We start from the raw sequence: 144,179 nt of genomic DNA on the forward strand, positions 1-144,179 counted from the left end.
CAACTGGAGTGCCAAGGAGTTGAGACCAACCCCGCGCCAACGGATTGGCTGAAAAGGAGTCTGGACCACACTCAGTCCTTTGCTCTGGTTGGCCAACAGAAGAGGTGGAAACTTTCTGTCAGAGTATTTGAGAAAGAATCTGTAAACAATAAGTTAGTTCTCTGTCGGCCCTGCGTGGTTTGTCAGTGAGCCCGTATACGAACTTTCATACTTATCATACATACATTTTGCATATAATAAATTAAGCTTGGATTGAAGATCTCTTGATTCTTATTCCAATACCAGATTTGAATTACGCAATTTCTAACAGTAGTAATATTATTCGTATCTCAGAAATCCATTTGGATTGCTAGCTATAGCCTAATGTTAGCTAGCTAGCTAACATTGAACCTAGTTAGTTAGCTTGAGCTACCTGCAGACTCCACTACGCCAGAGGATTACCATCAAGTTAGCCAGGTGTGTCTGGGGCTGATTACGGCCATCCATTGTATTTCATGAACATGTGTACATCTCTAGACAATAGTGACCCATCAACTTAGCTAGATATGGCTGAGGGGTGGTTATAGCATTTCTTTCACATGACCCATCAATTTAGACAAGTGAGAATCATGTAATAATTATAAAATATTTATAAAATATTTTTATCTGGACACTTTCTATTTTTGATATTGCTACTATGCAAATATGCAAGTAACCATTTCACTGTACCATTTACACCTTCTGTATCCTGTGCATGTGACAAATACAAACGATATAGTGTGTGTTTACCAGAGACGGTAATGTAAAGAACAACATGGGAAGTAGGGCTGCTGAGGGTGTTTCAGCACCCCACAAAAAAATATAAATAATTAATACATTTTTCTCACAGGGCCTTCAGTAGTACTGCATTAGCAGACTGATATAGCACGGGCAAAAATATTTTTTCAGCACCCTCCCTTGAAAATAATATATAAAATAACATTTAAAAAACACAAACTGCACCCCACCCCAAAACTACTTCCTGCAGCTACGACCCAATAGTAGAACTATCTTCCCTATGATGACAGCAGAGTCCCTGTCCATCTTCCATGAAGGCCTGATTCATGCAGTCTCCTCTGAACAGTTGATGTTGAGATGTGTCTGTTACTTGAACTCTGTGAAGCATTTATTTGGGCTGCAATCTGAGGTGCAGTTAACTCTAATGAACTTATCCTCTGCGGCAGAGGTAACTCTGGGTCTTCCTTTCCTGTTGTGGTCCTCATGAGAGCCAGTTTCATCATAGCGCTTGATGGTTTTAGTGACTGCACTTGAAGAAACGTTCAAAGTTCTTGAAATTTTGTGGATTGACTGACCTTCATGTCTTAAAGTAATGATGGACTGTCGTTTCTCTTTGCTTATTTGAGCTGTTCTTGCCATAGTAGGGACTTGGTCTTTTACCAAATAGGGCTATCTTCTGTATACCACCCCTACCTTGTCACAACACAACTGATTGGCTCAAACACATTAAGAAGGAAAGAAATTCCACAAATTAACTTTTAACAAGGCACACCTGTTAATTGAAATGCATTCCAGGTGACAACCTCATGACGCTAGTTGAGAGAATGCCAAGAGTGTGCAAAGCTGTCATCAAGGCAAAGGGTGGCTACTTTGAAGAATCTCAAATATAAAATATATGTTGATTTGTTTAACACTTTTTTGGTTACTACATGATTGCATATGTGTTATTTCATAGTTTTGATGTCTTCACTATTATTCTACAATGTAGAAAATAGTAAAAATTAAGAAAAATCCTGGAATGAGTAGGTGTGTCCAAACTTTTGACTGGTGCTGTATATTGTTTGTATGTATGTGTTGGGCTTTAGCTGAGATTATTCTTTACAGAGTCAAGTACACTGAGTGTACAAAACATTACAGAGACTGACCAGGTGAATCCAGCTGAACACTATGATCCCTCATTGATGTCACCTTTTAAATCCACTTCAATCAGTGTAGATGAAGTGGAGGAGATAGTTAAAGAAGGATTTTTAAGCCTTGAGACAATTGAGACATGAATTGTGTATGTGTGCCATTCAGAGGGTGAATGGGCAAGACAAAATATTTCAGTGCCTTTGAACGGGGTATGGTAGTAGGTGCCAGGCGCACCAGTTTGAGTGCGTTAAGAACTGCAATGCTGCTGGCTTTTTCACGCTCAACAGTTTCCCCGTGTGTATCAAGAATGGTCCACCACCCAAAGGACTTCCAGCCAACATGACACAACTGTGGGAAGCATTGGAGTCAACATGGGCCAGCATCCCTGTGGAAGGCTTTCGACACCTTGTAGACCATGCAACAACAAATTGAGGTTGTTCTGAGGGCTAAAGGGGGTCTAACTCAATATTAGTAAGGTGTTTCTAATGTTTTGTACACTCAGTGTATGTTTGTCCAGATTCAATTAGATCTGTGGACCATATTTTGTTTATGGCTAGCTCTGAACATGAGCTTTCCAATAGTTGTTTAAATTTTATTTATTTATTAACTTTTATTTATTCAGGGTAGCCCAATTGAGACCAGGGTCTCATTTCCGATGGTGCCTTGAATACAAAATGTTCTCCCAAACAGGAAGAAAAACGAATAATACAAGAAGAATAAAAACAATCTCAACAAATAAAACTACAATCAATCAAAACAACTGCAATCTAAGGCATTTTATCGCAGTGCTAGAGGCGTCACTACAGACCCGGGTTCAATCCCGGACTGTATCTCAACCGGCCATGATCGGGAGTCCCATAGGGCGGCGCACAATTGGCCCAGCGTTGTCCAAGTTCGGGGAGGGTTTAGCCGGGGGGGGCTTTACTTGGCTCATCGCGCTCTATTAACTCCTTGTGGCGGGCCGTGCGCCTGCAGGCTGACCTTGGTCATCAGTTGAACGGTGTTTCCTCCGACACGTTGGTGCGGCTGGCTTCCGGGTTAAGCGGCGGGTGTTAAGAAACACGGTTTGTCGGGTCATGTTTCGGAGGACGCATTACTCGACCTTCGCCTCCCGAGCCCGTTGGGGAGTTACAGCGATAAGACAAGATCGAAAAACAAAAAAAACAACTGCAATCCTCAATGAATTCATTCAACATCAGAGTCCTAACCTGCCCTAGAGGCACCAGGGAATCAAGATGCAAGGAATTGTTTTGGTTATTCCAACAATGGGGGGCACTAAAACTAAATGAGGATTTACCTAAATTGGTCGAGACCAGAGGAACCTCAGGAGCTAACTAATCTTACGAGAGGCTTTGATAGCTCATTCTTTCATACGTTAGCAACGAAGTTAGGTAAGTTGGAAGCTTGTGTAGTAGAGCTTTGTAAACAAAAAGGGAGTAATGAAGTGACCTACGGGACTTTAATGTGGACCAGCCGACCTTTTAATACAGGATGCAGTGGTGAGTATTAAAACTGTCACCTGTGATAAAGCGAAGGGCGCTATGGTAGACAGCATCCAAAGGTTTAAGAGTGTGATGAGTACTGAGTATACTAAGAGGCAGGACGCAGACGCAGGAATTAACAAGGTCAAGGTTTACTAAACAACGACAAAGAGAAAATAACAAAGATAGCGTAAACGACACGAAGATAAACAATCACACACAACATCATCCAGAACAGTCCAGGGCTAAATAGGGGTGGTGATGAGATGATGAGGTGCAGGTGCGCTGGAGGTGATTAGGGTGCGTTGGGTTTCCATTCCGGTGTTGCCGAGGTGGTGCGCTCAGACCGGTGGCTCAGTAGACCGGCGAATCAGAGCACCAGAGGGGAGCAACGGGAGGAGACGTGACAAAGAGGAGTAGCTGCTGCAATCTGGTAAATGGTGTCACCATAGTCAAGAACTGTCAGGAAAGTTGACTGTACAATCTGCTTCCTGCTATTTAGGGAGAGGCAATATCTATTCTTAAAAAATAAGCCCACTTTAAATCTTAGCTTTTTAAGGAACTCATTCATATGTTTTATAAACATTAAGTCTTTGCCAATTCAAATGTCCAGCTATTTATAGGCGGGAACCTGATCGATGGGAGAACCATCCAATGAATAAATATGTAGTTCATCTAAAACATTTTTGAGAGAATTAGAGAACAACATGTATTTATTCTTGCCCACATTAAGTCAAAGTTTTAAACCAACCAGGGCTTTCTGTAAGGTAACAAAGTCAGATTGCAACTCTAACAACGCCTGGTCAACAGTAGGAGCAATGACATACATAACAGTGATGTCTGCATACAGATAACTATTACAAGTTTTAACAGATAGACCAATATTATATATATTAATAGTAAAGAGAACAGGTCCCAGTACCAAGAAACTAGACTTGACACCATCAGAAATAACACATTGAGTCCTGTCTGACAGATAATTCTCAAACCACGTTCAAGAAGCCTGATTCAAGCCTATTTCAGTCAACCTTTGAATGAGTGTGATGGTCAATAGTGTCCAAGGCCTTGGAAAGGCAGCACAATAATTATTCTGATCTAAGCAATTGAACACATGTAAAACAAGCATAGCAGCTGAAACTGTGTTATGTCCAGGTCTAAAACCGGATCGGTGCACATTAAGAATAGAGTGAGAAGTTTAAAAAGTTCTTAGCTGACAGTTGGCCAGGGATTCTAAACTTTGGAAAGGCAAGATCATTTGCAAATTGGATGGTAGTTATCTAAGTCAGAAGGATCTCCTCCTTTATGTGTCGCTTTCCAGACCTTAGGGATAAACAATTGTAAAGTTAAAATATATCAATGGTTCTGTGATAAGTGGTGCAGAAAGTAAGAAGGGATTATGTGAATCAGCCTCTATGGATTTGTTTTACTTTTTTACAATCTTTAGCAAAGTACTTAGTACATCATAGACATCAAATGGTTGGAATGAAAATAAAGTATGTGAGTCTGTTAGTGCATCATTATCTACAAGGTGAGGTGACTAGAGGACTCTCTCCAGTAGAATGATATGCATTTTCAGAGATTATCCTTTCAAATATTTGGGCAGCTAAAGCAAAATGGTTTTTAAAAGTACCACAAATTAAAATGTTCTCTAGTATGGGACCAGAGGCTGTCAAAACCTGCTGGGACAACAAGGGGGTGGAGTTGTTTAAAATGTTTTACCACTTTCCAGAAGTTAGCATGTATAGCATGTATATTATAGAGATCAGTCCTTTCAGGAGCCCATATAATTGATTTATAAATCCCATCATTGGATAGTTTGGTAGTTGGGTTTCCCAAGGGACTTCATAGGCCAACATAGCTAACCTAAATTGTAAATATAAAAAAAAAGGGTTGCCTGGTAATGTGTATGTATCTTTCAAATCTCTGAATGTCCTCAAACCATTACTGACCATATCGGCAAGGGTACGGCTTCCACATTTGGACCATTGGGGGGATGCAAATGACCGCCCTCCACATAGCAAGGCATAATACCCAACATCTGATCTGAGGCTTTTGAAAATTATTTTTTCTTAATCATTGTTGGGAAAAAATGTGATCCAGATCAGATGTTGGGTACTATATTTATTGAATAGTATATGAATCCTATTAATTAAAAGGGACAATTTGGGCGCAATAAATTAGCAAAATTTCTCAGAGATCAAATTATATTTATATTATATAACAAAATAATTAATCTTCATTTCAAAACAATCTGAGATGGTGGATGTGGAAATCTTATTCCTTCTTCTCTTTTGAGGTGGAACCTGATTCGAAATAGATGCCCATGCATTCATAACCTTTCCAAGCGGCTGCTGCAACCCCTGCTGCAGCCCCTGCTGCTAACGACAACGGAGAGCCGTACAAGGCTCCCAACCCCAATGCAGCCGTACTGGCAAGCGCTGACCACTTGCATTCAGTCAATTTCTCTTCTCTTCTTCTGCTTTCTTCCTCTTCCTGTCTCCTCTCTCTCTTTATCTTCTCCTCTTTCTGTCTCCTCCTCTCCTTTTCCTCGTTGATCTTCCTCTGGGCCTCCTGGTACATCTCGTTGGTGTAGTGTTGTCCTCCATTCCTCTTCACCATCTCCTCTATCTTCTTCAGCAGCTCTGGGACCTGAGTGTTGTCTCTTCTCTTGTCATTATTTAGGGAGTGATATCTGCCCCCACAGATATTGATGAGTTTCTGTAGCTCTTTGCTCTCAGCCAAAAACTCCTCCACTGATTTGCCCTTCAGTTGATCTCCATGTGTGAACAGCAAGATGGTGTACATTGAAGCTTCTTCTCCAAAGTTCTCCTGGATCCACTTCACAGTGTTCTGCTCCTCCTCTGTGAACCTCCCCAGTCTGATCACCAGCAGGAAGGCGTGAGGTCCTGGGACTGACATTTCTATACACCTGACTATTTCACTTGTCATCTCTTCTTTAGACATTGTTGTGTCATAGAGTCCCGGGGTGTCGATGACATCAATCTTCCTCCCATCCACCACTCCACTCTGTTTCTCACTCTGTGCAGTCACAGACACTGGAGAAGCCTCCACTTTAAACACTACTCTCCCCAGGATGGTGTTTCCTGTTGCACTCTTCCCTGATCCAGTCTTTCCCACCAGAACTATCCTGAGGTCAGAGGGCTGGCCTGAAACTGTGGAAACAGACAAGAAATGCTTGATTTGATAGTGGGTGTTTTGATAAAAGGCTACTGAAAACTCTGTGTATTTCCATGCATATATGTATGTATGTGTGTGTGTGTCTGTATGTGTGTCTGTGTCTTTCCTGGTTGAGAGTTGACGAGACATTAACTGCTTTTCTTCTAGTCAAATAATCAAATAACATTCAGCTCATACACCCATATACACCCCACAGGACATGCCACCAGGGGTCTCTTCACAGTCCCCAAGTTCCCCCAAAAAAAAAAGATTAAACAACTTCTCATGGAATGGCGGGAACTGTGAAGGGACACACACACAAACACACTCATATTTTTTTTTATTGTATCGTCGTATTATTATTACTATTATTATTATTATTATTATTATTATTATTATATAGCCCTATGTAGCTCAGTTGGTAGAGCATGGCGCTTGCAATGCCAGGGTTGTGGGTTCGATTCCCACGGGGGGCCAGTATGAGAAGAAGAAAAAAATATATTTAAAAAATGTACTCTCTAACTGTAAGTCGCTCTGGACAAGTTCAAAATGAAAAAAAAATAAATGGTATGGCGGGAACTATGAAGGGACAAACACACTTATATTTTGTTTGATTGTATTGTATTATTATTATTATTATTATTATATATTTATGTGTTTATTTGTGTGACTGTCCTTGTCTATCAGTGTTGTGTTATTTGTCATGTTTTGTGTTTTTTGTTGACCCCAGGAAGAATATCTGCTGCCTCTGCAAAAGCTAATGGGATACAAACAAACAAGTGTGTAGTGTGTGTGTGAGTGTGTAGTGTGTGTGTGTGTGTGTGTGTGTGTGTACCTTGGCATTGACCAGTGAAGTCTTGCAGACAGAGTATCAACAGGAACAGAATCTTCAGAATCCTTCCTCTTCCTTGAGCCATTACTACTACTGCAGCCAATCAAAAACATGGAAACAGATGATGACCTCATTACAAAATTCAAAGTTCACATTTCTTCGGTGACTCATCCCAGAGTGTTTGGCAAAGTTCCAACGTTTACAGATGAGGATGAACTAAATTATATATTTTTCTCAGCTATTTGACTTTTAAACAATAAAAACTATAAACTATAAAAAGAGTAATGGTATGTGGTAAAACTGTCGATAAACACACTAGATTCTAGGGGTGTAACGATCCATCTACTACATCGATGTATCGATTTATATTCCTATGATCCAACTACATCGATCTGTACTCGGCGAGTTGGCCTTTTGGACACCATATATCAATCTAACATCGTTTTAAAATGTAATAAATCGATTGTATCGATACTAGGAAATAACCCATTGGATTTAAGCACGTCAGACTTTATATGGATGTTTTTTCTTAGCACTTTTAATGATAAAGGCTTTAAACATTACTCGATTCAGTCTGCCTATCCGTGACATCATCGCCCCGCGCCAGCAGCAGCGCAAAGGCGCAAAGACAACAAAACATAGCATGGCGGACGACAGAGGAGAAGCCGACGAGCGAGAAATTATCAAGCCACCATTGCGGTCCTTACAAGAAACAGGAATCTAGGAAACTTCACCTGCACTGTCCAGTATCCAGGTATTTATTTCAGTCACACTAGTTGAATTTTTGGCTAAAAGGTTACTGAATCGATTTCAAGTCACTGAATTGTTTCGGATCGTATCGTTCTAAATGAACCAATATCGTCCTTGAATCGTATCGACAACCACGAATCGTGATACAAATCGAATCGTTGTTAAAACGAATCGTTACACCCCTACTAGATTCCCTAACAACGTAGCCTACATCAGGTGAACATAATGTACTCATATGCATATCAAATGACGATCTAAACATGGCTATTATTCTACCGTTGCCTGGCTGCTACGTGTCAAGACCAGATAGACCAGTTAGACGTCGTGTTCCCATTAACATCACAGCTACTGTGTAGACAGACAGGAAAAGTTCAAACTATAATTCAGTGGAATCAGTATAACTGAAACCAGTGCTTAATGTGTAAATCGGGAGGTGTCGGAACACAAAGGGTGCGTTACTCTGCTCAGACGTTGCTGACGCCAGATCTTACAACGCCTGAGGAGGTATTTTACATATCAGCTAACCACATCATGTGTTTTAGCAATCTGTCAGTCAAACCATTGGTTGATGCATGCAACGTCTATGCAGTGGAACGCGACCTTAGTCAGTACTGACAGAAACCTGCAGGTGTGTCCCTCACAGCAACAACCTGCTATAAGATGGTTGTTGACCCAAGATCGGCCCCCTTGAACAAGATACAGTATACTACACTAAACAAGGTAAATGTTTCAGGTAAAAGTCTAACCATGTTTCTCCTTTCACTGTTCTACAATATTAAAAAGTGTATACATACAAAACATACTGTATAGCATAATGTGATTGTTAACAGCTATATGATTTTATTGTTTTGACATTTTGATGATAAGTGATGTAAACATATGATTATTTATGCGTAAATGTTAACAGACCTGGTATTAATAAAATGTCTACTTAATATTGTGCTACAGTTATTCAAATATTGTAGAATAGATTGTTGTGCAACATTTTATTAGTAAGGAAGTTAAGTTGTATACTCACTTTTAGTGTGGTTGCACAGATCTGTTAATTGTTGTTCCCTGTTGTCACTGAGAGAGCTGAAGCAGTGGGCCTGCTGGTTTTGCATAGCCAGGTGCCCCAGGTGGGTGGAGATGTACCTTAAGGACCAATGGAATGGTCTAAAACTCATGCAATACTAAAGCGCCCAATGTGCTGCACCTTACATTCTGTTAAGTTTCATTTTCCCAGCAACTAGTCATTTCAAGCCAATGAGTGTTGCTAGGCAAACAGTATTCTACTCAGGACAGGCAGAGTCTGAATTCTGATTGGGTGTCGCTGTTTAATCTTGGCTGCTTGCCAGAATCAGAAGCTAGGCCACATCTATGGGTGAAATTAAATGTGTTGTACACATAGACATCTCCTTCTGGGGGGGAGGTAAAAAATGAAATAACAAATGAAACTGCATTTTCAAATGTAACTACACTGTAAACCCTAACAGTGTCATGCAGTAAAAAAACTGAGTGATGTAAACTTATTACGTGTAAAGTCGTTGTCCTGACTCTAAAGTATTGGGTTACCCTAACGTGCATGTAGCATTTCCCTTTCCTGAACTCAACTATTTTATCTGAATACTGTAACTGTACTCATATATTTTAATTGTACAGACCGACGACGCCCGACGTCATGTGCGTCAACAACGTTCTGCGCTGCGGTGCGTCTCAAAATGTATTGAAAAAGATGGCTGCTCGATTAAAGCGAGGGAATTTCGTAGTAAGAAGAACAAATGTCTTGCGACGAGCTAATTGACTGTTTTGACAACTACTTAATTCTATCAGGTTTTAGTGTGTGGCTGGAACTAAATAACGTTAGTCCCGTTTCTTAGCTCCAGTATTGGCAACATCAAACCGAAGTGGAATATTAGCAAACCGGTGAGCATATATTAGCATTGGACAGTTAACGTTTGCATGTTGATTTGAGTTTTAGTTATTAGTGAGTTCTATGGAGATCGTGCAATTCATTTTAGCTAACGTTAGTCTAGGTTATGTTAACGCGCTGCTTGACAAGTGCATGCTTTGACCACGTGTACAGTACGGCGACGGCATGGTTTTAACGTTATGCCAAGGGTGCAGCAGCATCTAGTTGGTGCCATGTTGTTAACAGAACCATCATCTCCTGCTGCAGCGTGGTGGTCATATGTTTATTGAGTGCACTGATCTGGGGAGTTATAAATTATCAGTATATTTGAAGTTTTAATTCCTTGCTGTGTAAAAAGTATTCTGTTAAATCTGTGCGATTTGACTTGGTAACCCCACTAGCTAGTTTACTAAACTAACGTAACTTACATCGTGCTTGCTAAATAGATGATTGCAAAGCATTGATACATAGCATGTGGGCTAGCTAACATTGGCCATCAAGCGAAGTCCTGTTGATTAAGTCCATCGAGTGCTCTATTTTCTGATTTAGTTGCATCGACCACATTGTTTCTTCCTCCCTTAAGCTCAGAATGGTGAGCAGCAGTCCTTAATGCCGTACTTAAAAGTATGTCTCAATGGAAGGCTGTAACATTTCAGTATCCAGGAATATCTGTCCTGTGATGCCATAAGATATAGCAAGTAGCCTAAACCATATTCTATTTAGATACATCTAAGTGACTTAAGGAATGAACACCATTTTAATTTGACTTTCAGATTTTTCATTCGATGGAGTGGAAATGTAATTTGTGTGCTGCCTCCTTTGATACCAGAGCTAAATTACTTACCGTTTGAAGCACAGCTTTTACCCAAGAATAAGCCCGCTGCCATGTCTTTATCATGATTGCCTGTGCGCATTTCAATCCATCAATGCACTCAAAATGTATGGATCTCGATTCCATCACGTGACAGCGAGAGATCTAGATTCAAACCTTCTCAGAGGTAACACACTTACGTCACTTAAGGGGACATTTAAAAAGCCATGAGACGGTAACATGCCCATTTAAGAATTGTGATAATCGCACTAAAATACACTCCTCATTTAAAGCCCACAAGAGCAGGAAACATGCAGTTGCTGTTAGTTCTAACTTCTGTGAAGATGTTGTATGTGTGGAAAGTGATAGTCTCCCAGTCACTAGCTCAGTTGACCCTGATGAAGAGTGTCCCACTCAGATTGCAGACACTTTTGACCTCCCTGAGTGTCAGTTTGACACAACCGAGTTGAGAGCTCAGTTAAAAAAATATATTATATTTTTAAAATGCAAAGTGTTCTCCATGTTTCTGACTACGCAACACAGGAAATAGTTGTGCACTTGGGGCAGATATTTTCTCTCTCTCAACCTCTGGTCAAGGAAGCAATAAAATATGGATTACTGAAAAATGAACACACCATTAGTGATTCTGCCCTTGACCAAGTAGTCGAGGCAGTCATGGACAGCAGTGTTTTTGCCAGTGTCACTGCTAAAGGTGCCGAGATGTCAACTTCTAAGCGCAGGAAAACCTTTGTTGAAAATAACTACCCTCTAGTCATGCCAGTGCAGTATGTTTCCTGAACTCAACTTAGCAGGCTTTTTGGAATCGTTTAGTGCTGACTTTGTGTGTTGATTCTGTACAGCCACCCGAGACCAATTTTAAACCCATGACGTTGGTGAGGCAGAATTTAGTAGGAGAACAAGAGCCAGCCATGACCTTAACGTGCAAGATGTTGTGAATGGGAATGGTCAGAGTCAGTATGGCTTGAAGTGTGACTGTGTTTTGAGCCAGACCTTGCAATATTTTCATGCAGTTACTGGTTTCCCTCCTGATATACTGCATGATCTGCTCAAAGGTATTGTGCCTGTTGAGTTGGTCCTTTGCATCAGTGAGATGAGACATGTCTGAAGTACTTCACTCTTGAGTATTTAAACCAGAAAATGGCTTCCATCCCATATCAGTACGCAGACAAAGTAAACCGAGCACATCCAATCCCAAAGATATTTGCAACCAAAGGACTATTGGTGAGAATGTTTATGAAAATGCAACATTGCTCAGACTGCTTCCTTTACTGGTTGGTAGTGATGTGCAAGATGGAGATGGAGCGTGGGTAGTGTTAATGGATTTGAAAGATGTCATCAAGCTTGTGTTATCACCAACATTTACAGCTGAATCAGTGATCATAGACAGACTCTGCAAGAGGTCTTTCCTGGGTTTAGACTTCTAACCAAGCACAATTATGTTGAGTATTACCCTGAGCTCATCAAGTGTTATGGGCCTCTTGTACACCTTTGGACCATGAGGTTTGAGGGTAAACACCGCTTTTTCAAAAGGGTTGAGCATGACACTCAGAACTTCAAGAATGTCCTGAAAACTCTGTCGGCCAGGCACCAACACGTGATGGCATATTACCTCAGTGCACCATCATTCTTCTAACCACATACACTACCGATCAAAAGTTTTAGAACACCTACTCATTCAAGGGTTTTTCTTTATTTTTACTATTTTCTATATTGTAGAATAATAAAAGACATCAAAACTATGAAATTACACATATGGAATCATTTAGAAACCAAAAAGCTGTTAAACAAATCAAAATACATTTTATATTTGAGATTCTTCAAGTAGCCACCTTTTGGCTTGATGACAGCTTTGCACACTCTTGGCATTCTCTCAACCAGCTTCACCTGGAATGCTTTTCCAACAGTCTTGAAGGAGTGCAAATTATGGTGGAAAATAAATATTTGGTCAATAACAAAAGTTTCTCAATACTTTGTTATATACCCTTTGTTGGCAATGACACAGGTCAAACGTTTTCTGTAAGTCTTCACAAGGTTTTCACACACTGCTGCTGGTATTTTGGCCCATTCCTCCATGCAGATCTCCTCTAGAGCAGTGATGTTTTGGGGCTGTCGCAGGGCAACACGGACTTTCAACTCCCTCCAAAGATTTTCTATGGGGTTGAGATCTGGAGACTGGCTAGGCCACTCCAGGACCTTGAAATGCTTCTTACGAAGCCACTCCTTCGTTGCTCGGGCGGTGTGTTTGGGATCATTGTCATGCTGAAAGACCCAGCCACGTTTAATCTTCAATGCCCTTGCTGATGGAAGGAGGTTTTCACTCAAAATCTCACGATACATGGCCCCATTCATTCTTTCCTTTACACGGATCAGTCGTCCTGGTCCCTTTGCAGAAAAACAGCCCCAAAGCATGATGTTTCCACCCCCATGCTTCACAGTAGGTATGATGTTCTTTGGATGCAACTCAGCATTCTTTGTCCTCCAAACACGATCGAGTTGAGTTTTTACCAAAAAGTTCTATTTTTGGTTTCATCTGACCATATGACATTCTCCCAATCCTCTTCTGGATCATCCAAATGCACTCTAGCAAACTTCAGACGGGCCTGGACATGTACTGGCTTAAGCAGGGGGACACGTCTGGCACTGCAGGATTTGAGTCCCTGGCGGCGTAGTGTGTTACTGATGGTAGGCTTTGTTACTTTGGTCCCAGCTCTCTGCAGGTCATTCACTAGGTCCCCCCGTGTGGTTCTGGGATTTTTGCTCACCGTTCTTGTGATCATTTTGACCCCACGGGGTGAGATCTTGCGTGGAGCCCCAGATCAAGGGAGATTATCAGTGGTCTTGTATGTCTTCCATTTCCTAATAATTGCTCCCACAGTTGATTTCTTCAAACCAAGCTGCTTACCTATTGCAGATTCAGTCTTCCCAGCCTGGTGCAGGTCTACAATTTTGTTTCTGGTGTCCTTTGACAGCTCTTTGGTCTTGGCCATAGTGGAGTTTGGAGTGTGACTGTTTGAGGTTGTGGATAGGTGTCTTTTATACTGATAACAAGTTCAAACAGGTGCCATTAATACAGGTAACGAGTGGAGGACAGAGGAGCCTCTTAAAAAAAGAAGTTACAGGTCTGTGAGAGCCATAAATCTTGCTTGTTTGTAGGTAACCAAATACTTATTTTCCACCATAATTTGCAAATAAATTCATAGAAAATCCTACAATGTGATTTTATGGAGAAAAAAAATCTCAATTTGTCTGTCATAGTTGACGTGTACCTATGATGAAAATTACAGGCCTCTCTCATCTTTTTAAGTGGGAGAACTTGCACAATTGGTGGCTGACTAAATACTTTTTTTCCCCACTGTATGCTGAGCACTTGTTGGCTGCTTTCCCTTCACTCTGCGGTCCGACTCATCCCAAACCATCTCAATTTGGTTGAGGTCGGGGGATTGTGGAGGCCAGGTCATCTGATGCAGCACTCCATCACTCTCCTTCTTGGTCAAATAGCCCTTACACAGCCTGGAGGTGTGTTTTGGGTCATTGTCCTGTTGAAAAACAAATGATAATCCCACTAAGCCCAAACCAGATGGGATGGCGTATCGCTGCAGAATGCTGTGGTAGCCATGTTGGTTAAGTGTGCCTTGAATTCTAAATAAATCACAGACCGTGTCACCAGCAAAGCACCCCCACACATAACACCACCTCCTCCATGCTTTACGGCGGGAAATACACATGAGGAGATCATACGTTCACCTACACCGCGTCTCATAAAGACACTGCAGTTGGAACACAAAATCTCAAATTTGGACTGCAACCAAAGGACAATTTCCACCGGTCTAATGTCCATTGCTTGTGTTTCTTGGCCCAAGCAAGTCTCTTCTTCTTATTGCTGTCCTTTAGTAGTGGTTTCTTTGCAGAAATTCTGCCATTATTTGGGCTGTAATTTCTGAGGCTGGGAACTCCAATGAACTTCTCCTCTGCAGCAGAGGTAACTCTGGGTCTTCCATTCCTGTGGCGGTCCCCATGAGAGCCAGTTTCATCATAGCGCTTGATGGTTTTTGCGACTGCACTTGAAGAAGCTTTCAAAGTTCTTGAAATTGTCCGTATTGACTGACCATGTCTTAAAAGTAATGATTGACTGTTTTTTCTCTTTGCTTATTTGAGCTGTTCTTTCCATAATATGGACTTGGTCTTTAACCAAATAGGGCTATCTTCTGTATGCCCCCCCTACCTTGTCACAACACAACTGGTTGGCTCAAACACATTAAGAAGGAAAGCAATTCCACAAATTAACTTTTAACAAGGTACATGCTTGTATGACCAAAGGACAGATTTCCACCGGTCTAATGTCCATTGCACATATGTCCATATCCACAAGTGTGGGAAACAGTCTTAAAACCTTTACAATAAAGATCTGTGAAGTTATTTGGATTTTTACGAATTATCTTTGAAAGACATGGTCCTGAAAAAGGGACGTTTCTTTTTTGTTCAGTTTATTTCAGAACATAGCTTGTTACAACTTTATTTGGAGTGGATATCAAATCTCAACTTACATTTACATTTACATTTTAGTCATTTAGCAGACGCTCTTATCCAGAGCGACTTACAGGAGCAATTAGGGTTAAGTGCCTTGCTCAAGGGCACATTTACGTCATTTAGCAGACGCTCTTGTCCAGAGCGACTCACAAATGGATGCATTCACCCTATAGCCAGTGGGATAACCACTTTACAATTTTTTTTTTGGGGGGGTGGGGTAGAAGGATTACTTTATCCTATCCCAGGTATTCCTTAAAGAGGTGGGGTTTCAAATGTCTCCGGAAGGTGGTGAGTGACTCCGCTGTGGGGGGGGGGGTAGAAGGATTACTTTATCCTATCCCAGGATAACTAACTCTTGCTTATCTCATCAAGCACTCCACATTGTCTACAGCTGACTGACAGCAGCAGTACAGATAGAGACACTTCTGTTTCTATTGAGTTCTACTGAAGAGCAGAACAGCTAAAACATTTGTGTGGTCAAAAAGAACATCCACTGGACATGGTTTTTGTCAAACATCAATGACAATGAAAGGAAAACATTTACAACTTCTGAAGAATGAAGGGTTTTTGATTGGAAACACTGTCTGTGTGAGTCTATACTGCGATTAACAAGGCAATGATGGGACAATGTGGAGCCACACATTAAAGACGTATCAACGAGAAAGGCCTTGCTGCCATGTAAGGGCATGAGTTGGAGACAATGTCTAGAACCTCAATGATGGTAAATACCTTGTAGTATCTGAAAGTCTATGATTTTGCTGACGTTTGCAAGTGGTGTGATAGATTAACTTTACTCTGCTTTGCTGAAACATCTGGAAAGCATTACTACATAGGCTTCTTGGAATAGAGGACATTTGGAGATATGTGGAGGCCAGGGATTGGTCTATCAAAAACCACCCATCTTATGTTACATAGGATATAAATACCATGTTTTGAACAAAGGACGGGAGAATAACATATTAGAGATTGGGTCAGTTGTTCTCCGGATTTCTGCAGGAGTCTGTAAATTGATACTGTAATCTTTGATGTAATAAACCATTATAATCAAGGACAGTGTCAGCGGATTTCTTGTCTACACAGCATATCAGCATCGTTGTCTTGACACCACAGAATGGCGACGAGGATTTTTGGGACGTGTTGCGTCTCTTCAGCGTTCCATTCATGAGCTACGAAGTGACTCCCGCTCAAGACGCCGGCAGATAAGGTGAGCTTTCTCACCACTTTGGGCGCTGGTCGGTTCGTGTGCTTGTGTGTGTGTGTGCGTTGAGGGGATGTACCGTTTTAGGACTTGCGTGTGCACCTTGCTCTTATTTGCTGTGTGATGAGAATCCGTTCTAAATTTCTAAATTTGTTTGCGTTGGGAACAACGCAAACAGGGGGGAGTGTCTATAGGAATTGTTAACACTGGGCACACGGATATTTGGCTTGAATAAAATTAAAAGGAGTGTCCAGGGATAGCATGAAGGAATAAGGCCAGGAAATAAGGAAAAAGTATACTTTTAGGACGTCGCTGATTTAAGGAAGCCCTCAAACGAGGCGATCATTAAGATGGGCCATAAATCCTTGACTTTCGGATCAGTTCTGGGAACTGTGAGTTTGTGGAAGATACATTTAATTGCACGTTACCTCTCGACATATAGTTGACGATTTCTCAAATGACTGCCTCGCCTGGTTCACCAACTACTTCTCAGATAGAGTTCAATGTGTCAAATCGGAGGGCCTGTTGTCTGGACCTATGGCAGTCTCTATGGGGGTGCCACAGGGTTCAATTCTTGGGCCGACTCTTTTCTCTGTGTATATCAATGATGTCGCTCTTGCTGCTGGTGACTCTCAGATCCACCTCTCACGAGACGACACCATTTTGTATACATCTGGCCCTTCATTGGACACTGTGTTAACAAACCTCCAAACAAGCTTCAATGCCATACAACAATCCTTCAGTAGCCTCCAACTGCTCTTAAACACTAGTAAAACTAAATGCATGCTCTTCAATTGAACGCTGCTGGCACCCGCCCACCCGACTAGAATCACTACTCTCGACGGGTCTGACCTAGAGTATGTGGACAACTACAAATACCTAGGTGTCTGGTTAGACTGTAAACTCTCCTTCCAGACTCACATTAAGAATCTCCAATCCAAAAGTTAAATCTAGAATCGGCTTCCTATTTCGCAACAAAGCCTCCTTCACTCATGCTGCCAAACATGACCTCGTAAACGGACTATCCTACCGATCCTTGACTTCGGCGATGTCATTTACAAAATAGCCTCCAACACTCTACTCAGCAAATTGGATGTAGTCTATCACAGTGCCATCTGTTTTGTCTCCAAAGCCCCATACACTACCCACCACTGTGACCTGTATGCTCTTGTCGGCTGGTCCTCACTACATGTTTATCGCCAAACCCACTGGCTCCAGGCCATCTATAAATCACTGCTAGGCAAATCCCTGCCTTATCTTAGCTCATTGGTCACCATAGCAACACCCACCCGTGAGTATGCGCTCCAGCAGGTATATCTCACTGGTCATCCCCAAAGCCAACACCTCGTTTGACGCCATTCCCTTCCAGTTCTCTGATGCCAATGACTGGAACGAATTGCAAAAATCTCTGAAGCTGGAGACTCTCATCTCCCTCACTAACTTTAAGCATCAGTTGTCAGAGCACCTTACCGATCACTGCACCTGTACACAGCCCATCTGAAATTAGCCCACCCAAATACCTCATCCCTATATTGTTATTTATTTTGCTCATTTGCACCCCAGTATCTCTATTTGCACATCATCTCTTGCACATCTATCATTCCAGTTTTAATACTAATTGTAGTTATTTTGCACTATAGCCTATTTATTGCCTTACCTCCATAACTTGCTACATTTGCACACACTGTATATATATTTTCTGTTGTATTTTTGACTTTATGTTTTGTTTTACCCCATATGTAACTCTGTGTTGTTGTTTTTATCGCAGTGCTTTGCTTTATCTTGGCCAGGTCGCAGTTGTAAATGAGAACTTGTTCTCAACTGGCTTACCTGGTTAAATAAAGGTTAAATAAAAATAAAATAAAATAAATGAACTGATACGCAAAACAATGCCGGATTCAAAACTTAGAATTTTTCAATTTAAATTATTATATAAAATTCTTGCTACCAATAGAATGTTATTTATATGGGGGATACAATCTTCCCAGCTCTGCAGATTTTGCTGCGAAGAGACAGAATCATTAGATCATTTGTTTTGGTACTGTCCATTTGTAGCTTGTTTTTGGACACAGGTCCAGGAATGGCTACAGGATTGCAATATTTACCTGGAGCTAACCCTGCAGATAGCACTACTGGGTGATCTGAAAAGTCATAGTCAATCGATCAATAATATAATAATACTTTTAGCAAAAATGTTTATTTTCAATATACAATCTGTAGAAACAATGAGAATAGAAAGGTTCAGAACTTTTGTAAAACATCACAGTACAGTTGAAAAAGATATGGCAAATAGAAATCCAATATGGATGGTGTTAAGAGATAGATGGGAGGTGTTGAATGGAGCTGAAGGATGGGACTAATAACAACTAATAACAACAATATAACTCATGTAAAGCATACTGTGTCCATAATAAGTATATAGGTTATAGGTTGAGAGCTTTTGTGAAAGAGCACAGTTAGAAAAAATATGGCATATAGAAGCATACCAGATGGACATCATGAAAATAATCGGAAGAAGTTCAGGAGTAAAAACAAAAAATATATAATTATTGCAAAATTTGACTGTGTCCATCAAATGTATATAGTATGTATAAGTTGGAAGTAGAGGCCTAAGCATTGTTGTTCACTAGTTTACTCCAATTAGGGAAGGGGTGGTGGGGTTGGAAAGTAATAAAGGGAAATATATTTTTTTAAAGGATATGTATGTGTGTGTATGTATATATATATATATATATATATATATATATATATATATATATATATATATATATTATATGTATGTATGTATGTATGTATGTATGTATGTATGTATGTATGTATATATGTATATATATACAGTGGGGAGAACAAGTATTTGATACACTGCCCATTTTGCAGGTTTTCCTACTTACAAAGCATGTAGAGGTCTGTAATTTATCATAGGTACACTTAAAATGTGAGAGACGGAATCTAAAAAAATCACATTGAATGATTTTTAAGTAATTAATTTGCATTTTATTGCACATTTTATCTATCACAGTTGAAGTGTACCTATGATAAACTACAGACCTCTACATGCTTTGTAAGTAGTAAAACCTGCAAAATCGGCAGTGTATCAAATACTTGATCTCCCCACTGTATATATATATTTGCGAGAAAAAAACATAAAATGGGGATTGGAAGTGATGCAGACAATTACATTGATGGAAGTTACAATCTATCTGCAATATTAAAGCTGATCTACCCCCCAAAAAACAACAACTATGTCATCAAAACAACACAACAACTATGTCATTATAACAACACAATAACAACTATGTCATCATAACAACACAATTACAACTGTCATCATAACAACACAATAACAACAACTATGTCATCATAACAACACAATAACAACTATGTCATCATAACAACACAATAACAACTATGTCATCATAACAACACAATAACGACTATGTCATCATAACAACACAATAACAACTATGTCATCATAACAACACAATAACAACTATGTCATCATAACAACACAATAACAACTATGTCATCATAACAACACAATAACAATTATGTCATCAAAACAACAAAGCAACAACTATGTCTTAAAAACAACACAGGTCTCTCTCTGGTGGGAATGTTTCAGAACGTCTCTCACCTTCATGTCAGACGGGGGTTTCTAGCTGTTGTTTTGTTCCTCTTTAAGACCACAGATGCGCTCTACAGTGAACCCAAAAAGACCAGAAAGAGCGGAAGTCTCTTTCTGTGAAACTGGAGCTTGTTTACAAGAAAAGGTCCAGTTTTACTATTTTGTTTTATTTTCTTCATTTCTTTCCATTCTCGCTTTTGTCTTATTATTTACCCAATATCCAAGAGATGTTACACCAATTACAGCTCCCGCAGCTATCAGACATGATCCTGCTGGAACAGCTCCTAAAGATACAACTAGTGCAGTCCCTACAGTGCATCCTACAGCAGCTATTCCTGCTCCTACCCACATCTTTGCTGTTTCTATATTTCTTATTTTATGGTACTCATTTATGATCCTCTCCTCCTCTGCCCTTCTCTTCTCCCTTTCTTTGTTCTCCTTTGTGATCTGTCTCTGAGCCTCTTGGTACATCTCGTTGGTGTAGTGTTTTCCCTCATTCCATTTCACCATCTTTTCTATCTTTTCCAGCAGCTCTGTGACCTGAGTGTGATTCTCCCTATCATTATTGAATGTGTGATGTCTGCCTCCACAGGCGTCGATGAGTTTCCGTAGCTCCTGGCTCTGTTTCAGAGTGTCATCCAATGTTTTCCCCTTCAGCTGATCTTCACAGGAGAACAGCAGAATGGTGTACAGTGAGGCATCTTCTCCAAAGTTCTCCTGGATCCACTTCACAGTGTTCCTCTCCTCCTCTGTGAACCTCACCCCCAGTCTGATCACCAGCAGGAAGGCATGAGGTCCTGGGACTGACTCATAGATGGCCTTTTCTATTTCACTTTTCATCTCTGCTTTAGACATTGTTGTGTCATAGAGCCCCGGGGTGTCGATGACGTCAATCTTCCTCCCATCCACCACTCCACTCTGTTTCTCACACTGTGTAGTTACAGACCCAAAGGAAGAGTCCACTTTAAACGCCTCTCTCTCCAGGATGGTGTTTCCTGTTGCACTCTTCCCTGATCCAGTCTTCCCTACCAGAACTATCCTCAGGTCAGAGGGCTGGCCTGAATCTGTTAAAAGACACATTAAAACATAATATTTATTTAATATTGCTCTATGCTAATCAGGTACTGTATGCCATGGTAATTGAAGAGATGTTTAACCTTGGGTAAGTCAGCAAATAACCTCATTTAGAAATGTTGAAGGACCAAAATAACAAACAAATCAAAATTGATAAGTAGATGCAAAAATGTCCTATGGTAGAAAATTACGAGATTATGTTTTAATACTGTTTATGCATCGAATAAGGTTTGATAAATACTTTCTCACTTTGTGTCTATGTGAACTGAGTTGCCTCTGGAGCTTGGGCTGGCAAATGATTTATGACGGCTAGGTGATAAAACCTAAAGCCTGCATTCCATCCATCGAATGGTGTTTGTGTACTATGAGGTACCAGGGAGGAGATGGCTCTGGTATGGATAGTTGATAAGAAGAACCTTGTTTCTATACAACTGGAACAGTCTTTACAGCAATTGCTATCTGGCTGGGGGATTCTCCTTTCTTTTATACAAACCCTAACCTTTTGACCCATTCCACACATCTGTTCTTTGTCACGTACTCAGGAGGATGTTCTTGCTCTAAATGGTTGTAACCCAACTCTGATTCATTGGGCTTTCAACAATCACCTACGTGTGGTCGTTGACCAGCTCCATTATTGCAATAATTAATCGATATTAAAGTTTGATTGTTTGAAGAAATAACAAAGTCCCTCTCATCTGATAGAATTTCCACAACAGTCCTTTCAGCCAGTGGTGACTGGCCTTAATTGCATTTGCAAAGCCTACATCCCTATTAAAAGAGAAAATCAAACATAGCTGGCTCCTGACCGGTGTGGGACTGGGAACCCTGTCGAGCTTCTCCTTCATCTACAGTGATCTCCTTCAGCTCCAGCGCCCTGGTGACTGCAAGGGAACCTGCAAGAGAAAGAAATACAGGTAACTGCCAAAATAATGGAAACAATTGAGTAAATTATTGTTCTGGTGGCTCTGTTATAGTGTGGGGTGCATTTTCCTGGCATGGTTTAGGTCCACTCAACCCCTTAGACACCAATAAATACACAGCCATTCTGAGTGATCACCTTCAACCTATGGTGAATAATTTATATCCTGATGGGAGTGGTCTCTTCCAGGATGACAATGTCCCCATCCACAGGGGGATGGTTTGATGAGCATGAAAACTACGTTAACCACATGCCACCACATCTCAACCCAATTGAACACTTATGGGAGATTCTGGATCAACACTTGAGACAGCGTTTTCCACCACCATTAACAAAACACCAAATGATGGAATTTCTCATGGAAGAAGGGTGTTGCATCCCTCCAGTAGAGTTCCAGACACTTGTAGAATCTATGACAAGGCGCATTGAAGCTGTTCTGGTGGCTCGTGGTGTCTATTGCTTGTGTTTCTTGGCTCAAGCAAGTCTCTTCTTATTGGTGTCCTTTTAGTAGTGGTTTCTTTGCAGCAATTCGACCATGAAGACCTGATTCACACTGTCTCCTCTGAACAGTTGATGTTGAGATGTGTCTGTTACTTGAACTCTGAAGCATTTATTTGAGCTGTAATTTCTGAGGCTGGGAACTCTAATGAACTTATCCTCTGCAGCAGAGGTAACTCTGGGTCTTCCATTCCTATCCCAAATAGGGATACCCCCCCCTACTTTGTCACAACACAACTGGACTACATTGAACAAGAGACAGAAAGCAACACTGTTTACTAAGGCACTTGATAGCACTGATTTATGTCAATGGCATTTATGTATCAGTGGGAATGGATGGAGGACTCCCTCAGCTCTGCAGAATTGAACAGATCTTCCTTTATGAATAATAATGTTTCCTTTCTCTGTAGAACATTTGAGTCCTGCTACGTGGAAAGGAATTGTTAAATAAAGGAATATGCTGTGAAAAATTGATCATAAAATTCAGTTTATCTATAATTTTCCTCCCTCAGAAGGCAGAATCTACACTCCAGACCTTACTTTCGTGTCCATATAGCAACAGATATGGTGGGGAAGATGACCCTCTCCTCCCGTCCACAGTCGGTGGATGACCTGAAGATCATCATGCAAAACAAATTGAATTTGGACTATGACTTCACCCTTCAATACGAAGACCCTGACTTCAATGGCCAATTGAGCTGTCTAGTGGACATTGAGGAGCTTCCTGAGAAAGCTGTCCTGAAGGTAATCAGATCAGAAAGTGATGCCAGCTCAACCGGAACTGGAGACAGAGATACTGCCCCATGCCAGAGAGTCTCCAGAGCGCCTAGAGAAGTGGCCTGATGGTTTTCCGGTGCCATCTTTTTCTTATGATATTGAGCACATGCTTAGAGAGGGAAATACTGACTATGAGAAAACTGGAAAGACTCTTAAAATAACAAGAACCCAGAAGCATGATGTTCTTGAGGACATAGCTAAAGCAGTACACAGCTTCAAGGCCTATCCGAGTGGTGGAGAAATGGGCAAGGCTGCTGACGCGCTTGTTACCAAGCAACCATGTCTCAAAGAAGCAGGGAGTCGGTCTGGATGGTATGCATGGATGACTAGTCTGGGCGGCAGGTAGCTTAGTGGTTAAGAGCGTTGTGCCAGTAACCGAAAGGTCGCTGGTTCTAATCCCCGAGCCCACTAGGTGAAAAATCTGTCGATGTGCCCTTGAGCAAGGCACTTAACCCTAATTGCTCCTGTAAGTCGCTCTGGATAAGAGCGTCTGCTAAATGACCAATTATTTATATTTATATTTATTAGTCTGAAGTTCAAGATGGGGAACTATCGGACCAAGTTGAGCAGAGCTGGAGTTCCTGAGGTCTCTCTGAATGCATGGAAGAGGAGCAGAAACAACCCACTCAAACATCAAGAGACCCAGACGAGCTGAGGTGAACTTCCTGCCATGCTTCCCGAGAGGGGAAGACCCAGAGTCTCTGAAGCAGCTGAAACAGCAAATCATCAACCAAGTTTCAAAGACCGATTTACAAACCTGCCATTAATAGACAAACTGATGCAGACGACTTCAACGAAATGAGATCGTCAATGATGGACCGCCAGTGAAAGGGTTCCTAGAGAACTGGCCGCCCCTTTCGCCTGGAGTCTCAGGTAAAACAGCTGATATCCTTCCCCTTTCTCTTATTTTGTCTCTGTCTCCCTCTCTCTCCCTTTAACCCTCTTCCCCTTTGTAAGATCTTTCTTTTGGTCAACATTGTGTTCGATGTGGCTTTTGTTTGTGGATTGTTGCATTTTTTTGCAGGTGTGTGCAGAGTTCCAACGCATAACAAACATCAATCTGAAGAGCCGATTCTATGCCGAGCTAGGCAGACTGATTGCCTTGTTCAGGCAGAGGGCAGCATGGACAGGCCGTGCAGCAGAGGCTATGAGAAGTGTCTTAAGGATCTATGATCTCCAGGTAGGTAAAAAAGGAATACCACTCTGAGCATTCAAACATTCATTTTATTGTATTATACAGTGGGGGAAAAAAGTATTTAGTCAGCCACCAATTGTGCAAGTTCTCCCACTTAAAAAGATGAGAGAGGCCTGTAATTTTCATCATAGGTACAAGCCAACTATGACAGACAAAATGAGATTATTTTTTCCAGAAAATCACATTGTAGGATTTTTAATGAATTTATTTGCAAATTATGGTGGAAAATAAGTATTTGGTCAATAACGAAAGTTTCTCAATACTTTGTTATATACCCTTTGTTGGCAATGACACAGGTCAAACTTTTTCTGTAAGTCTTCACAAGGTTTTCAAATCAAATCAAATGAAATGTTATTGGTCACATGCGCCGAATACAACAGGTGCAGACATTACAGTGAAATGCTTACTTACAGCCCTTAACCAACAGTGCATTTATTTTAAACAAAAAATTGTGAAAATAAAACAACAACAAAAAAAGTGTTGAGAAAAAAAGAGCAGAAGTAAAATAAAATAACAGTAGGGAGGCTTTATATACAGGGGGGTACCGTTGCAGAGTCAATGTGCGGGGGCACCGGCTAGTTGAGGTAGTTGAGGTAATATGTACATGTGGGTAGAGTTAAAGTGACTATGCATAAATAATTAACAGAGTAGCAGCAGCGTAAAAAGGATGGGGTGGGGGGGCAGTGCAAATAGTCCGGGTAGCCATGATTAGCTGTTCAGGAGTCTTATGGCTTGGGGGTAGAAGCTGTGAGAAGCCTTTTGGACCTAGACTTGGCACTCCGGTACCGCTTGCCGTGCGGTAGCAGAGAGAACAGTCTATGACTAGGGTGGCTGGAGTCTTTGACAATTTTGAGGGCCTTCCTCTGACACCGCCTGGTATAGAGGTCCTGGATGGCAGGAAGCTTGGCCCCAGTGATGTACTGGGCCGTACGCACTACCCTCTGTAGTGCCTTGCGGTCGGAGGCCAAGCAGTTGCCATACCAGGCGGTGATGCAACCAGTCAGGATGCTCTCGATGGTGCAGCTGTAGAATTTTTTTGAGGATCTGAGGACCCATGCCAAATCTTTTCCAGTCTCCTGATGGGGAATAGGCTTTGTCGTGCCCTCTTCACGACTGTCTTGGTGTGTTTGGACCATGATAGTTCGTTGGTGATGTGGACACCAAGGAACTTGAAGCTCTCAACCTGTTCCACTACAGCCCCGTCGATGAGAATGGGGGCGTGCTCAGTCCTCTTTTTTTTCCTGTAGTCCACAATCATCTCCTTTGTCTTGGTCACGTTGAGGGAGAGGTTGTTGTCCTGGCACCACACGGCCAGGTCTCTGACCTCCTCCCTATAGGCTGTCTCATCGTTGTCGGTGATCAGGCCTACCACTGTTGTGTCTTCGGCAAACTTAATGATGGTGTTGGAGTCGTACCTGGCCATGCAGTCATGGGTGAACAGAGAGTACAGGAGGGGACTGAGCACGCACCCCTGAGGGGCCCCTGTGTTGAGGATCAGTGTGGCAGATGTGTTGTTACCTACCCTTACCACCTGGGGGCGGCCCGTCAGGAAGTCCAGGATCCAGTTGCAGAGGGAGGTGTTTAGTGCCAGGTTCCTTAGCTTAGTGATGAGCTTAGAGGGCACTATGGTGTTGAATGCTGAGCTGTAGTCAATGAATAGCATTCTCACATAGGTGTTTCTCTTGTCCAGGTGGGAAAGGGCAGTGTGGAGTGCAATAGAGATTGCATCATCTGTGGATCTGTTGGGGCGGTATGCAAATTGGAGTGGGTCTAGGGTTTCTGGGATAATGCTGTTGATGTGAGCCATGACCAGCCTTTCAAAGCACTTCATGGCTACAGACGTCAGTGCTACGGGTCGGTAGTCATTTAGGCAGGTTATCTTAGAGTCCTTGGGCACGGGGACTATGGTGGTCTGCTTGAAACATGTTGGTATTACAGACTCAGTCAGGGACATGTTGAAAATGTCAGTGAAGACACTTGCCAGTTGGTCAGCACATGCTCGAGTACACGTCCTGGTAACCCGTCTGGCCCTGCGGCCTTGTGAATGTTGACCTGCTTAAAAGTCTTACTCACATCGGCTACGGAGAGCGTGATCACATAGTCATCTGGAACAGCTGGTGCTCTCATGCATGCTTCAGTGTTGCTTGCCTCGAAGCGAGCATAGAAGTGGTTTAGCTCGTCTGGTAGGCTTGTGTCACTGGGCAGCTCGCGGCTGTGCTTCCCTTTGTAGTCTGTAATAGTTTTCAAGCCCTGCCACATCCGACGAGCGTCAGAGCCAGTGTAGTATGATTCAATCTTAGTCCTGTATTGACTCTTTGCCTGTTTGATGGTTCGTCGGAGGGCACAGCAGGATTTCTTATAAGCGTCCGGGTTAGAGTCCCGTTCCTTGAAAGCGGCAGCTCTACCCTTTAGCTCAGTGCGGATGTTTCCTGTAATCCATGGCTTCTGGTTGGGGTATGTACGTACGGTCACTGTGGGGACAACATCATCGATGCACTTATTGATGAAGCCAGTGACTGATGTGGTGTACTCCTCAATGCTGTCTGAAGAATCCCGAACATGTTCCAGTCTGTGCTAGCAAAACAGTCCTGTAGCTTAGCATCTGCGTCATCTGACCACTTTTTTATTAACCGAGTCACTGGTGCTTCCTGCTTTAGTTTTTGCTTATAAGCAGGAATCAGGAGGATAGAGTTATGGTCAGATTTGCCAAATGGAGGGCGAGGGAGAGCTTTGTATGCGTCTCTGTGTGTGGAGTAAAGGTGGTCTAGAGTTTTTTTTCCTCTGGTTGCACATTTAACATGCTGGTAGAAATTAGGTAGAACGGATTTAAGTTTCCCTGCATTAAAGTCCCGGCCACTAGGAGCGCTGCATCTGGATGAGCGTTTTCCTGTTGATTTATGGCCTTGTACAACTCATTCAGTGCAATCTTAATGCCAGCATTGGTTTGTGGTGGTAAATAGACAGCTATGAAAAATATAGATGAAAACTCTCTTGGTAAATAGTGTGGTCTACAGCTTATCATAAGATACTCTACCTCAGGCGAGCAAAACCTCAAGACTTCCTTAGTATTTGATTTTGTGCACCAGCTGTTGTTTACAAATATACACAGACCGCCACCCCTTGTCTTACCGGAGTCAGCCGTTCTATCCTGCCGATGTAGCGTATAGCCCGCTAGCTGTATGTTATCATTGTCGTCGTTCAGCCACAACTCGGTGAAACATAAGATATTACAGTTTTTTATGTCCCGTTGGTAGGATATCCTTGATCTTAGGTCGTCCATTTTGTTATCCAATGATTGAAGATTGGCTAATAGGATTGATGGAAGAGGCAGTTTACTCGCTCGCCGTCGGATCCTTACAAGGCACCCCGATCTACGTCCACAATATCTCTGTCTCTTCCTCACGCGAATGACGGGGATTTGGGCCTTGTCGGGTGTCTGTATGATATCCTTCGCGGCCGCCTCGTTGAAGAAAAAATCTTCGTCCAATACGAGGTGAGTAATCGCTGTCCTGATATCCAGAAGCTCTTTTTGGTTATAAGAGACGATGGCAGAAACATTATGTACAAAATAAATTACAAATAACGCGGAAAAACACACATAATAGTACAATTGGTTAGAGGGCTGTAAAACGGCAGCCATCTTCTCCGGCGCTGTTTCACACACTGTTGCTGGTATTTTGGCCCATTCCTCCATGCAGATCTCCTCTAGAGCAGTGATGTTTTGGGGCTGTCGCTGGGCAACACGGACTTTCAACTCCCCTCCAAAGATTTTCTATGGGGTTGAGATCTGGAGACTGGCTAGGCCACTCCAGGACCTTGAAATGCTTCTTACGGAAGCCACTCCTTCGTTGCCCGGGCGGTGTGTTTGGGATCATTGTCATGCTGAAAGACCCAGCCACGTTTCATCTTCAATGCCCTTGCTGATGGAAGGAGGTTTTCACTCAAAATCTCACGATACATGGCCCCATTCATTCTTTCCTTTATACGGATCAGTCGTCCTGGTCCCTTTGCAGAAAAAACAGCCCCAAAGCATGATGTTTCCACCCCCATGCTTCACAGTAGGTATGGTGTTCTTTGGATGCAACTCAGCATTCTTTGTCCTCCAAACACGACGTGAGTTGAGTTTTTACCAAAAAGTTATATTTTGGTTTCATCTGACCATATGACATTCTCCCAATCCTCTTCTGGATCATCCAAATGCACTCTAGCAAACATCAGATGGGCCTGGACATGTACTGGCTTAAGCAGGGGACACGTCTGGCACTGCAGGACTTGAGTCCCTGGCGGCGTAGTGTTTTACTGATGGTAGGCTTTGTTACTTTGGTCCCAGCTCTCTGCAGGTCATTCACTAGGTCCCCCCGTGTGGTTCTGGGATTTTTGCTCACCGTTCTTGTGATCATTTTGACCCCACGGGGGTGAGATCTTGCGTGGAGCCCCAGATCGAGGGAGATTATCAGTGGTCTTGTATGTCTTCCATTTCCTAATAATTGCTCCCACAGTTGATATCTTCAAACCAAGCTGCTTACCTATTGCAGATTCAGTCTTCCCAGCCTGGTGCAGGTCTACAATTTTGTTTCTGGTGTCCTTTGACAGCTCTTTGGTCTTGGCCATAGTGGAGTTTGGAGTGTGACTGTTTGAGGTTGTGGATAGGTGTCTTTTATACTGATAAGTTCATACAGGTGCCATTAATACAGGTAACAAGTGGAGGACAGAGGAGCCTCTTAAAGAAGAAGTTACAGGTCTGTGAGTGACCAAATACTTATTTTCCACCATAATTTGCAAATAAATTCATAAAAATCCTACAATGTGATTTTCTGGAATTTTTTTCCTCAATTTGTCTGTCATAGTTGACGTTTACCTATGATGAAAATTACAGGCCTCTCTCATATTTTTAAGTGGGAGAACTTGCACAATTGGTGGCTGACTAAATACTTTTTTTCCCCACTGCACGTCTTTCCTGAGACCAGGTTGCTGGTTGCGTCATAACAACAAAGAATTATGGGGATAAATTACAGTGGTGGTTAGGATTACTAAGATAATCAATGTACAAGGTTATGTGAATTGGGTTAGGTTGAGAATAAGGGTTAGGGGAAGGGTTATCTAAAAACGCTACAATTGTTCCCGACGCTCCTTGATCACGCAACCTTTACATTGCTAGATGGTTGCAGTATACACCCACCCATAATCCCCAACCGACCTCCCTCCTATTGTCTCTGTCTTAACTAACCTACTGTCTTTAGTAACCATACCAAACATAACATATCATACTTATTGGAGGTGCAAAGATTTACGTAAAAAAGTGAGTTCAGTGATTGAGTTCAAACTATGATAAACTCTATATGGGACCAATCCCGATTTATGAATTTATGCCTTTCCTACGCACTTCTCAGTATTTGGTATTCAGACTTAGCTTATTCAGTCGCGTAACGCTCTCTGCAGGTGTGGCTACCTTACCGCTCTGAATACATTTTATTCATCACCCCCACTTGCTTGCCAACAGAGGGTTGGCCAGCAAGTGTACATTTTCAGTACATTTATCTTAAGCCATCCCTTTAAATACGGTGCATCTTTAATTAAAATGTTGTTGACAGACTCAATAGAAAATATAGAGAACAGGTTCAGATCAATGAAAGAAAGCCATCTAAGCATATTCATCTCCGTTTCAGTACCAACTAGTACTGTAGGTTTAATAATAGTATTATTTAGGCACATTTTAGGGTTAAGAAAGTATCATAAAACATTTTTGTTTGGAGAGCCTTTACGCACAAAATACTGTATATTGATGAATAAAAATACAATTCTTAAGTTCAAGGTCAGAATTTGCATAGAGAGAAAAGTGCATAAAAAGGGAATTACATTCCATTTCCATGTGCTGAACTCGGCCTATCTCATTGTTAGTTACTTATTTTTTAATCTATTGAATATCTTAACATGGTCAATTTTATAAACCTTTGAAGTTACAGAACTATAAATGAGAACTAGTATTTTTCAGATGTTTTAACAATGAAAATGTATTTTTATTCTTAATTCCAAATCAAACTTTATTTAAATTTAAAGTGAATTTCGAATCTCAACTCACTTTACAGGAAAAACTATTTAAAATGCAGGTGATAAAACACAAGCAGGAAGCAATAAAATAGTAGGAGAAAAAAACTAGGAACATAAAACAGACTGATCTGAAAGAAATGATCTCAATTATGAATAGGTGAAAGAGCATATGGATGTATAGTGTATATATATATTGAAATAAAATATGAATGATAACAATGATATACAACAGCAAGATACTTGGCATTAATCTACCTTGACTGCTCTGATTTTGACTTATTGACCCCTTGACCATTTCATGAACCCTGACCCCTCACCATGACCCATTTAATGATACCAAGCAACAAGAATGTTGCCATGAAAAAACCTCCCTATATTTCTGATGACTCATACATCTCAAGTCAACTTTAGGTGAGTGTCCTGAATTCCCTACTTGTCATTTTTGTCTGCAATATTCTCAACTACCGCTGTACCTGTAATAGCAGCTCCAGCTACTATTAAAGGTGGAAATCCCAACATAAATCCCAGACCTGTAAGAGCTACACCACCTATTTGGAATAGAGCATTTCTCAAATGTTTGTTTGCTTTTCTCCTCTCCTCCTCCTGTCTCTTTCTCTCCTCCTCTTTGATCTTATTCTGAGTCTCTTCATACATCTTACTGGTGTAGTGACGTCCTCCATTGTTCTCCACCATCTTCCCTATCTTGTCCAGCAGCTCTGTGACCTGAGTGCGGTTCCCACTCTCTCTATTGTTAAAGACATGAAACCTGTTCTCACAGACCTGGATGAGTTTCTGAAGCTCATCACTCTCACTCAGGAATGTCATCACTGGTTTGCCGTCCAGTTGATCGGGCCCAGTGAACAGTAAGATTGTGAAGGGAGAAGCGTCTGCTCCAAAGTTCTTCTGGATCCAGCTCACAGTCTTCCTCTCCTCCTCTGTGAATCTAGCCAGCCTAATCACCAGCAGGAACACATGGGGTCCTGGGACTGACTTCTTAATGCACTCATCTATTTTCCTCTTCATCTCCTGTTCAGACAGTGTTGTATCAAAGAGGCCTGGGGTGTCAATTACTGTTATGGATTTGGCTATTTCAGGCACACCCGTTGCTGACAGGTGTATAAAATCGAGCGCACAGCCATGCAATCTCCATAGACAAACATTGGCAGTAGAATGGCCTTACTGAAGAGCTCCGTGACTTTCAACTTGGCATCGTCATAGGATGCTGCATTTCCAACAAGACAGTTCCTCAAATTTCTGCCCTGCAAGAGCTGCCCTGGTCAACTGTAAGTGCTGTTATTGTGAAGGGGGCTAATCTGTGTTTGGCAAATGCCAGGAGAACGCTACCTGCCCGAATGTAATAGTGCCAACTGTAAAGTTTGGTGGAGGAGGAATAATGGTCTGGGGCTGTTTTTCATGGTTCGGGCTAGGCCCCTTAGTGCTAACAACAAAATCACACAAAAATGATCAATGGAAATCAAATGTATCAACCCATGGAGGTCTGGATTTGGAGTCACCCTCAAAATTAAAGTGGAAAACCACACTACAGGCTGATCCAACTTTGATGTAATGTCCTTAAAACAAGTCAAAATGAGGCTCAGTAGTGTGTGTGGCCTCCATGTGCCTGTATGACCTCCCCTACAATGCCTGGGCATGCTCCTGATGAGGTGGCGGATGGTCTCCTGAGGGATCTCCTCCCAGACCTGGACTAAAGCATCCGCCAACTCCTGGACAGTCTGTGGTGCAACGTGGCGTTGGTGGATGGAGCGAGACATGATGTCCCAGATGTGCTCAATTGGATTCAGGTCTGGGGAACGGGCGGGCCAGTCCATAGCATCAATGCCTTCCTCTTGCAGGAACTGCTGACACACTCCAGCCACATGAGGTCTAGCATTGTTTTGCATTAGGAGGAACCCAGGGCCAACCGCACCAGCATATGGTCTCACAAAGGGTCTGAGAATCTCATCTCGGTACCTAATGGCAGTCAGGCTACCTCTGGCAAGCACATGGAGGGCTGTGCGGCCCCCCAAAGAAATGCCACCCCACACCATGACTGACCCACCGCCAAACCGGTCATGCTGGAGGATGTTGCAGGCAGCAGAACGTTCTCCACGGCATCTCCAGACTCTGTCACGTCTGTCACATGTGCTCAGTGTGAACCTGCTTTCATCTGTGAAGAGCACAGGGCGCCAGTGGCGAATTTGCCAATCTTGGTGTTCTCTGGCAAATGCCAAACGTCCTGCACGGTGTTGAGCTGTAAGCACAACCCCCACCTGTGGACGTCGGGCCCTCATACCACCCTCATGGAGTCTGTTTCTGACCGTTTGAGCAGACACATGCACATTTGTGGCCTGCTGGAGGTCATTTTGCAGGGCTCTGGCAGTGCTCCTCCTGCTCCTCCTTGCACAAAGGCGGGGGTAGCGGTCCTGCTGCTGGGTTGTTGCCCTCCTACGGCCTCCTCCACGTCTCCTGATGTACTGGCCTGTCTCCTGGTAGCGCCTCCATGCTCTGGACACTACGCTGACAGACACAGCAAACCTTCTTGCCACAGCTCGCATTGATGTGCCATCCTGGATGAGCTGCACTACCTGAGCCACTTGTGTGGGTTGTAGACTCCGTCTCATACTACCACTAGAGTGAAAGCACCGCCAGCATTCAAAAGTGACCAAAACATCAGCCAGGAAGCATAGGAACTGAGAAGTGTTCTGTGGTCACCACCTGCAGAACCACTTCTTTATTGGGTGTGTCTTGCTAATTGCCTATAATTTCCACCTGTTGTCTATTCCATTTGCACAACAGCATGTGAAATGTATTGTCAATCAGTGTTGCTTCCTAAGTGGACAGTTTGATTTCACAGAAGTGTGATTGACTTGGAGTTACATTGTGTTGTTTAAGTGTTCCCTTTATTTTTTTGAGCAGTGTATGTAATTATATATCAAAATATTTCTGATTTTGTAATTTTTACAATGCACATTTGCCTGCTTAGATCTTTACTCTGACACAAATGGTTATTGGTAGCACTACGTAGAATGAAATAATAGTATGAAGATGAGAGAGGAGGACGTTTGGATTTGCAAAGGACATTTGCATTGTCTCTGCATGCAAGTGATTATATGTATTGAATGTTATTACTGCATGGGACTGATCCAAGGCTCTGTCAGCATCAACAGCAAAGTAAAGAGATGTGTAGCTATGGTAACAAGAATAAAACGGTACAACACCAATACAGTTTTTCCCCTTCATTTTTAGTTTTCTGTGGTTTAGTTGGTTCAGGCGGCAGGTAGCTTAGTGATTAAGCACGTTGAGCAAGTAACTGAAAGGTCACTGGTTTGAATCCCCAAGCTGGCAAGATGGAAAAATCTGCCGTTCTGCCCTTGTGCAAGGCAGTTAACCCCCAGCAATAACTGTTCCCCGGGCGCCATGGACGTCGATTAAGGCAGCCCCCCACACCTCTGTGATTCAGAGAGGTTGGGTTAAATGCGGAAGACATTTTGGTTGAATGCATTCAGTTGTGGAACTGACTAAGTATCCTTCCCCTTCTTTTACAATTCAGAAATCAACAATAGAGTTTTGTATGCTGGGTCCATATTTTACCTTTTGTCTTGTCCTTATGTTCTGACTCAGCAGCGAACACTACAGAACCTGGGGATTTCAAAAGAGGATTTGATCAGAATCACACACACACACGGTCAACATTGCTGTACTATTTATTACTAGTTATCTGAGCTGCTCAACCATGTCACTATTCATTTGAGCGAATAGCACATACACCCTGTATCATGAGCACTTGACCAATAACATTTTCATTTGATTTGAAGTACATTTACATGTACCAGGAATTGTACCTGGTGAAATTATGCAGACAACAATAGACAGTATATATATATATATATATATATATATATACAGTGGGGAAAAAAGGTATTTAGTCAGTCACCAATTGTGCAAGTTCTCCCACTTAAAAAGATGAGAGAGGCCTGTAATTTTCATCATAGGTACACGTCAACTATGACAGACAAAATGAGAAAAGAAAATCCAGAAAATCACATTGTAGGATTTTTAATGAATTTATTTGCAAATTATGGTGGAAAATAAGTATTTGGTCAATAACAAAAGTTTCTCAATACTTTGTTATATACCCTTTGTTGGCAATGACACAGGTCAAACGTTTTCTGTAAGTCTTCACAAGGTTTTCACACACGGTTGCTGGTATTTTGGCCCATTCCTCCATGCAGATCTCCTATAGAGCAGTGATGTTTTGGGGCTGTCGCTGGGCAACACGGACTTTCAACTCCCCTCCAAAGATTTTCTATGGGGTTGAGATCTGGAGACTGGCTAGGCCACTCCAGGACTTTGAAATGCTTCTTACGAAGCCACTCCTTCGTTGCCGGGCGGTGTGTTTGGGATCATTGTCATGCTGAAAGACCCAGCCACGTTTCATCTTCAATGCCCTTGCTGATGGAAGGAGGTTTTCACTCAAAATCTCACGACACATGGCCCCATTCATTTTTTCCTTTACACGGATCAGTCGTCCTGGTCCCTTTGCAGAAAAACAGCCCCAAAGCATGATGTTTCCACCCCCATGCTTCACAGTAGGCATGGTGTTCTTTGGATCCACCTCAGCATTCTTTGTCCTCCAAACACGACGAGTTGAGTTTTTACCAAAAAGTTATATTTTGGTTTCATCTGACCATATGACATTCTCCCAATCTTCTTCTGGATCATCCAAATGCACTCTAGCAAACATCAGATGGGCCTGGACATGTACTGGCTTAAGCAGGGGGACACGTCTGGCACTGCAGGACTTGAGTCCCTGGCGGCGTAGTGTTTTACTGATGGTAGGCTTTGTTACTTTGGTCCCAGCTCTCTGCAGGTCATTCACTAGGTCCCCCCGTGTGGTTCTGGGATTTTTGCTCACCGTTCTTGTGATCATTTTGACCCCACGGGGTGAGATCTTGCGTGGAGCCCCAGATCGAGGGAGATTATCAGTGGTCTTGTATGTCTTCCATTTCCTAATAATTGCTCCCACAGTTGATATCTTCAAACCAAGCTGCTTACCTATTGCAGATTCAGTCTTCCCAGCCTGGTGCAGGTCTACAATTTTGTTTCTGCTGTCCTTTGACAGCTCTTTGGTCTTGGCCATAGTGGAGTTTGGAGTGTGACTGTTTGAGGTTGTGGACAGGTGTCTTTTATACTGATAAGTTCATACAGGTGCCATTAATACAGGTAACAAGTGGAGGACAGAGGAGCCTCTTAAAGAAGAAGTTACAGGTCTGTGAGTGACCAAATACTTATTTTCCACCATAATTTGCAAATAAATTCATAAAAAATCCTACAATGTGATTTTCTGGAATTTTTTTCCTCAATTTGTCTGTCATAGTTGACGTGTACCTATGATGAAAATTACAGGCCTCTCTCATATTTTTAAGTGGGAGAACTTGCACAATTGGTGGCTGACTAAATACTTTTTTTTCCCCACTGCACGTCTTTCCTGAGACCAGGTTGCTGGTTGCGTCATAACAACAAAGAATTATGGGGATAAATTACAGTGGTGGTTAGGATTACTAAGATAATCAATGTACAAGGTTATGTGAATTGGGTTAGGTTAGAATAAGGGTTAGGGGAAGGGTTATCTAAAACGCTACAATTGTTCCCGACGCTCCTTGATCACGCAACCTTTACATTGCTAGATGGTTGCAGTATACACCCACCCATAATCCCCAACCGACCTCCCTCCTATTGTCTCTGTCTTAACTAACCTACTGTCTTTAGTAACCATACCAAACATAACATATCATACTTATTGGAGGTGCAAAGATTTACGTAAAAAAGTGAGTTCAGTGATTGAGTTCAAACTATGATAAACTCTATATGGGACCAATCCCGATTTATGAATTTATGCCTTTCCTACGCACTTCTCAGTATTTGGTATTCAGACTTAGCTTATTCAGTCGCGTAACGCTCTCTGCAGGTGTGGCTACCTTACGCGCTCTGAATACATTTTATTCATCACCCCCACTTGCTTGCCAACAGAGGGTTGGCCAGCAAGTGGCCAGTACATTTTCAGTACATTTATCTTAAGCCATCCCTTTAAATACGGTGCATCTTTAATTAAAATGTTGTTGACAGACTCAATAGAAAATATAGAGAACAGGTTCAGATCAATGAAAGAAAGCCATCTAAGCATATTCATCTCCGTTTCAGTACCAACTAGTACTGTAGGTTTAATAATAGTATTATTTAGGCACATTTTAGGGTTAAGAAAGTATCATAAAACATTTTTGTTTGGAGAGCCTTTACGCACAAAATACTGTATATTGATGAATAAAAAATACAATTCTTAAGTTCAAGGTCAGAATTTGCATAGAGAGAAAAGTGCATAAAAAGGGAATTACATTCCATTTCCATGTGCTGAACTCGGCCTATCTCATTGTTAGTTACTTATTTTTTAATCTATTGAATATCTTAACATGGTCAATTTTATAAACCTTTGAAGTTACAGAACTATAAATGAGAACTAGTATTTTTCAGATGTTTTAACAATGAAAATGTATTTTTTATTCTTAATTCCAAATCAAACTTTATTTAAATTTAAAGTGAATTTCGAATCTCAACTCACTTTACAGGAAAAACTATTTAAAATGCAGGTGATAAAACACAAGCAGGAAGCAATAAAATAGTAGGAGAAAAAAACTAGGAACATAAAACAGACTGATCTGAAAGAAATGATCTCAATTATGAATAGGTGAAAGAGCATATGGATGTATAGTGTATATATATATTGAAATAAAATATGAATGATAACAATGATATACAACAGCAAGATACTTGGCATTAATCTACCTTGACTGCTCTGATTTTGACTTATTGACCCCTTGACCATTTCATGAACCCTGACCCCTCACCATGACCCATTTAATGATACCAAGCAACAAGAATGTTGCCATGAAAAAACCTCCCTATATTTCTGATGACTCATACATCTCAAGTCAACTTTAGGTGAGTGTCCTGAATTCCCTACTTGTCATTTTTGTCTGCAATATTCTCAACTACCGCTGTACCTGTAATAGCAGCTCCAGCTACTATTAAAGGTGGAAATCCCAACATAAATCCCAGACCTGTAAGAGCTACACCACCTATTTGGAATAGAGCATTTCTCAAATGTTTGTTTGCTTTTCTCCTCTCCTCCTCCTGTCTCTTTCTCCTCCTCTTTGATCTTATTCTGAGTCTCTTCATACATCTTACTGGTGTAGTGACGTCCTCCATTGTTCTCCACCATCTTCCCTATCTTGTCCAGCAGCTCTGTGACCTGAGTGCGGTTCCCACTCTCTCTATTGTTAAAGACATGAAACCTGTTCTCACAGACCTGGATGAGTTTCTGAAGCTCATCACTCTCACTCAGGAATGTCATCACTGGTTTGCCGTCCAGTTGATCGGGCCCAGTGAACAGTAAGATTGTGAAGGGAGAAGCGTCTGCTCCAAAGTTCTTCTGGATCCAGCTCACAGTCTTCCTCTCCTCCTCTGTGAATCTAGCCAGCCTAATCACCAGCAGGAACACATGGGGTCCTGGGACTGACTTCTAATGCACTCATCTATTTTCCTCTTCATCTCCTGTTCAGACAGTGTTGTATCAAAGAGGCCTGGGGTGTCAATTACTGTTATGGATTTGGCTATTTCAGGCACACCCGTTGCTGACAGGTGTATAAAATCGAGCGCACAGCCATGCAATCTCCATAGACAAACATTGGCAGTAGAATGGCCTTACTGAAGAGCTCCGTGACTTTCAACTTGGCATCGTCATAGGATGCTGCATTTCCAACAAGACAGTTCCTCAAATTTCTGCCCTGCAAGAGCTGCCCTGGTCAACTGTAAGTGCTGTTATTGTGGGGGGCTAATCTGTGTTTGGCAAATGCCAGGAGAACGCTACCTGCCCGAATGTAATAGTGCCAACTGTAAAGTTTGGTGGAGGAGGAATAATGGTCTGGGGCTGTTTTTCATGGTTCGGGCTAGGCCCCTTAGTGCTAACAACAAAATCACACAAAAATGATCAATGGAAATCAAATGTATCAACCCATGGAGGTCTGGATTTGGAGTCACCCTCAAAATTAAAGTGGAAAACCACACTACAGGCTGATCCAACTTTGATGTAATGTCCTTAAAACAAGTCAAAATGAGGCTCAGTAGTGTGTGTGGCCTCCATGTGCCTGTATGACCTCCCTACAATGCCTGGGCATGCTCCTGATGAGGTGGCGGATGGTCTCCTGAGGGATCTCCTCCCAGACCTGGACTAAAGCATCCGCCAACTCCTGGACAGTCTGTGGTGCAACGTGGCGTTGGTGGATGGAGCGAGACATGATGTCCCAGATGTGCTCAATTGGATTCAGGTCTGGGGAACGGGCGGGCCAGTCCATAGCATCAATGCCTTCCTCTTGCAGGAACTGCTGACACACTCCAGCCACATGAGGTCTAGCATTGTTTTGCATTAGGAGGAACCCAGGGCCAACCGCACCAGCATATGGTCTCACAAAGGGTCTGAGAATCTCATCTCGGTACCTAATGGCAGTCAGGCTACCTCTGGCAAGCACATGGAGGGCTGTGCGGCCCCCCAAAGAAATGCCACCCCACACCATGACTGACCCACCGCCAAACCGGTCATGCTGGAGGATGTTGCAGGCAGCAGAACGTTCTCCACGGCATCTCCAGACTCTGTCACGTCTGTCACATGTGCTCAGTGTGAACCTGCTTTCATCTGTGAAGAGCACAGGGCGCCAGTGGCGAATTGGCCAATCTTGGTGTTCTCTGGCAAATGCCAAACGTCCTGCACGGTGTTGAGCTGTAAGCACAACCCCCACCTGTGGACGTCGGGCCCTCATACCACCCTCATGGAGTCTGTTTCTGACCGTTTGAGCAGACACATGCACATTTGTGGCCTGCTGGAGGTCATTTTGCAGGGCTCTGGCAGTGCTCCTCCTGCTCCTCCTTGCACAAAGGCGGGGGTAGCGGTCCTGCTGCTGGGTTGTTGCCCTCCTACGGCCTCCTCCACGTCTCCTGATGTACTGGCCTGTCTGTCAGGTAGCGCCTCCATGCTCTGGACACTACGCTGACAGACACAGCAAACCTTCTTGCCACAGCTCGCATTGATGTGCCATCCTGGATGAGCTGCACTACCTGAGCCACTTGTGTGGGTTGTAGACTCCGTCTCATACTACCACTAGAGTGAAAGCACCGCCAGCATTCAAAAGTGACCAAAACATCAGCCAGGAAGCATAGGAACTGAGAAGTGGTCTGTGGTCACCACCTGCAGAACCACTTCTTTATTGGGTGTGTCTTGCTAATTGCCTATAATTTCCACCTGTTGTCTATTCCATTTGCACAACAGCATGTGAAATGTATTGTCAATCAGTGTTGCTTCCTAAGTGGACAGTTTGATTTCACAGAAGTGTGATTGACTTGGAGTTACATTGTGTTGTTTAAGTGTTCCCTTTATTTTTTTGAGCAGTGTATGTAATTATATATCAAAAATATTTCTGATTTTGTAATTTTTACAATGCACATTTGCCTGCTTAGATCTTTACTCTGACACAAATGGTTATTGGTAGCACTACGTAGAATGAAATAATAGTATGAAGATGAGAGAGGAGGACGTTTGGATTTGCAAAAGGACATTTGCATTGTCTCTGCATGCAAGTGATTATATGTATTGAATGTTATTACTGCATGGGACTGATCCAAGGCTCTGTCAGCATCAACAGCAAAGTAAAGAGATGTGTAGCTATGGTAACAAGAATAAAACGGTACAACACCAATACAGTTTTTCCCCTTCATTTTTAGTTTTCTGTGGTTTAGTTGGTTCAGGCGGCAGGTAGCTTAGTGATTAAGCACGTTGAGCAAGTAACTGAAAGGTCACTGGTTTGAATCCCCAAGCTGGCAAGATGGAAAAATCTGCCGTTCTGCCCTTGTGCAAGGCAGTTAACCCCCAGCAATAACTGTTCCCCGGGCGCCATGGACGTCGATTAAGGCAGCCCCCACACCTCTGTGATTCAGAGAGGTTGGGTTAAATGCGGAAGACATTTTGGTTGAATGCATTCAGTTGTGGAACTGACTAAGTATCCTTCCCCTTCTTTTACAATTCAGAAATCAACAATAGAGTTTTGTATGCTGGGTCCATATTTTACCTTTTGTCTTGTCCTTATGTTCTGACTCAGCAGCGAACACTACAGAACCTGGGGATTTCAAAAGAGGATTTGATCAGAATCACACACACACACGGTCAACATTGCTGTACTATTTATTACTAGTTATCTGAGCTGCTCAACCATGTCACTATTCATTTGAGCGAATAGCACATACACCCTGTATCATGAGCACTTGACCAATAACATTTTCATTTGATTTGAAGTACATTTACATGTACCAGGAATTGTACCTGGTGAAATTATGCAGACAACAATAGACAGTATATATATATATATATATATATATATATATATATATATATATATATATATATATATACAGTGGGGAAAAAAGGTATTTAGTCAGTCACCAATTGTGCAAGTTCTCCCACTTAAAAAGATGAGAGAGGCCTGTAATTTTCATCATAGGTACACGTCAACTATGACAGACAAAATGAGAAAAGAAAATCCAGAAAATCACATTGTAGGATTTTTAATGAATTTATTTGCAAATTATGGTGGAAAATAAGTATTTGGTCAATAATAAAAGTTTCTCAATACTTTGTTATATACCCTTTGTTGGCAATGACACAGGTCAAACGTTTTCTGTAAGTCTTCACAAGGTTTTCACACACGGTTGCTGGTATTTTGGCCCATTCCTCCATGCAGATCTCCTATAGAGCAGTGATGTTTTGGGGCTGTCGCTGGGCAACACGGACTTTCAACTCCCTCCAAAGATTTTCTATGGGGTTGAGATCTGGAGACTGGCTAGGCCACTCCAGGACTTTGAAATGCTTCTTACGAAGCCACTCCTTCGTTGCCCGGGCGGTGTGTTTGGGATCATTGTCATGCTGAAAGACCCAGCCACGTTTCATCTTCAATGCCCTTGCTGATGGAAGGAGGTTTTCACTCAAAATCTCACGACACATGGCCCCATTCATTTTTTCCTTTACACGGATCAGTCGTCCTGGTCCCTTTGCAGAAAAACAGCCCCAAAGCATGATGTTTCCACCCCCATGCTTCACAGTAGGTATGGTGTTCTTTGGATCCACCTCAGCATTCTTTGTCCTCCAAACATGACGAGTTGAGTTTTTACCAAAAAGTTATATTTTGGTTTCATCTGACCATATGACATTCTCCCAATCCTCTTCTGGATCATCCAAATGCACTCTAGCAAACTTCAGACGGGCCTGGACATGTACTGGCTTAAGCAGGGGGACATGTCTGGCACTGCAGGATTTGAGTCCCTGGCGGCGTAGTGTGTTACTGATGGTTGGCTTTGTTACTTTGGTCCCAGTTCTCTGCAGGTCATTCACTAGGTCCCCCCGTGTGGTTCTGGGATTTTTGCTCACCATTCTTGTGATCATTTTGACCCCACGGGGTGAGATCTTGCGTGGAGCCCCAGATCGAGGGAGATTATCAGTGGTCTTGTATGTCTTCCATTTCCTAATAATTGCTCCCACAGTTGATTTCTTCAAACCAAGCTGCTTACCTATTGCAGATTCAGTCTTCCCAGCCTGGTGCAGGTCTACAATTTTGTTTCTGGTGTCCTTTGACAGCTCTTTGGTCTTGGCCATAGTGGAGTTTGGAGTGTGACTGTTTGAGGTTGTGGACAGGTGTCTTTTACACTGATAACAAGTTCAAACAGGTGCCATTAATACAGGTAAGGAGTGGAGGACAGAGGAGCCTCTTAAAGAAGAAGTTACAGGTCTGTGAGAGCCAGAAATCTTGCTTGTTTGTAGGTGACCAAATACTTATTTTCCACCATAATTTATAAATAAATTCATTTAAAATCCTACAATGTGATTTTCTGGATTTTTTTCTCCTCAATTTGTCTGTCATAGTTTACGTGTACCTATGATGAAAATTTCAGGCGTCTCTCATCTTTTTAAGTGGGAGAACTTGCACAATTGGTGGCTGACTAAATACTTTTTTCCCCCACTGTATATATATATATATATATATATATATATATATATGCTGTATATATAAATATGATGTATATATAAATTATAATTATATAAATAAATATACTATTATTATTAATGTATTTATTTGTGTGACTGTCCTTGTCCATCAGTGTTGTGTTATTTGTCATGTTTTGTGTTTTTGTTGACCCCAGGAAGAATATCTGCTGCCTCTGCAAAGCTAATGGGATACAAACAAACAAAGAAGTGTGTAGTGTGTGTATGTTGTGTGTGTGTGTGTGTGTGTGTGTGTGTGTGTGTGTGTGTGTGTGTGTGTGTGTGTGTGTGTGTGTGTGTGTGTGTGTGTGTGTGTGAGAGAGAGAGAGAGAGAGTGTGTGTGTGTGTGTGTACCCAGAATCTTCAGAATCCTTCCTCTTCCTTGAGCCATTACTTCTACTGCAGCCAATCAAAAACATGGAAACAGATGATGACCTCATTACAAAATTCAAAGTCCACATTTCTTCGGTGACTCATCCCAGAGTGTTTGGCAAAGTTCCAACGTTTACAGATGAGGATAAACTAAATTATATATTTTTCTCAGCTATTTGACTTTCAAACAATAAAAACTATAAACTATAAAAAAGAGTAATGATATGTGGTATAACTGTCGATAAACACAGTACATTCCCCTAACAACGTAGCCTATATCAGGTGGACATAATGTACTTATATGCATATCAAATGACGATCTAAACATGGCTATTATTCTACCGTTGCCTGGCTGCTACGTGTCAAGACCAGATAGACCAGTTAGAGGTGGTGTTCCCATTAACATCACAGCTACTGTGTAAACAGACAGGAAAAGTTCAAACTATAATTAAGTGGAATCAGTATAACTGAAACCAGCGCTTAATGTGTCGGAACACAAAGGGTGCGTTACTCTGCTCAGACGTTGCTGACGCCAGATCTTACAACGCCTGGAGAGGTATTTTACATTTCAGCTAACCACATCATGTGTTTTAGCAATCTGTCAGTCAACCATTGGTTGATGCATGCAACGTCTAAGCAGTGGAACGCGACCTTAGTCAGCACTGACAGAAACCTGCAGGTGTGTCCTCACAGCAACAACCTGCTATAAGATGGTTGTTGACCCAAGATCGGCCCCCCTTGAACAAGATACAGTATACTACACTATCTCTGCACGGCATCTCCAGACTCTGTCACGTCTGTCACATGTGCTCAGTGTGAACCTGCTTTCATCTGTGAAGAGCACAGGGCGCCAGTGGCGAATTTGCCAATCTTGGTGTTCTTTGGCAAATGCCAAACGTCCTGCACGGTGTTGAGCTGTAAGCACAACCCCCCACCTGTGGACGCCGGGCCCTCATACAACCCTCATGGAGTCTGTTTCTGACCGTTTGAGCAGACACATGCACATTTGTGGCCTGCTGGAGGTCATTTTGCAGGGCTCTGGCAGTGCTCCTCCTGCTCCTCCTTGCACAAAGGCAGAGGTAGCGGTCCTGCTGCTGGGTTGTTGCCCTCCTACGGCCTCCTCCACGTCTCCTGATGTACTGGCCTGTCTCCTGGTAGCGCCTCCATGCTCTGGACACTACGCTGACAGACACAGCAAACCTTCTTGCCACAGCTCGCATTGATGTGCCATCCTGGATGAGCTGCACTACCTGAGCCACTTGTGTGGGTTGTAGACTCCGTCTCATACTACCACTAGAGTGAAAGCACCGCCAGCATTCAAAAGTGACCAAAACATCAGCCAGGAAGCATAGGAACTGAGAAGTGGTCTGTGGTCACCACCTGCAGAAACACTTCTTTATTGGGGGTGTCTTGCTAATTGCCTATAATTTCCACCTGTTGTCTATTCCATTTGCACAACAGCATGTGAAATGTATTGTCAATCAGTGTTGCTTCCTAAGTGGACAGTTTGATTTCACAGAAGTGTGATTGACTTGGAGTTACATTGTGTTGTTTAAGTGTTCCCTTTATTTTTTTGAGCAGTGTATGTAATTATATATCAAAATATTTCTGATTTTGTAATTTTTACAATGCACATTTGCCTGCTTAGATCTTTACTCTGACACAAATGGTTATTGGTAGCACTACGTTGAATGAAATAATAGTATGAAGATGAGAGAGGAGGACGTTTGGATTTGCAAAGGACATTTGCATTGTCTCTGCATGCAAGTGATTATATGTATTGAATGATATTACTGCATGGGACTGATCCAAGGCTCTGTCAGCATCAACAGCAAAGTACAGAGATGTGTAGCTATGGTAACAAGAATAAAACGGTACAACACCAATACAGTTTTTCCCCTTCATTTTTAGTTTTCTGTGGTTTAGTTGGTTCAGGCGGCAGGTAGCTTAGTGATTAAAGACGTTGAGCAAGTAACTGAAAGGTCACTGGTTTGAATCCCCAAGCTGGCAAGATGGAAAAATCTGCCGTTCTGCCCTTGTGCAAGGCAGTTAAACCCCAGTAATAACTGTTCCCCGGGCGCCATGGACGTCGATTAAGGCAGCCCCCCACACCTCTGTGATTCAGAGAGGTTGGGTTAAATGCGGAAGACATTTTGGTTGAATGCATTCAGTTGTGGAACTGACTAAGTATCCTTCCCCTTCTTTTACAATTCAGAAATCAACAATAGAGTTTTGTATGCTGGGTCCATATTTTACCTTTTGTCTTGTCCTTATGTTCTGACTCAGCAGCGAACACTACAGAACCTGGGGATTTCAAAAGAGGATTTGATCAGAATCACACACACACACGGTCAACATTGCTGTACTATTTATTACTAGTTATCTGAGCTGCTCAACCATGTCACTATTCATTTGAGCGAATAGCACATACACCCTGTATCATGAGCACTTGACCAATAACATTTTCATTTGATTTGAAGTACATTTACATGTACCAGGAATTGTACCTGGTGAAATTATGCAGACAACAATAGACAGTATATATATATATATATATATATACAGTGGGGAAAAAAGGTATTTAGTCAGCCACCAATTGTGCAAGTTCTCCCACTTAAAAAGATGAGAGAGGCCTGTAATTTTCATCATAGGTACACGTCAACTATGACAGACAAAATGAGAAAAGAAAATCCAGAAAATCACATTGTAGGATTTTTATGAATTTATTTGCAAATTATGGTGGAAAATAAGTATTTGGTCAATAACAAAAGTTTCTCAATACTTTGTTATATACCCTTTGTTGGCAATGACACAGGTCAAACGTTTTCTGTAAGTCTTCACAAGGTTTTCACACACTGTTGCTGGTATTTTTGGCCCATTCCTCCATGCAGATCTCCTATAGAGCAGTGATGTTTTTGGGGCTGTCGCTGGGCAACACAGACTTTCAACTCCCTCCAAAGATTTTCTATGGGGTTGAGATCTGGAGACTGGCTAGGCCACTCCCGGACTTTGAAATGCTTCTTACGAAGCCACTCCTTCGTTGCCCGGGCGGTGTGTTTGCGATCATTGTCATGCAGAAAGACCCAGCCACGTTTCATCTTCAATGCCCTTGCTGATGGAAGGAGGTTTTCACTCAAAATCTCACGATACATGGCCCCATTCATTTTTTTCCTTTACACGGATCAGTCGTCCTGGTCCCTTTGCAGAAAAACAGCCCCAAAGCATGATGTTTCCACCCCCATGCTTCACAGTAGGTATGGTGTTCTTTGGATCCACCTCAGCATTCTTTGTCCTCCAAACATGACGAGTTGAGTTTTTACCAAAAAGTTATATTTTGGTTTCATCTGACCATATGACATTCTCCCAATCCTCTTCTGGATCATCCAAATGCACTCTAGCAAACTTCAGACGGGCCTGGCTTAAGCAGGGGGACACGTCTCGCACTGCAGGATTTGAGTCCCTGGCAGCATAGTGTGTTACTGATGGTAGGCTTTGTTACTTTGGTCCCAGCTCTCTGCAGGTCATTCACTAGGTCCCCCGTGTTGTTCTGGGATTTTTGCTCACCGTTCTTGTGATAATTTTGACCCCACGGGGTGAGATCTTGCGTGGAGCCCCAGATCGAGGGAGATTATCAGTGGCCTTGTATGTCTTCCATTTCCTAATAATTGCTCCCACAGTTGATTTCTTCAAACCAAGCTGCTTACCTATTGCAGATTCAGTCTTCCCAGCCTGGTGCAGGTCTACAATTTTGTTTCTGGTGTCCTTTGACAGCTCTTTGGTCTTGGCCGTAGTGGAGTTTGGAGTATGACTGTTTGAGGTTGTGGACAGGTGTCTTTTATACTGATAACAAGTTCAAACAGGTGCCATTAATACAGGTAAAGAGTGGAGGACGGAGGAGCCTCTTAAAGAAGAAGTTACAGGTCTGTGAGAGCCAGAAATCTTGCTTGTTTGTAGGTGACCAAATACTTATTTTCCACCATAATTTGCAAATAAATTCATTTAAAATCCTAGAATGTGATTTTCTGGATTTTTTTTCTCATTTTGTCTGTCATAGTTGACGTGTACCTATGATGAAAATTACAGGCCTCTCTAATCTTTTTAAGTGGGAGAACTTGCACAGTTGGTCGCTGACTAAATACTTTTTTCCCCCACTGTATATATATATATATGCTGTATATATAAATATGATGTATATATAAATTATAATTATATAAATAAATATACTATTATTACTAATGTATTTATTTGTGTGACTGTCCTTGTCCATCAGTGTTGGGTTATTTGTCATGGTTTGTGTTTTTTGTTGACCCCAGGAAGAATATCTGCTGCCTCTGCAAAAGCTAATGGGATACAAACAAACAAACAAGTGTGTAGTGTGTGTGTGTGTGTGTGTGTGTGTGTGTGTGTGTGTGTGTGTGTGTGTGTGTGTGTGTGTGTGTGTGTGTGTGTGTGTGAGAGAGAGAGAGTGTGTGTGTGTGTGTGTGTACCCAGAATCTTCAGAATCCTTCCTCTTCCTTGAGCCATTACTACTTCTGCAGCCAATCAAAAACATGGAAACAGATGATGACCTCATTACAAAATTCAAAGTCCACATTTCTTCGGTGACTCATCCCAGTGTTTGGCAAAGTTCCAACGTTTACAGATGAGGATAAACTAAATTATATATTTTTCTCAGCTATTTGACTTTCAAACAATAAAAACTATAAACTATAAAAAGAGTAATGATATGTGGTATAACTGTCGATAAACACAGTACATTCCCTAACAACGTAGCCTACATCAGGTGGACATAATGTACTCATATGCATATCAAATGACGATCTAAACATGGTTATTATTCTACCGTTGCCTGGCTGCTACGTGTCAAGACCAGATAGACCAGTTAGAGGTGGTGTTCCCATTAACATCACAGCTACTGTGTAGACAGACAGGAAAAGTTCAAACTATAATTAAGTGGAATCAGTATAACTGAAACCAGTGCTTAATGTGTCGGAACACAAAGGGTGCGTTACTCTGCTCAGACGTTGCTGACTCCAGATCTTACAACGCCTGGAGAGGTATTTTACATTTCAGCTAACCACATCATGTGTTTTAGCAATCTGTCAGTCAACCATTGGTTGATGCATGCAACGTCTAAGCAGTGGAACGCAACCTTAGTCAGCACTGACAGAAACCTGCAGGTGTGTCCCTCACAGCAACAACCTGCTATAAGATGGTTGTTGACCCAAGATCGGCCCCCTTGAACAAGATACAGTATACTACACTATCTCTGCACGGCATCTCCAGACTCTGTCACGTCTGTCACATGTGCTCAGTGTGAACCTGCTTTCATCTGTGAAGAGCACAGGGCGCCAGTGGCGAATTTGCCAATCTTGGTGTTCTTTGGCAAATGCCAAACGTCCTGCACGGTGTTGAGCTGTAAGCACAACCCCCACCTGTGGACGTCGGGCCCTCATACCACCCTCATGGAGTCTGTTTCTGACCGTTTGAGCAGACACATGCACATTTGTGGCCTGCTGGAGGTCATTTTGCAGGGCTCTGGCAGTGCTCCTCCTGCTCCTCCTTGCACAAAGGCGGAGGTAGCGGTCCTGCTGCTGGGTTGTTGCCCTCCTACGGCCTCCTCCACGTCTCCTGATGTACTGGCCTGTCTCCTGGTAGCGCCTCCATGCTCTGGACACTACGCTGACAGACACAGCAAACCTCTCTTGCCACAGCTCGCATTGATGTGCCATCCTGGATGAGCTGCACTACCTGAGCCACTTGTGTGGGTTGTAGACTCAGTCTCATACTACCACTAGAGTGAAAGCACCGCCAGCATTCAAAAGTGACCAAAACATCAGCCAGGAAGCATAGGAACTGAGAAGTGGTCTGTGGTCACCACCTGCAGAAACACTTCTTTATTGGGGGTGTCTTGCTAATTGCCTATAATTTCCACCTGTTGTCTATTCCATTTGCACAACAGCATGTGAAATGTATTGTCAATCAGTGTTGCTTCCTAAGTGGACAGTTTGATTTCACAGAAGTGTGATTGACTTGGAGTTACATTGTGTTGTTTAAGTGTTCCCTTTATTTTTTTGAGCAGTGTATGTAATTATATATCAAATATATTTCTGATTTTGTAATTTTTACAATGCACATTTGCCTGCTTAGATCTTTACTCTGACACAAATGGTTATTGGTAGCACTACGTTGAATGAAATAATAGTATGAAGATGAGAGAGGAGGACGTTTGGATTTGCAAAAGGATATTTGCATTGTCTCTGCATGCAAGTGATTATATGTATTGAATGATATTACTGCATGGGACTGATCCAAGGCTCTGTCAGCATCAACAGCAAAGTACAGAGATGTGTAGCTATGGTAACAAGAATAAAACGGTACAACACCAATACAGTTTTTCCCCTTCATTTTTAGTTTTCTGTGGTTTAGTTGGTTCAGGCGGCAGGTAGCTTAGTGATTAAGCACGTTGAGCAAGTAACTGAAAGGTCACTGGTTTGAATCCCCAAGCTGGCAAGATGGAAAAATCTGCCGTTCTGCCCTTGTGCAAGGCAGTTAACCCCCAGCAATAACTGTTCCCCGGGCGCCATGGACGTCGATTAAGGCAGCCCCCCACACCTCTGTGATTCAGAGAGGTTGGGTTAAATGCGGAAGACATTTTGGTTGAATATATTTAGTTGTGGAACTGACTAAGTACCCCTTCCCCTTCTTTTACAATTCAGAAATCAACAATAGAGTTTTGTCTGCTGGGTCCATATTTTACCTTTTGTCTTGTCCTTATGTTCTGACTGAGGAGCGAACACCACAAAACCTGGGGATTTTCAAAAGAGGATTTAATCAGAATCACACACACACACGGTCAATATTGCTGTACTATTTATTATTAGTTATCTGAGCTGCTCAACCATGTCACTATTCATTTGAGCAAATATCACATATACACCCTGTATCCTGTGCACATGACAAATAACATTTTCATTTGATTTGAAGTACATTTACATATACCAGGAATTTTACCTGGTGAAATGATGCAGACAACAATAGACAGTATATATATATATACACTACCGATCAAAAGTTTGGGGTCACTTAGAAATGTCCTTGTTTTCGAAAGAAAAGCAATTTTTTGGTCCATTAAAATAACATCAAATTGATCAGAAATACATTGGAGACATTGTTAATGTTGTAAATGGCTATTGTAGCTGGAAACGGCTGATTTTTAATGGAATATCTACATAGGCGTACAGAGGACCATTATCAGCAACCATCAGTCCTGTGTTCCAATGGCACGTTGTGTTTGCTAATCAAAGTTTATCATTTTAAAAGGCTAATTGATCATTACAAAACCCTTTTGCAATTATGTTAGCACAGCTGAAAACTGTTGTGCTGATTAAAGAAGCAATAAAACTGGCCTTCTTGAGACTAGTTGAGTATCTGAAGCATCAGCAATTGTGGGTTCGATTACAGGCTCAAAATGGCCAGAAACAAAGCTTAGTGGTTAAACGCATTGAGCAAGTAACTTAAAGGTCACTGGTTTGAATCCCCAAGCTGGCAAGATGGAAAAATCTGGCCTTGTGCAAGGCTGTTAACCCCCAGCAATAACTGTTCCCCGGGCGCCATGGACGTCGATTAAGGCAGTCCCCCACACCTCTGTGATTCAGAGAGGTTGGGTTAAATGCGGAATTTATTTTGGTTGAATATATTTAGTTGTGGAACTGACTAAGTACCCTTCCCCTTCTTTTACATGCAGAAATCAACAATAGAGTTTTGTCTGCTGGGTCCATATTTTACCTTTTGTCTTGTCCTTATGTTCTGACTCAGCAGCGAACACTACAGAACCTGGGGATTTCAAAAGAGGATTTGATCAGAATCACACACACACACGGTCAACATTGCTGTACTATTTATTACTAGTTATCTGAGCTGCTCAACCATGTCACTATTCATTTGAGCGAATATCACATACACCCTGTATCATGAGCACTTGACCAATAACATTTTCATTTGATTTGAAGTACATTTACATGTACCAGGAATTGTACCTGGTGAAATTATGCAGAGAACAATAGACAGTATATATATATATATATATATATATATATATATATATATATATATATATACAGTGGGGAAAAAAAGGTATTTAGTCAGCCACCAATTGTGCAAGTTCTCCCACTTAAAAAAGATGAGAGAGGCCTGTAATTTTCATCATAGGTACACGTCAACTATGACAGACAAAATGAGAGAAGAAAATCCAGAAAATCACATTGTAGGATTTTTTATGAATTTATTTGCAAATTATGTTGGAAAATAAGTATTTGGTCAATAACAAAAGTTTCTCAATACTTTGTTATATACCCTTTGTTGGCAATGACACAGGTCAAACGTTTTCTGTAAGTCTTCACAAGGTTTTCACACACTGTTGCTGGTATTTTGGCCCATTCCTCCATGCAGATCTCCTCTAGAGCAGTGATGTTTTGGGGCTGTTGCTGGGCAACACGGACTTTCAACTCCCCTCCAAAGATTTTCTATGGGGTTGAGATCTGGAGACTGGCTAGGCCACTCCAGGACTTTGAAATGCTTCTTACGAAGCCACTCCTTCGTTGCCCGGGCGGTGTGTTTGGGATCATTGTCATGCTGAAAGACCCAGCCACGTTTCATCTTCAATGCCCTTGCTGATGGAAGGAGGTTTTCACTCAAAATCTCACGATACATGGCCCCATTCATTTTTTCCTTTACACGGATCAGTCGTCCTGGTCCCTTTGCAGAAAAACAGCCCCAAAGCATGATGTTTCCACCCCCATGCTTCACAGTAGGTATGGTGTTCTTTGGATCCACCTCAGTATTCTTTGTCCTCCAAACATGACGAGTTGAGTTTTTACCAAAAAGTTATATTTTGGTTTCATCTGACCATATGACATTCTCCCAATCCTCTTCTGGATCATCCAAATGCACTCTAGCAAAATTCAGACGGGCCTGGACATGTGCTGGCTTAAGCAGGGGGACATGTCTGGCACTGCAGGATTTGAGTCCCTGGCGGCGTAGTGTGTTACTGATGGTTGGCTTTGTTACTTTGGTCCCAGTTCTCTGCAGGTCATTCACTAGGTCCCCCTGTGTGGTTCTGGGATTTTTGCTCACCATTCTTGTGATCATTTTGACCCCGCGGGGTGAGATCTTGCGTGGAGCCCCAGATCGAGGGAGATTATCAGTGGTCTTGTATGTCTTCCATTTCCTAATAATTGCTCCCACAGTTGATTTCTTCAAACCAAGCTGCTTACCTATTGCAGATTCAGTCTTCCCAGCCTGGTGCAGGTCTACAATTTTGTTTCTGGTGTCCTTTGACAGCTCTTTGGTCTTGGCCATAGTGGAGTTTGGAGTGTGACTGTTTGAGGTTGTGGACAGGTGTCTTTTACACTGATAACAAGTTCAAACAGGTGCCATTAATACAGGTAAGGAGTGGAGGACAGAGGAGCCTCTTAAAGAAGAAGTTACAGGTCTGTGAGAGCCAGAAATCTTGCTTGTTTGTAGGTGACCAAATACTTATTTTCCACCATAATTTGCAAATAAATTCATTAAAAAATCCTACAATGTGATTTTCTGGATTTTTTTCTCCTCAATTTGTCTGTCATAGTTTACGTGTACCTATGATGATAATTTCAGGCGTCTCATCTTTTTAAGTGGGAGAACTTGCACAATTGGTGGCTGACTAAATACTTTTTTTCCCCCCACTGTATATATATATATATATATATTATAATTTATATATACATCATATTTATATATACAGCATATATATATATATATATATATATATATATATATATATATATATATATATATATATATGCTGTATATATAAATATGATGTATATATAAATTATAATTATATAAATAAATATACTATTATTATTAATGTATTTATTTGTGTGACTGTCCTTGTCCATCAGTGTTGTGTTATTTGTCATGTTTTGTGTTTTTTGTTGACCCCAGGAAGAATATCTGCTGCCTCTGCAAAAGCTAATGGGATACAAACAAACAAACAAGTGTGTAGTGTGTGTATGTGTGTGTGTGTGTGTGTGTGTGTGTGTGTGTGTGTGTGTGTGTGAGAGAGAGAGAGAGTGTGTGTGTGTGTGTGTGTGTGTGTACCCAGAATCTTCAGAATCCTTCCTCTTCCTTGAGCCATTACTTCTACTGCAGCCAATCAAAAACATGGAAACAGATGATGACCTCATTACAAAATTCAAAGTCCACATTTCTTCGGTGACTCATCCCAGAGTGTTTGGCAAAGTTCCAACGTTTACAGATGAGGATAAACTAAATTATATATTTTTCTCAGCTATTTGACTTTCAAACAATAAAACTATAAACTATAAAAAGAGTACTGATATGTGGTATCTGTCGATAAACACAGTACATTCCCTAACAACGTAGCCTACATCAGGTGGACATAATGTACTCATATGCATATCAAATGACGATCTAAACATGGTTATTATTCTACCGTTGCCTGGCTGCTACGTGTCAAGACCAGATAAACCAGTTAGAGGTCGTGTTCCCATTAACATCACAGCTACTGTGTAAACAGACAGGAAAAGTTCAAACAATAATTAAGTGGAATCAGTATAACTGAAACCAGCGCTTAATGTGTCGGAACACAAAGGGTGCGTTACTCTGCTCAGACGTTGCTGACGCCAGATCTTACAACGCCTGGAGAGGTATTTTACATATAAACTAACCACATCATGTGTTTTAGCAATCTGTCAGTCAACCATTGGTTGATGCATGCAACGTCTAAGCAGTGGAACGCGACCTTAGTCAGTACTGACAGAAACCTGCAGGTGTGTCCCTCACAGCAACAACCTGCAATAAGATGGTTGTTGACCCAAGATCAACCCCCTTGAAGAAGATACAGTATACTACACTAAACAAGGTAAATGTTTCAGGTAAAAGTCAAACCATGTTTTTCCTTTCACTGTTCTACAATATTAAAAAGTGTATACATACAAAACATACTGTATAGCATAATGTGATTGTTAACAGCTATATGATTTTATTGTTTTGACATTTTGATGATAAGTGATGTAAACATATGATTATTTATGCGTAAATGTTAACAGACCTGGTATCAATAAAATGTCTACTTAATATTGTGCTACAGTTATTCAAATACTGTAGAGTAGATTGTTGTACAAAATGTAATTAGTAAGGTAGTTAAGTTGAATACTCACTTTTAGTGTGGTTGCACAGATCTGTTAATTGTTGTTCCCTGTTGTCACTGAGAGCTGAAGCAGTGGGCCTGCTGGTTTTGCATAGCCAGGTGCCCCAGGTGGGTGGAGCTGTACCTTAAGGACCAATGGAATGGTCTAAAACTCATGCAATACTAAAGCGCCCAATGTGCTGCACCTTACATTCTGTTAAGTTTCATTTTCCCAGCAACTAGTCATTTCAAGCCAATGAGTTTTGCTAGGCAAACATTATTCTACTCAGGACAGGCAGAGTCTGAATTCTGATTGGGTGTCACTGTTTAACCTTGGCTGCTTGCCAGAATCAGAAGCTAGGCCACGTCTATGGGTAAAATGAAATGTGTTGGACACATAGACATCTCCTTCTGGGGGGAAATAAAACTGCATTTTAAAATGTAACTACACTGTAAACCCTAACAGTGTCATGCAGTTAAAAAAAACTGAGTGATGTAAACTCGATACGTGTAAAGTCGTTGTCCTGACTCTAAGGTATTGGGTTACCCTAACGTGCATGAAGCATTTACCTTTCCTGAGCGCAACTATTTTATCTGTATACTGTAACTGTACTCATATATTTTAATTGTACAGCCCGACGACGTCCGACGTCATGTGCGTCAACAACGTTCTGCGCTGTGGTGCGTCTCAAAATGTCTTGAAAAAGATTGCTGCTAGATTCAAGTGAGGGAATTTCGTAGTAAGAATAAAAAACGTCTGGCGGAGAGTTTTGAAGTAAGGGGCTAATTAACTGTTTTGACAACTACTTCATTCAATCATGTTTTAGTGTGAGGCTGGGACGAAATAACGTTAGTCCCGTTTGTTAGCTCCGGTATTGGCAACGTCAAACCGAAGTGGAAGATTAGCAAACAGGTGAGCATATACAGTGAGGGAAAAAAGTATTTGATCCCCTGCTGATTTTGTACGTTTTCCCACTGACAAAGAAATGATCAGTCTATAATTTTAATGGTAGGTTTATTTGAACAGTGAGAGACAGAATAACAACACAATAATCCAGAAAAACGCATGTAAAAATTTTTATAAATTGATTTGCATTTTAATGAGGGAAATACGTTTTTGACCCCCTCTCAATCAGAAAGATTACTGGCTCCCAGGTGTCTTTTATACAGGTAACGAGCTGAGATTAGGAGCACACTCTTAAAGGGAGTGCTCCTAATCTCAGTTTGTTACCTGTATAAAAGACACCAGTCCACAGAAGCAATCAATCAATCAGATTCCGAACTCTCCACCATGGCCAAGACCAAAGAGTTCTCCAAGGATTTCAGGGACAAGATTGTAGACCTACACAAGGCTGGAATGGGCTACAAGACCATCGCCAAGCAGCTTGGTGAGAAGGTGACAACAGTTGGTGCGATTACTGCAAATGGAAGATACACAAAATAACTGTCAATCTCCCCTCGGCCTGGGGCTCCATGCAAGATCTTACCTCGTGGAGTTGCAATGATCATGAGAACGGTGAGGAATCAGCCCAGAACTACACGGGAGGATCTTGTCAATGATCTCAAGGCAGCTGGGACCATAGTCACCAAGAAAACAATTGGTAACACACTACGCCGTGAAGGACTGAAATCCTGCAGCGCCCGCAAGGTCCTCCTGCTCAAGAAAGCACATATACAGGCCCGTTTGAAGTTTGCCAATGAACATCTGAATGATTCAGAGGAGAACTGGGTGAAGTGTTGTGGTCAGATGAGACCAAAATTGAGCTCTTTGGCATCAACTCAACTCGCCATGTTTGGAGGAGGAGGAATGCTGCCTATGACCTCAAGAACACCATCCCCACCGTCAAACATGGAGGTGGAAACATTATGCTTTGGGGGTGTTTTTCTGCTAAGGGGACAGGAAAACTGCACCGCATCAAAGGGACGATGGACGGGGCCATGTACCGTCAAATCTTGGGTGAGAACCTCCTTCCCTCAGCCAGGGCATTGAAAATGGGTCGTGGGTGGGTATTCCAGCATGACAATGACCCAAAACACACGGCCAAGGCAACAAAGGAGTGGCTCAAGAAGAAGCACATTAAGTTCCTGCAGTGGCCTAGCCAGTCTCCAGACCTTAATCCCATAGAAAATCTGTGGAGGGAGCTGAAGGTTCGAGTTGCCAAACGTCAGCCTCAAAACCTTAATGACTTGGAGAAGATCTGCAAAGAGGAGTGGGACAAAATCCCTCCTGACATGTGTGCAAACCTGGTGGCCAACTACAAGAAACGTCTTACCTCTGTGATTGCCAACAAGGTTTTTGCCACCAAGTACTAAGTCATGTTTTGCAGAGGGGTCAAATACATATTTCCCTCATTAAAATGCAAATCAATTTATAACATTTTTGACATGCGTTTTTCTGGATTTTTTTGTTGTTATTCTGTCTCTCACTGTTCAAATAAACCTACCATTAAAATTATAGACTGATCATGTCTTTGTCAGTGGGCAAACGTACAAAAAAAAAGTTTCTTTTTTCCCTCACTGTATTAGCATTGGACAGTTCATGTTTGCATGTTGATTTGAGTTTTAGCTATTAGTGAGTTCTACGGAGATATCGTGCAATTAATTTTAGCTAATGTTAGTCTAGGTTATGTTAACGCGCTGCTTGACAAGTGCATGCTTTGACCACGTGTACAGTACGGCGACGGCTTGGTTTTAACGTTATGCCAAGGGTGCAGCAGCATCTAGTTGGTGCCATGTTGTTAACATAACCATCATCTCCTGCTGCAGCGTGGTGGTCATATGTTTATTGAGTGCACTGAACTGGGGAGATATAAATTATCAGCACATTCGAAGTTTAATTCCTTGCTGTGTAAAAAGTATTCAGTTAAATCTGTGCGATTTGACTTGGTAACCCCACTAGCTAGTTTGCTAAACTAACGTAGCTTACATCGTGCTTGCTAAATAGATAATTGCAAAGCATTGATACATAGCATGTGGGCTAGCTAACATTAGCCATCAAGCGAAGGCCTGTTGATTAAGTCCATCGAGTGCTCTATTTTCTGATTTAGTTGCATCGACCACATTGTTTCTTCCTCCCTTAAGCTCAGAATGGTGAGCAGCAGTCCTTAATGCCGTACTTAAAAGTATGTCTCAATGGAAGGCTGCAACATTTCAGTATCCAGGAATATCTGTCCCGTGATGCCATAAGATACAGGAAGAAGCCTAAACCATATTCTATTTAGATAAATCTAAGTGACTTAAGGAATGAACACCATTTTAGTTTGACTTTCAGATTTGTGGAAATTAGTGGAAATGTAATTTGTGTGCTTCCTCCTTTGATAGCAGAGCTAAATTACTTAAACACTACCGTTTGAAGCACAGCTTTTACCCAAGAATAAGCCCGCTGCCATGTCTTTATCATGATTGCCTGTGTGCATTTCAATCCATCAATGGGGCGGTGCACAATTGGCCCAGCGTCGTCCAGGGTAGGGGAGGGAATGGCTGGCAGGGATGTAGCTCAGTTGGTAGAGCATGGCGTTTGCAACGCCAGGGTTGTGGGTTCGATTCCCACGGGGGGCCAGTATGAAAAAAATTAAAAATAATTATGCACGTAAGTCGCTCTGGATAAGATGACTAAAATGTAAATGTGACCGCGAGAGATGTAGATTCAAACAACCGTTCTCAGAGGTAACACACTTACAGTTGAGGTCGGAAGTTTACATACACCTTAGCCAAATACATTTAAACAATTCCTGACATTTAATCCTAGTAAAAATTCTGTGTCTTAGGTCAGTGAGGATCATATTTTAAGAATGTGAAAAAAACACTGTTACATCATTTAAGGGGACATTTAAAAAGCCATGAGACGGTAACATGGCCATTTAAGAATTGTGATTATCGCACTAATGTACACTCCTCATTTAAAGCCCACAAGAGCAGGAAACATGCAGTTGCTGTTAGTTGTAACTTCTGTGAAGATGTTGTATGTGTGGAAAGTGATATTCTCCCAGTCACTAGCTCAGTTGACCCTGATGAAGAGTGTCCCACTCAGATTTCAGACACTTTTGACCCCCCTGAGTGTCAGTTTGACACAACCGAGTTGAGAGCTCAGTAAAAAAAATATATTATATTCTTAAAAATGCAAAGTGATCTCCATGTTTCTGACTACGCAACACAGGAAATAGTTGAGCACTTGGGGCAGATATTTTCTCTCTCTCAACCTCTGGTCAAGGAAGCAATAAAATATGGATTACTGAAAAATGAACACACCATTAGTGATTCTGCCCTTGACCAAGTAGTCGAGGCAGTCATGGACAGCAGTGTTTTTGCCAGTGTCACTGCTAAAGGTGCAAAGATGTCAACTTCTAAGCGCAGGAAAACCTTTGTTGAAAATAACTACCCTCTAGTCATGCCAGTGCAGTATGTTTCCTGAACTCAACTTAGCAGGCTTTTTGGAATCGTTTAGTGCTGACTTTGTGTGTAGATTCTGTACAGCCACTCGAGACCAATTTTAAACCCATGACGTTGGTGAGGCAGAATTTAGTAGGAGAACAAGAGCCAGCCATGACCTTAACGTGCAAGATGTTGTGAATGGGAATGATCAGAGTCAGTATAGTGTCAAGCGTGACTGTGTTTTGAGCCAGACCTTGCAATATTTTCATGCAGTTACTGGTTTCCCTCCTGATATACTGCATGATCTGCTCAAAGGTATTGTGCCTGTTGAGTTGGCTCTTCGCATCAGCGAGATGATACACGTCTGAAGTATTTCACTCTTGAGTATTTAAACCAGAAAATGGCTTCCATCCCATATCAGTACGCAGACAAAGTAAACCGAGCACATCCAATCCCAAAGACATTTGCAACCAAAGGGACTATCGGTGGAAATGTTTATGAAAATGCAACTTTGCTCAGACTGCTTCCTTTACTGGTTGGTAGTGATGTGCAAGATGGAGATGGAGCGTGGGTAGTGTTAATGGATTTGAAAGATGTCATCAAGCTTGTGTTGTCACCAACATTTACAGCTGAATCAGTGATCATAGACAGACTCTGCAAGAGGTCTTTCCTGGGTTTAGACTTCTAACCAAGCGCCATTATGTTGAGTATTACCCTGAGCTCATCAAGTGTTATGGGCCTCTTGTACACCTTTGGACCATGAGGTTTGAGGGTAAACATGGCTTTTTCAAAAGGGTTGAGCATGACACTCAGAACTTCAAGAATGTCCTGAAAACTCTGTCGGCCAGGCACCAACACGTGATGGCATATTACCTCAGTGCACCATCATTCTTCTAACCACATACACTACCGATCAAAAGTTTTCAAGGGTTTTTCTTTATTTTTACTATTTTCTATATTGTAGAGAAATAAATGACATCAAAACTATGAAATTACACATATGGAATCATTTAGAAACCAAAAAGCTGTTAAACAAAACAAAATATATTTTATATTTGAGATACTTCAAGTAGCCACCTTTTGGCTTGATGACAGCTTTGCACACTCTTGGCATTCTCTCAACCAGCTTCACCTGGAATGCTTTTCCAACAGTCTTGAAGGAGTGCAAATTATGGTGGAAAATAAATATTTGGTCAATAACAAAAGTTTCTCAATACTTTGTTATATACCCTTTGTTGGCAATGACACAGGTCAAACGTTTTCTGTAAGTCTTCAGAAGGTTTTCACACACTGTTGCTGGTATTTTGGCCCATTGCTCCATGCAGATCTCCTCTAGAGCAGTGATGTTTTGGGGCTGTCGCTGGGCAACACGGACTTTCAACTCCCTCCAAAGATTTTCTATGGGGTTGAGATCTGGAGACTGGCTAGGCCACTCCAGGACATTGAAATGCTTCTTACAAAGCCACTCCTTCTTTGCCCGGGCGGTGTGTTTGGGATCATTGTCATGCTGAAAGACCCAGCCACGTTTCATCTTCAATGCCCTTGCTGATGGAAGGAGGTTTTCACTCAAAATCTCACGATACATGGCCACATTCATTCTTTCCTTTACACGGATCAGTCGTCCTGGTCCCTTTGCAGAAAAACAGCCCCAAAGCATGATGTTTCCACCCCCATGCTTCACAGTAGGTATGATGTTCTCCTCCTGAGTGGCGCAGTGGTCTAAGGCACTGCATCGCAGTGCTAGCTGTGCCACTAGAGATCCTGGTTCGAATATAGGCTCTGTCGTAGCCGGCCGCGACCGGGAGACCCATGGGGCGGCGCACAATTGGCCCAGCGTCGTCCAGGGTAGGGGAGGGAATGGCCGGCAGGGATGTAGCTCAGTTGGTAGAGCATAGCATTTGCAACGCCAGGGTTGTGGGTTCGATTCCAGTATAAAAAATAAAAATGTATGCACTCACTAACTGTAAGTCGCTCTGGATAAGAGCGTCTGCTAAATGACTAAAATGTAAAATGTAAATGTAATGTTCTTTGGATGCAACTCAGCATTCTTTGTCCTCCAAACACGACGAGTTGAGTTTTTACCAAAAAGTTATATTTTGGTTTCATCTGACCATATGACATTCTCCCAATCCTCTTCTGGATCATCCAAATGCACTCTAGCAAACTTCAGACGGGCCTGGCAGGGGGATACGTCTGGCACTGCAGGATATGAGTCCCTGGTGGCGTAGTGTGTTACTGATGGTAGGCTTTGTTACTTTGGTCCCAGCTCTCTGCAGGTAATTCACTAGGTCCCCCCGTGTGGTTCTGGGATTTTTGCTCACCGTTCTTGTGATCATTTTGACCCCACAGGGTGAGATCTTGCATGGAGCCCCAGATCAAGGGAGATTATCAGTGGTCTTGTATGTCTTCCATTTCCTAATAATTACTCCCACAGTTGATTTCTTCAAACCAAGCTGCTTACCTATTGCAGATTCAGTCTTCCCAGCCTGGTGCAGGTCTACAATTTTGTTTCTGGTGTCCTTTGACAGCTCTTTGGTCTTCGCCATAGTGGAGTTTGGAGTGTGACTGTTTGAGGTTGTGGACAGGTGTCTTTTATACTGATAACAAGTTCAAACAGGTGCCATCAATACAGGTAACGAGTGGAGGACAGAGGAGCCTCTTAAAAAAGAAGTTACAGGTCTGTGAGAGCCATAAATCTTGCTTGTTTGTAGGTGACCAAATACTTATTTTCCACCATAATTTGCAAATAAATTCATAGAAAATCCTACAATGTGATTTTCTGGAGAAAAAAATTCTCAATTTGTCTGTCATAGTTGACGTGTACCTATGATGAAAATTACAGGCCTCTCTCATCTTTTTAAGTGGGAGAACTTGCACAATTGGTTGCTGACTAAATACTTTTTTTCCCCACTGTATGCTGAGCACTTGTTGGCTGCTTTCCCTTCACTCTGCGGTCCGACTCATCCCAAACCATCTCAATTTGGTTGAGGTCGGGGGATTGTGGAGGCCAGGTCATCTGATGCAGCACCCCATCACTCTCCTTCTTGGTCAAATAGCCCTTACACAGCCTGGAGGTGTGTTTTGGGTCATTGTCCTGTTGAAAAACAAATGATAGTCCCACTAAGCCCAAACCAGATGGGATGGCGTATCGCTGCAGAATGCTGTGGTAGCCATGTTGGTTAAGTGTGCCTTGAATTCTAAATAAATCACAGACCGTGTCACCAGCAAAGCACCCCCACACCATAACACCACCTCCTCCATGCTTTACGGCGAGAAATACAAATGAGGAGATCATACGTTCACCTACACCGCGTCTCATAAAGACACTGCAGTTGGAACCCAAAATCTCAAATTTGGACTGCAGCCAAAGGACAATTTCCACCGGTCTAATGTCCATTGCTTGTGTTTCTTGGCCCAAGCAAGTCTGTTTTTCTTATTGCTGTCCTTTAGTAGTGGTTTCTTTGCAGAAATTCGGCCATTATTTGGGCTGTAATTTCTGAGGCTGGGAACTCCAATGAACTTCTCCTCTGCAGCAGAGGTAACTCTGGGTCTTCCATTCCTGTGGCGGTCCCCATGAGAGCCAGTTTCATCATAACGCTTGATGGTTTTTGCGACTGCTCTTGAAGAAGCTTTCAAAGTTCTTGAAATTGTCCGTATTGACTGACCATGTCTTAAAAGTAATGATTGACTGTTTTTTTTCTTTGCTTATTTGAGCTGTTCTTTCCATAATATGGACTTGGTCTTTAACCAAATAGGGCTATCTTCTGTATGCCCCCCCTACCTTGTCACAACACAACTGGTTGGCTCAAACACATTAAGAAGGAAAGCAATTCCACAAATTAACTTTTAACAAGGTACATGCTTGTATGACCAAAGGACAGATTTCCACCGGTCTAATGTCCATTGCACATATGTCCATATCCACAAGTGTGGGAAACAGTCTTAAACCCTTACAATGAAGATCTGTGAAGTTATTTGGATTTTTACGAATTATCTTTGAAAGACATGGTCCTGAAAAAGGGACGTTTCTTTTTTGTTGAGTTTATTTCAGAACATAGCTTGTTACAACTTTATTTGGAGTGGATATCAAATCTCAACTCTTGCTTATCTCATCAAGCACTCCACATTGTTAACAGCTGACTGACAGCAGCAGTACAGATAGAGACACTTCTGTTTCTATTGAGTTCTACTGAAGAGCAGAACAGCTAAAACATTTGTGTGGTCAAAAAGAACATCCACTGGACATGGTTTTTGTCAAACATCAATGACAATGAAAGGAAACCATTTACAACTTCTAAAAAAAAAGTTTTAACAACAATCAACAAGATCATCATCATCATCATCATCTTTGTCTTCCTTTTCTTAATCTTGAGAAAAAACACAGCAACAACTATGTCATCATAACAACACAATAACAACTATGTCATCATAACAACACAATAACAACTATGTCATCATAACAACACAATAACAACTATGTCATCATAACAACACAGGTCTCTCTCTGGTGGGAATGTTTCAGAACGTCTCTCACCTTCATGTCAGATGGGGGTTTCTAGCTGTTGTTTTGTTCATCTTTAAGACCACAGATGCACTCTACAGTGAACCCAAAAAGACCAGAAAGAGCGGAAGTCTCTTTCTGTGAAACTGGAGCTTGTTTACAAGAAAAGGTCCCTCATCAGACTCTGAACTGTGCAGCCAGGGCCTCCCTATCTGCCTACTCCTCAAGACATGACCACTCTGATCCTGTGATGTTGGTTTTGAGCCATTGGACAGAAAGGGGCACATGTCTCCATGCCTACGAGCAAAAGCTTAAGAATGTAGGTAATGTGTTTACATTTAAAACGTTTAGCATCTTAATCAGCACACACAAAATACCTAAAACCATGGGTGCGTTCATTTCGCCTCAACATTTGCTACGTTGCATGACGGTTTGATCAGGCACACCGTTCTTCAACAGCCTTTAAGGTACATTTGCTCCCGTTTGGCGGGTGTGGCGAGGTGTGGCCTGACCAATATGGGTGTGACCATTTTTGAAGTCGGAAAACTCATGCAGCGCACCATACGGTAATCCCCCTCTGGGCCAACATAATCACAACGTTTTTATACTGGTCTTTCAGTACAGTACAGTTTCCATTGACTTCAACGTTGCACACTGTTCTTTCGTACTGAACATAACCCATAACTACCCTGCAGTATGGCTTATTGTCCTGTAGATGGTGTTGATGCAGAAGAAGAGAAGCGAGGAGGAGGGTGAGTCGTAATCTTTAGTGGACAGATCTACGTAAACATAACTGGTACCATAGAATCTGTCGGGAAGGAATTGTATGCGTGGGATAGCGAGCAGTAGTTACGGTGTTTGGGTTTTTTCGTCACTGGTTATTTGGAAAAATCACAATTTCGCAGGTGTTAGCATCTTTCGAATTTCAGAATGAGAGGGGACATTCGGGCCCGTAACTTGCAAAGAGAGGTGGATGGAGCTCATGGTTCCGGTTCCGCTCCTTGTTCTAGCATCTCTAGGAATAGTCGGATCCCGAGTTTCCCACTTGGGAGTTATCAGCATCAACCAATAGGAAGCTCTAGGCAAATAACTTAATGGTGAAAAAAGTGTATGAAACATTAAAATGCCATAGTTGAAGTATTGTGATTAGAAAATATTTTTAGACCAAAAACATTGCATTCTCTGTCCCACATTATAAACTGAGTGTCCAAAACATTAGGAACACCTTTCTAATATTGAGTTGCACCCCCTTTTGCCCTCAGAACAGCCTCAATTCGTCGGGGCATGGACTCTACAAGATGTCCGGAGTGGAGCAGCTGACCGGTGCTGGACCAGGCACCGGTGGAACGGGCACGGGCCATGCCGGACTGGGAACACGCACCACTGGTCTGGTGCGAGGGGCAGCAACGGGCCGTGCCGGACTGGAGACACGCACCACAGGTCTGGTGCGAGGAGCAGGCACGGGCCGGACTGGGGACACGCACCACTGGCTTGGTGCGGGGAGCAGGTACGGGGCGTACCGGGCTGGCGACACGCACCACAGGTTTGGTGCGAGAAGCAGGGACGGGCCGTACTGGACTGGGAAGACGCACCACTGGTTTGGTGCGGGGAGCAGGCACGAGGCGTACCAGACTGGGAACCGGCGCTGGAGGTCTACGACTGTACCCGTCCTTTACACTCCGCACCCAGTCCTCCTCCAGTGAGGACTCCTCCTTGAGCCCCCCCGAGTGCAGTGGTCGGGGCTCCTCTCTGTCGATCCCCGACCACCCTTTTAGCCCCCCCAAATTTTTTATTGGGGCTGTCTCTCCTTCTCCACCCTGATCCCTTTCAGGGCCTCCATCTGCTTGGCCAGATCCTCTCTTTTCTCCCTCCAAGTCCATACTCTCTGCTCCTCCTGGGCACACTGTTTGGTCCATTGGTGGTGGGATCTTCTGTCACGGTCGTTGAAGAACGGGTCAGACCAAGGCGCAGCGTGAAATGCATACATGTTTATTAAACTGAATAAACATACAAAAACAACAAACGAAACGTGATGTCGGAAGGCTATACACTAACAAGCCCAAACTCACCGAACACAAACAAGATCCCACAACACAGGCAGGAAAACTGGCTGCCTAAGTATGATCCCCAATCAGAGACAACGAGCGACAGCTGCCTCTGATTGGGAATCACACCCGGCCAAACATGGAAATTCAAACATAGAATATCACCATAGAAAATACACACATGATATACACACCCTGACCAAACTAACTAGAGTTCTATAGGTCAGGTCGTGACAAAAAAGTCACAAGTTACTGGTTATTATGTTGTTACTAAAATATTATCATTATCTGTCATGATGTTAAAATGTTATGACATGTTGGGCTCTAACTTTGGCTGGCATTAAGCCACACAATTGTCAACCTGTCACTCATTTGGCAATTTCAACCTGTTAAAGCCCTCATAATGATGAGACTCTCACGAATACGATGGTGTTCTCCGTTTTGCACTACGACCCCCACAGGCGTCTGAAGTCGGTACAGCCGATCTGCCAACTTCTCTCCATAGCGTCCAAACCGTTTGGGCAACACAAAAAAAGATATATCTGAAAAGCCTTAATGCTTTCTGCAAGAATCTCATCTGTCTCTATGTGATAGTGAACAGATTAAGATGGAACAGGGGAGGGATGACATTTAACTCACTTTTACATCACGGTTTAGAGGCGTGACAATCTGGATTAGGGAAAGGGGTCCCATTTTAACTTCAGTGTTGTGTTGTAAGAAGTTTTTTCTGCTGTCTTTCTTGTTGGACCACATTCATTCCAGTGTTGGCTCGCTTTAGAAGTGAAAGTATTTCTTATTGTCAGACTATAGTATGAATCTATTCTGTGCCAAGAGATGTTCTGTCTTTTATGGGCCCCACCTATGTAACTAGGTCATTATGGGCCCCACATGTTTATACAATAGGCAGGTAATGAACTGAACATTCACTGATTGTGTCACCTAAGGTTAGTGGGAGGTGGATCTCTTTTGCACAGATGTCAGTTTCACATAAATGTGTTCTGTTGATCAGGGAAGAGAAGGGGGGTGGTTAGGGCCGACAACGTTCCAGGCCAACAACAATCCACACGTATGTCAGATCTCACAACGCCTGAATAGGTGTTTAACATATCAGCTAAACACATCATATGCTATAGCAATCTGATGCCCGACTGTGCAGTCTAAGACATGGCATGCAACACTGGTTGAAGCAATGTAACCTCAGCAATGTAGTCCGGCAGGAACGCGACCAGCTTTACACCCTTCATACAAGTGAGTTGGTCAGAGGACGGTTAAAAAATATATGAAATGTGTTATGCAATTTTGAACAGTATTTCAACACCAAACAATTGAATTTGGTCATATTTAAATAACTTTTTAGTTGTCATTAGCCATCGCTCCGAAGAATGACTATAGACAACATCTTTTGAATTGATTGAATCCTCATATTGTGCATTGTCATGGATGTTTAAGGACGGGTCAGACCAAGGCGCAGCGTGAAATGCGTACATGTTTATTTACACCGAATAAACACACGACAAAACAACAAACCAAACCAAACGTGAAGTCCTAAGGCTACACACAAAACAAGCCTCTAACACGGAACAAGATCCCACAACTAACGAGTGCCAACAGGCTGCCTAAGTATGATCGCCAATCAGAGACAACGAGTGACAGCTGCCTCTGATTGGGAATCACACCGGCCAACATAGATCTACACATACTAGATTGTGAACATAGAAATAATGACATAGATCTCCACACCCTGAATCAACATACAAGAGTACCATAAGTCAGGGTGTGACAGTACCCCCCCCCCCAAAGGTGCGGACTCCGACCGCACAAACTTTACATAACAGGGTAGGGGCCGGGGGGGCGGATCCGGCTCCGGGCGTGACGACCACATCCTCTACGCCTCCCTGTTGCGCCCCTGGTCTGGTCTGGACCTCGGCGCACTGCTTCCCCTCTCCTTCCTCCCACGAAGTACCAAGCCCTGTCTGGACCCTGGTGTGGGAAACCCCGAACCTGGAGAGGGGCTGACGTCTGGGTCTGGACTGGAACCGTTGACCGGAGCTGGACCAGACGACGGTGGAGCGGACTACTCTGGCTCCGGACTGGAGCCGCTGACCGGAGCTAGACTCGGCACCGGTGGAGCGGACTGCTCTAGCTTCAGAGTGGAGCCACTGACCGGAGCTGGACTGGGCACCGGTGGAGCGGACTGCTCTGCCTCCGGAGTGGAGCAGCTGACCGATGCCTGACCAGGCACCGGTGGAACAGGCACGGGCTGTGCCGGACTGGACACGCGCACCACTGGCTTGGTGCAAGGAGAAGGAACAGGCCGGGCCGGGCTGGCGATGCGCACCACTGGCTTGGTGCGAGGAGCAGGAACAGGCCGGGCCGGGCTGGCGACGTGCACCACTGGCTTGGTGCGAGGAGCAGGAACGGGCTGGGCTAGCGATGCGCACCACTGTCTTGGTGCGAGGAGCAGGAACGGGCCGGGCCGGGCTGGGAAAACGCACCACTGGCTTGGTGCGGGGAGCAGGAACAGGCCGGGCCGGACTGGGTACACGCACCACTGGCTTGGTGCGGGGAGCAGGAACAGGCCGTGCCGGACTGGGAACACGCACCACAGGTCTTGTGCGAGGAGCAGGAACGGGCCGGGCCAGACTGAGAACACGCACCACAGGTCTGGTGCGAGGAGCAGGAACGGGCCGGGCCAGACTGAGAACACGCACCACAGGTCTGGTGCGAGGAGCAGGAACGGGCCGGGCCAGACTGGGAACACGCACCACAGGTCTGGTGCGAGGAGCAGGAACGGGCCGGGCCGGACTGGGAACACGCACCACTGGCTTGGTGCGAGGAACAGGAATGGGCCGGACCGGACTGTGATGGCGGACTGGAGGTCTGGAGCGGAGAGCTGGCACAACCCGTCCTGGCTGGCTTCCCACTTTCGCACTACATGTGCGGTGTGCTGGCACAGGACGCACTGGGCTGTGCATGCGCACTGGCGATACAGTGCGTTTCTCCGCATACCTGGGTTCCTTTATTAACCCCCACTCCTGATGCTGCCTAACCAGCTCCTCTCGCCGTGCCTCTACTTCCTCCTTCTCCCTACGCGCCTCCTGCAGTGCCTCCTCCTGAATGGATCTCTCCCACTCTATTCTATCTAACAGCCCCCGTAATATGGTGGCCTCCTCTCTTACCCGGCACTCCTCCTCCCGTGAGGACTCCTCCGGGAGCGCCCACGAGTTAGGGAACAGAAACTCGTCGTCGTCGTCATCCTCCGACTCCTCAGTATAATACTGTTCCCACCCCTCTTCCCATGGTTGTAGGGACCCAATCTGGAAACCAACCGGGTGCAGTGGTCGGGGCTCTTCTCTCTCGCTCCCCGACCACCCCTTTAGCCCCCCCAAAACATTTTCTTGGGGCTGCTTCTCGAGCTTCCTCCTCAGCCGGCTTCCGTGATGCCGTTGCTTCTCTCCTGCCTGGGCTTCCTTCTTCGCCCAGGGTCCTTTTCCCGCAAATATCTCCTCCCAGGACCAAATCTTCCCCACCTGTGTCCAGGGTATTCGGTCCTCCTGGGCACGCTGCTTGGTCCGTGTTTGGTGGGATCTTCTGTCATGGATGTTTAAGGACGGGTCAGACCAAGGCGCAGCGTGAAATGCGTACATGTTTATTTACACCGAATAAACACACGACAAAACAATAAACCAAACGAAACGTGAAGTCCTAAGGCTACACACCAAACAAGCCTCTAACACGGAACAAGATCCCACAACTAACGAGTGCCAACAGGCTGCCTAAGTATGATCGCCAATCAGAGACAACGAGTGACAGCTGCCTCTGATTGGGAATCACACCGGCCAACATAGATCTACACATACTAGATTGTGAACATAGAAATAATGACATAGATCTCCACACCCTGACTCAACATACAAGAGTACCATAAGTCAGGGTGTGACATGCATTTGTTGGTCATCAAATGCATTGTAACTTATGATTCTGTGTCATGGTGTAACATCACATAACAAACACAGGGAAGCAGGTGCAGATGGTGAGTTTAATAATAACGAATATGGAGCGTTACAAAACAAGAGAAACGTCTGGACGTGAAAACTGAAACAATACTACCTGAAGAGTGATGCTAGGGAGGTCTAGATACAGGGGAAGTAATCAGGGTAGTGATGGAGTCCAGGTGTGTGTAATAAGGGTTGCCAGGTGTGCATCCTGGTGGGTTGCCAGGACCGGTGGTTAGTAAACCGGCAAGGTCGAGCGCCGGAGCGGGAGTGGACGTGACACATGGCAAGTAATTAAGTTGTGTCATTGCAATATAATATATATGATTGTACAGGAAAAAAAAGAAAAAAAAGTAAATATTTAAAATCCTTTGTAACTTCAGCATTTGGCTTAGTACCAAAAGACAATGAGACAGGTATATCTGGTTTGTGCAGACAACCACAGTCACAAGGCTTTGTAACATTACCAGTTAGCATAGATCACAGGTTTCAAACTCATTCCAAGGAATGAGTTTGCCATCCCTGGCATAGATCAACCTTTATCTGATTCTACTGCTTGCATCAGTTACCTGATGTGGAATAGAGTTCCATGTAGTCATGGCTCTATGTAGTACTGTGCGCCTCCCAAAGTCTGTTCTGGACTTGGGGACAGTGAAGAGACCTCTGGTGGCATGTGTTGTGGGGTATGCATGGGTGTCTGAGTTGTGTGCCAGTCATTTCAACAGACAGCTCGGTGCATTCAACATGTCAACCTCTCACAAATACAAGTAGTGATGAAGTCCTCCTCCACTTTGAGCCAGGAGAGATTGACATGTATATTATTAATGTTAGCTCTCTGTGTACATCCAAGGGCCAGCCGTGCTGCCCTGTTCTGAGCCAATTTCAATTTTCCTAAGTCCCTCTTTGTGGCACCTGACCACACGACTGAACAGTAGTCCAGGTGCCACAAAACTAGGGCCTGTAGGACTGGCCTTGTTGATACTGTTTTATGATGGACAGAATTCTCCCCATCTTAGCTACTGTTGTATCATATGTTTTGACCATGACAGTTTGCAATCCAGGGTTACTCCAAGCAGTTTAGTCACCTCAACTTGCTCAATTTCCACATGTGGGTTTTTTCCCAAAGAACACCCTATTCACTTTATAGTGCACTACGTCCTGGTCGAAAGTAGTGCTCTATTAAGGGAATAGGGTGCTATTTGTGACGCATCCTACATGTACCGATGTCTTTCCTCTTTAGATACCTATCTTATCTTTTACCACATGTCTATTGTTATCCAATGGAATGGTTATAAACTCGTTTTGCATGTTTCCAAACAGGGAAAGAGAAACCATAGATAACTGCCATGATTACGAACAGTCATGAGATGTGCAGGGGTTATTTCAGGTCATTGTCGCATTCCTATACTTAGACATTGCTGACGCCTGACAGATCTTACAACGCCTGGATATGTAGCCTTAAGAGTTGTGTCAAAGTTGGTAGAATCTTAATGAAAATGATTCACAGCTGTAATGGCTGATAATGGTACTTCGACCTAGTATTAACTCAGGGGGGTGAAGACTTATCCAGTTATGATATTTTTATTGAAAATGATTCAAAGCAGTAATGGCTGCCAATGGTACTTCCACCTAGTATTAACTCAGGGGCTTATCAAGGTTTTCCAGGACATTAAACCATCAATAAAACCTAAGGTTCAAAGGTGTTACTATTCCTGCAACAATATAATGTTAACACTTTGCCTCCCGAGTAGCGCAGCGGTCTAAGGCACTGTGTTGCCTCTAGCGACTCCTTGTGACGGCCTGGACGCCTGCAGGCTGACTTCGGTCGTCAGTTGAACGGTGTTTCCTCCGACACATTGGTGCAGCTGGCTTCCGGATTAAGTGGGCGGGTGTTAAGAAGCGTGGTTTGGCGTGTCACGTTTCGGAGGACGCATGACTCGACCTTCATCTCTCCCGAGCCTGTCAGGGAGTTGCAGCGATGAGACAAGATCGTAATTCGATCGCAATTGGATATCACGAAATTGGGGAGAAAAAGGGAGTAAAATACATAAAAAAAGAATGATAACACTTTAACTGCTGAAATACATGATGGAAGACATTAACTGAATCTAGAATGTTAACACTTTAACTGTTGAAATACATGATGGAAGACATGAACTGAGTCTAGAATGATAACACTTTAACTGTTGAAATACATGATGGAAGACATGAACTGAGTCTAGAATGATAACACTTTAACTGTTGAAATACATGATGGAAGACATGAACTGAATCTAGAATGTTAACACTTTAACTTCTGAAATACATGATGGAAGACATGAACTGAATCTAGAATGTTAACACTTTAACTTCTGAAATACATGATGGAAGACATGAACTGAATCTAGAATGTTAACACTTTAACTGCTGAAATACATGATGGAAGACATTAACTGAGTGAGACAGTAATGCAGAGAAGTACCATATGGAGAATGATTGTTTCATATAGTTCATGGAAAACACTCAAACCTTTGACCCTTGTCAGTCTGTGGGACATAACGTCTCATTGTGTTGCTGATCTGTTATGCATGTGTGTATGTGTGCGTGATGTTTGTGTGTGTAGTGGGTACGTGTGTGTGTCAGCATTTATGTGTGCGTGTGTGGGGATATATGGATATGTGTTCTTACCACCATGTGTGCGCCTGTGTGTGTGTGTGCCATAGTGCCCAGCCCAGCTACTACTAGTAGCACAGGACAGACCTCTAGACAACACAGTGTTAGACTACACAGGACAGACCTCTACTAATATACAGTGTTAGACTACACAGGACAGACCTCTACTAATACACAGTGTTAGACTACACAGGACAGACCTCTACTAATATACAGTGTTAGACTACACAGGACATACCTCTACTAATACACAGTGTTAGACTACACAGGACAGACCTCTACTAATACACAGTGTTAGACTACACAGGACAGACCTCTACTACTACACAGTGTTAGACTACACAGGACAGACCTCTACTACTACACAGTGTTAGACTACACAGGACAGACCTCTACTAATACACAGTGTTAGACTACACAGGACAGACCTCTACTACTACACAGTGTTAGACTACACAGGACAGACCTCTACTAATACACAGTGTTAGACTACACAGGACAGACCTCTACTAATACACAGTGTTAGACTACACAGGACAGGACAGGACTGTTCATGCTGTCCAATGGTGCAAAGCAGCAGAGTCCTCTGGGGTTTGGTTTGGAGAAGTAAGTATTATCATGGTTATCTCTGTAACTGTTTTATCATTTCAGAATGACTGTTTTGATTCTGTTGCTTTCTGAAATGTGTATAAGTCACAAGTTACTGGTTATTAATGTTGTTAATCAAATATGATCATTATCTGTCATGATGTTAAAATGTTATGACATGTCGGGCTCTAATTTTGGCTGGCATTAAGCCACACAATTGTCAACCTGTCACTCATTAGGCGATTTCAACCTGTTAAAGCCCTCATAATGATGAGACTCGCACGAATACCATGGTGTTCTCTGTTTTGCTCTAAGACCCCCACAGGCGTCTGAAGTCGGTACAGCCGATCTGCCAACTTCTCTCCATAGCGTCCAAACCGTTTGGGCAACACAAAAAAATATATATCTGAAAAGCCTTAATGCTTTCTGCAAGAATCTCATCTGTCTCTATGTGATACTGAACAGATTAAGCTGGAACAGGGGAGGGATGACATTTAACTCACTTTCACATCACGGTTTAGAGGCGTGACAGTCTGGATTAGGGAAAGGGGTCCCATTTCATCACAGTGTTGTGTTGTAAGAAGTTTTTTCTGCTGTCTTTCTTGTTGGACCACATTCATTCCAGTGTTGGCTCGCTTTAGAAGTGAAAGTATTTCTTATTGTCAGACTATAGTATGAATCTATTCTGTGCCAAGAGATGTTCTGTCTTTTATGGGCCCCACCTATGTAACTAGGTCATTATGGGCCCCACCTGTTTATACAATAGGCAGGTAATTAACTGAACATTCACTGATTGTGTCACCTTAAGGTGGGAGGTAGATCTCTTTTGCACAGATGTCAGTTTCACATAACTGTGTTCTGTTGATCAGGGAAGAAATGGGGCTGGTTTGGGCAGTTACATTCATTCCCCCAGCCATGACATCACAAAGCTAATCACAATAGTCACATTCAAGGACAACAACAATCCAGACACATGTCAGATCTCACAACGCCTGAATAGGTGTTTAACATATCAGCTAAACACATCATATGCTATAGCAATCTGATGCCCGACTGTGCAGTCTAAGACATGCCATGCAACACTGGTTGAAGCAATGTAACCTCATCAATGTAGTCAGGCAGGAACGACACCAGCTTTACACCCTTCATACAGGTGAGTTGGTCAGAGGATGGTTTAAAAAAAAATATGAAATGTGTTATGCAATTTTGAACAGTATTTCAACACCAAACAATTGAATTTGGTCAAGTTTAAATAACTTTTTAGTTGTCATTAGCCATCGCTCAGAAGAATGACTATAGACAACATCTTTTGAATTTCTTGAATCCTCACATTGTGCATTTTTTGGTCATCAAATGCATTGTAACTTACAATTCTGTGTCATGGTGTAACATCACATAACAAACGCAGGGAAGCAGGTGCAGATGGTGAGTTTAATAATAACGAACATGGAGCGTTACAAAACAAGAGAAACGTCTGGACGTGAAAACTGAACCAATACTACCTGAAGAGTGATGGTAGGGAGTGCTAGATAAAGGGGAAGTAATCAGGGTAGTGATGGAGTCAAGGTGTGCGTAATAAGGGTTGCCAGGTGTGCATCATGATGGGTTGCCAGGACCGGTGGTTAGTAAACCGGCAAGGTTGAGCGCCGGAGCGGGAGTGGACGTGACACATGGCAAGAAATTAAATATATAATGACCCTGCTTTGTATTTTTTTATGAAGTCTGATTGTACAAAAAAAAAAAAAAAAAAGAACGCAAGTAAATATTTATAATCCTTTGTAACTTCAGCATTTGGCTTAGTACCAAAATACATTGAGACAGGTATATCTGGTTTGTGCAGACAACCACAGTCATAAGGCTTTGTAACATTACCAGTTAGCATAGATCACAGGTTTCAAACTCATTCCAAGGAATGAGTTTGCCATCCCTGGCATAGATCAATCTTTATCTGATTCTACTGCTTGCATCAGTTACCTGATATGGAATAGACTTCTATGTAGTCATGGCTCTATGTAGTACTGTGCGCCTCCCATAGTCTGTTCTGGACTTGGGGACTGTGAAGAGACCTCTGGTGGCATGTCTTGTGGGGTATGCATGGCTGTCTGAGTTGTGTGCTAGTCATTTAAACAGACAGCTCGGCGCTTTCAACATGTCAACACCTCTCACAAATACAAGTAGTGATGAAGTCCTCCACTTTGAGCCAGGAGAGATTGACATGTATATTATTAATGTTAGCTCTCTGTGTACATCCAAGGGCCAGCCGTGCTGCCCTGTTCTGAGCCAATTGCAATTTTCCTAAGTCCCTCTTTGTGGCACCTGACCACACGACTGAACAGTCGTCCAGGTGCGACAAAACTAGTGACTATTAAGGGAATAGGGTGCCATTCGTGACATCATGTACGGATGTCTTTCCTCTTTAGATACCTATCTTATCTTTTACATCATTGTCACGAATTCCGCAGAGGCTGCTCCTCCTCCTTGTTCGGGCAGGCTTCGGCGTTCGTCGTCCCCGGAGTACTAGCTGCTACCGTTTGATGTTCTCTGTGTTTGTTTGGTTTTGTCTGTTTGGTGCACCTGTGTCTTATCCTGTCCTGATTATGTCACCTATAAGTTTCCTTTGGTTTTGTTTGTAGTTGTGTGTTGTTGTACGCCTGTCCATTGAGGTTTTGGATGTTGCATTCTTGTTATTAAGTGTATTGACGCACTGTTTGCGCATACGCTTATGTTTAGTGTTTTACGCACTGTTTTGCGTACGCTCGCTCCGTTATTTGAGGCCCTTCATTTTGTATTGTCATTTGCTGACAAGTAAAGTCTGTTTGGACTAAGCTTCTGTGTCCTGCGCCTGACTCCAACACCACATCCACCTCAAACACTGACAGAACAACACACCATTCATGGAGTCAGCAGGAGCAGCGGCGGCGACCGAGTCGCTGGAGGATCGGGTCAGCTGCCAGGATGCCAGGATCCAGCAACTCGGCTCCGCCATGCAGGAAGTCATGAAAACCCTGCGCCGATGGGAAAGGGGAAGCGTGCCCACACCTCCTCCTACAGTACCACCACCATCGGCCAGTCCCACCAGACCGGTTCCGGAATCCAGTGGGATTCCGGAACCGGTCTGGCGTTGGAGTGGGCCAACGCCGAATGGAGGGGAATAGACGCCGCCACCATCAGCTACGCGGAGTTCTCCCGCCGCTTCAGGGCTGTTTTCGATCACCCTCCTGAGGGTAAAGCGGCGGGGGAGCATCTGTTCCACCTCCGACAGGGGAAGAGGAGCGCACAGGATTTCGCCCTGGATTTTCGGACTCTAGCGGCGGATGCGGGGTGGAATGAGAGGGCCCTCATCGACCACTATAGGTGTAGCCTGCGAGAGGACGTTCGTCGAGAGCTGGCCTGCAGGGACACCAATCTGTCCTTTGACCAGCTAGTGGACATGTCCATCCGGCTGGATACCCTGCTGGCCACCCACGAACGTCCCGAGATGGGGCCGTCCATTCCATCCCCCAGCACCTCCGAGCCGATCCCAATGGAGCTCGGGGGTGCTGGCGCTAGAGGGAGAAGGAGAGAGAATCCGAGGGGGGCCGTCCCCTGCACCAGCTGTGGCCGTGGAGGACACACTGCGGCTAGGTGCTGGGGAGGGTCTCCAGGGAATCGGGACAACAGGTCGCGCACAGGAGAGTCATTTCAGGTGAGTAGGCGCCCCACTCACCCAGAGCTCTCTGTTGTTCACTTTTGTATACCTGTAGTATTTCCTCAGGTTGCATCTCATTCCCAGCATATGGCGCTAGTCGATTCAGGCGCAGCTGGGAATTTTATTGATCGGAAATTTTGTTCTAGGTTAGGGATTCCCCTCCTGCCCGTTGATACACCCTTTCCTGTCCATGCCCTAGATAGCCGCCCGTTGGGGTCTGGGTTGATTAGGGAAGTCACAGCGCCACTAAAGATGAAGACGCAGGGGGGTCATGAGGAGATTATTCAGTTGTACCTAATTGACTCTCCTGCGTATCCTGTTGTGCTGGGGCTTCCTTGGTTAGTCACCCATGAACCCACCATTTCGTGGCAACAGAGGGCTCTCAAGGAATGGTCTGGCCAGTGTGTAGGGCGATGTCTAGGTGTTTCCGTGGGGGCGACCACGGTGGAGAGTCCGAACCAAGTGCCCGCAATGCACATTCCCCCTGAGTATGAGGATTTGGCACTCGTGTTCAGCAAGACGAGGGCGACACGATTACCACCTCATGGGCAGGGAGATTGTGCGATAAACCTCCAGACAGGTGCGGCACTTCCGCGGAGCCATATGTATCCTCTGTCTCAAGAGGAGACGGCGGCTATGGAGACATACATAGCTGAGTCCCTGAAACAGGGATACATACGGCCCTCCACTTCCCCTGCGTCCTCAAGTTTCTTTTTTGTGAAGAAGAAAGATGGAGGTTTGCGCCCGTGTATTGATTATCGTAGTCTCAATCAGATCACTGTGAAATACAGTTACCCTCTTCCTCTGATTGCGAGTATAACTGAATCATTATGCGGGGCGCGGTTCTTCACAAAACTGGATCTCAGGAGCGCTTATAACTTGGTGCGCATTAGGGAGGGGGATGAATGGAAGACAGCATTTAGTACCACCTCAGGTCATTATGAGTATCTTGTCATGCCATACGGGTTAATGAATGCTCCTTCAGTCTTCAGTCATTTGTGGACGAGATCTTCCGGGACCTGCATGGGCAGGGAGTGGTAGTGTACATTGACGACATCTTAGTGTACTCTGCTACACGTGCCGAGCATGTAGCCCTGGTATGCCGAGTGTTGGGTAGACTGTTGGAGCATGACTTGTATGTCAAGGCAGAGAAATGTCTGTTTTTCCAGGAGTCCATCTCCTTCTTGGGTCATCGGTTGTCCGCGTCAGGGGTGAAGATGGAGATTGACCGTGTGTCAGCCGTGGGTAACTGGCAAACCCCAACCACTGTGAAAGAGGTGCAGCAGTTTTTGGGTTTTGCCAATTACTACCGGAGGTTTATCCGGGATTTTGGAAGGTAGCAGATCCCATTACTTCCCTGCTGAAGGGGGCCCGGTGCGTTTGCAGTGGTCAGCTGAGGCGGACAGGGCGTTTTGTAAACTGAAGGACCTGTTCACCTCGGCTCCGGTGCTGGCGCACCCGACCCCGCTTTAGCGTTCCAGGTAGAGGTGGACGCGTCAGAGGCCGGTATTGGGGCAGTACTGTCGCAACGCTCAGGCACGCCACCTAAGCTCCGTCCCTGCGCTTTTTATTCTAAGAAGCTCAGCCCGGCGGAGCGTAATTATGATGTAGGGGACAGGGAGCTGTTAGCCGTGGTTCAAGCCCTAAAGGTGTGTTGTTCTGTCAGTGTTTGAGGTGGATGTGGTGTTGGAGTCAGGCGCAGGACACAGAAGCTTAGTCCAAACAGACTTTACTTGTCAGCAAATGACAATACAAAATAAAGGGCCTCAAATAACGGAGGCGAGCGATACGCAAAACAGTGCGTAAAACACTAAACATAAGCAATGTATGCTTAGGGTCATTGTCCTGTTGGAAGGTGAACCTCCATCCCAGTCTCAAATGTCTGGAAGACTGAAACAGGTTTCCCTCAAGAATTTCCCTGTATTTAGCGTCATCCATCATTCCTTTAATTCTGACCTGTTTTCTTTGATGGGCAAAAAGCTCAATTTTAGTCTCATCTGACCAGAGTACCTTCTTCCATATGTTTTGGGAGCCTCCCACATGCCTTTTGGCGAACACCAAACGTGTTTGCTTATTTTTTTCTTTAAGTAATGGCTTTTTTCTGGCCACTCTTCCATAAGGCCCAGCTCTGTGGAGTGTACGGCTTAAAGTGGTCCTGTGGACAGATACTCCAATCTCCGCTGTGGAGCGTTGCAGCTCCTTCAGGGTTATCTTTGGTCTCTTTGTTGCCTCTCTGATTAATGCCCTCCTTGCCTGGTCTGTGAGTTTTGGTGGGTGGCCCTCTCTTGGCAGGTTTGTTGTGGTGCCATATTCTTTTCATTTTTTAATAATGGATTTAATTGTGCTCCGTGGAATGTTCAAAGTTTCTGATATTTTTTTATAACCCAACCCTGATCTGCACTTCTCCACAACTTTGTCCCTGACCTGTTTGGAGAGCTCCTTGGTCTTCATGGTGCCGCTTGCTTGGTGTTGCCCCTTGCTTAGTGGTGTTGCAGACTCTGGGGCCTTTCAGAACAGGTGTATATATACTGAGATCATGTGACCGATCATGTGACACTTAGATTGCACACAGGTGGACTTTATTTAACTAATTATGTGACTTAATTGGTTGTACCAGATCTTATTTAGGGGCTTCATAGCAAAGGGGGTGAATACATATGCACGCACCACTTTTCCGTTATTTATTTTTTAGAATTTTATAAGTAATTTTTTTCATTTCACTTCACCAATTTGGACTATTTTGTGTATGTCCATTACATGAAATCCAAATAAAAATCAATTTAAATTACAGGTTGTAATGCAAATAAATTGGAAAAACGCCAAGGGGGATGAATACTTTTGCAAGGCACTATGTGTTTTAGTCATAATGATGTGGTCATAACAGTGGTGAGCCCCTACCTCTGTCCCTGCAGTAGACCTACACTACAGACAACCTTACCTTAACCCTAACCCTTAACTAACCCTAACCTTCAATTTTTAAAATGTCAACTTCAATGTGGTGATGTCAGATTGGACGTCCCAAGTATGCCACTTAGCATTTATCATAACAGAACTCACTTTTCTTATCTAGTGTTGTGTTCACCACTAGAGGGACCCATCAGACCATAGAGTGTGGTGTTCAAGGTCACCACTAGAGGGACCCATCAGACCAGGGAGTGTTGTGTTCAAGGTCACCACTAGAGGGACCCATCAGACCAGAGAATGTTGTGTTCAAGGTCACCACTAGAGGGACCCATCAGACCAGGGAGTGTGGTGTTCAAGGTCACCACTAGAGGGACCCATCAGACCAGGGAGTGTTGTGTTCAAGGTCACCACTAGAGGGACCCATCAGACCAGAGAATGTTGTGTTCAAGGTCACCACTAGAGGGACCCATCAGACCAGAGAGTGTTGTGTTTAAGGTCACCAGTAGAGGGACACATCAGACCAGAGAGTGTTGTGTTTAAGGTCACCACTAGAGGGACCCATCAGACCAGAAAGTGTTTAAGGTCACCACTAGAGGGACACATCAGACCAAATAGGGAAAAAGAACCAAAGAACAAAGATGAGTTCCCAAAATGACAAAGCAACTCTCTCTCTCTCGCTCTCTCTCTCTCTCTCTCGGAGACTTAGAGATGTGAAATAAACCAAATGGCCTGTTGTAAAGAATTAGTTATTTGAAAGAAATGTGAGGAAAGGATTTAACTTTATTTTATATTGTTGAAATCTGGGGAAATCATACATTACTTTTTACATTTTAGTCATTTAGCACACGCTCTTATCCAGAGCGACTTACAGTTAGTGAGTGCATACATTATTTTTTTTATTTTTCATACTGGACCCCCGTGGGAATCACACCCACAACCCTGGCGTTGCAAATGCCATGCTCTACCAACTGAGCTACATCCCTGCTGGCCATTCCCTCCCCTACCCTGGACGACGCTGGGCCAATTGTGCGCCACCCCATGGGTCTCCCGGTTGCGGGTGGCTACCACAGAGCCTGGATACATGCGACACTTAGCACACACTAAAGGTTGTCCATTAATGTCCATCAAAGATTGATAAATCATGAAACTTTATACAGCCCAAACACTACATAGAAATACCCATATTCAAATTGACCTACTGCTATATTTATACAATATATAATTCTATCTAAATCCCTTTCAGTAGGTACACAATAAAAAATCCCTCTCTGTAACTATACAATATAGAAATCCCTCTATGTAATTGTTAAAGTAATGCAAATAGTTAATCTAATGTAATTGTTTGAGTAATAATTGTCCTACAGTGCTGAGCCCACATCCCTTCCCCTGTATTATGAAATACCGTAATGACGTACAGTCGAAATACAGTAATGAAGTAGAGTATAGATACAGTAAGGAAGTACAGTAGAAATACAGTAATGATGTACAGTTAAGTGATAATGCCCGAGAAGCTGGTGTTTGGTGGTGTCACATCTACTCCCACTGTCCCTCCCCGGCGCTCGACGATGCCGGTCTACTAACCACCGGTCCTGGCAACCCAACCTTACGCACACCTGGCAACCTTCATTAGGCACACCAGGCAATATTGACTATGTTTCTCAAGTCTATACGCTGCTCAAATTTTTTATCATTCTATGTTCCGTGGTTGTTATTTAGCTCACTACCTGCACTTGCTTCCAGCGTCATCGTTACAGGAGGATATATTGGCATGGGTGTTGTTAGGCCCGAGATGAAGTCAAGGGCCGGCAAACCGTGCCAATATATCCTCCAAACACCGGCTTCGAGGACATTATCACTTTTATACAGCGGTTTACCAACATATTCAAATAATGATTCATATATTTTCATTAAATCCGTTATTTTGATGAATTTATTCATACTATTTAATCCTTCCACAAGATATAGTCCCAACAAAAATATAGGGTTGCTACCCAAGCTGGCTGGTCTTCGTTCTATCGGTTTGGTTGCTAGAGACGTGACCCAGTCGTTCAGTCTTTTTGTTCTGTATCTATGGAAGCAACCCAGTCTTTCGTTCTAAATGTTCCATTATCATACTGGCTGGCAACGTTCTTATCCCTTGCTAGCTAGCTAGCTAACTACGGCTAACTTACAGTCACGTCAAACAGTGCAGCCAGAATAACAACAAAGTAGCTGCATTTGCATTTGTTTAAGCTGTTTTCTAGTGACATTTATTTTCATAACAATGAGCTAATGATGGGCGATTTCACCTGGCATAGAAGCTAGCCAACAACATAGCTAACACAATCACTTCAAACTGAAGCTGGAAAGATGGAAACTAGCTGCATTTCATTTTGCTATTGACATGTCTTTGTATATATCCATAAAAATTATGTTGATTCATTATTTCGACCGGCTGTGTACAGCTGCCTGCCTGTCTGTCTCATGCTGACTCCCGACCCCTACTGGTTCATTACTATGTGACAGCTGGAGATCGAATTTCATTACTGAAACAATGTTGCAAATGTCATAGAGAAAGACAGCAAGGTTTATACAAATCTCCGTTATTGAAAACGAATTGCTAGTCTAAAAGAAATGGGAGATAATGTCTAGATGCTTTTTACAGTGGAGATCAAGTTTATAGTTTGTCTGGCTGGGTTGATGAGACAGTGGATTATGCAGTCAGATGGAACAGAGTAAATAGGCATTTTAACATCATAGCTTTAATCGGTGGTAACATGTGGAATAGACACTGGCTGGAATGTGGTTTTAACCAATCAGTGTCCAGGATTAGACCCACCCGCTATATAATACAGTATAATACAACATTACTCACTGTGATAATCATGTGGTGCTTTACACTAAGTCTGACACTAGAGGGAGAACACAGACCAGGAAGGGAGGGTAGAGGGAGGGTAGAGGGAGACTACAGACCAGGAAGGGAGGGTAGAGGGAGACTACAGACCAGGAAGGGAGGGTAGAGGGAGACTACAGACCAGGAAGGGAGGGTAGAGGGAGACTACAGACCAGGAAGGGAGGGTAGAGGGAGGGTAGAGACCAGGAAGGGAGGGTAGAGGGAGACTACAGACCAGGAAGGGAGGGTAGAGGGAGGGTAGAGACCAGGAAGGGAGGGTAGAGGGAGACTACAGACCAGGAAGGGAGGGTAGAGGGAGGGTAGAGACCAGGAAGGGAGGGTAGAGGGAGACTACAGACCAGGAAGGGAGGGTAGAGGGAGACTACAGACCAGGAAGGGAGGGTAGAGGGAGGGTAGAGACCAGGAAGGGAGGGTAGAGGGAGGGTAGAGACCAGGAAGGGAGGGTAGAGGGAGGGTAGAGACCAGGAAGGGAGGGTAGAGACCAGGAAGGGAGGGTAGAGGGAGGGTAGAGGGAGAGGATATTATAGGAATTCTGGTATTTATATAACATTTCCCATTGACTACATTGTTGTGGGAGAATACACACCAACACCGCACTATGTTTACATTCAGAGGGTAACTGGTCTCCGTAATACAGTTCTACCAAGTAAACATACCACTGACAGACTATTATGAGCTGTTTTGACTGCAACTAAGCATTTATGTAAGGTCATTTTTATTGTATACATGGTCATACCTAGTTATAACCACTTATAACCATAGGAGAGTACGTAAGGTGTTCCATCTCTGTAGATGATCTGTCTATCTGGTCTAAATCACTGATACAGGTCCCCTTCACCCTCTGAGGACATGTAGAAAGAAGAAACCTGGATTCACTAAATACTTTTCAGAGTTACCTTAGAGTACAGGTAATTTTGGTTTTGTACACAGTCATATGATACATGGTATAGAAAAGTACAATCATCGGTGAGTACATGGGGAACTATATCTCTGAAATGATCTGTCTATCTGGTCTAAATCACTGATACAGGTCCCCTCCACCCTTGGGTGGTATGGATAACTAGTTATTATGTCTCCAGAGAAACCAAGATTCAAATAAAGGTCCTATTTACCAAATTACTATGTGCGGAATTAGGTGTTTTGGCCTGAATAGTTTTAAGTCCATATTTGTACAGAAACACTAAACAATTATTTGGATTTGTTCAGAACAAGTTGGTTGACAAAGTCATGGAAGTTTTTAACAATTGAATAAACCACCTTTGGGCTATAATCACTAATATGCCTCTGGAATTAAAATGACCCCAGTCGGTATCTTGAGGCTGTAGTTCTGCCACCTTCCTCTGTGGATATCGTGTATTGAGAAACAGATATCTCTAGCTTAAACAGACAGATTCTTATGGGGATTTTGTATTATTATGTGTTATGATGAGTTTTCCCTGGTATCGAGTACCTCAGGATGTTAGAGAATAGTTAAACACTTAGATGGAGAGTTGGTTCAGAGTATTTAATTATTACAGTACCGGATTCACATGACAAGCGGTACGGGCGTAGCCTATTGTCATGTGAATGATAGGCATACAAAATCTCTCAGTTTATATACAGCTTTGCAAGCTAATTCCATCCAATAGTTGCCAACCATTATTGAGTGTCACTCCCAACAACAATAGTATAACCCTATATGGTATCGTGTTGCACCCTAGTCACCCATTGTGTGGTCCTCTGTAGCGCAGCTGGTAGAGCACGGCGCTTGTAACGCCAGGGTAGTGTGTTCGATCCCCGGGACCACCCATACACAAAAAAAAATTATGCACGCATGACTGTAAGTCGCTTTGGATAAAAGCGTCTGCTAAATGGCATATTATATTATTATTATTATTATTATTATTATTATTATTATTATTATTATATTATTAGTCAAGATATTCCATCACGTACTCCTTCTAAGATTAGCACCAGTGGCCCCCAAGCTATCTTGGCACGCAAACCTTCTGGCACCCACCAGTGACAGAAAAAATACATGGAATGTCCTCATCCTCCCAATCCGATGCAGCTCATAAGATCAAAGACATTTACAAATACTGTATAAAAAGACGTCATATCATTATGTTAATACGATTTCCTTCACAATTTGTTTTATATTTTTGGTGAAGCTTGAAATCAATTGCACACAATACGCATCCATTCCCACCTGTCACAAGGGCATTCATGACTGATTTAACCCAGTCCTGTCTAAGCCCTGTCTAAGCCGGTGGAGGGGGAGGATTCTACTAAGCTATATGGAATTGTTTTAAGAAGGTCATACCAAGAGGAATTTTGCTATTTGATTTGGAATTTTAAGACCCTTTGAATTCTAAAAAAATATATAGCAAAAAAAATTTACATGAAAAAAAATGTGGGGCCTTACTGCAATTAGCCCATACAAACGCTTTGAATAATTGTCTTCGAACAACAGATAGTCCCCCTCAAAATCTAAAGGTAGTTTGTTCTGAAGTGTCTCTCCTATATCTGAGAGATATAAGAAATATCAGGAAACATATTTATTTTGTATTTAACCCCTTATTTTTGGTACTAAACAGTCTCCATACAGTCCAAGTATTCAAACCCTTCCCTTTCCCCACATTTTGTTACGTTACAGCCTTATTCGAAAATCTACACACAATACCTCATAATGACAAAGCAAAAACTGTTTTTTATAACTTTTTGCAAATTTATTCAAAATAAAAAAACAGAAATACCTTATTTAAATAAGTATTCAGACCCTTTGCTATGAGACTCGAAATTGAGCTCAGGTGCATCCTGTTTCCAGTGATCATCCTTGAGATGTTTCTACAACTTGATGGGAGTCCATATGTGGTAAATTCAATTGATTGGACAAGATTTGGAAAAGCACATACCTGTCTATAATCAATCTTTGTTAAACATAAATACCAAACTTGTTTTTGCATGGATTCCGCGACGCGGTTAGATTTGTACAGCTAGAACCGCTATTTCTTGTCCCGGAATCCCGCTTAACTGACAGGTTAAAGTCTGCTTGAAAGAGCCACTAACCTAGCTAAGCTGCTAGCCATCAAGCTAAAAAAGTTAGTCCCAGATGGCTTTTCCAATGGAGCCCTCTATGTCTGGAGAAGTAAATGAACGGTAGGAGTTGTATCTGCTACTCTTTGTTTCGGGACAAACTGGATCACTCAGAGTTCCAATGCGGCAATTATTTGACTTGAGGTGGCTTCCTTGATCACGCAGGTCGCCAGCCTACATAAGAAACTGGGGAAAACGCAGAGTGGAATGTTTACCTTTTCCACGCCGGTGGCTGGACGGCGTTCGTGCTTGTTGGATGCATCTCCGCTTTGTCGTTTGTCGTTATCCGACTGGCCAGTGTTGCCCGGAGTTCGTTCGCAAGGGAGCCATCTACTGCCTCTCCTCCCCATCTGATAGCGGAGTCAAAGGATTACACAAGAGGAGCATGGCAGTCAACGATAGTCGCATGTCACGAGCTGTGGAAGCCGAAGACAGCGGCCTCCCACAAAACAGTCTACACTCCTAACAAGAGGCCCGGAGCGGATACAATCAATGAATAGTTTCGCAGCCCTGGAGCCTGCTCTTCCTGCACCTTCATCGCTGGGGGTACCTGTGTCTGCGGCCGCTGTGCCTACTCCTACTCCTTCTCCTACGATTAAAAAGTCGACGTCGGCAACCTTCCGTCCCTGCTCTTGATCGAGCGGGGCTTCTCCATCTGTCGGAGGCCTGCACCAGGCGCCGGGAGCTACGGGCTCAAGTTATCCTGCCTCTCGTCCGTCCTTAAAGGGTTCTCCGAATCCTGTGAAGCGTGGGAGTGGGCGGATTTCCTCTTCCGTCTCGCCAGCCGTGATTTTGGGCAGCTCCATGGTAAGAAAAACTGGTGCAAAAACATTGTCCTCGAGTAAATTACATTGCTAAGCTTCTCCCGAATATACTACGCCAGGAAATGGACATCGATTCTATCATAGTCCATGTGGGTTTTAATGACATTATGAAGGGCAGCTCTGAACAGTTGAAACTGGATTTCAAAGAGCTGATTGACTCTCTGCTAGACACTAATAAAATACCCATCATATCTGGCCCTGTGCCCTCGCTGAATCGTGGCATTGAATGCTTTAGCAGGATTATTTCTCTTCACAACTGGCTACGTGATTATTGCAGCTCAATGGGTGTAACTTTTGTTGACAATTTCTATACCTTTTGTAAACAGAACACGTTTTATAAGGAGGATGGAATCCGCCTGAATCATTTGGTTCCTGGATCCTTTAACAGCATTACATGTCTGCGTTGAGACAATAACTTATCAATAAACCAAGCCCAGCTCAGTTAATCCCTACCATTGTGTCGCTGAGTCATCATAATGCTTTAGCAAATGTACATTATACCAGGGGCATTGGAAGACACAATGTAAGTAACTAACCTGAATGCCTCTGCTGATCCTACAGCTATTGTATGCAGCAATCACGTGCTTATGAACTAGATTTATGCTGTTAGCACAGAGGCGGAGTGCCCTAGTAGGAAGTCCACTGTGTGCAGCTCACCCTGCATGAACATAAATAACATGAGAATATCAACTTCTGCTAAGCTTCCCAGTAAAAAAAATGAAAACAAGCAAGCATCCCAGAAAAGTGCTCAAAATAGCCCACGTTACCATATGTAGCTAAAGAAACAAGGTTCATGAAATTAATAACTTGCTAGTAACAGATGACATTCATATTCTGACTATCTCTGAAACTCACTTAGACAATACATTTGATGATACAGTGGTAGCAATACAAGGTTATAACATTTAGAGAAAAGACAGAAATGCCAGTGGTGGAGGTGTTGCTGTTTAAAAAAATAATTTAAAAAATGTATGCACGCATGACTGTAAGTCTCTTTGGATAAAAGCGTCTGCTAAATGGCATATTATTATTATTATTATTATATTATATTCAGAGCCTCATTCCTGTACAGATTAGAGAGGCTCTCATGTTAAATGAAATCATCCACATGTATTGATCACATCTTTACTAATGCTGCAAAAATGTACTTGAAAGCAGTATCCAGATCCATCGGATGTAGTGATCACAATATAGTAGACATATCTAGGAAAACCAAAGTTCCAAAGGCTGGGCCTAATATAGTGTGTAAGAGGTCATAAAATAAGTTTTGTAGTGATTCCTATGTTGTTGATGTAAATAATATTTGTTGGTCTGTGGTGTGTAATGAGGAGCAAACAAACACTGCACTTGACACATGAAATTGCTTATTGCAGTTACTAATAAGCAGGCACCCATTAAGAAAATGACTGTGAAAACTGTTAAATCCCTGTGGATTGATGAGGAATTTAAAAATTGTATGGTTGAGAGGGATGAAGCAAACGGAACGGCAAATTAGTCTGGCTGCACAACCGATTGGCAACTGTTCTGCAAATTGAGAAATCATGTGACTAAACTGAATAAAAAGAAGAAGAAACTACACTATGAAACAAAGATAAATGATATAAAGAATGATAGTAAAAAGCTGAGGAGAATAGCGGACGATATTGCCACTCCTATTTGCCATATCTTCCATTTAAGCCTACTAAAAAGTGTGTGCCCTCAGGCCTGTAGGGAAGCAAAAGTCATTCCGCTACCTAAGAATAGTAAAGCCCCCTTTACTGGCTCAAATAGCTGACCAATCAGCCTCTTACCAACACTTAGTAAAGTTTTTGAAAAAATAGTGTTTGACCAGATACAATGCTATTTTAAAGTAAACAAATTGGCAACAGACTTTCAGCAAGCTTATAGGGAAGGACATTCAACAAACACAGCACTTACACAAATGACAATGCTCGTCCATATACAGTGGGGGAAAAAAGTATTTAGTCAGCCACCAATTGTGCAAGTTCTCCCACTTAAAAAGATGAGAGAGGCCTGTAATTTTCATCATAGGTACACATCAACTATGACAGACAAATTGAGAAAAAAAAATCCAGAAAATCACATTGTAGGATTTTTTATGATTTTATTTGCAAATTATGGTGGAAATAAGTATTTGGTCACCTACAAACAAGCAAGATTTCTGGCTCTCACAGACCTGTAACTTCTTCTTTAAGAGGCTCCTCTGTCCTCCACTCGTTACTTGTATTAATGGCACCTGTTTGAACTTGTTATCAGTATAAAAGACAACTGTCCACAACCTCAAACAGTCACACTCCAAACTCCACTATGGCCAAGACCAAAGAGCTGTCAAAGGACACCAGAAACAAAATTGTAGACCTGCACCAGGCTGGGAAGACTGAATCTGCAATAGGTAAGCAGCTTGGTTTGAAGAAATCAACTGTGGGAGCAATTATTAGGAAATGGAAGACATACAAGACCACTGATAATCTCCCTCGATCTGGGGCTCCACGCAAGATCTCACCCCGTGGGGTCAAAATGATCACGTGAACGGTGAGCAAAAATCCCAGAACCACACGGGGGGGACCTAGTAAATGACCTGCAGAGAGCTGGGACCAAAGTAACAAAGCCTACCATCAGTAACACACTACGCCGCCAGGGACTCAAATCCTACAGTGTGAGACATGTCCCCCTGCTTAAGCCAGTACATGTCCAGGCCCGTCTGAAGTTTGCTAGAGTGCATTTGGATGATCCAGAAGAGGATTGGGAGAATGTCATATGGTCAGATGAAACCAAAATAGAACTTTTTGGTAAAAACTCAACTCGTCGTGTTTGGAGGACAAAGAATGCTGAGTTGCATCCAAAGAACACCATACCTACTGTGAAGCATGGGGGGTGGAAACATCATGCTTTGGGGCTGTTTTTCTGCAAAGGGACCAGGACGACTGATCCGTGTAAAGGAAAGAATGAATGGGGCCATGTATCGTGAGATTTTGAGTGAAAACCTCCTTCCATCAGCATGGGCATTGAAGATGAAACGTGGCTGGGTCTTTCAGCATGACAATGATCCCAAACACACCGCCCGGGCAACGAAGGAGTGGCTTCGTAAGAAGCATTTCAACGTCCTGGAGTGGCCTAGCCAATCTCCAGATCTCAACCCCATAGAAAATCTTTGGAGGGAGTTGAAAGTCTGTGTTGCCCAGCGACAGCCCCAAAACATCACTGCTCTAGAGGAGATCTGCATGGAGGAATGGGCCAAAATACCAGCAACAGTGTGTGAAAACCTTGTGAAGACTTACAGAAAACGTTTGACCTGTGTCATTGCCAACAAAGGGTATATAACAAAGTATTGAGAAACTTTTGTTATTGACCAAATACTTATTTTCCACCATAATTTTCAAATAAATTCATAAAAAATCCTTAGTTGACGTGTACCTATGATGAAAATTACAGGCCTCTCTCATCTTTTTAAGTGGGAGAACTTGCACAATGGGTGGCTGACTAAATACTTTTTTTCCCCACTGTATGTATATATTCTTAATTCATTCCTTACTTAGATTTGTGTGTATTGGGTATATGTTATGAAATTGTTAGATATTACTTGTTAGATATTACTGCACTGTCGGAGCTAGAAGAACAAGCATTTCGCTACACCCGCAATAACATCTGCTAAATACGTGTAGGTGACAAATATAATTTAATTTGATTTGAATGACTGATGATTGGCTAAGAGAAATTGATTATAAAAAGATTGTGGCGGCTGCTTTGTTAGACTGCAGAGCAACTTTTTACATTATCGATCATAGTCTGCTGCTGGAAAAACATATATGTTATGACTTTACATCCCCTGCTATATTGTGGATAAAGAGTTACCTGTCTAACGTATCACAGAGGGTGTTCTTTAATGGAAGCCTCTCCAACATAATCCAGGTAGAATCAGGAATTCCCCAGGGCAGCTGTCTAGGCCCTTTACTTTTTTCAATCTTTACTAACGACATGCCACTGGTTTTGAGTAAAGTGTAAGGGTTGGTGTGACACAGTCTGTCACAGTCACTAGCCCATTCAAGCTTAACATCCTTGTCATTTATCGCCCTCCAGGTTCCCTTGGAGAGTTCATCAATGAGCTTGACGCCTTGATAAGTTCCTTTCCTGAGGATGGCTCACCCCTCACAGTTCTGGGTGACTTCAACCTCCCTACATCTACCTTTGACTCATTTCTCTCTGCCTCCTTCTTTCCACTCCTCTCCTCTTTTGACCTCACCCTCTCACCGTCCCCCCCTACTCACAAGGCAGGCAATACGCTTGACCTCATCTTTACTAGATGCTGTTCTTCTACTAATCTCACTGCAACTCCCCTCCATGTCTCCGACCACTACTTTGTATCCTTTTCTCTCTCGCTCTCCTCCAACACTACTCACTCTGCCCCTACTCAGATGGTAATGCGCCGTCGCAACCTTCGCTCTCTCTCTCCCGCTACTCTCTCCTCTTCCATCCTATCATATCTTCCCTCTGCTCAATCCTTCACCCTCCAATCTCCTGATTCTGCCTCCTCAACCCTCCTCTCCACCCTTTCTGCATCCTTTGACTCTCTATGTCCCCTATCCTCCCGGCCGGCTCGGTCCTCCCCTCCTGCTCCGTGGCTTGATGACTCATTGCGAGCTCACAGAACAGGGCTCCGGGCAGCCGAGCGGAAATGGAGGAAAACTACACTCCCTGTGGACCTGGCATCTTTTCACTCCCTCCTCTCTACATTTTCTTCATCTGTTTCTGCTGCTAAAGCCACTTTCTACCACTCTAAATTCCAAGCATCTGCCTCTAACCCTAGGGAAGCTCTTTGCCACCTTCTCCGCCCTGCTGAATCCCCCCCACCCCTCTCTGTGGATGACTTCGTCAACCATTTTGAAAAGAAGGTTGACGACATCCGATCCTCGTTTGTTAAGTCAAATGACACTACTGGTCCTGCTCACACTGCCCTACCCTATGCTTTGACTTCTTTCTCCCCTCTCTCTCCAGATAAAATCTTGCGACTTGTGACGGCCGGCCGCCCAACAACCTGCCCGCTTGACCCTATCCCCTCCTTTCTTCTCCAGACCATCTCCGGTGACCTTCTCCCTTACCTCACCTCGCTCATCAACTCATCCTTGACCGCTGGCTATGTCCCTTCCGTCTTCAAGAGAGCGAGAGTTGCACCTCTTCTCAAAAAACCAACACTCGATCCCTCTGATGTCAACAACTACAGACCAGTATCCCTTCTTTATTTTCTCTCCAAAACTCTTGAGAATGCCGTCTTTAGCCAACTCTCTTGCTATCTCTCTCAGAATGACCTTCTTGATCCAAACCAGTCAGGCTTCAAGACTGGTCATTCAACTGAGACTGCTCTTCTCTGTGTCACGGAGGCTCTCTGCACTGCTAAACCTAACTCTCTCTCCTCTGCTCTTGTCCTTCTAGACCTGTCTGCTGCCTTTGATACTGTGAACCATCAGATCCTCCTCTCCACCCTCTCCGAGCTGGGCATCTCCGGCGCGGCTCACTCTTGGATTGCGTCCTACCTGACCGGTCGCTCCTACCAAGTGGCGTGGCTAGAATCTGTCTCCGCACCACGTGCTCTCACCACTGGTGTCCCCCAGGGCTCAGTTCTAGGCCCTCTCCTATTCTCGCTATACAACAAGTCACTTGGCTCTGTCATATCCTCACATGGCCTCTCCTATCATTGCTACGCAGACGACACACAACTAATCTTCTCCTTTCCCCCTTCTGATAACCAGGTGGCGAATCGCATCTTTGCATGTCTGGCAGACATATCAGTGTGGATGACAGATCACCACCTCAAGCTGAACCTCGGCAAGACGGAGCTGTGTCCTCCTCCAAGAGTGCGAAGAGCCTTGGCGTGACCCTGGACAACACCCTGACGTTCTCCGCTAACATCAGGGCGGTGACCCGATCCTATAGGTTCATGCTCTACAACATTCGGAGAGTACGACCCTGCCTTACACAGGAAGCGGCACAGGTCCTAATCCAGGCACTTGTCATCTCCCGTCTGGATTACTGCAACTCGCTGTTGGCTGGGCTCCCTGCCTGTGCCATTAAACCCCTAAAACTCATCCAGAATGCCGCAGCCCGTCTGGTGTTCAACCTTCCCAAGTTCTCTCACGTCACCCCGCTCCTCCGCACACTCCACTGGCTTCCAGTTGAAGCTCGCATCTGCTACAAGACCATGGTGCTTGCCTACGGAGCTGTGAGGGGAACGGCACCTCCGTACCTTCAGGCTCTGATCAGTCCCTACACCCAAACGAGGGCATTGCGTTCATCCACCTCTGGCCTGCTGGCCCCCTACCTCTGCGGAAGCACAGTTTCCGCTCAGCCCAGTCAAAACTGTTCGCTGCTCTGGCACCCCAATGGTGGAACAAGCTCCCTCACGATGCCAGGACAGCGGAGTCACTCACCACCTTCCGGAGACACTTGAAACCCCACCTCTTTAAGGAATACCTGGGATAGGATAAAGTAATCCTTCTACCCCCCCTTACCCCACCCCCCCCAAAAAATTTTTTTATATATATATATATATATATATATATATATATATATATATTGTAAAGTGCTTATCCCACTGGCTATAAGGTGAATGCACCAATTTGTAAGTCGCTCTGGATAAGAGCGTCTGCTAAATGATGTAAATGTAATGTTAATGTGTGAGGTGTGACCCAGGTGCGGTGCAGGATAAACAGTAGGCAGAGATGGTGAAACAAGGATCTTTACTGGTGGTCCCGAAGCCAGAATACAAAATAACGAACTTAACACGATAAAAGAAAGGTGTCGCAAATAAGTCTCCAAAAACAGGCTGACAGCCAAAATACGAAATAGTAACTACGACTGAAATAATAAAGAAACAGGGAGAACACTTCTAGAGTACCTGTACATACTTCTCCGATCAGACACTGATTAGTACTGCTGAGCATAGAGAAACTAGCAGAGAAAACTGAGCAAGGGAACACAGGGAAGTGAGGGCATAAATACACAGGTGAACAGGTAGACACAGGTGACACCAATAGGAACATGATTAGTCCAGACTGTGAGTGAGGAGGTGCCTAAGGTTGTCGGAGGATGACACCTAGTGAGTCTCACTGGAACTGCGACCCCCTGCTGTAACAGTAAAGCCAGTGTGTCTATGAATGCGGATGACTCAACACGATACACGTCAGCTACTACAGCGACTGCAACACTTAAAGAGTGTTCATCATTCACTAAACCCTAAACCTCAACTAAATGTTGTAATAAATAATGTGGAAATTGAGCAAGTTGAGGTGACTAAACTGCTTGGAGTAACCCTGGATTGTAAACTGTCATGGTCAAAACATATTGAAACAACAGTAGCTAAGATGGGGAGAAGTCTGTCTATAATAAAGCACTATCAACAAGGCCAGTCCTACAGGCCCTAGTTTTGTCGCACCTGGAATACTGTTCAGTCGTGTAGTCAGGTGCCACAAAGAGGGACTTAGGAAAATTGCAATTGGCTCAGAACAGGGCAGCACGGCTGGCCCTTGTACACAGAGAGCAAACATTAATAATATTAATGTCAATCTCTCCTGGCACAAAGTGGAGGAGAGATTGACTTCATCACTACTTGTATTTGTGAGAGGTATTGACATGTTGAATTCACTGAGCTGTCTGTTTAAACAACTAGCACACAGCTCAGACACCCATGCATACCCCACAAGACATGTCACCAGAGGTCTCTGTACAGTCCCCAAGTCCAGAACATATTATGGGAGGCGCACAGTACTACATAGAGCCATGACTACATGTAACTATATTCCACATCAGGTAACTGATGCAAGCAGTAGAATCAGATTTAAAAAACAGATAAAAATACACCTTATGGAACAGCGGGGACTGTGAAGCAACACAAACATAGGCACAGACACATGCATACACACACATGATAACATACGCACTATACACACACATACACATGGATTTTGTGTTGTAGATATGTGGTAGTGGAGTAGGGGCCTGAGGGCACGCACTTAGTGTGTTGTGAAATCTGTTATGAATGTATTGTAATGTTTTTAAAATTATATAACTGCCTTAATTTTGCGGGACCCCAGGAAGAGTAGCTGCTGCCTTGGCAAATACAAATATAAGGTCCCACAGTTGACAGTTCATGTCAGAGCAAAAACCAAGCCATGAGGTCAAAGGAATTGTCCATAGAGCTCCGAGACAGGATTGTGTCGAGGCACAGATCTGGGGAAGGGTACCAAAAAATGTAATGCATTGAAAGTCTCCAAAAACACAGTGGCCTCCATGGCAGTTATATAATCAAGTTTGGAACCACCAAGACTCTTCCTGGAGCTGGCCGCCCGGCCAAACTGAGCAATCGGGGGAGAAGGACCTTGGTCAGGGAGGTGACCAAAAACCTGATGGTCACTCTGACAGAGCTCTAGAGTTCCTCTGTGGAGATGGGAGAACCTTCCAGAAGGACAACCATCTCTGCAGCCCTCCACCAAGCAGGCCTTTATGGTAGAGCGGCCAGAAGGCACCTAAAGGACTCTCAGACCATGAGATACAAGATTCTTGCGTCTGATGAAACCAAGATTGAACTCTTTGGCCTGAATGCCAAGCAACAAACCTGGCACCATCCCTACCGTGAAGCATGGTGGTGGCAGCATCATGCTGTGGGGATGTTTTTCAGCGGCAGGGACTGGGAGACTAGTCAGGATCAAGGGAAAGATGAACGGAGCAAAGTACAGAGAGATCCTTAATAATTACCTGCTCCAGAGCGCTCAGGACCTCAGAATGGGGAACAGGTTCACCTTCCAAAAGGTCAACGACCCTAAGCACACAGCCAAGACATTTTGAATGCTAAGCAGGACAGGAAAATGGTCCAATTCATGCACTTATCAAGAGAACATCCCTTGTCATTCCTACTGCCCCTGATCTGGCGGACTCACTAAACACACATGCTTCGTTTGTAAATGATGTGTAAGTGTTAGAGCGTGTCCCTGGCTATCTGTAAATTAAAAAAACAAGAAAATATTGCCATCTGGTTTGCTTGATATATGGAATTTGAAATGATTTATACTTGTACTTTTGATACTTAAGTATGTTTTAGCAATTACATTTACTTTTGATACTTAAGTATATTTAAAACCAAATACTTTTAGACGTTTACTCAAGTCGTATTTTACTGGGTGACTTTCACTTTTACTTCAGTCATTTTCTATTAAGGTATCTTTACTTTTACTCAAGTATGACAATTGGGTATTTTTTCCACCACTGGTTTTGAAGCCATCATTATGACCTAGTTCAGCATGTTTCCAAACAAGGAAAGATAAATTGTATGTACCTGACATGATGATAGATTAAAAACAGTCATGCGATTATTCAGAGGATTTTTTCTGGTCAGATTCACTAGTATGGGTACCGTAGAACAAGGCTGACCTGGATTCAATCCAAGGTGTATTATAGAGCAGTGCACTAGACAGCTGACAAGACTCCTTTTAAAGGCAATTTCCCCGCTGTTCACGGATATCGCATTCATGGTAAACACTGCGGATGTCAGCTCATGTGTCAATCTGGTTCAATACAAGTTACAACAGAGAGACACCAATGTCTAACTGGCCTTCTCTGAGTTCTATCAACAATAGCTATGGAAGCTGGTAAGAAGTCCAAATAAGGAAGTCCATCAGTTGTTACAGCGTTATAAACATCAGCTCATATAGAGTTATAAACATCAGCTGTTACAGAGTTATAAACATCAGCTGTTACAGAGTTATAAAACATCAACTCTTACAGAGTTATATAACAGTATTAAAGCAATCACTATAGTCAAAGGATCATTAGTAAGCAATTACATCAAACAGTAGTTGTAAACTAATCAGAGTCCACAGAATGTCATCAATATAATACAACAGTGAATAATCAGTGTCCTCGGTTCTTGAACTTGGACCTTCAGTAGTTTGTTCTGGTGTCTTTCAACAGATATGAGAACAAACCATAACATTCAGCATCAAGTCTAGTGACTATCAACCTGCACCTTGAGTGTCACAAATAGAACCCTGGAAATCATGTTTATTACAGAAACTCTAAATATGCTAAACATTGTGTTGATCACTCTATACTAAATATGAGCTTCAGTGAACTTACATTTCCCCGTTGGGTTTGTGTTGTGGGACGTACATGTGTATTTCGTCCAAAATGGCACCCTGTTCACTTTATAGTGCACTAGGGCCCTGGTGAAAAGTATTGCAATATAAAGGGAATAGGGTGTCATTTGTGACACATCCCACATGTGCTGATGTGTTTCAGACAGTCCTTCCTGTTTAGATACCTAACTCTTACCACAGGTGTATGGAATGTCTGTTTTGTTTGGAAGTCATCTACATGATGCAATGACTTCCCTCACAGTCCTTCTCATCACGAGGTGTGTTTTGATGGAATGACGTCCTTCTCATCACGAGGTGTGTTTTGATGGAATGACGTCCTTCTCATCACGAGGTGTGTTTTGATGGAATGACGTCCTTCTCATCACGAGGTGTGTTTTGATGGAATGACGTCCTTCTCATCACGAGGTGTGTTTTGATGGAATGACGTCCTTCTCATCACGAGGTGTGTTTTGATGGAATGACGTCCTTCTCATCACGAGGTGTGTTTTGATGGAATGACGTCCTTCTCATCACGAGGTGTGTTTTGATGGAATGACGTCCTTCTCATCACGAGGTGTGTTTTGATGGAATGACGTCCTTCTCATCACGAGGTGTGTTTTGATGGAATGACGTCCTTCTCATCACGAGGTGTGTTTTGATGGAATGACGTCCTTCTCATCACGAGGTGTGTTTTGATGGAATGACGTCCTTCTCATCACGAGGTGTGTTTTGATGGAATGACGTCCTTCTCATCACGAGGTGTGTTTTGATGGAATGACGTCCTTCTCATCACGAGGTGTGTTTTGATGGAATGACGTCCTTCTCATCACGAGGTGTGTTTCTATTGTAATTTCCAGAAAAAGGTGTGGCAACGTAGCCTGTGTACCCGGATTCTATTTCTTTGTGTGTAACAGTCAGTTTAGCTTACGAAACATTTGCTTAGTGATTTGTTGAACAAAACGAGTTCCAATATTTGCATAACCCTTGTGATTTAAGGATATCTGTGAGGGTTTTTGAATCAGGATAAAATCCTCTTATCTTTTCGAGCTCATTAATGATAGAATGTTTATATGTGACCCGTTTCAAGAAGCTAGGCACTACTTCACTACTTTTTTGGCAGAAATGCCTCCTGGAACATGTAAACTTTCATGTGCCTTAATAACCATCTGCAAATACGAATAAAATGGTTCAATTACGAACCTAGTCGGTTTAGCCATGGAAAAAGACAGGAACCTTCCCGCTTGCCATGATTGGCAGAGATAATGGATTGGCTGGACATGCCGAGAGATGAGTTCGGAATGGTCTGCCATGTAGCAACTTCTGTCTATAACGTGAGCTGCTCATTATTTGAAGATAATCCTTTCTACCGCGGCTTTTTTGAAAGATATAACGTTAGCAATGGACTGCTCTCAACAACATTGCTGCTTTGAATTTAGCAGGCGCTATAGACAAAGATCAGTGGGAAAAAGTTGTGATGGACTACTACTACGGTCAGTGTGAACTGGAGTGACTTGACACAAAGCGGGCCAAACAAGCTGTAACTACAAAAAAAAAAGCAGAGTTAAAGGGGTAGCAGTCTGCTGTGAAGCGTTCATCCATGTATACGGGTAAGAGTCTAGCTACATTTTCAGATATTATATGTTTCTAATTTTGTAATAAAGTCATTTTCAATGCAAGTTCAAGCGTACTGTTAGTTAGCTAGCAAACGTTAGCTTGCTGGCTCGCTAGCTAACGTTACTTGTATGATCTGTGTAGTAATATTATTAGTATCTCAGAAATCCATTTGGATTGCTAGCTATAGCCTAATGTTAGCTAGCTAGCTAACATTGAACCTAGTTGGTTAGCTTGAGCTACCTGCAGACTCCACTTCGCCAGAGGATTACCATCAAGTTAGCCAGGTGTGTCTGGGGCTGATTACGGCCATCCATTGTATTTCATGAACATGTGTACATCTCTAGACATTAGTGACCCATCCACTTAGCTGGATATGGCTGAGGGGTGGTTATAGCATTTCTTTCACATGACCCATCAACTTAGACAAGTGAGAATCATCTAATAATTATAAAATATTTATAAAATATTTTTATCTGGACACTTTCTATTTTTGATATTGCTACTATGCAAATAAGCAAGTAACCATTTCACTGTACCATTTACACCTTCTGTATCCTGTGCATGTGACAAATACAAATGATATAGTGTGTGTTTACCAGAGACGGTAATGTAAAGAACAACACGATCTGCACCAAAGTCAGATTAGGATAATGTTGTTAACCATTTAATAGAAAAATATGCACATCCAACGTATCATGTGCAGGACAGAAGAACGTATCAAATAAAAAATAAAAAATAAATGTTTTTTAAATGACCAGACCAAGATCCAACTCTGATCGAAACGTAGTATATTTTGTGTCTGATGAAATCACCATGGGAGAATAAATTAGAGTTGAATAAAATAGTTGAATACATTCATTTTTGAATGCTAGGACAGCAGAGTCCCTGTCCATCTTCCATGAAGGCCTGATTCACGCAGTCTCCTCTGAACAGTTGAGGTTGAGATGTGTCTGTTACTTGAACTCTTTGAAGCATTTATTTGGGCTGCAATCTGAGGTGCAGTTAACTCTAATGAATTTATCCTCTGGGCAGAGGTAACTCTGGGTCTTCCTTTCCTGTTGTGGTCCTCATGAGAGCCAGTTTAATCATAGCGCTTGATGGTTTTAGTGACTGCACTTGAAGAAACGTTCAAAGTTCTTGAAATGTTCCGTATTGACTGACCTTCATGTCTTAAAGTAATGATGGACTGTCATTTCTCTTTTCTTATTTGAGCTGTTCTTGCCATATTAGGGACTTGGTATTTTACCAAATAGGGCTATCTTCTGTATACCACCCCTACCTTGTCACAACACAACTGATTGGCTCAAACACATTAAGAAGGAAAGAAATTCCACAAATTAACTTTTAACAAGGCACACCTGTTAATTGAAATGCATTCCAGGTGACAACCTCATGAAGCTAGTTGAGAAAATGCCAAGAGTGTGCAAAGCTGTCATCAAGGCAAAGGGTGGCTACTTTGAAGAATCTCAAATCTCAAATATATGTTGATTTGTTTAACACTTTTTTGGTTACTACATGATTGCATATGTGTTATTTCATAGTTTTGATGTCTTCACTATTATTCTACAATGTAGAAAATAGTAAAAATAAATAAAAACCCTTGTGGTGTCCAAGACAACGATGCTGATCTATGCCATGATGATAAGAAGTCCGCCGACACTGTACTTTGTTTATAAAGGTTTATTATAACAAAGAGTTTCAGCATCAAATTTACAGATATCTGCAGATATCTGAAGAACAGCAGGAGCCAATTCTGTAATTTGCTATTCCCCCCTCTCTCTGTTCAAGACATGGTATTTATATCATATATGACATAGTATGGCGTGATTCTAATATCCAATCCCTGGCCTTTTTCACATCTCTCCCCATGTCCTTTTTTCCAGGAACTTTAGTAATGATTTCCAGATGTTTCAGCAAAGTAGAGTAAAGTTTATCTGTTACACCATTTGCAACATCAGCAAAATCCTAGACTCTAAGACACTACACTAGCTTTAACAGACAGATGTATTATTATGCTAATTAGATAATACAAAACCATGTTACGGTCAACCCTGTTACGGTCAACCCTGTTACGGTCAACCATGTTATGGTCAACCCTGTTATGGTCAACCATGTTACTTTATTTGGCACTTAATAGGCAAATTGAATGTTAAAATTAGGTCAAAAGTTATTCATGAATTAATTATTAATCAAAAGTTTTTTGTTTTTTTACCAAGTTACACTTCTCAAAAGGCACCAAATTGGTAGAACTACCCAGTTACAGTATGAAGTCATGAAGATTGAATTAATTAATTAATTGATTTTATTTGACAAATTTAAAATACATATAAAGTTGCTTTACAATACATTATAAACATTCATACAGGATTAAAAACACAATAGTCTACCTACATATTTCCATATTTCCATGTAAATTAGAAGTTTGCCTCTTTAACACACTTTGAATCACAAATAGATTAATCAAATGACCCAAATGATCTGATTGTATTCTTTTTAATCACCTGCTGTATACATGTTATTATTTATCACTTAATGTGTTTATTAATTAATCGAGGACCATGCTTAACATTCGTATTGTAAGTATTCTACTAGCTTCTGAATACAGTAGCTAATTTCCATCTGTGGTACTTCTGTTTTTTACCGTCTTCTCTTTATTGCCCAAATTACCTAAAGCTTCCAAAACAAACAGAACTGGTCCAAATGACATGGCCAATACTACTTCAGCAGCAGCAACAAGTACTGCAGCTGCTACTGACGTTAAACTTTGCCGTCTCCTCTTTTCTTCCTCCCGTCTCCTCTTCTCTTCCTCCAGTATCTCCTCCTCCTTTCTCCTCCTCTCCTCCTCCATCTCCTGTTTTTTTCTCTCCTCCTCCTCTCTCAGTTTCCTCTGAACCTCCTGGTACATCTCATTGGTGTAGTGCTCTCCTCCATTCATCTCCACCATCTCTTCTATCTTCCTCAACAGCTGTGTGACCTGAACACGGTCATCCCTCTGATCATTATTGAGACAATGGTACCTTCCCGAACAACTTTCGATCAGTTTCTGAAGTGAAACACAAGGTTTCAGACACTCTTCAACTGTTTTCCCCTTCAACTGATCTTTACCAGTGAACAGAATGATGGTGTATTTTAAGGATTCTTCTCCAAAGTTCTCCTGGATCCACTTCACAGTGTTCCTCTCCTCCTCTGTGAACCTCCCCAGTCTGATCACCAGCAGGAAGGCATGAGGTCCTGGGACTGACTCCTCTACACACCTGACTATTTCACTTGTCATCTCTTCTTGAGATATGGTTGTGTCAAAGAGTCCCGGGGTGTCGATGACATCAATCTTCCTCCCACCCACCTCTCCACTCTGTTTTTCACATTTTTCAGTTACAGACACAAAAGCAACCTCTTCTGTAAAGGCATCTTTCCACAGGATGGTGTTGCCTGTTGAACTCTTCCCTGCTCCAGTTTTACCCACCAGAACTATCCTCAGATAAGCCGGCTGCTCTGAATCTGTGGAAGTACAAACTGTAATGCAGTTTCATCATTATCAGTTACTAAAGTCATTCAATTAGATTCACAGGGACCACAGGGACCATATTCAGCTTACAGCAATAGTGAAGCCTAGCTATTGCATCACTAGTTTTATTTGTCCAATACAACTGTTATCTTATCTGCATGGCTGTCATTCTCAACGGGATAGGGTGATGCAACACCTATTGGTGTGGATCTTTCACCTAGGTATACTCCATCGACAGAACCTATAATGAAAATGTTTGTCCTAGTATCTTTGCAACATTGATTCAAGGATTACATAGTTTACTCTGAACCATGTATTATTTATGAGAGAATAATGTGATCTGGATTTCTGTACATTCTTTGGCTTGGTACTGTCACAGTTCCCTCAGACAGAACCCAGAAGCAGACCAGGACAAGGAGAGTTGAACGAAGGTGAGGGTTTATTACAGATTCAAAAGGTGCAGAATAATCCAGGGAACAGAGCGGGCGGCGTGGATGAGTTGTTGAGGGTGCAGTTGTTGGTCCAATGATGGCTCGGCAGCCGCCGACCATCAGGCAGAGGTAGGGTGAAGGTTCCGGACGAGTGACTGTAGATGGAACAAAAACGGAGGTAAGTAAACAATAGACCAACAAGGTACAAAACAACAAAACTAACGCTAGAAGCTCTAGGACTGATACACTGATAAACCTACTGTTCATGGCTAACGATCCGGCAGGAACTGGATGTTCGGCCAGAGCCTAAGAAGGGTGATGATCAGGACCAGGTGTGCAGATTGCTGATGGGATGCAGGTGCGGAAAACAAGAGAGCTCCCCGGAGCGTTCCCGAACCCTCGGGAAACTGGAGATCACGAACAGGAAAAACTAGTCACCAGACAGGACCCGACTCAGACTGCCGGGATCGTTACAGGTACATTCTTTTGGAAACGCTGTGCGTATACTGTATGCTCTAGTATAAAAAAGGTTATCCATTCGCTGTTTGACAACACAGGGAATTGGGGTTTATTCATTCTCTGACCATCTGTCTGACCATAAAGGAATTGAGCCATACTCACCGAAGTCTGATGTCTCTTCCTCCTTTAGTAAAGGAGCTGTAGCAGACATAAAACAATACATGTCAGGTTCAGAGACGCCTCCTGACAGCTGTTCAGTTGTTCTTATATAATGGAACTTTTCTAAATGTTTTCGTAATTCACATCATATAATACCTATGTTATAAAGCTGTTACTCACTAAGATCATCTTCCATGCTGGTTTTTCTATCTCACGTTTGTGGACTGACGTTCATCCCACGAAAGGTACTTCAGCTCTCTTCTCCGCCTCACAGATGTCCAGGAGAAGTTGAGTGCTTCAGTCTCTTGCCTTTAAGAAGGAGGATTGTGTTGTGGGAGGAACACGTGGGTTTCTTCCCAAAAGGCACCCTATTCCCTTTATAGTGCACTAGGGCCCTGGTCAAAGTAGTGCAGAATGAAGGGAATATGATGCCATTTGTGACACGTCCCTCCTGAGCCGATGTCTATCCTTCTTTCTCTTTAGATACCTATCTTGTCTTTTACCATCGCTGCATGGAATGGAGTTTGCTGTTGTTTTGACGTCATCAACATGTTTCCTAACAGGGAAAGAGAAACTGTAGATACCTGACATGATGATAAGATTAAAACAGTCATGAGATTATTCAGGTCAGGCTCAATAGTATGGTGACTATAATATTATATTTGTCCTATTCCACACGTGTAGTTTGTACTTGTGAGAATTTGAATGTGTATGTTGCATATCCCAACTCCCCCTGAGACACCTGCAGAGAGTGGGGTCATAGCCATGGTCAGCCATTTTTCTGGCTTTCCTGAAGGAATTGGGTTTAGTGCCTTGCTCACAGGCACAATTACAGATTCTTCACCTTGTCGGTTCCAGGATTCGAACCAGCGACCTATCAGTTACTAATCCAATGCTCTGAGCTCAGGCAGCAGTACAGAACAACACTATGGCCTGGATTCAATCCAAGGTGTGTTACAGAACAGTGCACTGGACAGATGACAATGCCCCCACGGCAATTTCCCCATTCACGGAGATCACATTAATGGGAAATGCATACGAATGTCTGCTGAAGTTGCATTATCAGCTGTCTAGTGCTCTATAACACGCCTTGTATTGAATCCCAGCCTATGTGTGTCTATTCAGTATTGTGTTGAATCCCAGCCAATGTGTGTCTATACAGTATTGGATTGAATCCCAGCCTATGTGTGTTTATACAGTATTGGATTGAATCCCAGCCTATGTTTGTCTATACAGTATGCGTCTATGAGGAAATTCCCCTGTTCACGGAGATCGCATTCATGGTAAATGCTTCAGTGGTCGGCTCAAGCATAAATTACCTTTAAAAGATATATTGTCAGCTGTCTCGTGAGCTACTCTTTAATGTGCCTTGAATTTATTCCCAACCTATGTATGTTGACAGTTTACCATCATTTTTTTATTTGATAGTGGAGTCTCGTTTGGATCTAAAGTACAGTCGGTGGTCAAATATATTGGCACCCTTGCACTTTACAATGGAGTGCAATGGAACAGAATGTTCTGTTTTCTCTTTTCAAAACTGCTTGGATGGCTTTATTTACCCTGTAGGCACCTGCAACATACCACAGGTGAGATAAATTGCACATTAAACGAGAATCACTTGCCTCCAACCAAATTAATTAATTTCAATTCTGAATAATCATGAATAATTCAGTCCAGGTCTTTTATTGACTTTGAAGTGAAAAATCTCAATTTGAGTTTAGATACATTTTTGGGGTCCTGTGCAGTTGTTAATCAAACAAATACATGTGTGAATACCGAAAGGTTTTTCAATTTCAACTTATTTCGCAAAGATATGGAATCGTGCAAGGGTGCCAATATTAATGACAGGAACTGTAATTGCACTGTTATTATGATTTTGTTACAGAAGTAGCAAGAACTCCAATCATTCCAATCATTCACCCTGATGGTCCTACTAAAGGTTCCACTAGTACATCTCTTACTGCAGATGGTGCTCTGTAGCTGACATGAGCATCACACTTTTTCATATATTTTTACTGAAAGCCTGAAGCATCATGGTCCCAGATCTGTTTGTTCTCTTTCCAACTCCATTGATCACTTTCAAGCCATGACAATGAGTGACAAGTAGTTGGAATGATAGCACAAACAGACTGGCACTCAGGGTGTTAGTTGCCTAGGTCTTCTAATGTAATTGTTTTATTCATAAAAATTGAATCTAATCACATTTTATTTGTACAACTGGTGTAGATTTTACCGTGAAATGCTTACAAGCCTTTCCCAACGATACAGATTTTTCAAATAATAATAAAATATAATACACAAGAATGGAGCTATATACAGGGAGTACCAGTACCAGATCAATGTGGAGCTATGTACAGGGAGTACCAGTACCAGACCACTGTGGAGCTATATACAGGGAGTACCAGTACCAGATCACTGTGGAGCTATATACAGGGAGTACCAGTACCAGATCACTGTGGAGCTATATACAGGGAGTACCAGTACCAGATCACTGTGGAGCTATATACAGGGTGTACCATTACCAGATCCCTGTGGAGCTATATACAGGGAGTACCAGTACCAGATCACTGTGGAGCTATATACAGGGAGTACCACATTTACATTTACATTTTAGTCATTTAGCAGACGCTCTTATCCAGAGCGACTTACAGTTAGTGAGTGCATACATTATTTTTTATTATTATTTTTATTATTTTGCATACTGGCCCCCCGTGGGAATCGAACCCACAACCCTGGCGTTGCAAACGCCATGCTCTACCAACTGAGCTACATCCCTGCCGGCCATTCCCTCCCCTACCCTGGACGATGCTGGGCCAATTGTGCACCGCCCTATGGGTCTCCCGGTCACGGCCGGCTACAACAGAGCCTGGATTTGAACCAGGATCTAGTGGCACAGCTAGCACTGCAATGCAGTGCCTTAGACCACTGCGCCACTCGGGAGAACAGTACCAGATCACTGTGGAGCTATATACAGGGAGTACCAGTACCAGATCACTGTGCAGCTATATACAGGAAGTACCAGTACCAGATCACTGTGGAGCTATATACAGGGAGTACCAGTACCAGATCAATGTAGAGCTATATACAGGGAGTACCAGTACCAGATCACTGTGGAGCTATATACAGGGAGTACCAGTACCAGAGCACTCTGCAGCTATATACAGGGACAGTGGTGGAAAAAGTACCCAATTGTCATACTTGAGTAAAAGTGAGGATACGTTAATAGAAAATGACTCAACTAAAAGTGAAAGTCACCCAGTAAAATAAAAGTCTAAAGTAAAAGTCTAAAAGTATTTGTTTTTAAATATACTTAAGTATCAAAAGTAAAAGTATAAATCATTTTAAATTCCTTATATTAAGCAAACCAGACGGCACCACTTTCTTGTTTTTTAAAATGTACGAATAGCCAGGGGCACACTCCAATACTCTGTCATAACAGAACGTGGTCCTCTGTAGCTCAGCTGGTAGAGCCTGGCGCTTGTAACGCCAGGGTAGTGGGTTCGATCCCCGGGACCACTAATACACAAAAATGTATGCACGCGTGACTGTAAGTTGCTTTGGATAAAAGCGTCTGCTGAATGGCATATTATTATTTTTATTCTAATCAGACATAATTTACAAATGAAGCATTTGTGTTTAGTGAATCCGCTAGATCAGGTAGTAGGGATGACCAGGGATGTTCTCTTGATAAGTGTATATGTAAAATATAATAAAAATAGTAAAGTACAGATACCAAAAAAAGTACTTAAGTAGTACTTGAATGTATTTTTACTTAAGTACTTTACACCACTGTACAGGGAGTACCAGTACCAGATCAATGTGCAGATATATGCAGTGCCTTCAGAAAGTATTCAGACCCCTTTACTTTTTTCAAATTTTGTTAGGTTAAAGCAGGGGTGTCAAACGTACGGCCCGCGGACCGGATCCGGCCCACAAACGGGTTTAATCCGGCCCGCGAGATGATTAAAAAAAATAAAAATAAAAAATAAAAAAAACTTTTTTGTTTTTTTTTGTATAAAACTGCGCTGCAATTTTTCAACAAAATAACCTGCTGTTCCAATTGCGTCCACTGGATGGCGCAATAGCAATTGCGTTAAGCAAGCAAACTGTTTATACCGGGGCAGAGCAAGTAGGTCAAGCACGTGCAGCCAATGAGCTACTTTGTTTTGCCCGCGATATTTATTACGGCTTCTACTCTTAACATTATGTGCTTTGGCACCCTCATTGCCCCAATATGTCTCTGTCAAAAAAGAAAAAAGTGGACGCAGAGTGCAGAGTGTTCCAAGAAAAATGGTCATCCTATTTAATCACGGAATTGAATGGGAAAGCTGTATGTTTGGTGTGTTCAGATCATGTTGCAGTGCTGAAAGAATATAACCTTCGTCGCCACTATGTGAGTGTTCATGCCGACAAATATGACAACTTTCAAGGACAGCGGAGATGAGAGAAGGTGAATGAACTATTGGCGGGTCTGAAGAAACAGCAGTCTGTGTTTACTCACAGCCGAGACATCAGTGACGCTGCAGTGAAAGCTAGCTACCTCATTGCTAATGAAATCGCAGTGGCTTCAAAACCATTTAGTGAGGGTGAATTTGTAAAAACATGCATGATGAAGGCAGCGGAGATTGTGTGCCCTGAAAAGCGGCAGGCTTTTGCAAATATCAGCCAGACAAGAAACACAGTTGCAGACAAGATTTCCAATCTTTCAGTGGATTTGGACAGCCAGTTGAAGCAAAAAGTAAAGTCATTTATTGCGTTTTCGGTTGCAATTGATGAAAGCACGGACATTACAGATGTTGCACAACTGGCCATTTTTTCATCCGCGGAGTTGATGACACATTGACCGTCACCGAGGAGTTCGTGGAGTTGGTGCCGATGACAGATACAACGACAGCAGCTGATATTTTTACCGCACTCGTCGACGCGCTGGACAGGGTCGGAGTGAACTGGTCCCGCGCTGTCAGCCTGGCTACAGATGGTGCGCCCTCAATGATCGAGAACAAAGTTCAGAGAGAAAGTGCAATCTGCAAATGGAGGACGTGATTTTTTGACTTTTCACTGTATTTTGCACCAGGAGGCTTTGTGTTGCAAGTCATTAAAGATGGATAACGTCATGAAAGTGGTCATCCAAACTGTTAATTTCATCCGATCCAGAAGCCTGAATCACCGTCAGTTTGACAGCCTTCTCAGAGAGAAATACCACATCTATGGCCTGCCATACCACACTGAGGTAAGATGGTTAAGCCGAGGTGCTGTGCTGAGGCGTTTCTTTGATTTACGAGAAAAAATTGAACAGTTCATGGAAGAAAAGAGCAAACCAGTGTTAGAATTTCATTCCGCAGAATGGATGCCGGGCCTTGCATTTATGGTGGATGTTACAGAGCACCTGAATAACTTGAACAAACAGCTGCAAGGGCGCAACAAAGTTGTCACGCAGTATTATGACAGCATACGTTCTTTCAAGTTGAAGCTGTCATTGTGGGAGACGCAACTTGCCGGTGGTGATGCAACTCACTTCCCCTGTCTGAAAAATGTGTGCGCGACCCAACATGTGGCAGACATGAAGCGGTTCAAAGATAAAATAACTGGACTGTTACGGGAGTTTGAGCAACACTTTCAGATTTATGTATATATGTTTTTATGTTGATGTGCTATTGTTTTTAATTGATTTTATTTTATTTGTATAATTAACCTATTCTTGACTCTGTGGTTCTTGCACTTTTTTGGGGAACAGGATTTCATTATTTTTATCTACATTTCTGCCTGAGAAATGACACCCTGATACAGTTCTGTGATCTGTGAAACAGTTCTGTTAATCACTGAGGCATTGTGTGTTTGTGTGTTCTTTTTCTTTGGAATTTTCAAATAAACTTGAGGTGTTTTATGATTAATAGTGATGTTGTGCTTGTACTATTTTGGACACACTGTCCTCAGGCTCCAGCTTTATGTTGTATGTTGATCGTATTAAAACAAAGAAAACAATCTGAAGTTGTTGTTTTTAAGTTATATATATACCATGATTTTTCCGGTCCGGCCCACTTGGGAATAGATTTTCCTCCATGTGGCCCCTGAGCTAAAATGAGTTTGACACCCCTGGGTTAAAGCCTTATTCTAAAATGTATTAAATCGTTTTTTCCCCTCATGAATCTACACACAATACCCTATAATGATAAAGCAAAAACAGGTTTTTAGAAATTTGCTCAGTATTTTGTTGAAGCAGCGATTACAGCCTTGAGTCTTCTTGGGTATGACGCTACAAGCTTGGCACGCCTGTATTTGGGGAGTTTCTCCCATTCTTCTCTGCAGATCCTCTCCAGCTCTGTCAGGTTGGATGGGGAGCATCGCTGCACATCTATGTTCAGGTCTCTCCAGAGATGTTAGAACGGGATCAAGTACAGGCTCTGGCTGGGCCACTCAAGGACATTCAGAGACTTGTCCCGAAGCCACTCCTGCGTTGTCTTGGCTGTGTGCCTAGGGTCGTTGTCCTGTTGGAAGGTGAACCTTCACCCCAGTCTGAGGTCCTGAGCGCTCTGGAGTAGGTTTTCATAATGGATCTCTCTTTACTTTGCTCCGTTCATCTTTGCCTCGATCCTGACTAGTCTTCCAGTCCCTGCTTCTGAAAAATCCCCACAGCATGATGCTGCCACCACCATGGGGATCAATGTAGTGTGAGTCAGTGAGTGTGTTCTAAGATAATTTTGTGATTATTAAGAAGCTTATAGAACTTATGAGTTGTTAATAGCGACCACAGTCCAAGCTTTCATTTATCAAGTCCATCTTAGCCAGAGATGTAAAGTTAGAACCTACAGTGTCTTCATTTTACATTTACATTTTAGTCATTTAGCAGACGCTCTTATCCAGAGCGACTTACAGGAGCAATTAGGGTTAAGTGCCTTGCTTAAGGGCACATCGACAGATTTTTCACCTAGTCGGCTCGGGGATTAGAACCAGCGACCTTTCGGTTACTGGCACAACGCTCTTACCCACTAAGCTACCTGCCGCCAAGAAAGTATTCACAGCCATTGACTTTTTCGAAATGTTGTTGTGTTTCAGCCTGAATTACAAATTGATCGAATATACATTTTGTATCACCGGCCTACACACAATACCCAATAATGTCAATGTAGAATTACGTTTTTAGAAATATTTACAAATTAATAAAAAATGAAAAGCTGAAATGTCTTGAGTCAATAAGTACTCAACCCCTTTGTTATGGCAAGCCTAAATAAGTTCAGGACTAAACGTGATTTTCAAGTCCCATAATAAGTTGCATGGACTCACTCTGTGTGCAATAATAGTGTTTAACATGATCATCTCTGTACTTCACACAAGCAGTGAAATTCAAACAAAGATTCAACCACAAAGACCTGGGAGGTTTTGCAATTCCACAGAAAGAAGGCCACCTACAATATTGGTAGATGGGTAAAAACTATACAAAACATGCATCCTGTTTACAATAAGGCAACAAAGTAAAACTGCAAAAAATGTGGCAAAGACATTAACTTTTTGTCCTGACTTATCACGATAAAAAAGAAAGGTGGAGCAAGTAAGTCTCCAAAAACAGGATGACACCCAAAATACGAAATACTCACCGGGGCCGATGTAAAGCGCTGTTTAAGCGAATAAATGCATTCCCAGGCTAGGGAGCAAAAATTGCGAATAAATCACCTATAAAAATTAGCGAACCGTAAAAAACGTTGTAGTTGCTTGAGGGCTGGGGCCAATCCAGTACCGCGCTGACCATGGCTGGGTCCATCCGTAGGTCTCCCTGGGTGACGATGAACCCCAGGAAGGAGACTGTCTCTGTATGGAACACGCACTTCTCCGCCTTGACGTAGAGCTGGTGACGGACGTCATTGACCAATGCACACACACATAGAGAGAGAGAGAGAGAGAGAGACAGAGAGAGAGAGAGGGAGAGAGAGAGAGAGCGAGAGAGAGAGAGCGAAAGAGAGAGAGAGAATCATAGTCAATGTAATATACATTCTCAATGAACAGTGTCTGTATGAATCAACTATCTAGATCTTCGTGAGTTCTGTCTCTCAGGGGCGTAGCATACCTGTAGACGTCAGAAGCACGGGTGGGTTTGTATGACAATTAAAAAGCCTCAGGGGCATGTAGTTAACTGTACCCCCTGCTTCCCAAATGTCCTCTCTGCATGACCTGGAAACACTGTAGTAAAGTTGGGACAGGCCAAAATCTGTAAACTACAGTAGAGATTGAGAGAAAGAGTAAAAGAGTGATGAAGAGAGAGAGAGAGAGAGAGAGATTGACAGAGGAGAGAGAGAGAGAACAGAGATATCCAGTTATATTTAACTTGTGCAATAACAATAAATCATGACTCAATAACACAAGACAATAGTACAATAGTCTATAGTTCAGTTAGTTATAGTGCTAATAACTCCCCCTCTCCCACCAGTAGAGGCCTAGTCAGAGCCAGGAGCCTGGGACTTGCCTTGGCATTAAGTCTGTCATCCAGCAGCACATTGCTGTGCTTCAGGTTGAGGTGCAGCACTGTCGGGGAGTGGCTGTGGAGGAACTCCATGCCCATACCGATCTGGTGGGCGAGGCGGAAGGCCAGTGGCCAGGGTGGGGGGCCAGAGAGGCTGGCCATTTACGTACCTGACAGTGAGCCTATCTTCAATAACTCCATCACAATACCCAGCCGGGTGGAGACATTGCTACCGGGAGGTACACCCTTGAACTCCCCCAGATTCTTCAGAACATAGGAGCTCTCAACATGACGCATTAGATTAGAGCTGGAGGGAGGGAGGGTTGTAAGGGGAGGGGAGGACGGCTCATAATAATCCTGCAGACTGTCATTACCAATCAACTCCAATGCCGGGCTGCTGGGCAGCGCCATCCTTCACTAAGAAAACACATTTGATGTTTTAACTTTGACCTAACATATTAAGAGAGATAATTTAACAGAGTGAGAAAGACAATTATACATATTTGAACTCCAAAGACACACCAGAATTGCTCTCCAAGAGGTGTTGTGTGTTCCTGAGTGGTCTAGTCTCAATCCTGACTTAAATTTAGTTGGAAATTAGAGACAAGGTTTGAGTATTGCTGTCCATAAATTATTCCCAAACCAATTTTATGACTTTGAGCAATTTTTACAAAAACAATGTATATATGTAGCCTTAAGAGTTGTGTCAAAGTTGGTAGAATCTTAATGAAAATGATTCACAGCTGTAATGGCTGATAATGGTACTTCGACCTAGTATTAACTCAGGGGGGTGGAGACTTATCCAGTTATAATATTTTTATTGAAAATGATTCACAGCTGTAATGGCTGCCAAAGGTACTTCCACCTAGTATTAACTCAGGGGGGTTATCAAGGTTTTCCGGGACATTAAACCATCAATAAAACCTAAGGTTCAAAGGTGTTACTACTCCTGCAACAATAGAATGTTAACACTTTGCCTCCCGAGTAGCGCAGCGGTCTAAGGCACTGCAGTGCTCAAGGCGTCACTACAGACCCAGGTTCAATCCCACGCTGTGTCGATCCCAGGCCGTGAGTGGGAGTACCATAGGGCGGTGCACAATTGGCCCAGCGTCGTCCGGGTTTGGCCTTGTGACGGCCTGGACGCCTGAAGGCTGACTTCGGTCGTCAGTTGAACGGTGTTTCCTCCGACACATTGGTGCAGCTGGCTTCCGGATTAAGTGGGCGGGTGTTAAGAAGCGTGGTTTGGCGTGTCACGTTTCGGAGGACGCATGACTCGACCTTCATCTCTCCCGAGCCTGTCGGGGAGTTGCAGCGATGAGACAAGATCGCAATTGGATATCACGAAATTGGGGAGAAACAAGGAGTAAAATACACAAAAAAAGAATGTTAACACTTTAGCTGCTGAAATACATGATGGAAGACATGAACTGAGTCTAGAATGTTAACACTTTAACTGCTGAAATACATGATGGATGTCACGGTCGTCTAAGGGGGAGGACCAAAGCGCAGCGTTGAGGGTGAACATATTTATTAATAATAATGATCAACCGATCAAAACAACAGACGACAACGTGATGTCTAAGGTTTACACAAACCAAATAAGAACAAAAACCCACAACCACAAAGAGAAAGACACAATTTAAATATGGCTCCCAATCAGAGACACCCAGCACCAGCTGACACTCGTTGCCTCTGATTGGGAGTCACTCAGGCCAACATAGAAATACAAACATAGAATGAACACACCCTGGCTCAACATCATGAGTCCCGGAGCCAGGGTGTGACAGTACCCCCCCTAAAGGCGCGGACTGCGACCGCGCCTCAACTAAAGCAAAACAGGGGAGGGCTGGGTGGGCATACCTCCTCGGCGGCGGTTCTGGCTCCGGCCTTGCCCACCACCCTCCTATAAACCCCCCATAGCGCCCCTGGTCCAGTCTGGCCCCGCTGGCTGGAGCTACACTGGACGTAGCAGGAGCGGTTAGCTTCAGCTCCGTGGTGGAGCAGTTGACCGGTACCTTACCAGGCACCGGTGACCCAGGCACGGGTTGTGCTGGGCTGACGACGCGCACCCCTGGCTTGGTGCGTGGAAGAGGAACGGGCCTTACCAGGCTGACGTCTCGCACCCCTGGCTTAGTGCGAGTAGCAGGAACAGGCCTTACCAGGCTGACGTCTCGCACCCCTGGCTTGGTGCGTGGAGGAGGAACGGGCCTTACCAGGCTGGCGACGCACACCGTAGGCTTGGTGCGTGGAGCAGGGACAGGCCGGACTGGACTGGCGACGCACACCGTATACTTGGTGCGTGGAGCAGGGACAGGCCGGGCTGGGCTGGCGACGCACACCGTAGGCTTGGTGCGTGGAGCAGGGACAGGCCGGGCTGGGCTGGCGACGCACACCGTAGGCTTGGTGCGTGGAGTAGGGACAGGCCGAACCGGGCTGTGGAGATGGATAGGAGGCCTGGAGTGAAGAGCGGCCACAACCCGTCCTGGCTGAATGCCTACCCTCACACACTCTGTGTGAGGCATCCGCACAGGACGTACAGGGCGGTGTACCCCTGGCCTGGTGGCCACCAGAATCCGCCCCTCTTTTGCCTCCGTCAGCCCCGTCGTCCATGCTGTGTGCCCCCCCCAAAAAAACTTTCTGGGGTTGCCTATCGACCGCCCGACGATGACACTGCTGACGCCGCTGCTCCTCTCTCGCCAGGGCCTTAATCCTTGCCCATGGCCCTTTGCCCCCGAGCATGTCCTCCCAGGACCACGATTTGCCCACCTGGGCCATCGCCAGCCTCTCCATCTCCTTTCCTGGCGCTTCCTCCCATGTCCAGTCCGCCTGCTCCTGGACACGCTGCTTGGTCCTGGTACGGTGGGTTTTTCTGTCACGATCGTCAGGGTAAGGAGTAGACCAAGGTGCAGCGTGATGAACAAACATGACTTTAATTAGTTAAAGCACGAAACAAAACAAGAAATGACTCGTGACGTCCACGGTATCAATGACCGAACACGGAACAAAAACCCACAACCACGAAGGGAAAACATACAGTTTAAATATGGCTCCCAATCAGAGACAACCAGCCAACAGCTGACACTCGTTGCCTCTGATTGGGAGTCACTCAGGCAAACATAGAATACAACAAACTAGAATGAACACCAACATCGAAATACACACATAGAAATAAACACACCCTGGCTCAACATAATGAGTCCCAGAGCCAGGGTGTGACAGTACCCCCCCTAAAGGCGCGGACTGCGACCGCGCCTCAACTAAACAAACCAGGGGAGGGCTGGACGGGCATACCTCCTCGGCGGCGGTTCTGGCTCCGGCCTTGACCACCACCCTCTAATACACCCCCCATAGCGCCCCTGGTCCAGTCTGGCCCCGCCGGCTGGAGCAGGACTGGACTTAACAGGAGCGGTCCTTACCAGGCTGTCGACTCGCACCCCTGGCTTGGTGCGTGGAGGATGAACGGGCCTTACCAGGCTGACGACGCGCACCCCTGGCTTGGTGCGTGGAGGAGGAATGGGCCTTACCAGGCTGACGACGCGCACCCCTGGCTTTGTGCGTGGAGGAGGAACGGGCCTTACCAGGCTGACGACTCGCACCCCTGGCTTGGTGCGTGGAAGAGGGACGGGCCTTACCAGGATGACGACTCGCACGCCTGGCTTGGTGCGAGTGGCAGGAACAGGCCGGACCGGGCTGACGACGCGCACCGTAGGTTTGGTGCGAGTGGCAGGAACAGGCCGGGTCGGGCTGGCGACACGCACCATAGACTTGGTGCGGGTGGCAGGAACAGGCCTGACCGGGCTGGCGACGCGCACCGTAGGTTTGGTGCGAGTGGCAGGAACAGGCCGGGTCGGGCTGGCAACGCGCACCGTAGACTTGGTGCGGGTGGCAGGAACAGAACGGACGGGCTGGCGACGCGCACCGTAGGTTTGGTGCGAGTGGCAGGAACAGGCCGGGTCGGGCTGACGACGCGCACCGTAGACTTGGTGCGGGTGGCAGGAACAGGCCGGACCGGGCTGGCGATGCGCACCGTAGGCTTGGTGCGAGTGGCAGGAACAGGCCGGGTCGGGCTGGCGACGCGCACCGTAGGCTTGGTGCGTGGAGCATGGAAAGGCCGGAGAAGGCTGGCGACGCACACCGTAGGCTTGGTGCGTGGAGCAGGGACAGGCCGGACTGGGCTGGCGACGCACACCGTAGGCTTGGTGCATGGAGCAGGGACAGGCCGAACCGGGCTGTGGAGACGGATAGGAGGCCTGGAGTGAAGAGCGGCCACAACCCATCCTGGCTGAATGCCTACCCTCACACACGCTGTGTGAGTTATCCGCACAGGACGTACAGGGCGGTGTACCCCTGGCCTGGTGGCCTTCTGGATCCGCCCCTTTTTTTCCTCCGTCAGCCCCGTCGTCCATGCCGTGTGCCCCCCCCTAAAAATGTTCTGGGGTTGCCTCTCGACCGTTCGACGACGACCCTGATCACGCCGTTGCTCCTCTCTCCGTCGCCTCTCCACTGTTTCACTCCATGGCCGGCGATCCATCCCGGCCAGGATTTCCCCCCAAGTCCAGGACCCTTTACCGTCCAATATCTCCTCCCATGTCCAGGCTGCCTGCTCCTGGACACGCTGCTCCTCTTTCGCCAGCGCCTTTCCCGGCGCTTCCTCCCATGTCCAGCCCAAGGGCTGCCCCTGGACACGCTGCTTGGTCGTTGCATGGTGGGTTTTTCTGTCACGGTCGTCTAAGGAGGAGGACCAAAGCGCAGCGTTGAGGGTGAACATATTTATTAATAATAATGATCAACCGATCAAAACAACAGACGACAATGTGATGTCTAAGGTTTACACAAACCAAATAAGAACAAAAACCCACAACCACAAAGGGAAAGACACAGTTTAAATATGGCTCCCAATCAGAGACACCCAGCACCAGCTGACACTCGTTGCCTCTGATTGGGAGTCACTCAGGCCAACATAGAAATACAAACATAGAATGAACACACCCTGGCTCAACATCATGAGTCCCGGAGCCAGGGTGTGACAATGGAAGACATGAACTGAGTCTAGAATGTTAACACTTTAACTGCTGAAATACATGATGGAAGACATTAACTGAATCTAGAATGTTAACACTTTAACAGCTGAAATACATGATGGAAGACATGAACTGAGTCTAGAATGTTAACACTTTAACTGCTGAAATACATGATGGAAGACATTAACTGAATCTAGAATGTTAACACTTTAACAGCTGAAATACATGATGGAAGACATGAACTGAATCTAGAATGTTAACACTTTAACTGCTGAAATACATGATGGAAGACATGAACTGAGTCTAGAATGTTAACACTTTAACAGCTGAAATACATGATGGAAGACATTAACTGAGTCAGACAGTAATGCAGAGAAGTAGAGCACGGCGCTTGTAACGCCAAGGTAGTGGGTTCGAACCCCGGGACCACCCATACACAAAAATGTATGCACGCATGACTGTAAGTCGCTTTGGATAAAAGCGTCTGCTAAATGGCATATTATTATTATTATTATTATATAGTTCATGGAAAACCCTTGTAGAAGCCTTGTCAGTCTGTGGGACATAACGTCTCATTGTGTTGCTGATCTGTTATGCATGTGTGTGTGTGTGTGTGTGTGATGTGTGTGTGTGTGTCAGCATTTATGTGTCCGTATGTGGGGATGTATGGATATGTGTTCTTACCACCATGTGTGCGCCTGTGTGTGTGTGTGTGTGTGTGTGTGTGTGTGTGTGTGTGTGTGTGTGTGTGTGTGTGTGTGTGTGTGCCATAGTGCCTAGCCCAGCTACTACTAATACACAGTGTTAGACTACACAGGACAGACCTCTAGACTACACAGTGTTAGACTACACAGGACAGACCTCTAGACTACACAGTGTTAGACTACACAGGACAGACCTCTAGACTACACAGTGTTAGACTACACAGGACAGACCTCTAGACTACACAGTGTTAGACTACACAGGACAGACCTCTACTAATACACAGTGTTAGACTACACAGGACAGGACAGGACTGTTCATACTGTCCAATGGTGCAGAGCAGCAGAGTCCTCTGGGGTTTGGTTTGGAGAAGTAAGTATTATCATGATTATCTCTGTAACTGTTTTATCGTTTCAGAATGACTGTTTTCATTCTGTTGCTTTCTGAAATGTGTGAAAGTCACAAGTTACTGGTTATTAATGTTGTTAATCAAATATGATCATTATCTGTCATGATGTTAAAATGTAATGACATGTCGGGCTCTAAGTTTGTTTGCATTAAGCCACACAATTGTCAACCTGTCACTCATTTGGCAATTTCAACCTGTTAAAGCCCTCATAATGATGAGACTCGCACGAATACCATGGTGTTCTCCGTTTTGTTCTACGACCCCCACAGGCGTCTGAAGTCGGTACAGCCGATCTGCCAACTTCTCTCCATAGCGTCCAAACCGTTTGGGCAACACAAAAAAATATATATCTGAAAAGCCTTAATGCTTTCTGTAAGAATCTCATCTGTCTCTATGTGATAGTGAACAGATTAAGCTGGAACAGGGGAGGGATGACATTTAACTCACTTTTACATCACGGATTAGAGGCATGACAATCTGGATTAGGGAAAGGGGTCCCATTTCAACTTCACAGTGTTGTGTTGTAAGAAGTTTTTTCTGCTGTCTTTCTTGTTGGACCACATTAATTCCAATGCTGGCTCGCTTTAGAAGTGAAAGTATTTCTTATTGTCAGACTATAGTATGAATCTATTCTGTGCCAAGAGATGTTCTGTCTTTTATGGGCCTCTTCTATGTACATTGGGGAGAACAAGTATTTGATACACTGCCGATTTTGCAGGTTTTCCTACTTACAAAGCATGTAGAGGTCTGTAATTTTTATCATAGGTACACTTCAACTGTGAGAGACGGAGTCTAAAACAAAAATCCAGAAAATCACATTGTATGATTTTGAAGTAATTAATTTGCATTTTATTGCATGACATAAGTATTTGATCACCTACCAACCCGTAAGAATTCCGGCTCTCACAGACCTGTTCGATTTTCTTTAAGAAGCCCTCCTGTTCTCCACTTATTACCTGTATTAACTGCACCTGTTTGAACTCGTTACCTGTATAGAAGACACCTGTCCACACACTCAATCAAACAGTCTCCAACCTCTCCACAATGGCCAAGACCAGAGAGCTGTGTAAGGACATCAGGGATAAAATTGTAGACCTGCACAAGGCTGGGATGGGCTAAAGGACAATAGGCAAGCAGCTTGGTGAGAAGGCAACAACTGTTGGCGCAATTATTAGAAAATGGAAGAAGTTCAAGATGACGGTCAATCACCATCGGTCTGGGGCTCCATGCAAGATCTCACCTCGTGGGGCATCAATGATCATGAGGAAGGTGAGGGATCAGCCCAGAACTACACGGCAGGACCTGGTCAATGACCTGAAGAGAGCTGGGACCACAGTCTCAAAGAAAACCATTAGTAACACACTACGCCGTCATGGATTAAAATCCTGCAGCGCACGCAAGGTCCCCCTGCTCAAACCAGCGCATGTCCAGGCCCGTCTGAAGTTTGCCAATGACCATCTGGATCTTCCAGAGGAGGAATGGGAGAAGGTCATGTGGTCTGATGAGACAAAAATATAGCTTTTTGGTCTAAACTCCACTCACCGTGTTTGGAGGAAGAAGAAGGATGAGTACAACCCCAAGAACACCATCCCTACCGTGAAGCATGGAGGTGGAAACATCATTCTTTGGGGATGCTTTTCTGCAAAGGGGACAGGACGACTGCACCGTATTGAGGGGAGGATGGATGGCGCCATGTATCGCGAGATCTTGGCCAACAACCTCCTTCCCTCAGTAAGAGCATTGAAGATGGGTCGTGGCTGGGTCTTCCAGCATGACAATGACCCGAAACACACAGCCAGGGCAACTAAGGAGTGGCTCCATAAGAAGCATCTCAAGGTCCTGGAGTGGCCTAGCCAGTCTCCAGGCCTGAACCCAATAGAAAATCTTTGGAGGGAGCTGAAAGTCCGTATTGCCCAGTGACAGCCCCGAAACCTGAAGGATCTGGAGAAGGTTTGTATGGAGGAGTGGGCCAAAATCCCTGCTGCAGTGTGTGCAAACCTGGTCAAGACCTACAGGAAACGTATGATCTCTGTAATTGCAAACAAAGGTTTCTGTACCAAATATTAACTTCTGCTTTTCTGATGTATCAAATACTTATGTCATGCAATAAAATGCAAATTAATTACTTAAAAATCATACAATGTGATTTTCTGGATTTTTGTTTTAGATTCCGTCCCTCACAGTTGAAGTGTACCTATGATAAAAATTACAGACCTCTACATGCTTTGTAAGTAGGAAAACCTGCAAAATCGGCAGTGTATCAAATACTTGTTCTCCCCACTGTAACTAGGTCATTATGGGCCCTACCTGTTTATACAATAGGCAGGTAATGAACTGAACATTCACTGATCGTGTCACCTAAGGTTAGTGGGAGGTGGAATCTCTGCTGCACAGATGTCAGTTTCACATAAATGTGTTCTGTTGATCAGGGAAGAAAAGGGGCTGGTTTGGGCAGTTACATTCATTCCCCCAGCCATGACATCACAAAGCTAATCATAATAGTCACATTCCAGACAGACAACAATCCAGACGCCTGTCAGATCTCACAACGCCTGAATAGGTGTTTAACATATCAGCTAAACACATCATATGCTTTAGCAATCTGATGCCCGACTGTGCAGTCTAAGACATGGCATGCAACACTGGTTGAAGCAATGTAACCTCAGCAATGTAGTCAGGCAGGAACGCGACCAGCTTTACACCCTTCATACAGGTGAGTTGGTCGGAGGACGGTTAAAAAAAATATGAAATGTGTTATGCAATTTTGAACAGTATTTCAACACCAAACAATTTAATTTGGTCAAATTTAAATAACTTTTGAGTTATCATTAGCCATCGCCCCGAAGAATGACTATAGACAACATCTTTTGAATTTATTGAATCCTCACATTGTGCATTTTTTGGTCATCAAATGCATTGTAACTTATGATTCTGTGTCATGGTGTAACATCACATAACAAACGCAGGGAAGCAGTTGCAGATGGTGAGTTTAATAATAACGAACATGGAGCGTTACAAAACAAGAGAAACGTCTGGATGTGAAAACTGAACCAATACTACATGAAGAGTGATGGTAGGGAGGTCTAGATAAAGGGGAAGTAATCAGGGTAGTGATGGAGTCCAGGTGTGCGTAATAAGGGTTGCCAGGTGTGCATCATGGTGGGTTGCCAGGACCGGTGGTTAGTAAACTGGCAAGGTCGAGCGCTGGAGCGGGAGTAGACGTGACACATGGCAAGAAAGTAAGTATATAATGACCCTGCTTTGTATTTTTTTATGAAGTCTGATTGTACAAAAAAACAAAACAAAAAGAACGCAAGTAAATATTTAAAATCCTTTGTAACTTCAGCATTTGGCTTAGTACCAAAAGACATTGAGACAGGTATATCTGGTTTGTGCAGACAACCACAGTCACAAGGCTTTGTAACATTACCAGTTAGCATAGATCACAGGTTTCAAACTCATTCCAAGGAATGAGTTTGCCATCCCTGGCATAGATCAATCTTTATCTGATTCTACTGCTTGCATCAGTTACCTGATATGGAATAGACTTCTATGTAGTCATGGCTCTATGTAGTACTGTGCGCCTCCCATAGTCTGTTCTGGACTTGGGGACTGTGAAGAGACCTCTGGTGGCATGTCTTGTGGGGTATGCATGGCTGTCTGAGTTGTGTGCTAGTCGTTTAAACAGACAGCTCGGTGCTTTCAACATGTCAACACCTCTCACAAATACAAGTAGTGATGAAGTCCTCCTCCACTTTGAGCCAGGAGAGATTTACATGTATATTATTAATGTTAGCTCTCTGTGTACATCCAAGGGCCAGCCGTGCTGCCCTGTTCTGAGCCAATTGCAATTTTCCTAAGTCCCTCTTTGTGGCACCTGACCACACGACTGAACAGTCGTCCAGGTGCGACAAAACTAGAGACTATTAAGGGAATAGGGTGCCATTTGTGACCTCTTTAGATACCTATCTTATCTTTTACATCATGTGCCGATGTCTTTCCTCTTTCCTCTTTAGATACCTATCTTATATTTTACATCATGTGCCGATGTCTTTCCTCTTTCCTCTTTAGATACCTATCTTATATTTTACAACATATCCATTGTTAATCAATGGAACGGTTATAAACTCGTTTTGCATGTTTCCAAACAGGGAAAGAGAAACACCTTGTCTGCTCCTGGAGTTGAACCAGCGACCGTTCGGGTACTGGCCCAATGCTTTGACCTCCGGTAGCAGTACAAAACAACACTATGGCCTGGATTCAATCCAAGGTGTGTTACAGAACAGTGCACTAGACAGATGACAATGCCCCCAAGGCAATTTCCCAATTCACAGAGATCACATTAATGGTAAATGCATACGAATGTCTGCTGAAGTTGCATTATCAGCTGTCTAGTGCTCTATAACACGCCTTGTATTGAATCCCAGCCTATTTGTGTCTCTACAGTGTTGGATTGAATCCCAGCCTGTGTGTCACGATCGTCTAATGAGGGAGACCAAAGCGCAGCGCGTTGAGCGAACATGACTTTCTTAACTTAAAGTACTCACTACAAAAAAACAACAAACAATGACGAATCGTGAAGTCCTCAGTTACAATGACTGACAAGGAACAAAAACCCACAACACTAAGGTGAACACTGACAGTTTAAATATGGCTCCCAATCAGAGATAACGAGCCGACAGCTGACACTCGTTACCACTGATTGGGAGTCACACGACCAAACAAGGAAACACAACCAAATGAACACACCCTGGCTCAAAATACACAGTCCCGGAGCCAGAGCGTGACAGTACCCCCTAAAGGCGCGGACTCCGACCGCGCCTACACCCCAAATAGGGAAGGGGCTGGGTGGGTATTGCTCCTCGGAGGCGGCTCCGGCTCCGGGCTTGACCACCACCCTACTACAATCCCCCCGTAGTGCCCCCAGTCCGATCTGACCCAGTTAGCTGGATCAGGACTGCCGACCAGCGCACCCCCTGGCTTGGCGCGTGAGGCAGGAATGGACCGGACCTGGCAGACGATACGCACCCTTTGCATGGTGCGTGGGCCGGAACAGGCCTCACCAGGCTGAAGACTCGCATCCCTGGCTTGGTGCGAGTAGCAGGAATGGGCTGAATCCGGCTGACGACTCGCACCCTTGGCTTGGTGCGAGTAGCAGGAATGGGCTGAATCCGGCTGACGACTCGCACCCTTGGCTTGGTGCGAGTAGCAGGAATGGGCTGAATCCGGCTGACGACTCGCACCCTTGACTTGGTGCGAGTGGCAGGAACAGGCAGAATCCGGCTGACGACTCGCACCCTTGGCTTGGTGCGAGTAGCAGGAACGGGCCGGACAGGGCTGGCGACGTGCACCACTGACCTGGTGCGGGGAGCTTGGATGGGCCGGACTGGGCTGGCGACACGCACCACAGACCTGGTGCGGAGAGCAGGAACGGGCCGGACAGGGCTGACGAAACGCACCATAGACTTGGTGCGGAGAGCAGGCACGGGTCTGACAGGGCTGGCGACGCGCACCACAGACTTGGCGCGGAGAGCAGGAACGGGCCGGACAGGGCTGACGACGCACACCACTGGCTTGGTGCGGGGGAGCTTGGATGGGCCGGACTGTACTGGGGCACACACCACTGGCCCTACACCGGGATCTGGAACAGGCCGGACCGGACTGGCAACACACGCCAGTACCTCTCGCCGTGCCTCTACTTCCTCCATCCCCTCTTCGACCAGTGGCCCCCGTAACCCGACGGCCTCCTCCGGCAACCCACTGGACCGCTCTATCGCGGCCTCCTGCTGGTCCGACGTCGTGAGCCCCCCTAAAAATTTTCTGGGGTTCTCTCCTCTTCGTGGACCAGGCCTCCATCGTTCTCGCCAGACTATCACCCCACTGCTCCAAAGTCCAACCTCTCTCCTCTTCTCTTGGCTTGGCCCAGTCGAGACTCCTACTCAACTGCTCCCAAGTCCATCCTCTCTCTTCTTCATGCTGCTTGATCTGGTTAAGGTGGGTTTTTCTGTCACGATCGTCTAATGAGGGAGACCAAAGCGCAGCGCGTTGAGCGAACATGACTTTCTTAACTTAAAGTACTCACTACAAAAAAAAAAAAAAACAATGACGAATCGTGAAGTCCTCAGTTACAATGACTGACAAGGAACAAAAACCCACAACACTAAGGTGAACACTGACAGTTTAAATATGGCTCCCAATCAGAGATAACGAGCCGACAGCTGACACTCGTTACCACTGATTGGGAGTCACACGACCAAACAAGGAAACACAACCAAATGAACACACCCTGGCTCAAAATACACAGTCCCGGAGCCAGAGCGTGACACTGTGTGTGTCTATACATTTTACCATAATTTCTTATTTTGATAGTGGAGTCTCTTCTAGTTCTAAAGTACAGTTGCATTCAAATATATTGGAACCTTGCACTTTACAATGGGAGTGCAACAATTGAGCAGAATGTTCTGTTTTCTCTTTTCAAAATTGGTTGAATGGCTACTTTTACCCTGTAACCCTGCAATTTAGTCTGGCTGAGTAAAAGTCCTACTGACTTCAGTCTTGAGAGGCTATTTTGATGTTGTCGGCACAATGCTTTGATAATGAAGGGGGCTGTGCTTTTACTGGTTGGCTCTCCTCCTTGTCGCGTAGAAGACATTGCTGACGTCTGACAGATCTTACAACGCCTGGATAGGTATTTAAAGTGTCAGCTAAGTACATCATATGTTTTAGCAATTTTCCAGTCGATGACGTATCATGCAACCATTAATTGTTGCATCACCTCGCCTTAGCTGTGGAACACGCCCTTTCTCATTCACAAACACAGCCACACACTCTTGGATTTTCAAATCCAAACAATGAGGTCTCAACCCCCGAGAAAAAACACACATTTGAGAGAACCAGTCAATGCGTCCGCTAAATGTCTGAGAGAATATTGCATTAACTTCCTCATTGTACAGTATACCATGTGGTTCGGGTCAGCCAGGCTACCTGCAATTTACCACAGGGGAGATAAATTGCACAGTAAACGAAAATCATTTGCCTCCAACCAAATTATTTTGAATTCTGAATATTTGTTTTACTTATTTCTTTCTTGGTCCTGTGCACCAAAAGTGTTTTTCAATTTCAACTTATTTAGAAAAAATATGGAATCGTGCCAATATTAATGACTGCAACTGTAATTGCACTGCATTATGGTTTTGTTATGGTGTTATACAATGGTTTTCTACGTTTTGCTCTACGACCCCCACAAGTTTCCCAGGACTTGTCTGAAACAAATAATAATAATAATAATAATAATATGCCATTTAGCAGACGCTTTTATCCAAAGCGACTTACAGTCATGTGTGCATACATTTTTACATATGGGTGGTCCCGGGGATCAAACCCACTACCCTGACGTTACAAGCACTTTGCTTGACTCGTCTGAAGGTAACCTGTTTAAAAAATGAATGGATGTAGTTTTGTGCCAACAAAAAAAAAGGGGTTAAAAATGTGTCACATTTTGTATATATATTTCCTGATCTTTCTTATGTCTCCTAGATATAGGACAGACTCTTCAAACCCTTGTCCCTTGTGATTTATTCCCGACTGTCTGTTTTGACTGAAAGCCTGAAACATCATGGTCCCAGATCTGTCTGTGCTCTTTCCAACTCCATTGATCACTATCAAGCCATGACAATGAGTGACAAGTAGTTGGAATGATAGCACAAACAGACTGGAACTCAGGTTAATAGCTGCCTAGGTCTTCTAATGTACAGTGGCTTGCGAAAGTATTCACCCCCCTTGGCATTTTTCCTATTTTGTTGCCTTACAACCTGGAATTAAAATGTGTGGTTTGTATCATTTGATTTTATGGTGAAATAAACAAGAAATAAGACAAACTGAAAACTTGAGTGTGCATAACTGTTCACCCCATCCAAAGTCAATACTTTGTAGAGCCACCTTTTGCAGCAATTACAGCTGCAAGTCTCTTGGGGTATGTCTCTATAAGCTTGGCACATCTAGCCACTGGGATTTTTGCCCATTCTTCAAGTCAAAACTGCTCCAGCTCCTTCAAGTTGGATGGGTTCCGCTGGTGTACAGCAATCTTTAAGTCATACCACAGACATTTCAATGTTTCCCCTTAAACCACTCGAGTGTTACTTTATCAGTATGCTTAGGGTCATTGTCCTTCTGGAAGGTGAACCTCCATCCCAGTCTCAAATGTCTGGAAGAGTGAAACAGGTTTCCCTCAAGAATTTCCCTGTATTTAGCGTCATCCATCATTCCTTTAATTCTGACCTGTTTTCTTTGATGGGCAAAACGCTCAATTTTAGTCTCATCTGACCAGAGTACCTTCTTCCATATGTTTTGGGAGCCTCCCACATGCCTTTTGGCGAACACCAATCGTGTTTGCTTATTTTTTTCTTTAAGTAATGGCTTTTTTTCTGGCCACTCTTCCATAAGGCCCAGCTCTGTGGAGTGTACGGCTTAAAGTGGTCCTATGGACAAATACTCCAATCTCCGCTGTGGAGCGTTGCAGCTCCTTCAGGGTTATCTTTGGTCTCTTTGTTGCCTCTCTGATTAATGCCCTCCTTGCCTGGTCCGTGAGTTTTGGTGGGTGGCCCTCTCTTGGCAGGTTTGTTGTGGTGCCATATTCTTTTCATTTTTTAATAATGGATTTAATGGTGCTCCGTGGAATGTTCAAAGTTTCTGATATTTTTTTATAACCCAACCCTGATCTGCACTTCTCCACAACTTTGTCCCTGACCTGTTTGGAGAGCTCCTTGGTCTTCATGGTGCTGCTTGCTTGGTGTTGCCCCTTGCTTAGTGGTGTTGCAGACTCTGGGGCCTTTCAGAACAGGTGTATATATACTGAGATCATGTGAACGATCATGTGACACTTAGATTGCACACAGGTGGAATTTATTTAACTAATTATGTGACTTAATTGGTTGTACCAGATCTTATTTAGGGGCTTCATAGCAAACGGGGTGAATACATATGCACGCACCACTTTTCCGTTATTTATTTTTTAGAATTTTAGAAGTAATTTTTTTTCATTTCACTTCACCAATTTGGACTATTTTGTGTATGTCCATTACATGAAATCCAAATAAAAATCCATTTAAATTACAGGTTGTAATGCAAAAAAATTGGAAAAACGCCAAGGGGGGTGAATACTTTTGCAAGGCACTATGTGTTTTAGTCATAATGATGTGGTCATAACAGTGGTGAGCCCCTACCTCTGTCCCTGCAGTAGACCTACACTACAGACAACCTTACCTTAACCCTAACCCTTAACTACCCTAACCTTCCATTTTTTAAATGTCAACTTCAATGTGGTGATGTCAGATTGGACGTCCCAAGTATGCCACTTAGCATTTATCATAACAGAACTCACTTTTCTTATCTAGTGTTGTGTTCACCACTAGAGGGACCCATCAGACCAGGGAGTGTTGTGTTCAAGGTCACCACTAGAGGGACACATCAGACCAGGGAGTGTTGTGTTCGAGGTCACCACTAGAGGGACCCATCAGACCAGGGAGTGTTGTGTTTAAGGTCACCACTAGAGGGACCCATCAGACCAGGGAGTGTTGTGTTCAAAGTCACCACTAGAGGGACCCATCAGACCAGGGAGTGTTGTGTTCAAGGTCACCACTAGAGGGACCCATCAGACCAGGGAGTGTTGTGTTTAAGGTCACCACTAGAGGGACCCATCAGACCATAGAGTGTGGTGTTCAAGGTCACCACTAGAGGGACCCATCAGACCAGGGAGTGTTGTGTTCAAGGTCACCACTAGAGGGACACATCAGACCAAATAGGGAAAAATAACCAAAGAACAAAGATGAGTTCACAAAATGACAAAGCAACTCTCTCTCCCTCTCTCTCTCTCTCTCTCTCTCTCTCTCTCTCTCTCTCTCGCTCTCGCTCTCGCTCTCTCGGAGACTTAGAGATGTGAAATAAACCAAATGGCCTGTTGTAAAGAATTAGTTATTTGAAAGAAATGTGAGGAAAGGATTTTACTTTATTATATATTGTTGAAATCTGGGGAAATCATACATTACATTTTTACATTTTAGTCATTTAGCAGACGCTCTTATCCAGAGCGACTTACAGTTAGTGAGTGCATACATTTTTTTTTTTTTTTCATACTGGACCCCCGTGGGAATCACACCCACAACCCTGGCGTTGCAAATGCCATGCTCTACCAACTGAGCTAAATCCCTGCCGGCCAAATTCCCTCCCCTACCCTGGACGACGCTGGGCCAATTGTGCGCCGCACCATGGGTCTCCCGGTCGCGGCCGGCTACGACAGAGCCTGGATACATGCGACACTTAGCACACACTAAAGGTTGTCCATTAATGTCCATCATGAATTGATAAATCATGAAACTTTATACAGCACAAGCACTACATAGAAATAGCCATATTCAAATTGACCTACTGCTATATTTACACAATATAGAATTCTATCTAAATCCCTTTTAAGTAGGTAAACAATAAAAAATCCCTCTCTGTAACTATACAATATAGAAATCCCTCTATGTAATTGTTAAAGTAATGCAAATAGTTAATCTAATGTAATTGTTTGAGTAATAATTGTCCTACAGTGCTGAGCCCACATCCCTTCCCCTGTATTATGAAGTACAGTAATGAAGTACAGTCGAAATACAGTAATGAAGTAGAGTAGAGATACAGTAAGGAAGTACAGTAGAAATACAGTAATGATGTACAGTTAAGTGATAATGCCCGAGAAGCTGGTGTTTGGTGGTGTCACGTCTACTCCCACTGTCCCTCCCCTGCGCTCGACGATGCCGGTCTACTAACCACCGGTCCTGGCAACCCAACCTTACGCACACCTGGTAACCTTCATTACGCACACCAGCGCCTCATCACCTCCCTGATTACTCTCCCTATATCTAGCACTCCTTTGTTGTCACCCACCAGGCAATATTGACTATGTTTCTCAAGTCCATACGCTGCTCAAATTTTTTATCATTCTATGTTCCGTGGTTATTATTTAGCTCACTACCTGCACTTGCTTCCAGACTCCCAGCGTCATCGTTACAGAAGGATATATTGGCATGGGTGTTGTTAGGCCCGAGACGAAGTCAAGGGCCGGCAAACCGTGCCAATATATCCTCCAAACACCGGCTTCTGTCACGGTTCAGACAGACGACAAGAGGACCACAATTGCGTCACACCAGAAAGTTTATTTAAACTTAAGGGGAAAGGGATGTAGGGAGTGAGTGAAGGCTCCAGGGGTTATCCCGTCCGATGTGCTGGGTCTGTGCCTCCCCCAGTGGCAGCGATGCGTCCGATGACGCCGGTGGTTGGTGGTCCAGAAGTACTGGGGGAAACACAGACACAACGGGGGCGGATGAAAACAGGCAGAAGTACAGTTCAAGGGAAATCCAAATACGTTGTAGCAAGGCAGAAGGCTGGTCAGAGTTACCGGGGTCGAAGAGTAGTCAGGAGTCGTAATGGCAGAAAGCAGGTCTGGTTTTCCTGGGGCAGAAGAGTCTCCAAGAATCAGGCAGGTCCGGGGTCACAAAACAGGGGGTGAGCCAGGAAGGCGCGAGCACACAGGTTCCGGGGTGTGAGCTTTGCAGACGATCTGACAAAGGAGAGCTGAAAGACGGGACTTTAAATACTGGGAGAGGTTAGTGGGTAATGCAGCGCAGCTGGCAGAGTAATTAGAGCCGAGCAGAGCAGGGACAGGTGGAGCTCGTTAGGCTGAGTGAGAGAGAGAGAGATGAGCAGAGTGGAAGATAGTGGAAACACATTAAGGTGGTAACCCGGTGGAGTGAGAGGGCTCATGACAGAACCCCCCCCAAGGGACGGCCCCAGAAGTCCCAAGAGCAACACCACGCCGGGCGGGAGGAGGGGAGCCGGAGGAGGGCTAGAACTCCTCCGAACGGTCCCGAGCGAACGCCCTCATCCTCGGAGGAAGCCGGAGGGCCGTGGTCGGGGAGATGGGACAGGTCCCGAGACAGGATCAGGCACAGGACAGGAAGCCGAGCGGGCAGGACGGTTAGGGATCCCTCTGGGGCGGCCCCTACGGATTGCAGGTTGATCAGGATGCCGTTGGTGGAAGGCGGTGATGAGAGTCCTATCCACAATCCGACTAGCTGGCACCCAGGTCCTTTCCTCAGGTCCATAGCCCTCCCAGTCAATGAGGTACTGGAGACCCCTACCCCTCCGTCTGGACCGAAGCAGGCGGCGGACGGTGTAAACCAGACCACCATCGACGAGCCGTGGAGGAGGAGGACAAGGCGCAGCAGGGACCAGCGGACTCTCATGAACGGGCTTAATCTTAGACACATGGAAAGTGGGGTGCACCCTCATGGAATTAGGCAGTTGGAGCCGGACAGCAGTTGGGCTAATCACTCTTATGATAGGGAATGGGCCAATGAACCGAGGTGCCAACTTCTGCGACTCCACCCTGAGTGGCAGGTTCCTTGACGACAACCACACCCTTTGACCAACATGGTAGGTGGGAGCAGGGATTCTCCGACGGTTGGCCCCGGTAGTGTAGCTGGCAACGGATCTGAGAAGTGTGGCTCGGGCCTGTGACCAGGTGCGGCGACATCGACGGGCAAACGCAAGTGCAGATGGGCAAGTAACCTCCCTTCCTGACTGGCAAATAGAGGAGGCTGGTATCCATAAACACATTGGAAAGGGGACATACCGATGGCAGAGCAGGTCAGAGAATTGTGTGCGTACTCCACCCATGTCAATTGCTGCGACCAGGAGTGGGGTTGCGTGAAGTCATGCATCGCAGTGCCTTCTCGAGCTCCTGATTTGCCCGCTCTGACTGCCCATTGGATTGGGGATGGAATCCGGAAGTCAGACTGACTGTGGCTCCCAGCAGGTGACAGAACTCCTTCCAAAAGCGGAGGAGAATTGTGGACCACGGTCAGAAACTACATCCTTTGGCAGTCCGTGGATCCGGAAGACGTGTTCCAGGACCACCTGGGCGGTCTCCTTGGCGGTTGGGAGCTTGGGGAGGGGAATGAAGTGTGCCATCTTGCTGAATCGGTCAACTATGGTGAGAATGACGGTCTTGCCCCTTGAAGGGGGGCAGCCCCGTGACAAAGTCAAGGGCGATGTGAGACCAGGGACGTCTGGGCACAGGCAGGGGCTGCAGCAATCCGGCTGGGGGCTGGCAGGACGACTTGTGTTGGTTGCAGATGGGGCAGGCTTGGACGAATTCCCGTACATCCTTTCTCAGAGCGGGCCACCAGAACCTCTGGGCGAGCAGGTTGTAAGTGCGGGTGGAGCCAGGGTGACAAGCTAGGCGGGAGTCATGTCCCCACTGAACGACCTGGGACCTTAGGTTTTCGGGGACAAAAGGCGGTCAGCTGGGCAAGTGCTGGGACCGGGCTGGTTACGGAGAGCTTCCAGCACCTGTTCCTCAACAGCCCAGGTCAGAGCTGCTACGATGCAGGGACTTGGCAGAATCGACACAGGATCCTTGGAGGGGTTGTCATCCTTCTGGAATTGACGGGAGAGGGCGTCTGGCTTGGTGTTGCGTGACCCAGGCCGGTATGACAGAGTGAAATTAAACCTGGTGAAGAACAGGGCCCAGCGGGACTGCCTGGAGTTCAACCGTTTGGCCGTGCGGATGTACTCCAAGTTCTTATGATCGGTCCAAACGAGAAATGGAATGGTGGACCCCTCCAGCCAGTGACGCCACTCCTCCAAGGCAAGCTTCACAGCCAGCAGCTCTCGGTTCCCTATGTCGTAATTGCACTCCAGAGGGGGACAACCGACGTGAGAAAAAGGCACAGGGATGGAGCTTCCTATCCTCCGCAGCCCACTGAGAAATCACAGCACCAACTCCCACATCCGAGGCGTCCACCTCCACAATGAATTGCCGGTCCACGTCAGGCATCTGGAGGATGGGAGCGGAGGTGAACCTTACCTTGAGGGTACTGAAGGCCTTGTCGGCTGCTGGGGTCCAGGTGAAGGGTTGCTTGGTGCTGGTTAGAGCAGTGAGAGGGGCAGCAACGGTACTGTAGTTCCGGATAAACTTTCTATAGAAGTTAGCAAACCCCAGAAACTGTTGCAGCTTCTTTCTGTTCTCCGGAACTGGCCATGAAGTGACTGCTGATACTTTGGCAGGATCCATTTGGATACTTCCCTCTGCCACTATGTACCCCAGGAAGGCCACTGTCTTGACGTGAAACTCACATTTCTCTGCCTTGGCGTAGAGGGAATTCTCCAGAAGACGATGAAGGACTTGCTGGACATGGCGGGTGTGTTCAGACAGGTTTCTGGAGTAGATTAAGATGTCATCCAGGTAAACGAAGACAAACTTGTTTAACATGTCCCGCAGTACATCATTCACTAGAGCCTGGAACACAGCAGGAGCATTGGTGAGGCCAAAAGGCATAACCAGATACTCGTAGTGGCCTGTTGGTGTATTGAATGCGGTCTTCCATTCATCTCCCTCCCGGATCCGCACTAGGTGGTAAGCGTTTCTGAGATCCAACTTGGTAAAAACAGTGGCTCCCTGGAGCAACTCAAAAGCAGAGGTGAGCAGAGGGAGAGGGTAACGGTTTTTCACTGTGATGTCGTTGAGTCCCCTGTAGTCGATGCAGGGGCGAAGAGATCCGTCCCTCTTCCCCACAAAGAAGAAGCCAGCACCAGCCGGAGATGAAGATGAACGGATCAATCCTGTGGACAGAGAGCCATTGATGTAGTCCTCCATGGACCTTCTTTCAGGAGCAGACAACGAATAAGACGGCCCCCTTGGAGGCTGTTCCAGGGAGGAGGTCGATGGCACAGTCGTACGGTCGGTGAGGGGGCAGAGATGTGGCTCTAGCTTTGTTAAACACTTCTCTGAGACCATGGTAGCATTCTGGGACATGGGAGAGGTCAGGAGCGGAGTTAGTAGGTACTGGCCGAGGGGGTAGTGCGGCAGCAAGCAGGCAGGTTCGGTGGCAGTCCTCTCCCCACTCCCTGATCACCCCGGTCACCCAGTCGAGCTGAGGGTTGTGCCCGGGCGGAGCCATGGGTAACCCAGGATGAGGGGTTGGCCTGGAGAGGGGAGCAGGTGAAACTGGATAGTTTCTTGATGGTTTCCGGACAGACCCATCAAGACCGGGCCGTGACATGAGTGACCGATCCGAGTAAGTGTCCGTCCAGTGCCCGGGCAGGAATAGGAGGTGTCAAACGGAGGTTCTCCAGTCCCAGTTGGCGTGCCAGCTTGATGTCCATTATGTTGGCTTCGGCGCCCGAATCCACCAGAGCAGCCAGGGTGTGAGTTGAGTCAGAGAGGCGGAGGTGAACTTGCAGCAAGGGGTTTGCGGTCGGAGGACTGGGTGGTCATTGAGCTCAACCGGACTCCCCCTATGCCCGGTGAGCTTCGGCCTTTTAAAGGGCAGGTTACCACACGATGTCCATCACCTCCACAATAGAGGCAGAGGTTTGAGGTGAAGCGGCGCTGGCGCTCTGCAGGAGTGAGAGAGGCTCGCCCAATCTCCATAGGCTCAGACTGATCAAGCTGACTTGGGTGAGTGGCAGTAGCTGACAGGAGCCCAGTCGGATCTCTCCGAATGCCGGTAGTTGGTGGACCTTGGCGCCCCCTCTCACGACGACGGGTCTGTATCCTTCTGTCGATCCGGACAGTCAGTGCGATGGCTTCATCAAGAGTGGAAGGCAGTTCATGGGAGACCAACTCGTCCTTGATATAGTCAGCCAAGCTTATGGAAGAACGCGTCCACCAACGAGGGTGTGTTCCAAGAACTTCGTCTTGCCAGGGTTCGGAAGTCGATGGAATGGTCTGCGACTGTACGTCTGCCTTGTCGAATACTGAACAGTTCACGAGACGCCTCTGCGGTTGGTGAATCCAGGTCAAACACCTTCAGCATCTCCTCAGCAAACAGGTCGAAGGTTGCACATGCAAGGGGTTTGACGTTCGAACTCTGCTGTTCCCCCAGAGTCGAGCTCGGCCCGTCAGGTGAGTGATGGCATACCCGACCCTAGCCCCTCCGTGGCGAAGGTCCTTGGCTGCAAGGAGAACTGAAGTCGGCAGCTAGTCAGGAATGGCCGGACCTGGGTAGAATCGCCGTTGAACCGCTCGGGGTTTCCAATCTTGGGTTCGGGGTAGCGGCTGCTATGACCGGGGCAGGTAACTCGGAGGCAGGGCTGGTGGGCAGACTGGCTGGGGTAAGGTTGGTGAGGAGTTGGATGATCCCGGCGAGTTGTTGTTGCTGCTGCTGGGACTGCTGCTGGTGCTGCTGGAACTGCTGATGCTGTTGGTGGCGACCTGAAGCAGAGAGGTGACGTCGCCGCTCATGCGGCTTAGCTCTCTCTCAGTGTGTTCCAGGCGTAGCATGGCGGTGGGTTGCTCAGGTTCTTCGGCTTCCATAGTGGGGGGAAGTGTGCGCTGAGTCCATGATGGTCAGATCGTACTGTCACGGTTCAGACAGACGACAAGAGGACCACAATTGCGTCACACCAGAAAGTTTATTTAAACTTAAGGGGAAAGGGATGTAGGGAGTGAGTGAAGGCTCCAGGGGTTATCCCGTCCGATGTGCTGGGTCTGTGCCTCCCCCAGTGGCAGCGATGCGTCCGATGACGCCCGGTGGTTGGTGGTCCAGAAGTCCTGGGGGGAGGAAACACAGACACAACGAAGGCGGATGAAAACAGGCAGAAGTACAGTTCAAGGGAAATCCAAATACGTTGTAGCAAGGCAGAAGGCTGGTCAGAGTTACCGGGGTCGAAGAGTAGTCAGGGAGTCGTAATGGCAGAAAGCAGGTCTGGTTTTCCTGGGGCAGAAGAGTCTCCAAGAATCAGGCAGGTCCGGGGGTCACAAAACAGGGGTGAGCCAGAAGCGCGAGCACACAGGTTCCGGGGTGTGAGCTTTGCAGACGATCTGACAAAGGAGAGCTGAAAGACGGGACTTTAAATACTGGGAGAGGTTAGTGGGTAATGCAGCGCAGCTGGCAGAGTAATTAGAGCCGAGCAGAGCAGGGACAGGTGGAGCTCGTTAGGCTGAGTAGAGAGAGAGAGATGAGCAGAGTGGAAGATAGTGGAAACACATTAAGGTGGTAACCCGGTGGAGTGAGAGGGCTCATGACAGCTTCGAGGACATTATCACTTTTATACAGCGGTTTACCAACATATTCAAATAATGATTCATATATTTTCATTAAATCCGTTATTTTGATGAATTTATTCATACTATTTAATCATTCCACAAGATATAGTCCCAACAAAAATCTAGGGTTGCTACCCAAGCTGGCTGGTCTTCGTTCTATCGGTTTGGTTGCTAGAGACGTGACCCAGTCGTTCAGTCTTTTTGTTCTGTATCTATGGACGCAACCCAGTCGTTCGTTCTAAATGTTCCATTATCATACTGGCTGGCAACGTTCTTATCCTTTGCTTGCTAGCTAGCTAACTACGGCTAATTTACAGTCACTTCAAACAGTGCAGCCAGAATAACAACAAAGTAGCTGCATTTGCATTTGTTTAAGCTGTTTTCTAGTGACATTTATTTGGAGACATCCATAACAATGAGCTAATGATGCGCGATTTCACCTGGCATAGAACGTTTGATCTCTCGTCAGGACACTGTTGTTCAGAGGAGCTAGCCAACAACATAGCTAACACAATCACTTCAAACTGAAGCTGGAAAGATGGAAACTAGCTGCATTTCATTTTGTTTTACCTGCTTTCTATTGACATTTCTTTGTATATATCCATAAAAATTATGTTGATTCATTATTTCGACCGGCTGTGTACAGCTGCCTGCCTGTCTGTCTCATGCCGACTCCCGACCCCTACTCGTTCATTACTATGGGACAGCTGGAGATCGAATTTCAATACTGAAACAATGTTGCAAATGTCATAGAGAAAGACAGCACAGTTTATACAAATCTCCGTTATTGAAAACCAATTGCTAGTGTAAAAGAAATGGGAGATAATGTCTAGATGCTTTTTACAGTGGAGATCAAGTTTAAAGTTTGTCTGGCTGGGCTGATGAGACAGTGGATTGCGCAGTGAGATGGAACAGAGTAAATAGGCATTTCAACGTCATAGCGTTAATTGGTGGTAACTTGTGGAATAGACACTGGCTGGAATGTGGTTTAACCAGTGTCCAGGATTAGACCCACCCGCTGTATAATACAGTATAATACAACATTACTCACTGTGATACTCATGTGGTGCTTTACACTAAGTCTGACACTAGAGGGAGAACACAGACCAGGAAGGGAGGATAGAGGGAGATCATAGACCAGGGAGGGAGGATAGAGGGAGGATAGAGGAAGGGTAGAGGGAGACTACAGACCAGGGAGGGTAGAGGGAGATGATATTATAGGAATTCTGGTATACATTGTTGTGGGAGAATACACTCCAACACCGTACTATGTGTACATTCAGAGGGTAACTGGTCTCTGTATTACAGTTCTACCAAGTATTCATACCACTGACAGACTATTATGAGCTGTTCTGACTGCAACTAAGCATTTATGTAAGGTCATTTTGATTGTATACATGGTCATACTGAGTTATAACCACTTACAACCATAGGTGAGTACATGGGGAACTATATCTCTGCAGATGATCTGTCTATCTGGTCTAAATCACCGATATAGGTCCCCCTTCACCCTCTGAGGATATGTTGAAAGAAGAAACCTGGATTCACTAAATACTTTTCAGAGTTACCTTAGAGTACAGGTAATTCTGGTTTTGTACACAGTCATATGATACATGGTATAGAAAAGTACAATCATCATGGTTGACAAAGTCATGGAAGTTTTTAACAATTGAATAAACCACCTTTGGGCTATAATCACTAATATGCTTCTGGAATTAAAATGACCCCAGTCGGTATCTTGAGGCTGTAGTTCTGCCACCTTCCTCTGTGGATAGCGTGTATTGAGAAACAGATATCTCTAGCTTAAACATACAGATTCTTATGGGGATTTTGTATTATTATGTGTTATGATGAGTTTTCTCTGGTATCGAGTACCTCAGGATGTTAGAGAATAGTTAAACACTTAGATGGAGAGTTGGTTCATAGTATTTCATTATTACAGTACCGGATTCACATGACAAGCGGTACGGGTGTAGCCTATTGTCATGTGAATGATAGGCATACAAAATCTCTCAGTTTATATACAGCTTTGCAAGCTAATTCCATCCAACATTTGCCAACCATTATTGAGTGTCACTCCCAACAACAATAGTATAACCCTATATGGTATCGTGTTGCACCCTAGTCACCCATTGTGTGGTCCTCTGTAGCTCAGCTGGTAGAGCACGGCGCTTGTAACGGCAGGGTAGTGGGTTCGATCCCCGGGACCACCCATACACAAAAAAAATGTATGCACGCATGACTGTAAGTCGCTTTGGATAAAAGCGTCTGCTAAATGGCATATTATATTATTATTATTATTATTATATTATTAGTCAAGATATTCCATCACGTACTCCTTCTAAGATTAGCACCAGTGGCCCCCAAGCTATCTTGGCACGCAGACCTTCTGGCACCCACCAGTGACAGAAAAATACATGGAATGTCCTCATCCTCCCAATCCGATGCAGCTCATAAGATCAAAGACATTTACAAATACTGTATAAAAAGACGTCATATCATTATGTTAATACGATTTCCTTCACAATTTGTTTTATATTTTTGGTGAAGCTTGAAATCAATTGCACACAATACGCATCCATTCCCCCCTGTCACAAGGGCATTCATGACTGATTTAACCCAGTCCTGTCTAAGCCCTGTCTAAGCCGGTGGAGAGGGAGGATTCTACTAAGCTATATGGAATTGTTTTAAGAAGGTCATACCAAGAAGAATTTTGCTATTTGATTTGGAATTTTAAGACCCTTTGAATTCTAAAAAAATATATAGAAAAAAAATGTTACATGAAAAAAAATGTGGGGCCTTACTGCAATTAGCCCATACAAACGCTTTGAATAATTGTCTTCGAACAACAGATAGTCCCCCTCAAAATCTAAAGGTAGTTTGTTCTGAAGTGTCTCTCCTATATCTGAGAGATATAAGAAATATCAGGAAACATATTTATTTTGTATTTAACCCCTTATTTTTTGTACTAAACAGTCTCCATACAGTCCAAGTATTCAAACCCTTCCCTTTCCCCACATTTTGTTACGTTACAGCCTTATTCGAAAATCTACACAATACCTCATAATGACAAAGCAAAAACTGTTTTTTATAACTTTTTGCAAATTTTTTTCAAAATAAAAAAACAGAAATACCTTATTTAAATAAGTATTCAGACCCTTTGCTATGAGACTCGAAATTGAGCTCAGGTGCATCCTGTTTCCAGTGATCATCCTTGAGATGTTTCTACAACTTGATGGGAGTCCATATGTGGTAAATTCAATTGATTGGACAAGATTTGGAAAAGCACATACCTGTTTATAACCAATCTTTGTTAAACATAAATACCAAACTTGTTTTTGCATGGATTCCGCGACGCGGTTAGATTTGTACAGCTAGAACCGCTATTTCTTGTCCCGGAATCCCGCTTAACTGACAGGTTAAAGTCTGCTTGAAAGAGCCACTAACCTAGCTAAGCTGCTAGCCATCAAGCTAACAAAGTTAGTCCCAGATGGCTTTTCCAATGGAGCCCTCTATGTCTGGAGAAGTAAATGAACGGTAGGAGTTGTATCTGCTACTCTTTGTTTCGGGACAAACTGGATCACTCAGAGTTCCAATGCGGCAATTATTTGACTTGAGGTGGCTTCCTTGATCACGCAGGTCGCCAGCCTACATAAGAAACTGGGGAAAACGCAGAGTGGAATGTTTACCTTTTCCACGCCGGTGGCTGGACGGCGTTCGTGCTTGTTGGATGCATCTCCGCTTTGTCGTTTGTCGTTATCCGACTGGCCAGTGTTGCCCGGAGTTCATTCGCAAGGGGAGCCATCTACTGCCTCTCCTCCCCCATCTGATAGCAGAGTCAAAGGATTACACAAGAGGAGCATGGCAGTCAACCATAGTCGCATGTCACGAGCTGTGGAAGCCGAAGACAGCGGCCTCCAACAAAACAGTCTACACTCCTAACAAGAGGCCCGGAGCGGATACAATCAATGAATAGTTTCGCAGCCCTGGAGCCTGCTCTTCCTGCACCTTCATCGCTGGGGGTACCTGTGTCTGCGGCCGCTGTGCCTACTCCTACTCCTTCTCCTACGATTAAAAAGTCGACGTCGGCAACCTTCCGTCCCTGCTCTTGATCGAGCGGGGCTTCTCCATCTGTCGGAGGCCTGCACCAGGCGCCGGGAGCTACGCGCTCAAGTTATCCTGCCTCTCGTCCATCCTTAAAGGGTTCTCCGAATCCTGTGAAGCGTGGGAGTGGGCGGATTTCCTCTTCCGTCTCGCCAGCCGTGATTTTGGGCAGCTCCATGGTAAGAAAAACTGGTGCAAAAACATTGTCCTCGAGTAAATTACATTGCTAAGCTGCTCCCGAATATACTACGCCAGGAAATGGACATCGATTCTATCATAGTCCATGTGGGTTTTAATGACATTATGAAGGGCAGCTCTGAACAGTTGAAACTGGATTTCAAAGAGCTGATTGACTCTCTGCTAGACACTAATAAAATACCCATCATATCTGGCCCTGTGCCCTCGCTGAATCGTGGCATTGAATGCTTTAGCAGGATTATTTCTCTTCACAACTGGCTACGTGATTATTGCAGCTCAATGGGTGTAACTTTTGTTGACAATTTCTATACCTTTTGTAAACAGAACACGTTTTATAAGGAGGATGGAATCCGGCTGAATCATTTGGTTCCTGGATCCTTTAACAGCATTACATGTCTGCGTTGAGACAATAACTTATCAATAAACCAAGCCCAGCTCAGTTAATCCCTACCATTGTGTCGCTGAGTCATCATAATGCTTTAGCAAATGTACATTATACCAGGGGCATTGGAAGACACAATGTAAGTAACTAACCTGAATGCCTCTGCTGATCCTACAGCTATTGTATGCAGCAATCACGTGCTTATGAACTAGATTTATGCTGTTAGCACAGAGGCGGAGTGCCCCTAGTAGGAAGTCCACTGTGTGCAGCTCACCCTGCATGAACATAAATAACATGAGAATATCAACTTCTGCTAAGCTTCCCAGTAAAAAAAATGAAAACAAGCAAGCATCCCAGAAAAGTGCTCAAAATAGCCCACGTTACCATATGTAGCTTAAGAAACAAGGTTCATGAAATTAATAACTTGCTAGTAACAGATGACATTCATATTCTGACTATCTCTGAAACTCACTTAGACAATACATTTGATGATACAGTGGTAGCAATACAAGGTTATAACATTTAGAGAAAAGACAGAAATGCCAGTGGTGGAGGTGTTGCTGTTTAAAAAAATAATTTAAAAAATGTATGCACGCATGACTGTAAGTCGCTTTGGATAAAAGCGTCTGCTAAATGGCATATTATTATTATTATTATATTATATTCAGAGCCTCATTCCTGTACAGATTAGAGAGGCTCTCATGTTAAATGAAATCATCCACATGTATTGATCACATCTTTACTAATGCTGCAAAAAATGTACTTGAAAGCAGTATCCAGATCCATCGGATGTAGTGATCACAATATAGTAGACATATCTAGGAAAACCAAAGGTCCAAAGGCTGGGCCTAATATAGTGTGTAAGAGGTCATACAATAAGTTTTGTAGTGATTCCTATGTTGTTGATGTAAATAATATTTGTTGGTCTGTGGTGTGTAATGAGGAGCAAACAAACACTGCACTTGACACATGAAATTGCTTATTGCAGTTACTAATAAGCAGGCACCCATTAAGAAAATGACTGTGAAAACTGTTAAATCCCCTGTGGATTGATGAGGAATTTAAAAATTGTATGGTTGAGAGGGATGAAGCAAACGGAACGGCAAATTAGTCTGGCTGCACAACCGATTGGCAACTGTTCTGCAAATTGAGAAATCATGTGACTAAACTGAATAAAAAGAAGAAGAAACTACACTATGAAACAAAGATAAATGATATAAAGAATGATAGTAAAAAGCTTTGGAGCACCTTAAATGACATTTTGGGGAAAAAGGCCAACTCAGCTCCATCATTCACTGAATCAGATGGCTCATTCATCACAAAACCAACTGATATTGCCAACTACTTTAATGATTTTTTCATTGGCAAGATTAGCAAACTTAGGAATGACATGCCAGCAACAAACGCTAACACTACACATCCAAGTATCTTTGACCAAATTATGAAAGACAAGAATTGTAATTTTGAATTCCATAAAGTGAGTGTGGAAGAGGTAAAAAAATAAAAGTGTTGTCTATCAACAATGACAAGCCACCGGGGTCTGACAACTTGGATGCAAAATTACTGAGGAGAATAGCGGACGATATTGCCACTCCTATTTGCCATATCTTCCATTTAAGCCTACTAAAAAGTGTGTGCCCTCAGGCCTGTAGAGAAGCAAAAGTCATTCCGCTACCTAAGAATAGTAAAGCCCCCTTTACTGGCTCAAATAGCTGACCAATCAGCCTCTTACCAACACTTAGTAAAGTTTTTGAAAAAATAGTGTTTGACCAGATACAATGCTATTTTAAAGTAAACAAATTGGCAACAGACTTTCAGCACGCTTATAGGGAAGGACATTCAACAAGCACAGCACTTACACAAATGACATTGCTCGTCCATATACAGTGGGGGGAAAAAGTATTTAGTCAGCCACCAATTGTGCAAGTTCTCCCACTTAAAAAGATGAGAGAGGCCTGTAATTTTCATCATAGGTACACATCAACTATGACAGACAAATTGAGAAAAAAAAATCCAGAAAATCACATTGTAGGATTTTTAATGATTTTATTTGCAAATTATGGTGGAAAATAAGTATTTGGTCACCTACAAACAAGCAAGATTTCTGGCTCTCACAGACCTGTAACTTCTTCTTTAAGAGGCTCCTCTGTCCTCCACTCGTTACCTGTATTAATGGCACCTGTTTGAACTTGTTATCAGTATAAAGACAACTGTCCACAACCTCAAACAGTCACACTCCAAACTCCACTATGGCCAAGACCAAAGAGCTGTCAAAGGACACCAGAAACAAAATTGTAGACCTGCACCAGGCTGGGAAGACTGAATCTGCAATAGGTAAGCAGCTTGGTTTGAAGAAATCAACTGTGGGAGCAATTATTAGGAAATGGAAGACATACAAGACCACTGATAATCTCCCTCGATCTGGGGCTCCACGCAAGATCTCACCCCGTGGGTCAAAATGATCACGTGAACGGTGAGCAAAAATCCCAGAACCACACGGGGGGACCTAGTAAATGACCTGCAGAGAGCTGGGACCAAAGTAACAAAGCCTACCATCAGTAACACACTACGCCGCCAGGGACTCAAATCCTGCAGTGTGAGACGTGGTCCCCCTGCTTAAGCCAGTACATGTCCAGGCCCGTCTGAAGTTTGCTAGAGTGCATTTGGATGATCCAGAAGAGGATTGGGAGAATGTCATATGGTCAGATGAAACCAAAATATAACTTTTGGTAAAAACTCAACTCGTCGTGTTTGGAGGACAAAGAATGCTGAGTTGCATCCAAAGAACACCATACCTACTGTGAAGCATGGGGGTGGAAACATCATGCTTTGTGGCTGTTTTTCTGCAAAGGGACCAGGACGACTGATCCGTGTAAAGGAAAGAATGAATGGGGCCATGTATCGTGAGATTTTGAGTGAAAACCTCCTTCCATCAGCAAGGGCATTGAAGATGAAACGTGGCTGGGTCTTTCAGCATGACAATGATCCCAAACACACCGCCCGGGCAACGAAGGAGTGGCTTCGTAAGAAGCATTTCAAGGTCCTGGAGTGGCCTAGCCAGTCTCCAGATCTCAACCCCATAGAAAATCTTTGGAGGGAGTTGAAAGTCTGTGTTGCCCAGCGACAGCCCCAAAACATCACTGCTCTAGAGGAGATCTGCATGGAGGAATGGGCCAAAATACCAGCAACAGTGTGTGAAAACCTTGTGAAGACTTACAGAAAACGTTTGACCTGTGTCATTGCCAACAAAGGGTATATAACAAAGTATTGAGAAACTTTTGTTATTGACCAAATACTTATTTTCCACCATAATTTGCAAATAAATTCATAAAAAATCCTACAATGTGATTTTCTGGAATTTATTTTCTCATTTTGTCTGTCATAGTTGACGTGTACCTATGATGAAAATTACAGGCCTCTCTCATCTTTTTAAGTGGGAGAACTTGCACAATTGGTGGCTGACTAAATACTTTTTTTCCCCACTGTATGTATTCTTAATTCATTCCTTACTTAGATTTGTGTGTATTGGGTATATGTTATGAAATTGTTAGATATTACTTGTTAGATATTACTGCACTGTCGGAGCTAGAAGAACAAGCATTTCGCTACACCCGCAATAACATCTGCTAAATACGTGTAGGTGACAAATATAATTTAATTTGATTTGAATGACTGATGATTGGCTAAGAGAAATTGATTATAAAAAGATTGTGGGGGCTGCTTTGTTAGACTGCAGTGCAACTTTTTACATTATCGATCATAGTCTGCTGCTGGAAAAACATATATGTTATGACTTTACATCCCCTGCTATATTGTGGATAAAGAGTTACCTGTCTAACGTATCACAGAGGGTGTTCTTTAATGGAAGCCTCTCCAACATAATCCAGGTAGAATCAGGAATTCCCCAGGGCAGCTGTCTAGGCCCTTTACTTTTTTCAATCTTTACTAACGACATGCCACTGGTTTTGAGTAAAGTGTAAGGGGTTGGTGTGACACAGTCTGTCACAGTCACTAGCCCATTCAAGCTTAACATCCTTGTCATTTATCGCCCTCCAGGTTCCCTTGGAGAGTTCATCAATGAGCTTGACGCCTTGATAAGTTCCTTTCCTGAGGATGGCTCACCCCTCACAGTTCTGGGTGACTTCAACCTCCCTACATCTACCTTTGACTCATTTCTCTGCCTCCTTCTTTCCACTCCTCTCCTCTTTGACCTCACCCTCTCACCGTCCCCCCTACTCACAAGGCAGGCAATACGCTTGACCTCATCTTTACTAGATGCTGTTCTTCTACTAATCTCACTGCAACTCCCTCCATGTCTCCGACCACTACTTTGTATCCTTTTCTCTCTCGCTCTCCTCCAACATTACTCACTCTGCCCCTACTCAGATGGTAATGCGCCCGTCGCAACCTTCGCTCTCTCTCTCCCGCTACTCTCTCCTCTTCCATCCTATCATATCTTCCCTCTGCTCAATCCTTCACCCTCCAATCTCCTGATTCTGCCTCCTCAACCCTCCTCTCCACCCTTTCAGCATCCTTTGACTCTCTATGTCCCCTATCCTCCCGGCCGGCTCGGTCCTCCCCTCCTGCTCCGTGGCTTGATGACTCATTGCGAGCTCACAGAACAGGGCTCCGGGCAGCCGAGCGGAAATGGAGGAAAACTACACTCCCTGTGGACCTGGCATCTTTTCACTCCCTCCTCTCTACATTTTCTTCATCTGTTTCTGCTGCTAAAGCCACTTTCTACCACTCTAAATTCCAAGCATCTGCCTCTAACCCTAGGAAGCTCTTTGCCACCTTCTCCGCCCTGCTGAATCCCCCCCCACCCCCTCTCTGTGGATGACTTCGTCAACCATTTTGAAAAGAAGGTTGACGACATCCGATCCTCGTTTGTTAAGTCAAATGACACTGCTGGTCCTGCTCACACTGCCCTACCCTATGCTTTGACTTCTTTCTCCCCTCTCTCTCCAGATAAAATCTTGCGACTTGTGACGGCCGGCCGCCCAACAACCTGCCCGCTTGACCCCTATCCTCCTTTCTTCTCCAGACCATCTCCGGTGACCTTCTCCCTTACCTCACCTCGCTCATCAACTCATCCTTGACCGCTGGCTATGTCCCTTCCGTCTTCAAGAGAGCGAGAGTTGCACCTCTTCTCAAAAAACCAACACTCGATCCCTCTGATGTCAACAACTACAGACCAGTATCCCTTCTTTATTTTCTCTCCAAAACTCTTGAGCGTGCCGTCTTTAGCCAACTCTCTTGCTATCTCTCTCAGAATGACCTTCTTGATCCAAACCAGTCAGGCTTCAAGACTGGTCATTCAACTGAGACTGCTCTTCTCTGTGTCACGGAGGCTCTCTGCACTGCTAAACCTAACTCTCTCTCCTCTGCTCTTGTCCTTCTAGACCTCTCTGCTGCCTTTGATACTGTGAACCATCAGATCCTCCTCTCCACCCTCTCCGAGCTGGGCATCTCCGGCGCGGCTCACTCTTGGATTGCGTCCTACCTGACCGGTCGCTCCTACCAAGTGGCGTGGCGAGAATCTGTCTCCGCACCACGTGCTCTCACCACTGGTGTCCCCAGGGCT

At 44.0% G+C, this 144,179-nt stretch overlaps 3 protein-coding genes across 3 annotated transcripts; all 3 read right to left on the reverse strand.

The window, feature by feature from the left end:
- Positions 1–5,440: 5,440 nt before the first annotated feature.
- LOC121553867 (GTPase IMAP family member 7-like) lies at positions 5,441–9,181 on the reverse strand. The gene is made up of 3 exons (XM_045214213.1): positions 9,146–9,181; positions 7,381–7,470; positions 5,441–6,541 (listed from the first exon to the last, which is right to left on the reverse strand). The coding sequence occupies exons 2-3, from the start codon at positions 7,460–7,462 to the stop codon at positions 5,643–5,645; spliced, it is 981 nt and encodes a 326-aa protein (XP_045070148.1). The 5' UTR covers positions 7,463–7,470; positions 9,146–9,181; the 3' UTR covers positions 5,441–5,642.
- An 11,030-nt stretch (positions 9,182–20,211) lies between these two features.
- LOC123484182 (GTPase IMAP family member 4-like) lies at positions 20,212–22,522 on the reverse strand. Its single transcript, XM_045214221.1, has 4 exons — positions 22,498–22,522; positions 22,081–22,167; positions 20,546–21,264; positions 20,212–20,271 (listed from the first exon to the last, which is right to left on the reverse strand). The coding sequence occupies exons 1-4, from the start codon at positions 22,520–22,522 to the stop codon at positions 20,212–20,214; spliced, it is 891 nt and encodes a 296-aa protein (XP_045070156.1).
- Positions 22,523–31,140: 8,618 nt separating this feature from the next.
- Positions 31,141–102,434, reverse strand: LOC121553868 (GTPase IMAP family member 8-like). The gene is made up of 5 exons (XM_045214222.1): positions 102,419–102,434; positions 102,242–102,277; positions 100,441–101,182; positions 37,882–38,246; positions 31,141–31,766 (listed from the first exon to the last, which is right to left on the reverse strand). Exons 1-5 carry the CDS (start codon positions 102,432–102,434, stop codon positions 31,141–31,143), a joined length of 1,785 nt encoding a protein of 594 aa, XP_045070157.1.
- Between the last annotated feature and the right edge of the window lie 41,745 nt (positions 102,435–144,179).

This window comes from Coregonus clupeaformis, unplaced genomic scaffold (assembly GCF_020615455.1).
Source record: "Coregonus clupeaformis isolate EN_2021a unplaced genomic scaffold, ASM2061545v1 scaf0217, whole genome shotgun sequence".
Lineage (NCBI taxonomy): Eukaryota > Metazoa > Chordata > Actinopteri > Salmoniformes > Salmonidae > Coregonus > Coregonus clupeaformis.

What these genes read in the sequence shown, in the direction of transcription:
- LOC121553867 (XM_045214213.1), bottom strand. Translation starts at nt 7,462, where the DNA reads ATGGCTCAAGGAAGAGGAAGGATTCTGAAGATTCTGTTCCTGTTGATA. An exon ending in CTTCACTGGTCAATGCCAAG is followed by an intron (nt 6,542 to 7,380) that starts GTACACACACAC and finishes CTGTTTCCACAG; the next exon opens with TTTCAGGCCAGCCCTCTGAC.
- LOC121553868 (XM_045214222.1), bottom strand. An exon ending in AGGAGACGGCAAAGTTTAAC is followed by an intron (nt 38,247 to 100,440) that starts GTCAGTAGCAGC and finishes GCTGGTGATTAG; the next exon opens with GCTGGCTAGATTCACAGAGG. An exon ending in AGGAGGAGGAGAGGAGAAAA is followed by an intron (nt 31,767 to 37,881) that starts GCAAACAAACAT and finishes TTGACACCCCAG; the next exon opens with GCCTCTTTGATACAACACTG.
- LOC123484182 (XM_045214221.1), bottom strand. Translation starts at nt 22,522, where the DNA reads ATGGTGGTGGAAAACGCTGTCTCAA. An exon ending in GGTGGAAAACGCTGTCTCAA is followed by an intron (nt 22,168 to 22,497) that starts GTGTTGATCCAG and finishes TTTCTCTTGCAG; the next exon opens with GTTCCCTTGCAGTCACCAGG. An exon ending in GGGTTCCCAGTCCCACACCG is followed by an intron (nt 21,265 to 22,080) that starts GTCAGGAGCCAG and finishes GTCTTTTAACAG; the next exon opens with ATTCAGGCCAGCCCTCTGAC.